The sequence below is a fragment of the Urocampus carinirostris genome, chromosome 3 (genome assembly GCF_059441175.1).
Source record: "Urocampus carinirostris isolate Australia breed hairy pipefish chromosome 3, RoL_Ucar_1.0, whole genome shotgun sequence".
In the NCBI taxonomy this organism is placed as follows: Eukaryota; Metazoa; Chordata; class Actinopteri; order Syngnathiformes; family Syngnathidae; genus Urocampus; species Urocampus carinirostris.
In genome coordinates, this window is record NC_142351.1 from 35,036,798 (window position 1) to 35,180,976 (window position 144,179).

General features: G+C 38.2%; 4 protein-coding genes and 1 pseudogene across 9 annotated transcripts in view; 3 read left to right on the plus strand and 2 right to left on the minus strand.

Annotated features, from left to right (window-relative positions):
• Positions 1-11,468: 11,468 nt before the first annotated feature.
• Positions 11,469-74,712, plus strand: hdac7a (histone deacetylase 7a). Of its 2 annotated transcripts, none has more exons than XM_088331610.1 (26): positions 11,469-11,816; positions 14,031-14,104; positions 43,384-43,562; positions 45,150-45,240; positions 47,152-47,272; positions 48,792-48,892; positions 48,985-49,101; positions 49,180-49,289; positions 50,822-50,923; positions 51,955-52,126; positions 53,594-53,799; positions 54,457-54,657; positions 55,603-55,834; positions 56,697-56,830; positions 57,015-57,135; positions 58,188-58,237; positions 58,951-59,058; positions 62,803-62,858; positions 62,976-63,063; positions 63,140-63,259; positions 63,329-63,426; positions 68,514-68,632; positions 69,862-69,995; positions 70,111-70,192; positions 71,909-72,047; positions 73,715-74,712. In XM_088331610.1, exons 3-26 carry the CDS (start codon positions 43,416-43,418, stop codon positions 73,755-73,757), a joined length of 2,892 nt encoding a protein of 963 aa, XP_088187736.1. In that variant the 5' UTR covers positions 11,469-11,816; positions 14,031-14,104; positions 43,384-43,415; the 3' UTR covers positions 73,758-74,712. The 2 variants fall into 2 exon arrangements, with proteins under 2 accessions (XP_088187736.1, XP_088187737.1); XM_088331611.1 differs by lacking the exon at positions 11,469-11,816 and adding an exon at positions 12,484-12,539.
• A 342-nt stretch (positions 74,713-75,054) lies between these two features.
• LOC148369551 (U2 spliceosomal RNA) lies at positions 75,055-75,144 on the minus strand (annotated as a pseudogene).
• A 6,277-nt stretch (positions 75,145-81,421) lies between these two features.
• On the minus strand, positions 81,422-87,081 carry LOC148369552 (twist-related protein 2-like). Of its 2 annotated transcripts, none has more exons than XM_088329977.1 (2): positions 85,994-87,081; positions 81,422-81,674 (listed from the first exon to the last, which is right to left on the minus strand). In XM_088329977.1, exon 1 carries the CDS (start codon positions 86,919-86,921, stop codon positions 86,301-86,303), a length of 621 nt encoding a protein of 206 aa, XP_088186103.1. In that variant the 5' UTR covers positions 86,922-87,081; the 3' UTR covers positions 81,422-81,674; positions 85,994-86,300. The 2 variants fall into 2 exon arrangements, with proteins under 2 accessions (XP_088186103.1, XP_088186104.1); XM_088329978.1 differs by having other exon boundaries at positions 85,990-87,081.
• Positions 87,082-96,772: 9,691 nt separating this feature from the next.
• On the plus strand, positions 96,773-104,526 carry LOC148369553 (E3 ubiquitin-protein ligase TRIM39). Its single transcript, XM_088331612.1, has 4 exons — positions 96,773-97,478; positions 99,454-99,593; positions 100,580-100,747; positions 102,382-104,526. Exons 1-4 carry the CDS (start codon positions 96,996-96,998, stop codon positions 103,088-103,090), a joined length of 1,500 nt encoding a protein of 499 aa, XP_088187738.1. The 5' UTR covers positions 96,773-96,995; the 3' UTR covers positions 103,091-104,526.
• Positions 104,527-105,774: 1,248 nt separating this feature from the next.
• LOC148369554 (MICOS complex subunit mic25a-like) overlaps positions 105,775-144,179 on the plus strand; it is a 41,064-nt gene continuing 2,659 nt past the window's right edge. Inside the window, exons 1-8 of one of the 4 annotated variants that reach the window (XM_088331613.1) lie at positions 105,775-106,091; positions 109,572-109,644; positions 111,782-111,902; positions 113,872-114,001; positions 124,996-125,079; positions 129,364-129,434; positions 135,068-135,203; positions 143,005-144,179. The exon at positions 143,005-144,179 is cut by the window's right edge and continues 2,110 nt beyond it. In XM_088331613.1, coding sequence (XP_088187739.1) covers positions 106,011-106,091; positions 109,572-109,644; positions 111,782-111,902; positions 113,872-114,001; positions 124,996-125,079; positions 129,364-129,434; positions 135,068-135,203; positions 143,005-143,382 — 1,074 coding nt within the window. In that variant the 5' untranslated portion in view covers positions 105,775-106,010 and the 3' untranslated portion in view covers positions 143,383-144,179. Of the gene's footprint in view, positions 106,092-109,571; positions 109,645-111,781; positions 111,903-113,871; positions 114,002-115,939; positions 116,077-124,995; positions 125,080-129,363; positions 129,435-135,067; positions 135,204-138,135; positions 138,221-143,004 lie in introns of those variants that run through there. The other 3 variants (XM_088331616.1, XM_088331615.1, XM_088331617.1) reach the window with 3 other exon arrangements.

The following is a 144,179-nucleotide window of genomic DNA, read 5'->3' on the forward strand; positions in this document are numbered from 1 at the left end:
GCCACCTGGGAACTAGTGAACCCCGTGGTACTTTGACCTCAGGGTTAACCAGTAGGTCAGTGGATGATTGGCTAATGATTCCCGTAATCATGGCAAACTTTTGGTTATCTCTTGCTTTGACCATGCAGGTCGGGGTTGGCGCTGTTGCGCTTACAAAAACACAGGCAACTATTCATCACTGTCTTAATGAATTCCAGTAACACCCCAGGGTGGGAGGGCCGTCTGGGAGAGAGGGACAGAGGCTAACATGATGACGAAGTGGAAGAGACAAAAGGGCGTCTAGAACTTTCTTTTGCCTCTTCTTGTTCTTTCTACTCTTTTGGATAAGTAAGGGACACATTTCAGCGAAAAGGCAAGGCCAACAAGCATCATCAGGCAATAAACAACAAAGAGCAGAATGACCAAGATGAATATATATATATATATATATATATATATATATATATATATATATATATATATATATATATATCTCATCTCATCTCATCTCATTAGCTCCACCGCTTATCCTCAGTAGGGTCGCGGGGATATACAGTATATATATATATATATATATATATATATATATATATATATATATATATATATATATATATATATATATATATATATATATATATATATATATATATATATATATATATATATATATATATATATATATATATATATATATATGCTTTTCTGATAAATTCACAAATGCAATGTAAATTTAAAAATATGACTATTAAGGTTGAATAAAACATACAATTTTATTGAGCCAAAACACTCAACTGCGTTTTGGAGTATGTAAAATGTTGTACCAATCTTTTAACATTTCAAATAACAAATTGGGAATTTACCTTTGCTGTCTATCTATGGTAGCTGCTGCATAAAATAAATTGGATGGTGATATAACAAATGTGCTAATGCGTGAATATTACTATATATATTAATATTCTATTGCCATTTATATTTTTGGAGAAGAAAGAATGAACATGTCAAGGGAAGTGATCAAAAAGAGAGATTTTTTTTTTTAAATCTTTCTCCTAACAAAGAAATGGCAAACGACTTGAATGTTTGTACCTTTCTTTTTTTGCCCTGACTTGACCATTTACCAGCAGGTGCATTATTTCACTACTAACCATTTAACATTTATTCAATGAGAAACTTATTTATGAAACACATATTATCATTAGGAGGCACTTGATATTTAGATGAGTGTTTTTCACAACTTTAGAATACTTTTAATATATATTATTATTATACAATATTATATAATATTACCCCGCGACCCTACTGAGGATAAGCGATGCAGATAATGGATGGATGGATATATAATATTATGTATTATTTAATACTTTTAAAAATAATTGGCGAACAGGGATGGATCAAATTTAATTAACAATGCAAGACTGAAGAAGACTGAGTAAAAGTGGAAAAACAAAACTGGGGAGTAGAAAAATCATAAATTAAACCATATAGGGCTATTGCTGCTCAGTGGCAAATTAGAAATCTTGAAGATAGGAGCATAAACTATGTGCAGGTCATGGTTCAAGAGGGGTGAAGAGGTCAGAGTGGGCCCAGCAGCTCTACATAGAACAGGATATCCTGCGAGGAAAAACCCATCTGTCTCCCTCTTACGCTCTCTCGTTCGGCCTCTTAATGTTACGCAGAGGGCACGGCAGAGAAGCGAGGTGTAACCTTTCACTGCCAACACCAGAGAAAACACAAGCTGAGAAACTCTGCTTTCATCAATCATTAGTGACAGAAACTGATAGACGTGATGCTTCCTTTTATGCGAGACGGCCGTGCCATGCTTCCATCATGTCCCACACTCCTGCTTGAATCAGCGAATCAGTTTAGCGGCCAGAATAAATTTCCTCACTGAGAAAACAAAGTAACCGTATCTTATCATGGGCATGCAGACTGTGTATGCTCCCTCTGTAGCATCACAGCTAGTGATGGAAAAACACAACTATCCGGGCTTAGCGTTTGTGTATAAAAGTGTCATAAACTCCAAGGCAAACTTTGACAAACAGAAACTACGCTTAATACATTGTCATACAAACTTGTTCTGAGTATTTGAGGTTGTATTTCACACTTTAAACTGTTTATTATTTCTTTCTTAGCTTAATCTGTGGAATTTATTTGTAACCCATACTTTATAAATCAGGTTATTTATCTATCTATTCATTTATTTTGGAGGGCTTTGACTCTGACAAAGAAAAATGAGTGACATGTTTAAGGGAAGTCAATATCACTATTTTATATTTTGCTTAAGTAAGTGATAGTAGCCATAGGGGAGCATTCTCTGTCCTTTTCCTTTACCAGTTGATTGTTTACAGCAATACACAGAGCAATGAACCTTCGGTGGGGGATAGCTATTGAGAGCAGAGAGCTATATTTGGCCTGCCAGGGTTTTTCCTACACACATTCAAAGACTTTTTTTCTAGATTTTTGCATTGTGAGATTTCAATCATTGTGTATATGCTTGTGTGAGAGGTTGATATTCTTGGGACTGTCTTGTGGTTGCTGTTTTGTGAACAACTCGCTATAACGGCAAACATCCCGAGGTTGTTGTGCATTGTTTGCTCATCGTTATGTGGTCAGTGTGTCTTTGCTGCAGCCGGGGTTGACTTCACATACTGTCGGATGAACGTCTTCTGTCCAAAACAGGTTGTAATTCATTCGATTAATGTCATCCTCATAGATGTGTCTCCTACTTTGTCTTTGGTGGAAACCCCATCTCATGTTCAACCAGAGTGAGTTTTCAAGTTTCCCATCTCACACACTAAAGTTGATATAAATTGTTTCCTGTTGGAATGAATAAATGTCTGTCCATAGCATTGTGTAGAAAGGTTGGTGAAGATTTGAAACACGTTATCTACAGAGGGTCGTAATCTGCTACGGGATGATATTCCTCTTTTGATTTGTATTTTTATCTATTAGCCTGTTCTTTAAAATAATGTATTATGTTGCCATAAAGCCACAAAGAAAGAAAGAAAATTGACTATTGATTTGTTGGTGCGACCCAACTTGTTGAAAGATTTTGTCTACAGTGTTTTATTTGTTCATATAATTCTATTTGCGTGTAGCCATGCCACGGCATTTCCTTTAAAATCCAGCCGAATAAACTTTTTCAAGCTTTCAACCATATTAATATATTACAAACACACACACAAGCTCATGACGCATTTCTGGTAATTTCAGGTATGGAGATTAATGTCTTCTAATGGAGTCAACCTAGCGTGCTGTGGTGTAGTCTTTTCTGAGTTTAACTTATTCAATAAAGCAATTATACATTATTCAATAGTATAGTAATTAAACACAACGTAACACCTAAAACATCACCATCAACCACCAGGAACTTGAACCTGTCACCAAATTTAAAAATCTTGGAGCTGACATATCAGAGGAGGTTTCGGAAGCAGAAATCATGGCCAGGATAGCTCAAGCCACAGCCACACACCCCAGACTTGAGGCCATCTGGAAAGACAACAACATTACATTGAAAGCAAAGATCAAACGCTGGTTACTTTCTCTACACATGAGAGACAGATTCTCACAGCAAAGATGGGAAAAAAAATCCATGCCATGGAGCTGCAATATTACAGGAAACTTCTAGGCATCAGCTACTTAGCCCATGTTACAACCATCAGAGGGCATTTTGGACACTACAAAGACTTGACTTTGCGCAGACAAAAACTGCAGTTTTATGGTCCTGCACATCACAAGATCATCAGGACTGGCAAAAAAACGTTTTTCCACGGTACAGTTGAAGGGAGCAGAAAGATTGGAAGAACGTAAAAGAAATGGGATGACAACATCAAGGAATGGAGTGGTGCCAACAATGCTACATTCACGACCTCAGGCCAGGGGCTGTCAGCAGATAAGAGAGCTGTCCAGAGTTACATCCTCATTGCTGCCCTAACAACCCAGGCTGTTAAGGGATCCGTGAACCATGAATTGATAAAGACAGAATATGAGAAGGGAAAAAAAAAAATTATGATAATAATTGCTTTGAAAACATTTGAATAACAAGCAACCATAAGAGAGTATCATTTAACATCTATGGTTTCTTGTTAAAGGGCTTAAAATCACAAGACATGTCCTTAAATAGCCGTTTAAAGTCTTATGAGCACAATAAATATGTATGACCTATTTGTGCTCTACTGCGAATCATAAGCCTTCATGTGACATCTCATTTTCCACTGTAATTTTCAAGAAATTGTACTGTACCTCATGACCATCAAATGAGCGGTGTGAGAACGTAGCAGAGGTTTTCTCAAAAGGCGAGTGCATGCTGAGATGGGATTGTGTTTGTGTTGGGTATCACAGGTGTGATTTTTCCAGTGAACCAAAAAACAAGCACAGAGAAAAAAGGGTTACATTGACCCCACCCTCATACTCTCCCATCATAACACACAAAAACACATTTTCAGACACTTGATACTCGTGTTATTTCTTATCTTCTGAATTGAGGAGGAAAAAAACTTTATGGACTTTGTTCATTCTGATCTTGTTTTCACCTTCTTCATCTTTGTTTCCTTTATCATAACTTGCCCAAACCTTCTCTCTCCTCTTATTCTCCCCTTCACTTTTCTTCTCATGCAGCATTCTTTACATTCCTGTTGGCTTCTTAAGGGGAAAGACCCCGCTGGCAGGCCAGGGCCAAACATTATTATAGTGCTCTCAACCTTCCATCTGTTTCCCCCTCTCGCTCTCTCTCTCTCTTGTTTTCTTTCTTCCACCCTCCACCCCCTATTCATTATTACATTTTTTCCCTCTTGACAATCTTACGACAACATTTTACTTTGTTGTAATTTACCTGACACGGAGGCAGTTCGTACAAAAAACTGTTTATTTAATGCTAAATATGTAAAAGTACCCATGCATATACCCAACATACAGTAGATAATTACAAACACACACACAAATACATACATATACATATATATATATATATATATATATATATATATATATATATATATATATATATATATATATATATGCATGGTAAGCAAGGTTGTCAGCGCACATGATTGGACCTGACATTTTGAGAAAGGAACTTATAAATTTGTTTGTTAAAATAGACAGGATGCACATTTATGACCATATAATGCCAAAAAAAGTCGAAAAAATAATTGTCACTCTTGAAGTATTAAATCTCCTTATTTTTAAGTTATTTTAAGTTTTTAGACAACTCCATATTTGGTGACTTTAGGCAGATAGTGGAGTATTTTGAGATCTCATAGTTTTACTGCTAATTAGAATTATTTTTCCATGAGTAAGTTTTGAGGATCAACTTGCAAGTAATCAATGGAACACATTTTAATGAAGGGTCTCATCTGAAATGGAAATCCATAAAATTTGTGTTTTTTTTTGTGGGAAATATGAACTTGCTGCCATATGTTTGTGTGTAGGTTCGTGTGCTTATATCACTCACTCCCTGTGGGAGGTTGCTTGCTGCACTGCTTTTCTGTCACCATGTGGTTTTGTTATTTTCAGCTTGAAACCGGATGTGATTCAGACTTCATGGCAGATTGTGTAATTGAATGGACCAAGCGCATACACATGCATACCTAAGCACATTGCTAAGCAGGTAGCACTACACACCCATGCAAGGAACTGTTATGGAAAAGGTGCTGTGGTTTCTCCCTGCAGAAAGACGCTGGAAACTCCGAGAGCAATGGTGCACCCCCTATGAGGTAGATGTACGCTCGATACTTGGTTTCGCTCTTGCTCAGATACATCATGCAGTGAACTGGCCTACGCACAGGTTGGAAAATGAGAAGACAAATACAAAAGATAGTTTTGCTGATAAAAAAGCATAGTTTCAAGTGGGGGAATTTTGAGAAGTGTGGGTGAAGCACACAAAAATTGGACAGCAACAAAAAAGAAAAAGATCAATGTGACTAATTATTTAAAAACAAAGCAGTGTTTTTTTACATACACCTTGATTACCTAATTGAGTGTGCAATGATTAGATCCTTCAATGTCTCTATCAAATTCTGTATTTTCCGTACTATAAGGCGCCCCTTAAAAGTGTCTTTTGTGATATGTTTTTCATATATAAGACACAACACACTTTAAGGGCCTCGGTTGTGATAGAACTAAATAAGTACCACATTTGCGCATCAATTGATCAGTCGAAATATATTGCTGGTCACGAGAGCAAAACATTTGATGCAAAAGGAATCGAACCTGGATTGTGGCAGGGGAAGCGCTGGATACTATCCACTAGTGTACTAAAGATACAGACGACACACAAAAAGGCATTAGGTTTTATGTCATCATAACAATTTTTTGAGTCACAGTACCACATTGTCGATGTTATTGTTGGTCCGAGCTGCGAGAATAAGGTCAGACATTAAACCGGTCCGTGGAACAGAAAATGTTGGGGACCACTGAAATACAGTACTGTATTGTATTGCCGTCTCGCAAAGTCTTTAAAAAGCACACGAGATCCTGAACTAAATGAAGGGGAAGACATTGTGGTAAGTAATTTGATTGTCCTGAAAGATATACAGAAACACATGGCAAAATGTATTAAACAACGTTTGTCAATTAGAATGTAAATGGTACTGACCTAAAATAGTGTGAAAATGAGTAAAGACCTATTTCCTTTTCCTTCTTCATCTATGCCTTTGGTGGCCATGTTTTGGTGCTCATACTGCCGCTATCGGGTTTTGATCCCCGTTGGCACCATTATCAGCTATAATTATTGACAGTTCAAAATTTGCACAAATATAATAATATTCTGGTAAGCATTTTCATTTTGTCCTGTACACAAGGTGCATCGGATTGTAAGGCACACATTAACATTTCCATCCAATTTGGGGTTTTTGGGTGCGACTTGTAGTATGGAAAATACGGTAAATTTCCCAGCATTACACATCTATCTATCACTCTACATAATTTCCACAAAATACCTATTCTAGTTTGTTTAGCATTATGTTCTTCCTTTTAAGACTGCAGACGCTTAAGCTAATGTAGTTCAATGACCCATAAATAAAGACTGGGGATAGGGTACGAAACACATTCTAATCAAAATACTTGAAATCCTTTAGCTTCCTTTTGTAAATAATGTCATTTTTCAAAAACTGATGAGAATATTCAGCAGGGATATCTGTTAACTTTGCACTGACACTGCAAGTCTTTGCTGAAATTTTGTATTATGTTTGTCTGAAGAAGTGATGGAATAAGCCATCTCGGCCACTTTGTACAACGCACGTAATAACGACGTGTAGAAAAGTCCAAGTCCACAGGAGCTTCAGGTTTACATTAACATAATTTCAAATATAGTACACTAACAATTAAACTTTCTTGAAACAACCTGGTGTTATTATTCTGCTGTTTATCGGCTAGTCATAAGCAAGGTGCGATAGTAAAATACACAATAGCAGTAAACACATTTGGTATTATTTTCCCTGGTAATTTGTTATTTATGATCTATGTTAGGGTCGGAGACAAATCAATTCTGATCTAATCCAAAAAGGACAACGTAACATTTTGTGCTGTCGCTTTACATAATTGCATCGCTTTGATGGTGTCTATAACAACTGCAATCTGATTATAGTATCATCAAGAATAGGAGAAATAATAGCAAGTACGCAAAGCCTGAAACTGATGATTCATACTTTGAAATTTTAGAACTAAGGCTTATTAAAAGACTACTTTATTGATATCTTTGGGCATCATTGGGCAATATCATTGGGCATCAATAAAACCGATCTGAATGTTAAAAAAAAGATGTTAGTACTAAAATTTATACCCAAAATAAACTAAAAGTAAACTAATAAACTAAGTATTTGTGTTAAATATTAATATATCTTGTACACCTTGTGTCAGTCGGTTCTGTAATAGATTTCTTTGCTGTCATTTGGTGTCTGTAAAGCAATAAATTAAAGTAAGGTGTGTATTTTCTAGCGTCTTCCAGTGATAGAAAAAAATTGCATTAAAACATATTGATTTGTCTATCATATAAAGGTGTATTTTTGAAATGGGAGGTAGCATAATTATTCACCATCTTGCTGCTACCGGTACCCTAAAAAACCCAAAAGCTTGCAAAAGTCTTGGCTAAATAAATTAGAAGAACAATTGGGAGCTTTGGCCACTTTGAGACTTGGTAGTTTTTATTCCAACTTGTGCATTTAGCACTCGTTCTTGGTTGCACAACACAATACAGTGCCATCTAGTTGCCAAATAACACATACTTACCCTTTAATTACGATGACATTTGATACATTCTATATCTGGCCATTTCTGAAATAGTTTTTTTTACTTGGTCTGTCACCTTCTGTTGGCATTTGGTCTGTAAATAGCAAGAAATAACTTAAACAAGGCAGGCATGGGCAGTGATACCAATTCCAAGTATCAGTACTCACAAGAGGTAAAAACGGGGCTAAAGAGATCCAGCCCGACCCGACCGGGCCCGCGGGTATAAAAGCTCGAACCCGCCCAAACCTGACCGATTAACTTGATTTGAGTGACCGGGAACGAAGTAAACCCGAAGCTACATTTTGCCGTGATGCGTACTTTGGTGCCAAAGTGTGCACTGAGGTGCAGGTTCGAAGTGTGCTACTCAGGTAAAAGTACAACTACTTCAGAATAATATAAATCAAATAGAAGTGAAAAATGAGTCATCCAAATAATAACTTAAGTAAAAGTAAGTGCATCTGTGCAGATCATCCACAAATAAAAACAAACAAAACAGAAAACATCGGGAAACAAGCCGGGCTTGGCCCGACCCGACTTGATGATTGACATTTTATACTGGGTTCAGGTCTGAGCCAAAGATCTTAGTTCTAATACCCACCCATTCTTTGTTTTGATTAGGAGTTGGCAGATTGATCCAAAATCAATATTATCAATACTATGTGAATTTCCCTGCGGGGATGAATAAAGTATCTATCTATCTATCCATCTATCTACTAAGCAATACCCGGATCGGACCACTATTACTGTTTCTCCACCAATTCCTTCAAAGCGCTGATTCTCTCTGGAGATATTACGATGCGCTTACAACTTATGCCCGTCTCCAAGCACTACTTTGTAAATATTATTGCATATTTATCCTGACATTCTTCTGATTTTATTTTTGTCTTTGTTCAACTTTATTTTCAAGGCCATTACAAGAAAGTTCTAATTCTACTAACCTTATTTTCAAAATATTGTGCAATAGGAGGTATTTTAGTTGGCTTGTTCACATTGTTATAGTGTTATACTTCAGATATACTTTATTGTCATTCTTGTACACATGTATACAGAACGAAATGTCGATACATCTGACCCGCACAGTTTCCTTAAATATACAGATATAAATATGTATGTCAGGCAGGATGTAAGGAAAACTGAGATCACTTGCACTCGTTTCTTGGTTTTTATTGGAAGGAAGGAATGACACGACGTGAATCTTCGATCCGTTGTTTGACGGATTGTCGAGACTTGACAGGCGGGTGAAGGCTTGGCGGGAATGGTCGCGGACAGGCGTAGTCGTCGTGTTGTTGGTTGGGGCTGGAGAAGAAGGGTGTCGCTGTGTTCGGAAGAGCGATCAGGAGTCAGGAGGGCAGGGCAGGTCGTAGGCAGATTCGGAAACGGGTCGGCAACGGAGATCAGGTAGAAAAACAGGAGGCAGGCAAAGAGTCGGAGGTACGGGCTTTCTGAGCAGATGGCAACAGATCGCATAGTAAAATCGGATAAAAGTGTTACCGGAAGCTGGGGATTTAAATGTACAGGGTGCGCCAATCAGCTGTCCTGGCTGTTGGCGCCAAATCCTGAACACAGGTGTTCCTGATCCGGGTCATTGTGACAATGTAGTATTGAGTTGGAGTATTGAAAAGGGATTTTATGTCCAACAGTGCAAAAAAAATTAAAAAATTGTAGCGTGAAACAGGCAAGTGGGGGGTCATATAAAGTACAAAAAAAAAAAATATGGATGTGCAATGGTAGGTAAATAATTATAGTTATGAGTACTGTACAGTAGTGCAAAGAGTGGAAGAGGAGCAGCTGAACAGATGTGAAAAATACAATGGTTTGACTCTCTTGACTTTTGTTCAGAAACAGATGTAATAAAAATATTTATATTGTGGTTTATACTGTTGAAGTTTACATTGTAGTTATTAAATGAAAAATAAAACATTTTAGTGCCTAAAATCTAAGTGCCATGTTTAGCGTAATTATGAACTAACTCAAGGGAGATGTGTTCAATTATCATTTCCAAGTACTGTAAAAATAATTGTATCAAATATTGGTATTCTCGTATTGGTGTTGGTGTGTGAATGGATTATTGTGGAATACATTGTAAAGTGTTTTGGGAAGTCTTTAGTGACTTGAAAAGCAACATGTAAAAGCAGTCCATCTACCATTTATTGATCGATACTACCATGTATTTAAATGGATCGTATCAACACACAATTAAAAACATATTATTTCAGATAACACACTCCTCTCCTTACAATACAACAAGTACTGTATTGTTCTTTTGTTGATTTCAAGGAAAGTGTCCACCCTCAATACACACACAAAAAAACTAAACATGAAACAAGGCAAAGAGCCACAGTATATAGAAAATATGATGAGGGAAAGAACCGCATTCTTATTGGCCAAGAGCCGCATGCGGCTCTAGAACCACATGTTCGCCACCCCTGGCCTATACAAATAAACTTGACTTGACTTGTAATGGGTGTTTTCGGCTGCTGTCGCCCAACCCCCTCTTCCTGGCCGAAAGCTTCTACAGGTCGGATGGTGCCGCTGCTCTCAGACACAAGCTGCGCTGGGATGGCCCGAACCCAAAAGTAATGTTCGACATGGTAGGCCCGATTTGGCAAAAGTTTCGGGCTGCATTTTGGCCTAATATCTCACCTCTCGGCAGCACGGCGGCGCAGTGGTTAGCGCGTGTGCGGCACAGTTCTGAGGTCGTGGGAACCTCCTGCGTGGGTGCAAATCCAGCTCCCGGCCTTACTGTGCGGAGTTTGTATGATCTCCCCGTGCTTGCGTGGGTTTCCTCCGGGCACTCCGGTTTCCTCCCACATTCCAAAAACATGCATTTCAGGTGAATTGGCCGGTCCAAATTGTCCCTGGGTGTGACTGAGTGAGTGAGTTGTCTGTCCCTGTGTGCTCTGTGATTGGCTGGCAACCAGTCCAGGGTGTCCCCTGCCCACTGCCCGATGATTGCTGGGGTGGGCTCTAGCACCCCCGCGACCCTACTGAGGATAAGCGGTGCAGCTGATGAGATGAGATCTCACCTTTCTTTTGCCTTGAGGTTTCAAACTCAATTTCCCATAAGCCTGTGTCTTAGAACTGTTTCAATTGCATCTAAAATAATTATTGGGGAGATTTATCAGCTTCTATTCAGACTGTAAAAAACTGGTGGGTGTGAATTTGACTAACAGTAGATGGAGCCAGGGTGAGGCTAAAGGCACTCACCTGCTCATGTTGATGAAGAAACTCATAATCAGCATTACATTATAGCTGGTATAGGCGCTGCTTGACTTTGACGCGCTTCCAATTGGAATTTAATTCCTTACAGTGAAAAACATCCAGGACCGTCGCAAATGAAGCTATTTTAGTGAAGCCCGCCTTGTTTGAACTATTCCTGTCAGCACAAAATCGCCGGAGAAGGAGGAGGAAGAGAAAAGGGCTGTCCTAGAAGGGGCTGGACTTTCTTTCGGCAACTTCTTTCCGACTTTTATTTCTCGTTCCTCCTACTGACAACAGCACCGGTTTGCCATCTCTAGTTCGGCTTTCGGATATACCGACGCTAGCTGGACTTTAGCTGGATTAACTTTAACAAGTTTGGGGTCCATTCGTTTTGGATAACGTCCTCCGAGGTATGGAGACTGATGTAGAAACAGCTGGAAGTTTGTTGTCTCTCTTTCCTCTTGTTAGTTTTGCTCTTTTTGTGTTGCTAACTGATTGAAAAGCGACCAGGGTGTGCAGGTGTTTTCGCCCGCTGCACTTTTGCGAGCCTATCAAATACATTACATTGTGTCGTTTTGTCGATTTCAATCAATTAAACGTGTGTATATTTTGGTTTATTAATTTTATGTATGTACGTGCATGTGTGCATGCGTGTATACACACATATACACATACATATATGTGTGTATATATGTTTATATATATATATATATATATATATTGTATGGATTTATTGTATGAGCATTTATTATTTTCTATTGATAGCATTTTTTGTTCTTTGTTGTTCCTTTTGTTATCTATGAGTGTGTCAAGTGCATATATTTTGGGTTGATGTAAGATGGGGGAATCAAACCTCTACACAATATTAATACTTACTATTGATTGTTACTCATAAACATACATTGTTCTGTTCTTTGTTTTGGCTTTCAAAATGGGTGTGAGAAATAAAAAGTTAAAAAAAAAAAAACGTTGCAAGTCACGTTTCTAGAAATTGAATTCAACGCTTGAATTTGTTAGTTCGTCATTGGTTATTATTGGCGGTCAGTATATTATTATATACTTCTACTATTTGGTTTCATTCATCAAGAAGCACAGCAATCACACCTAGTTTTCCCATCACTTCTTGCAGGATTGTGAGTTTTTGAGACTGCCTTCTTCCGTTGGCGGTTACAATACCAACACAAACATTTTGTAAATCATTTACTCTTATTTATAGGGTTAAACATTAGACTCGCATTGTCTGAGGGCAACCACGAAAGTGCATAATGTCGATTAAAGCAACGCATCGTAAACCTATATTATCACGAGAAACACATACCCGTCAACTTTTAAGTTGTACGTGTATGCTATACGTTTTTGTTCTTTTCAAATTGTGTACGGCGTATAAGACTTTTTTTTTGTCCTGGAATAAAAAAAAAATCGGGTTATTGTTAGAACCATCTCGTTTTGCCCATTTTGGCTCTAATCCGGATCGTCTCGGTCATTGGTAGCAGACGACTACGTCATCGTATATTGCTAATGTTGTCGCGGTAAATGGGCAGGAGGAGAGGAGGACCAAAATAATAACTGGACCGGTGTTATGCCGAGAAATGCATCCCTGCCGAGGTTGCATCCCCTAGCTACTATAACCACTTCTACCTTGTTTTATCTCACTTTTCGGGAATATAATGGCGAACATACAACCAAAACAACTTTGTCTTGCATTTGTTGGGAATGTAATACAACTTAAACCATTCCGTCTTTGTATTTGTTGTGAATGTAATCCAACGGTAATGCACACCGTATACAAATCACTTATGAGCAGGTAACATGTTTATTTTGCCTTTTTCTATCCAAATCGCCCGTATTGAAACTGTTATGCACTCTACCGTAAAGCTTATTTCAGTATAATAAGCTTTACGGTAGAGTGCATAACAGTTCTCAAAAGTGATTTGTATACGGTGTGCATTACCGTTCGATTACATTCACAACAAATACAAAGACGGAATGGTTTAAATTGTATTACATTCCCAACAAATGCAAGACGAAGTGGTTTTGGTTATATGTTCGCCATTACATTCCCGAAAAGTGATATAAAAGTGAGATAAAACGAGGTAAAAGTGGTTATAGTAGCGACGGGATGCAAATCTTGGCAGGGATGCATTTCTCGGCATAACACCGGCAACATTAAGGAATGGACTGGTGCCAACTTTGCCACGACTCAAGAATAGGCAAGGACCATCAACAGTGGAGAAGGATGTCCAGAGTTATGTCCTCCTTGGTGCCCCTACGACCCGAACAGTTAAGGAATGCGTGAACCTTGAACTCCCTTAGCAAATTTGATCTTCGGTCTGGCATTTACTTGGTGAATAAATGAACATTACAGTATAAACAAATTATCATTGTTTTTATTCTAGATCATCTGTCTTGTGATTAGTATGTGTACTGTTGTGTTTGTTAGGTTTATTATGACTTAATAAGGAGACTTGCAATTGGCTGAGGTTAACAGATATGGAAGCAGGACTTTAGCGTTACTCACGTGCTGCTCAGTAATACATTACACTGATATCTGTGACAATTTGATCCTCTTGTCGTATTTACATTTGATTTGCTTTTTACTCTGCATTCCTTGTTTGTCCTTACAGATGGAATCAACACCCAACAAAAACACTGTACAGCTATAAACCGGAGCAGTCAAGCATATTTCATCCTGTGTCAGGTAGGTTTTGTCACTGATTCTTTGACCTCTCCATTAAAATGGCCCACAGCTGTCAACATTGAAACGTTTATTTACAAAAATTATTTCAGTCTGCAGTGAGCCCCCTGCAGGATGACATTTTAGTCTCCTAGTAATTCCTTTAAACAGCTAACACATTTCTTTGCAATTTCTTTACACGCTTGTGTAATAATGTAAGTGGTTAGATTGTGAGGCAATGGCAGTAAAGGCGTAAAACAGGTGTTGGCCTGTTTGGAAAGACAGATGACACGATGTTGTGTTTTTCATTTTGTGTGTGTGCATCCAGGGATGATACCTGCCTTTTATTGCAGGTGGAATAAAATGTTTTACGTTTAAATGCATGGCTCATTCCAATTTCCATGAGCTATTGTTGTTATTTCTTTTATCATGGTGACAATCGCAAGAGATTTGAAACTCCAGCTGTGCTGAACATCTTTTCCCCAGAGCTTCTTAAATTCCAATTGATATTTTTTCAGAATTGTTGCCAGTTTTTCTTTTTTAAAGTAAACTTTTTTTAATTAACAGGTTAGCTGACCTGTATTGTACCATATTTGGAGCTTTCATCTTTGCAGTTCCTTTTATAGTTTGCTAACATCTGTTTGTAACCATCACTTCATCAAGGAGAGTTCGAGACATTATGCTAAACTGGGTTTCCTCTGCATGTCTCAAATCAAAAATGTTCTCTTCCGCCCTATCGCAAACCAGTTCGCCAGCTGTTTCTTGGCATGTTCTGCTGTGTGAGGCGCACGCATGTCTGTACAATAGCCTTGTGGCCCAGTATAGATTGGCTCATTCTGTGCCAGCCTATGACAAGTGATCACAAACTCTGGATTGCAGTGCCTTTGTACTCTTCTACTCGTTTGCTTCAGTGGAAAAGTTGGTGACGTTGTGGCCAATGCCTTACAGAATCTGGTTACATGTGTGCAATTGACACTGGTTCTTTCACTATTGTTTCCCTCTCCAATTAGTTTTCCAAACGCTGCCCATTGTTAAGTAGTTTTTTCACAAGGTTGCAACGATCTAGTCACATGCAAAAAATATGAAACACTTAACACACCCTTTGATTATGAATGTTAACTATAGATGGCAAACAACATACTTGGTGGTTTTCCTCATCATTAAAAACAAAAAACAGGGGCCCCGCAGGCCACAACAGGCCCGCGAGACAACACTCAGAGAAGCGCAAGAGAAAAACAAGCTGCTGGTTGAAATATATCAACTTGATGTTGCCAAAGCCAGGTGCCTCTCACAAAGACATTGTACTTGTATTTATTTGTCTCTGTCTCTCTCTCTCTCTATCTCTCTCTCTTCCACACCTTTCTCCCACATTCTGTCTCTGCCTCTTTCACTCTCTGTGTCTCTCTTTTTCTCTTTCTTTGTTGCTCTTTGTCTCTTTCTCTCTGTGTGTCTTTTTAACTTCTTTTGCTCTAACTTCTTTTTTACTTTTCTCTCTTTTTCTTTCTTCCTACCCTTCGCGCTTTCTTTTCTCTTTTCTCTCCTTCTGTCTTTCTATTTCTCTTTGGATGTCTTTCTTCCGCTCCCTTTCTTTCCGCCTCTCTAACGACTTCTCTTTTTATCTCTTTTGTTTCTCACGCTATCTCCCTCTTTCTCTTTCTGTGTCCCTCCCTCTTTCTCTTATTTCTTTAAAGAGAAAGAAAAAGAGAGATAATCTACTTGTCCGGCCCCCGACAAAATGTTTGTTCTATCGTGTGGCCCCCGAGTTAAAATGCGTTTGACACCCCTGCACTAATAGGTCATTTAAAGCTGAATTGTTGGGTAATATTGGCCCTTGTAAGTAACTACAATCATTTTTTTTGCTGCACCGTTTCTTGCTCAATACCACTGTTACAGTAGTAAGGAGGTAAAACATTATCTGCCTAACAAGCAATTTTGAAAGCCCCCACCAATTAGTAATTTGTTTGACAATTACAGTGTAACAGGTTTATGCCTATTGGCTGTTCAGTAATTCAGTTTGCGTGATAACTACAACTTACAGCAGGGGTGGGCAAATCTTGAAAATATAATTTAGCAATTGCTATATTGCGATTGACTCCAAAGCAATATGAACTCGACAGTTCATTCGAAATTTTTACAGGATAAGCAGAAGGTTCTCTACAATATTTTGAGCCAATTGCACAATGTGGCAACTTATGCATGTTACGAAACATTTGTTTTGACAAATGAAGGCAATAGATCAATATGTCATAAACATGATTTCGTTGAGCAGCTTTCATGGCGTTGAATGGCGGTTACTTTGTTTAAAAAATGCAAATTGTTTGTTAATCCTTATATAACAAAATGAATTGGCATGCTGGAAATTACTTAGATTAGTTCCTTTCTTCCTCTACTACATCTACTGTATATACGTAAGTTTTTTTTAATTGAAATCTGTCCTACAGTAGAGTTTCTGATAAAACTGGTCACAGACATGGGCTCATGCATCTTGTATTCTGTGTGACATAAGTAAAACAGCTTTGGTCAGAAATAATGTCCAGTACACCACACTTGGATGTTGGTGACCATGTGGGATCAGAAAACAAACTTTCCCCATTTACTCAACGGTATGTAGTGTCTGGAAGATTCTCTTCTTCTTTTATTCGCCACCTATTTACTAATCGTTTCCTTTATACAGTGTACGCTTTACTGTGTTTGAGCATATGCATATACACAAGCAAATACTATGAGATTTACCATAGAACCAGTCAGTCCTGTCCCTGTAATGCCTACAGGGATTTAAAATTCTTGCAAGAATCTTGTAACAAAAGGAAAATATTACTTGGAATGGGTTCACATGATATGGGCAAACGCCCATATGCACTCTTTCCATGTCCATCTCTGATCTTGTGGTTGTGTGTGTTTGATTCAGGGGAAACTAAAGCGCTGATAAGAAAAATTAGAATAACAAAAGGCACAATTGATGTACTAAAGTTTCAGTGGCGCTCATGTTTTTGTTTTTCCCAGTCTTTGTTTTCAATTGCTTTGGGTCAACTGAGCTCAGGGTTATTTTATGCATTCATGCTCATCTGATAAAATGGTTATTGAACCTAATTCAGAATTTTTATTTGCCTCTTTGTTAGTTTAATGTTAATGGCTCCTTTTATACATTTTTAGTCATGGCAACTTTGCAGTGATCAGAGGCTTTATGACCTTTGCCGATATTTTGGTACCACCAACTCTCTTGGCCCTTGTGTGCACGATACTTATGCAAGACCAGGTCTAGTAATGGCTGTAACATTAGACGGTTATTTTTGACCCGCCGAACAAACGACTCGATTGTGTTGCCTGAAGGTGCATGAAATCACTTGATATGCCAGGGGTAATGTGTATTTTACCACTCAAAGGGCCATCACTTCTTGAGCGTGCCAGTCTTGCTTCTAAGTACAGATTATGAAGCCTGCACACAACTGAATTGTGATAGTAAATTGTAACCTTTTACATATCTTGTGTGTACAATTAATGTTTTGAACAGTGATTAATCCATCCATTATCTGCACCGCTTATCCTCAGTAGGGTCGCAAGGGTGCTGGAGCCCATCCCAGCTATCTTCGGGCAGTGGGCAGGGGACACCCTGAACTGGTTGCCAGCCAATCGCAGGGCACACAGACAGATAACTCACTCGCTCATTCACACCTAGGGACAATTTGGACCGGCCAATTAGCCTGGCATACATGTTTTTGGAATGTGGGAGGAAAACGGAGTGCCCGGAAGAAACCCACGCAAGCACGGGGAGAACATGCAAACTCCACACTGGAGGTTCGGTCTCATGACCTCAGAACTGTGCCGCACACGCGCTAACCACTGCGCCGCTGTGCTGCCCACAGTGATTCATGTTTATAGAAAATTTTGTAGTTTAATATATTTCGGTTTTTCTATTTACCTTTAAAAAAAAACAATAACTTAAGCGATCTTTATAAGAATAAATAAGATGTATTTTTTAAACCACCTGGAAATTTCTTAAAAGGTAATCTGAGAAAATGTTTGATTTCTGATATTTTATCAAAGTGCTAGGACTAATGAATAGCTTATTAGCAGCTTTTAGCTTCCAAAATGTTGATATTACAACTTGTATTAATATAAAAATCTGATTCTTATTCACCTCTTGATAATAATAGTCAAGTTAAGTCATGTTTAATTCCACTCGATACAAACTAAGAAAGAGTTTGCATCCTGTATTTGACTAGTGGTTATATTTTAAATGTGATTAGAAGTAAATATTAAATTGTTGTCACCTTTTCTATTAAAAAACGTAGAAGTCGGGTACATTACTCCCTCTTTTATTTAAAAAATACTATTTTGCTCGCCCGTTTTTGACATTGTCCGACATTAGTCACTACATTAATGTACGTCCCACATCTCTGACATCATTCATTGCCTGTACTGGTAACCGTATCTCTATATACATACGGACTTGTTCTTGTGTGCATGTGTGCATGTGCTAGTGTGACATGGAGGGTGTCCAGTGATGTTATAGCTTAAGGCGACTAAATAAAGTGGAGGAGAAATACAATGCTTGTTTACTTTCAAGCATGTCTCTGTTCGTATTTGCCTGTTACTTATGGAATGTCTGTTTTACCTTAAATGTGTACCAGAGATCATTGGAGAATAATTGTGTTGCTCTTAACTGGAACTGGGGAAGGGAATTTGCTAAAAGCACAATGACTCGCGTTAATTTAACATTACAGACGCTGTCCTACTTACGAACGAGGTTCCGGACGATAGTTCGTAATTTGAATTTGCTCGTAAGTTGCTCCAGTGCTATATTTTGTATGGAATATATTTTTAAGAATTATATAAGTATGTTTAAGGCTTGTGTAAGTAACCTGTATTGTTTTGAAACTGAAAAATAAACATTGAATAAAATAATAGGCTCTATAACGTCACAAAGCGGTCTGAATGATAAAGCATAGTACTGAAAAACAAAGCTACACATTCTGTGGTGTGTGAAGCCCTTTGAGACTCCTTGTAAATGTTAAATGGTCTGCATTCATATAGCGCTTTTCAAGTCAATGAAGACCTTCCAAAGTGCTTTACAATGTGCTTCACACTAACACACTGACACACCAATAGCGGCCATGCAGCCATGCAAGGCTGCCGACCTGCTTATTGGGGGCATTAGGGATTCAGTGTCTTGCCCAAGGACAATTCGACATATAAGACGGAGGAGCCGGGAATCGGACCTGCGATCTCTTGATCCCAAGACAAGCGCTCTACCTCCTGAGCTAATGCCGCCCAAAGGCTGATTAAGGGCTACACAAATAAACATGACTTGACTTGACTATAAAGATGAATAAAGTTAAGTTTGACTTACTTTTGGAAAAATTAGGCAACTACCTCCTTTGTGGTAAAAAGTGGATGGAAAAGAAGGGATTCAACCACTTTCTCATACGCGTCAAGCGTTCTTATTCCACTTTCATTTCAAAAGAAATGGTTCGCCTCTTCTTTAAGCTTTATACCAACCATATCGAATAGATGCACGAGATATTAAACAGTAAAAACGTCAAAGTTCTTAGCACTACAGCACTGTCCTCTACTCAGATAAAGGTGCACACAGTACAAAATCCAACTTACAGTAATGTCCGGATATTTTTCGACATCCCGAAAAAAATGTAACTTGAATGTTCGTAAGTAGGGAAGCGTCTGTACCTAGTCATTGGTCCATCTAAATGCCGTGACTTATTCTCAAAAACTGCTTTGAACATTGACAAATGTCACATCACACAGAGTGACTCAGTTAAAAATTTAGGTGTCATATTTGACCCTGATCTATCCTTTGAAACGCATGTAAAGAAAATTACTAGAACCACTTTCTTCCATCTTCGTAACATTGCTAAAATTCGTTCTATACTGTCTCAGTCGGATGCGGAAATTATAATTCATGCGTTTGTTACCTCCCGTCTCGATTACTGTAATGCACTACTCTCTGGTCTCCCCAAGTCTAGAATCGAGTCTCTTCAGCTGGTACAAAATGTCGCAGCGAGGCTTTTAACTAGGACAAAAAATTCCGATCACATCACACCGATTTTGGCTAACCTGCATTGGCTCCCAGTTAGCCTTAGATATGATTTCAAGGTTCTCTTAGTATTATACAAAATTATACATGGACTTGCTCGCTCTTATCTTTCAGATCTGATTTCCCCCTATGTCCCGGTCAGATCTGATTTCCCCCTATGTCCCGGTCCGAAGCCTACATTCTGAGAGTGCCGGTTTTCTGGTGATCCCAAGAGCAAAGAAGTGTTCTGCTGGTTCGAGAGCGTTCTCCATCCGGGCACCGGTGCTGTGGAATGCTCTTCCCCTGAGATCCGATCTGCAACCTCAGTGGAAATGTCTAAGCTTAAAACTCACTTCTACTCTATAGCATACGAATAACCTACTCTTCTCGTCGGCTCCAGAGCAGGGGAATGTATAATAATATTCTGAAAAATAGTCTGTGTAATATGTGTAATAATCTGTGAAGCCCTTTAAGACTCTTTGTGATTTAGGGCTATACAAATAAAAATGACTTGACTTGACTTGACTTGATCGGGACCACGTGCTGTTCTTTTATGGCAATTGGTTTAGTGGTCAACCGCGTCATCCGGCAGGCAGGCAATAGGAGGCTGATACTTGGACACATTTTAAAGGGCCAGTGACGTGTGGTGTGTTCCGGTGTGAACTGGTTTCTATATTAGCGGGGGAGATAAAGAACCTAATTTAGTATTTTATTGTTTTTTTAGCCAATGGTGGTGGACAATCTAAGGATTAATCCAAAGTAAGCTTGTACGTATGACGTATGAATGGCCTAAACACAACAGGGAGCATCATTTTATCATTTCATCATGGTAAACACCTAGCCATGAATTTTTTTAGTTACAATCACAAACCTCAGTGTTATTGTACATTTTGTTATCTGCTGAAGATCTGTGGTCTTCAAAAAAATGTTTATTTTGAAAGGGTGTTGTTCATTTTCACAAAATGGAATATGGATTGTCACTGATCAAAAACTCGGCAACAGACAGTTACATACAAAGATGCAAACATATATATATATATATATATATATATATATATATATATATATATATATATATATATATATATATATATATATATATATATATATATATATATATATATATATATATATATATATATATATATATAGGGCAGCACAGCGGCGCAGTGGTTAGCGCTTGTGCGGCACAGTTGATGTCATGGGAACCTGTCGTGGGTTCAAATCCAGCTCCAGACTTCCTGTGCGGAGTTTGTATGTTCTCCCCGTGCTTGCGTGGGTTTCCTCCGGGCACTCCGGTTTCCTCCCACAATCCAAAAACATGCATTTCAGGTGAATTGGCCGGTCCAAATTGTCCCTAGGTGTGAATGAGCGAGCGAGTTGTCTGTCCCTGTGTGCCCTGCGATTGGCTGGCAACCAGTTCAGGGTGTCCCCTGCCCACTGCCTGGAGATGGCTGGGATGGGCTCCAGCCCCCCCGCGACCCTAATGAGGATAAGCGGTACGGCTGATGAGATGAGATATATATATATATATATATATATATATATATATATATGGGGGCAGCACGGCAGCGCAGAGGTCGTGAGATCAAACATCCTGTGTGATGTTTGCATGTTCTCCCCGTGCTTGCGTGGGTTTCCTCCGGGCACTCCAGTTTTCTCCCACATTCCAAAAACATGCATGTCAGGTTAATTGGCTGGTCCAAATTGTCCATAGGTGTGAATGAGCGGGTGAATTGGAATGGGCTCTAGCACCGTGCGACCCTACTGAGGAAAAGCGGTGCAGATAATGGATGGATTGTAGATAGATAAACTGTAAGAAAATCTTAATGCCTAGAAGGCCTTGTCACATCAATCAATACTTAACCACAACACTGCATTATCTGACCATGCTGAAAATATGAATGTTTATTGTTGAGAATTTGAAACAATGGAGTAATTTGTTACAAACACTTCCTCTGTTCACATTGTTTATTTCTACTTTCGCTTGGAGAATATCTAACGAGTTCAAGGCCGTTTACCATTGTCCTTTGTGTTTTTTTAAAAGTGTAGCACTTATTCTTTTGTTGGGAATATTGCTTAAGAACTGACTGCTGGTTATTGCATGTGGTTACGCACCTTTACTGAAAAAGTTTAATCGCCGGTCATGTGAGAACAAAAACAAGTGAGCAAATCAACTGAGGTATTGTAAATATGTGAGTAATTTGTAGAAGATGTACAAGTTGGGCAGTGAACATAACATTTAGGATTACATTTTAAGACTTGAAGACATTTAGCTTTTCTTTTTTTACCATGACTCCTGTGGATTATTGGATTATTTCTCTGCACCCATACCTAATTGGTAAAATGGCGGCACCCTCTGTTGGCTGCGGCTGCATCGGCTCGCTACAACGGGTCAGGTGTATCGACATTTCGTTCTGTGTACATTGTTACAAAGAATGACAATACAAAGGAAATTATTATTATTATTATTATTATTATTAGGTACTAAGTGAATTTATTTGTGTCTGATTCGTATCCTCGAGCCTGGGCCCGTTTTTCAGATTTGACGTCTGTAGCAGTTAAAATAGGGACTGCACAAATACACCAAACTTATTAAATGAGTTTACATGATTTGAGATTTGAATGTTTTTCACTATTATAGTGAAGCACTGAACCCACCATATGTCAGTTGTTCCCTACATGCCCCGCAGTCTTAGATTGCCAAGCAACAGTAAATCATCAGTGATTACCTGTACACCAAAGCCTTAAATAGGCAGTACAAGGCCATAAATGTCACAAAGAAACATGAAATGACACTTAGTAGGAAACCTTTTTTATCTTCACCATCTCAAAATTGCTAAGAGACCATTGCTGCCTGCCAACAGTAAACCAGGCTATCATCGAAATTAGAATAAGCTTACATAGGAAAATTGGTATGTTAGTATATCATTCCTTGGGAACCATTTGTCCTCAATGAACACCCAGTTTTATTGTTTGCAATGCTACCATTTTAGATAAGAGAAGAGAACACGGCAAAAGTCAAGTTATATTCAGGATTGACAGAACGCTTAACCCATTACTTTCTTTTTAATGTCATGTGAGGAAAACTAGCATCCTCGCGAGCCATTCACCATATTGGTTTGCATTCTAATTAGTAAAAAAGGTTTTGATTGTTTTAAGTAAAGTTTTTGTAGTTTTTATAGAGAATACACGTGGGTGCAGCAATGGTACAACAAATGGCGAGCAGCAGAAATGGCCGCAAACACAGAGACCTTGCAGGGGCTAAACCAGCCGGGACACGGCAGGCTAGCCGACTAAAAGGGGCTAACCGGGACTGATCGGCTAGGATAAATGGGAGCCAACTGTAAGGTTAGTTGGATTCCATTGAGGGTGAACCGGAAATGAACTGTGGAAAAAACACGACGCTGGCTGACATAAATTATGCAGTAAGCAGCCAGGATAACTGGGAGCCAACAACAAAAGAACGACCACGGCAACAAACACGAACCCAGCCATAAATATACTAAATGATCACGGCAGGCTAGCCGAATGCTATGTAGGGCAAACCGTAAACGATCTGTGGAAAAAACAGGAGGCTGGATGACTGAAAATATGCAGTAAGCAGCAAGGCTACCCAGACATGCAGCGAAAACACAAAGGAAAAGTCACAATCACATACCTAAAAGAAGGCAGAGGCAAAAAACGTACGCGCTGTCCACGACGGCAGGTAAACTTACCTCATGCATCTTTTGATAATGGAAGCATGCAACTCGGACAAAACAGTCAGAAGTCCCCCAGCGACACAGTAAGCAATGACTCCAGCAAAAATTAGCGCAATGCATTCCCTAATTACTACAATATCCGTCTGCTTTTCATCAGGAACCGCCATTGTTTTGAGTGCTTATTGTCATTCGGTGATGTCACAACGATAGGGGATGTGAGGTCAAACTGTGAACTTTGAGGATAATTTTAACGAGTTCCATAGCGCGTGGATAAGTTTGGGACATACCTGTAGTTTTAAAAGGTTGCTTTGATGCACTAAGAAAACAAATATAAGATCTCCTTGTCATATTGGATGTATCTATTGATTTTATTTTATATTGTTATTTGACTTGCCTATTTTCTGTGTACATTTATATTAGTTATTCATTACAACCTTTTTATTATTTCAGTCATTTATATCTCCTTGTAATGATAGTCTGTGACGCCCTTTGAGACTCTTTGTGAAACATGGGTTGTACAAATTAACGTGACTTGATTTGACTTGACCTGCAATATTGTGGGGAGGAACACCACACGTTCTGTGCCTTATTGAACAAACATGTTTAACCAAACTAACGTAGCATTCTCGTCCCGCGACAATATTCAACTTCAGCAGGAGAAAAGTTGTTTAGAGATGAAACGGATCAAAAATGTTGCTTAGCAATACGACTATGAAAACACAGAAGAGGAAGAGCACCCCTGGCCTCGCATCAAAAGCATGTTCCCTTTAAAAAGGGTGCCAAACACCAGCTATAATATGCAATTTCTCCTTTGTTCGAGTTCATTGGCTAGCTTGTTTTTCTGCTTGCAAAACCTGTTAAGATAAAAATGTGCTACTTGGCGCTACATGTGCTTAATTAATTTATTTTATTTCTGCTATTTGTATTTTATTGTTTTTTAAAACACTTGAATTTACGTTGATTATTTGAATGTACTTTTAAATTAAAATTATTTTTCGATAATTGGATGGACTGAGTGGTTGTTTTAAACAAAAAAATCATTAATAAGACCCCACTACAGTTACTCAGTACTTGAGTAATTTTTTTACCAAGAACTTTTTTACTTTTATTCAAGTAAGTATTTAAGTTACTACTTTTATTTCTACTTGAGTTAAATAATTCTGAAGTAACAGTACTCGAGTACAATTTTTGGCTATCCACCTCTGCTAAGAGGGACTAAATATTACACGTTGTCCCTTTAAGAAAAAAAAGACCCTTGTCGACAGATCACTTTTCAACATTCATATAGTAAAAAAGAAAACGATCCCTGAAATTAGCAAAATGACCTGATTATGTTTTCTGAAATTCCATACCTTTGCTCAGAAATCCCCAAAAAGTGGCGACGCTTGTGGGAGGACAGAGACTGGTGGCTACAAAGAATTCCTATCAGCAGTAAAAGGTTTCCAGATAAGTACATTGGTTTGAATTGACTTATCTGGTTAGGGCCCGGTCACACAGCCGTTTGCGTCTGTATCGCGGGTAAAATCTTGTTTTTTTTTATTTTGCCCGTGGTTGCCCGCGATGGAAAATGCGCAAAATTGGCCAACCCGCTGTGCAACGGTGGTATGGCCGCAAAAAAGACGCCGGCGACTGTTCCGCTTCCTCATCACGTCATTTGGTTATATGTTCGCCATTACATTCCCTAAAAGTGATATAAAAGTTAGATAAAACGAGGTAAAAGTGGTTGTAGTAGCGAGGGGATGCAAATCTCGGCAGGGATGCATTTCTCGGCATAACACCGGGCTGTAGAAATCATAACCGCTCAAGACACAGTCCCGTGAAGATCAAGATTTCAAGCTATGGCACCGAAGAAGCCAATATGTTATTATTGTAATAGTTTTTCATTTTGATTTTATTATCTTATTATGAAATGAAAACAAATGTCAAGAAATAAAAATGGATTAAGACGAGGTCACTACGGTGACGGGGATCCATGTTCACCCCTTGAAGTCTCGAGCACAACTGACGTGTGCTCGGCAAATCGCGCTGTATATACGCGGAGAAAGGCGTTTGACCGTCACACGCGTAACACGCTAATTGCACTGCTGTATCTCGTCTGTATGGCGATCTCAAAGCGTCCTATAGCGTCCGCCTAACAGGCAGAAATTTCTGGCCGTGATTCAGCCGCAAACGGCTGTGTGTACGGGCCCTTAGTCACTGAGCGACCCCGCAGGCATGGGACATTTTGATATTACAGTACTCAGTCAATATTTTAGACTAGCTAGTAAAAATGACTATAAAATATCATGAGTTTCATCGCAAAAACCGAAACAAACCGCAAAACATGTTGTTCAGTTGGCAGATAACATATTAAATGATCTCTTGTGAGAAACAAAAATAAATATTTTACTTCAACTAAGCAAAAGTATCCGATACAGTGGTACATATTCTTACAAGCTGTATTCATTCCAGGATATATGTATAAAAGCAAAATTTCCCGATAAGAAATAATTACCAAAAGCATTCAAGTGGACCCTAAATAGCTATAAACTCATCTTCCAGATCACAGAAAACAAATTAAAATAGTAATTATACAACAAAGATACAACAATAAGATGATACTAATAAATGCATTGTTTTTTATGAGAGCCATTACAAATGTTTGTATGCGGCGGTAAAAGGTGTTAGTTGCAAGGAGGATTCACAGAGATTGCATACCTGTCAACGCTTTCCCTGTATTTTAATATGCTTTTTGATCATTTGACTATGTGTACTCCGTCCGTCCAACCATCAATCCATTTTCTGCGCCGCTTATTCTCACTTGGGTCACGGAGGGTGCTGTAGCTCTCTTTGGGCAGTGGGCAGGGGGCACCCTAAACTGCCAGCCAGTGGGTATTCCGTCTAACAATTATTTATACAGCAAAAAAAGACCCATCTCATCTTGCCCATTTCGCCTCTAATCCAGATTGTCTCTGTCACTGGTAGCAGACGACAACGTCATCGTAAATTACTAATATTTTGTAGGTGTAAGTGCTTTAAGTGCCGCATTGGGTCTGTAAGGTTAATTATCGCTTAATAAGGAGGATTTGCAAACATTAATTAGGTGGAGCAATTGGCGGAGGTTGGCAGGTATGAGATGATACATCAGCACTTTCTGTACACTTAGAATTTAAGTTACTGTAACTTTAACTGAACCTATACAGAAAAAGAAATTACAGCACAATTTTCTGTTTTTGTTTTGCCAGTAGTAGTTTGTGTGGATAAATTGGGTTAACTGACGGTGGTGAACGATCTCTAATGGTAGCCTCGCGGTCTGCATGTGAACTGGATTTTCCCAAGTTTAGCTTGCAAGAGTTTTGTTTTAAAAATACACTTGTATACCAATATTCTCATGTTTAGAGGTTACACGTATAAAAAGGTACCACTGTATGTCTTCTAACATCAAACTAGGCCAGACCTGCAAGGTCGCTAAGTGGTTAACTGGATAAGTCAATTCAAACTCATGTACTTATCATGTGAAAAGCCTTTACTGCTGATAGGATTTTTTGTAGCCACCACTCTCCTCACTCCCACAACCACAAACCGCGAAAGTGTCAGTCGCCACTTTTTAAGGACTGCTGCCATGATAACACTAACCTGATCACCTCTCCCTCCATATATTACCACTCATGCGCTCACATTGGACAAGTGTTTTGGTTACATCCATTACAGAGGATGTGCAATGAATAATTTTGGCTTCAACATTCCAGTAATGAATCTTTTTTTTTATTAGCATTTCAACCACGGATATTTATTGTTCACAGATATTTTGGGTAGGGCGTTGATAAAAGTTGACCATCTGTGCAAGTCTGTGAGTGTGTAAAAAGATAAAGAGGGGTTATCCTTAGAAATAACTCCTTTGCAGAGTGGTTTTATCTGGTGTTGTGTAATGTGGAGAATGTGTTTGATGTTAAGAGGCTCAGCAGAACAAGAGAGAGATACTAAATCCAAGAGATTCGTGGATAAATTAAGGTTATTAAGTCGTTATTTTAAAAGTAGGATTTGTGGTTACCTTGTCAGACAAAATCTTTACTTAATGTCTTGGAGTAAACCTAATAACAGTTCTGTTAGATAAACATGAACAAGTAACGGGAGGCTATGAAATAAACATCAACTCAATTCTACCAAGAATTGTCTAGCGGCAGCAGCAAGGAAAAATATAGGCCAAAGGGCAAATTCAGTTCAGTTAGTATTCAGCGATGGCGACCTAAAGGTTATCATATTTTTCTTACTCAACCAGGAAAATTTCCATTTTTGGATGAACAAACCAAATCTACTGTATTTTACGGACTATAAGCGCACCAAATACCTCAAATCGGCTGGAAATTTGAACGTTGACCTTATATTCCGGTTTGCCTTATGTACGGAAAAAATTGGACACGCAGACCAATGTATTATTATTTTTGCGCAATTACTGATCGATATTCAACTACCACAAGTGCAATACTAGGAAAAGGCAATCGATCTTATCTTGCGGTTGTCTCTGTATCAGGTACAAATGTTTAAAAAAAAGTGTTTAAAAATTGGCTTAAATTTTGGTTCACTTTTTCCTAGCTCAAACTAAGCATTGGAAGTGACAGACGTTGTTGAGTATGTGTCGATTTATGAATCTCAGAGCAACTAAGTTACTTCCCACTATGCCTTTCCCTTTTTTTCACTTAGGAACCTCGTAGGCTTTGTAAAGACTTTGCGAGTTGGCAATACAATACTGTATTTCAGTGGTCACCCCAACCTTTTCTGCACCATGGAGAGGCACATTAACATCAACAACAAGGTGGTACCATGACTAGAAAAAGTGTGATGATGACATAATATCTAATGCATTTTCGTGGGTTCTCTGTATTCCTATTATCCCAGTGCATAGGATCTGGTGCTCTGCCCGCCGGGATCTGGATTCGAGTCCTGTTGCATCCAATTTTTGTAATTGTAAACAGCGATATACTTAGACTGACCAATCAATGTACAAAAATGGTACAAATTTAGTTTTAGGGGAACCCTAACCCTTTTTGAATGATTAATTCTATGCACCTTATAGTTCGGTGCACATTATGAATGAAAAAAATACGTCACTAAATATTGATATTGGGGGTGCGCTTTATAGTGCGGGAAATACCGTAAATTAAGGTTTTATTAACTGAAAAATTAAGGGGAACATTTCCCCATTTACAATAGAATTAAAAAACATTAAATGCCTTAAAAATGCAACGTGACACCTTTTGGAGCAACCCTTACTCTCACAAGAAAACCCACTGTAAGTCAATTTACAGATTTTTTTTTTTTGGGTTGCTTTATATTATTTGGCTCATCAGCCACACTCTTGTTCCACAGACAGACTGAGGAGATCATTTCTCCCTCATGAAATGAGGCTATTCAAGTCCACCTGGGGGAGTAAAAGCCCACATCAAACCCAAACCCCACATTTGCATATTTCCCTTTATTCCAGTGCCTATTTTTCGTAACACTATTTAAATGCTCTTTATTCCAAACGTCATATTTGGTATCTTTGTATTCTATATCTCTTATTTTGCTTTTTAACACAAGGATACTGCTGGAAACTGTGAATTTCCCCACGGGGATGACGAAAGTTTTTCTATCTCTAGCTCTAGCTCTATAATCATCAATAAAGAGCAGCAGTAAAACCATCCAATGTTTTTCTGTCCCCCCTGCACCTTTAAGATGACCATCTATGACAGGGGTGGCGAACAAGTTTGACACAGAGAGCCGAAATTTTTAACTGTGAGAGTCAAAGAGCCACACCACGCACTGACCTGCCGTGACTGACAGACACACACAAACACACACACTTAAAAACAGATTATTTCCCATATCACACTTCCCTCCTTACAATACAACAAGTACTGTTCTTGTGTTGATTTCAAGGAAAGTGTCCACCCTCAATACACACAAAAAAAATTAAACATGAAACAAGACAAAGAGCAGCAGTATATAGAAAACATGATGAGGCAAAGAGCCGCATGCGGCTCTAGAGCCACGTGTTTGCCACCCCTGATCTATGAGGTCGCGTTACAGAAAACAAGCAGAGGCGAATATGTCAGCATTGTTGCGAGTGGACCTTTTGAGTGTGTGTGATAACCACTGCACACCTGGAGGCTCTGACAGAGGCATGTACTTTGCCGTGCATGTACTGTTTTTTGTATATTGTTGTGTCTAGCTTCAGGCAATTCACGCCACTGAGTCAATTGTAAGACAAAAAGAACCCATGGCATTTTGATTGCGTAATTTTTGGAGGCCTGTTTGTTAAGCTATTTGTTTATTGGTATTCAGAAGTTATAGGGTCTTGTATGAAGAGTTGGAACTCAATGTTGCAGAACAAGTATATATGCTTGTGTATTTTGTTGTATTGTATAATCTTTGTTTTAGATCCTTGGAAAAATTCTACGCCAACGATTTTTAAAAAAAAATTGTACAGGCACTGTTTTTGATTTACAAGAAGCATTTGATTGCACACAAAATGTTTAAATCCTGGTCCCCCACTATTTTGCAGAAGTCTAATGGAGAAAAACTAAACTGGTGTAATGATTACAAATAAGGTTTTCACCTCGTGATACAAAATCACTTTTGCGTGCTGATTTTAATCTGATATGTTGTAGTTATTTTACACTACATCACATTGGAAATAAAGGAAATACAAAAGGTCAGTCCTACAGGCAACCTTACCAAACTACAATTACGCAAATCACATTTTTGGCAACTCATACAAAGTCATTTTGTTCCTGAGACTGGGTGCCCCAGCTTAAAGAGCATGTGACCTTCACTTCCACCACTGTACTATTCATAGAGATCCTGTATTTCTCAAGACTCATTAAGCAACTGTGAGTTTGTGTGTTATACCTCAGCTCCATGTATTTGAGGAAAGTGTTCATTTTGGTCTTTTTTAAATTGTATCATTGTCATGTTTGTTGGAAGCTTCTGCGAGCGTTTGTATAATCTTCGTGTTATGCTTAGTACAAAGATCTCTGATTTTTAATCAACAGGTGGTCTCTATAAAGTATGTGCCTGGAAATTCCAAAATATGCACATGTAGTGCGTATTGCCAAACCAATCTCATCTAGCTCAAATTACTCTCATTGGGTGTCTTCTGTTTCGTTTTACGTGGCTTTTTTGTAATTTTGCCAACCCAAGTATTGAATTTATTTAAACCCCACCACACACTCATATTCCCCACAGTTGCGGTGGAATTCTTAAATATTCTTTTACCTTTTTTTATGCATTGATGTTAAGGAAAGGCATAACATCTAGTCTGTATAGACCAGGGCCTCATCATGTTTTCTATATACTGCGGCTCCTTGCCTTGTGTCATGTTTAGTTTTTTTTTTGTGTGTGTATTGAGGCTGGACACTTTCCTTGAAATCAACACAAGAACAATACTTGTTGTATTTTAAGGAGAGGAGTGTGTTATGGGAAATAATATGTTTTTAATTGTTTGTGTTTGTGTATGTCTGTTTGTCATAACAAATCAGTGCACGGTGTGGCTCTTTGACTCTCGCAGTAAAACATTTTGGCTTTTTGTGTCAAACTTGTTCGCCACCCCTGGTATAGACCAATCAGAAAATAAATATAATTGCATTCACCAATTCGAAAATATTATAAAATACAGTAGATACAGCAATGACCTCAACAATTTTAAACATGATATACACCTACATGAGTATCAAACAATTTGGGTCATCTTTTCCGCAATAATTTCTCATCTTTGTAAAATGGCAGACACTGTTTACCAATCGTTGACCCCCTTTCAGTTTGTAACGCTGCAAAAGAATGTAAAATGGTTTACTCTGTACATTAGTAAGCCAACTTGGCACACAGTTTTCTGGACTAACCAAGAATGGATGAAAGCCCCTCCTGATATCTAATGTAATTATCCATCCATCCATCAATTATCTGCACCGCTTATCCCCAGTACGGTCACGGGGGTGCTGGAGCCCATCCCAGCCATCCTTGGGCAGTGGGCAGGGACCACCCCAACCTGGTTGCCAGCCAGTTGCAGGGCACACAGGGACAGACAATTCGCTCTCTCATTCACACCTAGGGACAATTTGGACCGGCCAATTAACCTGACATGCATGTTTTTGGAATGTGGGAGGAAACTGGAGTGCCCGGAGGAAACCCACGCAAGCACGGGGAGAAAATGCAAACCACGCACAGGAAGGCTGGATTTGAACCCATAACCTGAGAACTGTGCCGCACACGCGCTAACCACCGCGCCGCCGTGCTGCCCCCTAATGTAATTAATTTATCATATATAAATTATATCTAGAGACATGAGCCACTGTGAGGAACTGGACAAATGGTTATATTATGTTTTTCTGTTGTCATTAAAACAACAAAATATCTTTTCACCCATAGCACTGAATGAGTTGACTTTAAATTGGTGCTAAATTAGACCTAAATGTATCCCTCAGAGTAGGTACAATAATATATTTTCCTTTCAAAATAATCTTGACTTGTTTTTTATTTTGTATAATAGAGGATGTGTAAGTCTGCTTTAAATCCTTAAATGCTTGAATTTCAATTTTATGTATTCATGGATTAAAAAGGGCTTGAATTTTGGGTGAAGTTTCCTTGAACTGCTTCAAACTGTTGCCATGCTTAAAAATGATGCCCACACTAGACCTAAGATTTATGGCCCGAGCCCGAACCCGAGGCAATTTCGGGCCGGGTCGGGCCTGAAATGTCAGTCATACGGTCGGGTCGGGTCGGGTTCGGTCCTGCTTTTTTTTTTTTTTTTAATTAATTAATAATTATAAATATATGTTCATTAAAAATATATACTTAAACTATGTATGGATACTAGACCAAGGAATATAGTAAATCAAATAAATATTATTTGTGTACAATTAGTTGTGATTGCGGAAATCATAGCGTACAGTGACGTTAAATGAAAATACGATCGCGCTTTATTGTTTAAATAAACGCGTTATATAGACTAGGATCTCCCAATTGTTATAATTAGCTCGCTTTATTGTTTTAATAAGCGTTTTATATAGAATACGATCGCTTTTGTCGGAAGCGTACATTGACGTTGGTGACATTTTCATCCGCGTTAAAAAACGCAATTTGCAGAATAAAATCACGCTTTATTGTTTAAATAAACGCGTTATATAGACTAGGATCTCCCAATTATTATAATTAGCTCGCTTTATTGTTTTAATAAGCGTTTTATATAGAATACGATCAGGGGGGGAAAAGGGCACAACACGTCAACACCCCCTGAATGAAAGTGCTGCGCTAAAATCTTAAGGACGTACTACTACTACTGCTGCTGTGAAATATGGCCCAATGATCAAGTCGTCAAAATGACGGACGCCCTTAAATGTTTTCGCTACCTCAAAAAAAAAAACCGTCAATGACAGATTGTCGCTTAATGTAACATCTGCAGTGCAGACACAGAAATATAAAAGATGTAAATGTTTATACAGTTTTATTTAACTTAGGCCTAGATGTTGTAACAAAAGGCAGAGTTTAATTTGTTATCATAAATCACCCCTCCTTATAAATAAAATATGTAATTTCGGGCCCCCTCGGGCCGGGCCAGCAAATCCAGTTAATTAGTCGGGCTCGGTCCGGGTCGGGTTTAATACCCCTCGGGCCTGCGTCGGGCTCGGGTGCTTTTTTTTGGCCCGATCTTACCTCTAGCCCACACTGCTCTCTGGTGGATTCGCCTTGCCATTTATTTTCTTCCCCCGTGATTATTGGCAGTAGTTTGTATGGCATTGTCCTATTAAGCATCATCACTTCCTACGGGTAACGCCCAAAATGTCAGGTGCATGCTAGATATAAACAGGGCTTTATAAAATGTATATCAGTGCAAGGATTATGTATCAATTATTGTGGGCCATGCAAAAAAATCAAGGCAGCGTTTCCCATTGGTAAATTGTAATGGGAAGAACTGACTTCAACTGAAAATGTAAGCTATTTCTATCTATCTACCTTGGTCATATCCCTCAAGAGGGGTGACCGACAGCAAGACAAACACATACATACAAAATGTAAGCTACTGATCCATATTACTATCATTTGTACCCAAAACCTATATAGTGAGAGATTTGTCTCAAAAGGTATATAAATCTTTGCGATTTACACAAGATCTAAAAATCCTACGTCTTAATAAATGCACCCACAACATTAAAAACTGCATATGTAAATCACAGATATATTTGGCTGAGCAAATATGTGATTCACATCATACTTCTTCTTTTAATGGTAGTGAAGAAACTAAAAGTTGGCTTTGAAGGGTTCTTAAAAATGCTTGAATTTGGCCAGCAACCTAGTGACCCTTGTGAGTATAAGTGGCTAGAAAATGAATCAATGAATGAAACTCATTTTAACTTAATTTGGCTTATTTTTAAAATATTAGACTTGGAAAATATGTGGTGATTGTTGTGGTACATATTCATCTTTTTATTAATTTCTGGGTATACTAATGTTAATTGTGCTTGAATTTAATTGATTACCCTTTAAATAAATGTACACGGATTATCTTTTACTTGCAAAGGGGAAAAAATGCTGCTGCTACTGCAGCTTATGCAGTCATTTTGTGGTGAAACTTATTGGTGTTTGTGTCTACATTAAATAATATACTGACACCGGAAAGTTGGGCAACCTGTAGCAAAGACTCAATGGCAATATAGCACTGAAGAGACAACAACTTCTGGGGAAGAACGAGAAAGAGGAGGAAATGTGAGTCTAAACTCAGCTCTTAAACAGGAAGCTGGTCCAGTGCTCACATTATTGTGTTTTTATAGTTGTGACTTCCTGCTTGGCTTCAAACACCCCCCCTTCCACAGTTTCTATAGTTACTTTATTTGCTCTTAATGAGATACTGTATTCTAAAGGTTACAAAGCATGTATTGCCTGATGTGCAGCTTATTGGCCCAAGTTGACACATGATTATTATAAAATCAATATTTTGCTTCTTTTGACATTTACACTTGTTTTTATGTCCAAGTGACTCTAAACCTTAATTTGAAATGACATCTGAAGGAGATACGCAGGATAGTGTCGGGTCATTATAATACGGTTTTGGAGCCAATCAAAAGAAGAGAAAGAGTTAAAGAAAAGGATGTGTCAGTCTGTAAAAGATGACTAAAGGGGAGTACAGTGTAATTTTAGAGCCAGCTGTGAATTTGATACGAGTGCAGTTTATGACACAAACACACTTTGTGGCTTTATTACTGAAATATTGTAACCGCTGAAAGCCACCTGTTTATTTAGTCGATCAGGATTTTCCATCCATCCATTTTCTGCACCGCTTATCCTCAGTAGGGTCGTGGGGTGTGCTCATCCCAGCCATCTTTGTGCAGTGGGCATGGGACACCCTGAACTGGTTGCCAGCCAGTCGTAGGGCACAAAGAGACAGACAACTCACTCAAGCGTCACACCTAGGGACAATTTTGACTGGCCAATTAACCACGGATGCATGTTTTATGGAAAGTGGAAGGAAACCAAAGTGCCCAGGGTAAACCCACTAGAAACGGGGAGAACATGCAGACTCCACACAGGGAGACTGCAGTAGCTGGAATAGAACCCTGGACCTTTGCACTGTGGGGCTGCACGCTTACCACCCAGAAGCTGTGCCACACAATCATGATTTTATCTCACTCAATTTTAACCAGGATGGTTTTCTATACTCCTTATATAGTTGAATGTGAAGTAAAACAAAAAACTTTTTGTGACTAAAATTAATACCAAATATCGACACTGGTCCATGAAATGTACTACTAATTCTTATCCCTATCTAAGAATATTCAATTTCCCTTGCATTGAATGAGATCATTGGCTTTTTTTTTATGTTGTGTGAACTCATCATTTTTTTATGTAAAACAAAGCATTATAAGTGACAAACGTTGTTTAATAGATAGATAGATAGATAGATAGATAGATAGATGGATAGATACTTTATTCATCCCCGCAGGGAAATTCACATAATACATGCAACAATAATTATAATAATTTAATGACAACATAAACTTTGAACACAATACCAACAAAACATTTACAGTGTATTCTTTGAATGTCCTCCTAAGTCCGATTTCATTATCAGATGCTCCAAAAGATTGTTTAGCTCATCGTGCTTTTTTGCATTCATTTACATCTTTCAAGACAACTTTCTGTTCTCTCCATTCTTTAACATTTGTTATGGTACGTGACTAAAAACAGTGTGATAATGTGGTAAAATCTAATGGCTTTTCATACTTCATCTATATTACTGGCGGTTTAGTGGTAGGATTCGCCACTTACACTGCAACAACCCAGGTTTAATTCCAGTTGCCATTGTAGTCAGCAATATTTTGTTGACTGATCAATTATTGCACAAATACGATAATGTACTACCTTAAAACCTTGTGTATGACACGCACCCAAACGGAGTTTTTTAAGAATAAAAAATGTGCGTTATACATGAATGAATACTGTACTATAATTTAATTTGAAATTTTGAGTTCCTCAACCTAAATATGCCACAAGAGGGTGGCCACTGTGCGAGCATTAGGGTGTTATCAACACTGAGGCCGATACCTGTTATTGATACTCACCCATTGTTGTTTTTCACTTGTTGTTTTTGCACATTACGAGTGTCACTATATTGCAATTGCACTAACGTTTAATTTACCATAACAATTTTAGACGTTTTTTTGCATGTTGACTAAATGGAGGAAAAGTAAAATGTTATGCCTTGCTGTTGTTCAAAAATGTTAAAGATGTGTCACGAAAATGCTTTACCTCAGAGAAAATAATAAAACGGTTGTTTATTCATTTTGGGTGTGAATGGAGTTGTGGAAAGCTTGTTTGTTATCTATTAATAAAGTTCGACTGACCTATCTGACTGTTTTGTTGACATTCTCTTTAGCGCGGCACCATCTAACGGTTGCATAACGTAACTACATCCTCTACTGTAGTTAAGTCACATTTATTTATGACGTCCTTAATCACAAAAATGTCTCGAAGGACTGCACAGGATTACAATTACAAAATTGCACAATTACCTGATCTTAAACCAGCATGCACTTATAGCGCCTTATAATGGGGTGCGCCTTATGTATGGAAAAAGTTTAAAAATATATCATTCAATGAAGGTGCGCCTTATAGTGTGGAAAATACAGTACAGTCAACGTGCATACAGACTGTAATGACAAAGATAGCTTTCATAACAGAGATATTTAAGTACTTTAAGTTAACACTGTTGAACTGTAAATTTGCTGTAAAGCATTCGTAAATATTTTAACAAAAAAATGGTTACCAAGTTAATGAAACGTGCATAAAGCTTGTGGTGTTCTTCAATCTTCCATTAACAAAATAAAAGTTCCTTATGTAAACATTGTAAAACACCCATCTTTTGCACCAAATGATCGAGAGTCGTTTGACTAGGTCTAACTGTATCACACCAACGGGGTGCTTAGCTTTTGAGCGATACATCAGGGAAGAAGTGCTACGATGGTAATTGAATTCAGCTTTTTAACGCATACATATCACTTTTGCCTTGTCAATATTCCAATCGGGCAATTTTTTAACGCAAAACGGTCCGCTTAAACGTGTTTCCTTTCTCTTTTCCATCGGTAGCATTCTATGCCACGTTAGCCTCAGAAAACAAAAGTGACTATTCTTCGTTTGTCGGAACAGCGCGGCTTGACACTCGGGGGGGGATGCCCTGGGCGGAATTTTAATTGTTACAATAATATTTTTTCACGCGTTAAATGAAAATTATAATGCAAATCGTTAACGTGACATTTTCCCAGCCCTAATGTAAATATATACATATTTATATATTCTTAACCTGGAAGGAAGATATTTCCCCAGATGTACTGGTCTGCTTCCATATTCTGCACAAAGGCCTATTGAGGTTCCATTGTCGTTCTTATTCTAAATCTGCATCTAAGCATGTCATTTAAGTTGCCCCACCGCATTGCAATTCAAAAACTGGGAACAACAAAACCATCTGTTCTTTGTTCTTCTGTAATATTTTTCAAACTTGAACTACAGTTTTCCACACTAAATCTGCTGGTTTTAGATGAAATCTGAACTGTTTGCTTTGCCACACAGCAGGACATGGCCTTACTGTAGAGTAACCTCACAAACATATCTTCTCAGATAGAAAGCATCAAGAGTACTCATGCACTTGTGGTGCACATCACACACATAAGAGGCCCTTAAAGGGAGGGATTGAAGTGGGTCAGAAGAAGATATTCTTTGCAGTACCAGGTTGTTTCATTCAAAAAATGAGTAAATATGCAAATAGACACATTTCAAACATGCTTTGTGACAGATTTCATAACATTTTGCTACTATGGCTTGTCATAATTTTAATATATTTATATTGACCGTACTATGAATGGTTGCATAAGTTGATAAATCTTATAGATCACAGTTCTATTGTTTGCTTGGTTGTTGACTTGTGACAGAAATATGTAATATTATCCTTTTCTGGTGGCGTGAACTTTTGTCAAGGCCGGCCTTGACAAAAGTTCACGCCTACAGCTTTTCACATTTGTCTTTTTTGCCATCCTGTTCTGTTTTGTAATCTGCCCTCACGTTTACCTTTGTCTTGCCGTCTTTTTGCATTTTGTTGCTATTGCTCAGTTGTTCCCTGAGAAAACAAGTGTGAGTGCAGTATCCTGGTCGTACCTGTTGAACCAGTGGAAGACAGCACAGTACAAATTTAGAACATGAACATGAGCGGGGATGAATTAAGCCAAAATGTTGGCTCAGCATAGGATAATGAGGACATACGCAGACTATTAATAGGTTGTTCTCTTATTGTCTTTTCTATTGAGTAGCATGAACATGAGGAAAAAGATAATTGTCATTTGATTATGCAATAATGTTTTTAAAGTGAATGGTTCTTGCATGAGTACCCAGCACATGCTGGTATATCACTGGTAAAACTCAAATTCCTTTTAAATGATATGTCTCACCTGTGATATAATAATAATAATAATAATAATAATAATAATAATAATGTTTATTGAAGGTATTGTTTGATACATTAACCAAAACATGACACAAAAACATAAACTAATGCTGAGAGTGAGCATTTTGCTAAATAACTGCAAGATTGCATCAACTCAATTTATATTTCCCTTGTGTTACACGTTATCTTTCTTTAATTAAAACAAAAACCACAATACCATGCTAAATAAATGATATCCGACCATATCGGTATAATGCTGAACATTGGGCTATATTAACTAATGTTTTTTAAAACCATATCTAACACAAATTGATTCATTTGTTTTTCAAGCACTTACCCTTATGATGGTTGCGGGGGTTTTGGAGCCCATCGCAGTTGTCATTGGGCAGTGGGAAGGAGACACTACGCCAGTTTCCAAACAATCCTAGGGCACCAAGAGACAGACAATTATTGCTTACACACTCATTCCTAAGGACAACTGAAGAATTGCCAGTATCCCTGCCATGCCTGCATTGTGGAATTAGGAGAAACCTGCAGTGCTTAGTCCACTCCAGCACAGGGAGAACAAGTGAACTCCCTCAAAGGGAAGCTGGTAGCTAAAACTAAACCCTGGACCTCTGAACTTTGAGGCAGACATGCTAACAAGTCAGCCAACATGCTGCCCCACATCTTACATACTTAGCATATTTTTGGTCTTACAAGAATCACCTTATTTGGTCATCAAATTTCCAAGAAGTTTCCCAGCTTAATTTTTTTTAATTGGCAAAGATGCATTTTGGTTTTGTGGAAAATCACAACCATTCTGACTCTTTTAAATTATGTGTGGCTACTTTTTTACTTCTCTTTTTTGGTACGTGTATTATTTGGTTCAAAAATCCAGAAATTTTCTTAAGGGAAGTACGTCAAACTTATTTGCTGACATGACAGACATCGCAGACCACTATGCTATTTAAATGCAATCAGCACTGACTTCCTGTTGAAGAATGCAAACATTTCTCATTCTTTAGATTAATGCATAAGTAGAACCGATTTTGGTCGAATATCTTTCAAACAGTTTACAAAAATGTCCTCATCACATGAATGGTAGAGAAAATGACGGCGGAAAAAATAAGTGTGGTTTGCTCTGGGTCATCCTCGATTAAAAGTACACTTTCTTACATGGGAAGTGAATTACTATGATAAATTTTACAGGCCAAAGGACATTGTGTATCATCTCACTGGGAAGTATGCCCCAGAGGTGGTTAAGAGACGAATTCTCTGAAAAATCAGTGAATGTATTGTAGTGTTATTGATCGGAAGTAATTGAATGGAATTCTATTAAAAATAATTATAGTAAAATATAGTTAATAGTATTGTTTTAAAATACGTTGTTAGAGTTACTGTAATCTGTGTGTCATGCTTGTAAAATACCCCAAGGCTAAAAAATGACTCACTTATGTTAGGTCTAGCTTTTTTTTCTTTTTAAACGTCAGCCTGTATTGTAAAATTTTATGAGTTCAGGAAAAACTTTATAGGTGAACACACAAGTTGTTTAACTTGAAAAGTTAAGACATAGGAATACATAGTATGACACAAATCATGTTGAACTTGATGCTAATGCAGTAACACCCCATCCCCCCAAGTAAATGTGACTTTACAGGATTTATCTGTTTTTCTGCTTACATTTGTGGGTATGTCTCTCCCATTGTAGACATAAAAGACCAACTGTTTGTAATTGAGTTAGAACATTGTGTATTTGTAACCACTGGGAATCGGGGAGTGTTCCTGGTATCCCCACTTGCAATTGTCTTTGTGTTCTTCTTTGTTGATGCATGTATTCTCCTTCCAAAGGATAAAGACCTTTCTTTCTCACTGCCATGACCATAAACAGTTGTTTTAGTGTGTGCATGTGTTTACCAAAGGATTTCTGTTGTTTTAATCATGGCCTGTAATCAGGCGGTTTGCAATACATTGCCACCTCCTAATAAAAATGATTCACACTGCAGTTCCCACTACTGCAAATAGCTACTTAAGATTCTGGTTTACTCTTCCATGGTAACCTCCTGAATGACTGGCATTTAGTTCACACTCTGCAGGTAGACCTCTGAGTAACAAACACAGAAGAACATCGATGTATCACAAACTGAATCAAATGGTACACATTTGTTTGGTTGTGTTTTGGTGCACACCCGCAGATTTTCCCAAACTGTTCCCTTTCTAAATTCTTTTTACAGCCCAGATGAGGCAATAGTTCCTATTGACGCAAGCTTGCAATGCAAATATGCCCAACAGCATGCAAACAACATGGAAAAATGTGAGAATCTACGTCAGAGCTAGACAGCTTAGAGTGAAAAAGTGTTTGAAAATGACACCAATGAGACTTTGCACTGACAAGTCTGCATACACTTTAAATTACAGTCCAGTGCGGAGCCAGTTCTTTTCATATTCTAAACTTAGGAGGGCCGATGTGACTTGTTGACTTTGTTCTGGCAGCAATGTTGGAGAACTTGAGCTGTGATTTTCAGGAACTATTGAATGGATCTTGGAGATGTATTGTTTTTTTCAGATAGCTTTGGGAATAACATTGAATTGTTATAGACTTGATTAATTGGCAGTAGTTTTGTTATTGTATTTAAAGTCAGCAGTTATGTATGTGTGAATGTGATGACTAAATTAAAGGCCTGAAATGGGCTCAGCAAATATGATGTTAGAGATACAGCAGGGGTCCGCAACCTACAGCACACGGGCTGGATCATAAGATGGTGCTGAGAGAAGGATAACAAAAGATTACATGAAATAAAAAATTACCCGCAATTTTAAATATGTCCACTGGGTATCACCAAAGCCATGCATTACTCCAAACCACCCACTGTAGCTGTGTATGCTGACTACCTTTAATCAACCAGAGAACATTTGAGGAAACGCCAATCCGGATGTTATTTTGTTTAAAACAGAAGTAGCAGTATGAGGCAATTCAATTGCATTTGTTTGGATTTCTAAACCTGCGTCCCTTTGTGTACACCGATATTAACTACATTTTTCATTGGGGTTATGGCCAACATTCAAATAGCTGGAAAAATGCTGTATTCTTGCTTTTTTTTAAACAATTTTATCCATCAAGATATTACATTTTACAGTTCTAAGGTCTTGGGAACCCCCTGTGTGGGTTCAGTTCCAGCTACCTGACTTCCTGTGCAGAGTTTGTATGTTCTCCCCGTGCTAGCGTGGGTTTCCTCCGGGCACTCCGGTTTCCTCCCACATTCAAAAGACATGCATTTCAGGTGGATTGGCCGGTCCAGATTGTCCCTAGGTGTGAATGAGCGAGCGAGTTGTCTGTCCCTGTGTGCCCTGCGATTGGCTGGCAACCAGTTCAGGGTGTCCCCTGCCCGATGATTGCTGGGATGGGCTCCAGCACCCCCGCGACCCTACTGAAGATAAGCGGTGCAGCTAATTACATGAGATGAGATGAGATGAGATGGGTGTTACAAAACCAATCGGATGAAATGTTCCTTTTAAAAATAAAAAGACAAACAAAACTTGTGCAGTTAAATGCAAATGAGAAAGACCTGGGTACTCTGGTCCTTGATGGCTGCATATCCTGCATGCACAAGTTTCTCTTGTTCAACTCAGGTGATACAAATTATCAGCTCATTAGCAAGCTGGCAGGAGCGTGGTAATAATCTGGATGATTAGAATCATCTGGAGCAGAGAAACTTGAAAATCATGCAGGACATGCAGAGTTCTTAGGTCTGCTCTATCACCATATACAAAAAAATTGATATACATCAATCAGGCATTTTATTCTCTGGCCCAGCCAGTATGCTCATTTTTTAAACCAATGTGGCCCGCAACTCAAAAGTTTGGTCACACCTGACACACAGTGTGAATGATTGGTTTTTACTATTGTTGTTTTGTTTTGGTTTATGAAAAATTTATTAAATTCATTGGAAAGTCTGTAACTCTGGCACAAACATAAAACTGTATTGTTACAGTATTTTTTCATTCAGGTGTAAATAAAGTGTATATACAGAGACCCCTCGTTACTTCATGCTTCGGTTATTCTTGGTTCACTACTTTGCGAGATAAAAACAACAAACAAAACAAAACAACAATAAAAAAACAACAAAAGATGCTTCCCGCACCACAAAAAGCCAAAGTTCACACCAATCGGTCAGCAAGTCTTGACTTAAGAGCTCTGATGGCGATTGGCCAATTCATACTGTACTGTGACCGGACACCTGTCCCGCATTCCTCTACATCTTGTTAAGAAAGATTTGTGTAACTCTCCTTTCTTTATGCCGCCTAAACAATCCTTCCCTCTCTCTTTCTCTCTGTTTCTGTCTGTCTCGCTCTCTCTCAGTAAGTCCCTTTTAATGAAAGTGCACCTTAGGAAAAAAAACCTCGATTACTTTGAAATGCGTACCGGATTTCAATTGCTCTCTCTCTCTCTCTCTCTCTCTCTCTCTCTCTCTCTCTCTCTCTCTCTCTCTCTCTCTCTCTCTCTCTCTCTCTCTGTCATTAAGGCCGCCCCCAAAAAAGGTGCATAACTACTGGATTTTCACTTTTTGCGGGTGGTTCTGGTCCCTGTTAACCGTGAAAAACGATGAATCTCTGTATACTAAGAAGTGTCTTCCTCACTTTACAGATCCCTGTGTGTCGCGCATCACGTTGTTTCCCATGGACCTCAGGGTGGGCGAGCGAGGGATGCGTCCCGGCTCCGACACGGCACTCCTCACTCCGCTGCACCCACCGTTGCTTCTCAGCCCATTTTCCCCGCAGACCCGCACCTCCTTCTCGCAGCAGCAGCTTCAACAGCGAATACGGGTACACCGAATAAATGCTTGGAACCTTGATTAAAATGATAACAGGAATTCACCAAATACTGGAGTGGCCTTCCCCTTTATGGAAGACCAAAATTCTAACAGAATTGAAGAATAAACAAATAAAGAAAAGTGCCATATCCTTTTTTTTTTGCAATCTAATTAAGAAATAGATTAAATTAAAAACAAATTGAAATACAATTAATAATGTATAAGAATATATATATATATATATATATATATATATATATATATATATATATATATATATATATATATATATATATATATATATATATATATAATATATATAGAGAGAGGGCAGCACGGCGCCGCAGTGGTTAGCGCTTGTGCGGCACAGTTCATGTCATGGGAACCTGTCGTGGGTTCAAATCCAGCTCCAGACTTCCTGTGCGGAGTTTGTATGTTCTCCCCGTGCTTGCGTGGGTTTCCTCCGGGCACTCCGGTTTCCTCCCACATTCCAAAGACATGCATTTCAGGTGAATTGGCCGGTCCAAATTGTCCCTAGGTGTGAATGAGCGAATGAGTTGTCTGTCCCTGTGTGCCCTGCGATTGGCTGGCAACCAGTTCAGGGTGTCCCCTGCCCACTGCCTGGAGATGGCTGGGATGGGCTCCAGCCCCCCCGCGACCCTAATGAGGATAAGCGGTACGGCTGATGAGATGAGATATATATATATATATATATATATATATATATATATATATATATAGAGAGAGAGAGAGAGAGAGAGAGAGAGAGAGAGAGAGAGAGAGAGAGAGAGAGAGAGAGAGCTGACAGCGTGTCCACAGCATGGAATAAGTACTTTTAAGCCTTTTATTGAGAGATTTAATCACATTTATATATCGATTTATTTTTATTTATTTCCACATGTACTTTTTATATTTAAATGTGTGTGTATTTTAATATATTTATGTATATTCCTATTTATATATTCTTGTTTTTGAGTTTTCTATATTGTTTTTAATATCTGAAACATTTTATGTCCATTTTTATTTTAAAATGCATTCATGTATTACTTTATTTTTAATTTTGGCAGTTTTGGCCCCCTATTTGGGTGCTGTGAATACACCAAAAGTGTATTATTTAGCGCCTCCAAGTGGTAAAAAAAATCCTCCTTCATTAAAAGACAAACAATATTTATTTAAACAATAAGCAAAAATACATGAACTACCTTATAAACATAGATGTTTTAATTACTCTTAGGTTGAGATAATTTTTAATTTCACATAACATGATTAACACAAAGAAAGAGCTCACATGATTCTCTGCCATATTGCTGCTTTGGGTACCTGAAATGACAAGAACCTGACAAGAAATGAGAAGAAAAATTGCACGGTTTGCTCGTTTCAGTAGTTTGCATTCTTCCTTGTGCTTTGTAGCACATGTTTTTTTTTTGTTCCTCTACACAATACAGCAACATCTAATAGTTAACTATTATAGTGTCTCTTTATTTGAGAACATTTTTCAACTGAGTTGTATTCATGTTAATAATTCTGTAGGTTTCAGAATCTATTTATAAATCAGGGCAATGTTCATCTTGAAAATTTATTGAAAATGTCGACTGTCTAGTTTAATATGGAGCAGCGGCGACGTGAACAAGAACACCAAGAGAAGCAACAAGAATTGCAGCAACTCAAAAACAAGGACAAGAGTCAACAAAGTAAGTTTGAATTGAAATGAATTGAATTGTCTTTATTGTGATTGGTATCAATGTTGTGAAACATTGTAGGCAAGATTAGACCGGGCACTTCAGGCTAAAACATGAAATAAAGACTTTGAATAGAAAAAGATAAAAGACTATAGGGATAAATAGACAAATAATAATTACAACTTAGTGCTTAGAAAACTGGCCCAAGTTATAATAATAATGCAATGAAAAAGGATAGTGTGTCGTAATAGTGCAATAAAAAAGTGCAATAACATTTTGCATTAGCAATTTAAAAAACCTTATATTATTCACAAGGTACATATTTTCACAGTTTTCTGCAATAGTATACATTTTCAGTTACATTTAGCAACAACAAAAAAGGGAAAAAAAGTTGCAAGAAAGGTTTTCGCAGTTTTGTGCGTTCTTTAGAGTAGTGATGGCCCTGAGAAGGAAGCTGTCCTGTCTTTCCTAGTTTTGTTTCTGTATTCCAGAAACTTGGAAGTTCACAAGTGGAAGCGCACACATTAAGTCTTACACACATACTCAAACCATCTAAACATCAGATCGCATGAGGTTATCTTTCATATTAAGTTTGGTCATGTCTTGAAATCATATTTTTCACATTAGGGTAATCAGAAACTCATGTTTTGTTATTTTTTTCAAGCTTTTCCCTCTTTTTCAACAGGATGTTTGCCTTTGGTTAAATATAACCGGACTGGTAGATCCACAATTGTGAAGTTAAATATAGCTTTGACTATTGGTACAAGTCATTGTGTCAATATTGACTTGAACACCTTCTGTCACCTCTTTGTGCACACATGGACCAAACACACAGAATTAAGTGACATAACCATGCGTCACATTTCAGTGCAAAGTATATGGACAAAAAGTATATTCAAAATTGGCAATTAAGTTCACATATTTCATGGCGATCGATACCAAAATTCAATATATTGGTATATCGGTATTTGCCTTTTTAATTACAATATATTTAAAACTGTTATTCAATGTCCGGTGAAACTGATTCCAACTACAGCACTGTCCCCCCATGGAAGTTTCTGATTGGTTGGTGGAGATATACCCAGAGTTAATGGGGAGCGATTCAATGTCGTCCTGTACTCGCAAAAACGTCCTAATTTGAATTAATGCAAATTAAAATAAGTTACTCTTCTGGGATTTTCACTACACAAAGCACATTAAATAATCCCATATAATAGATGCCTTAAAACTGAGTCATTAGTTTCTGAACTAACATGCGGTTGTGAACACTGGAGTACTTAGCACTCAGGCTAACAATGAACTAGCTGCTAATTTGCCATATTAACCTCTCCGGAGATGGAATTGAACACATTTTCGCTTGAATAATTAATTTTTATTTTACCACCAATTTGAGTTTATACATAGTTACATAGTTAGTGTTTTGCTAGGTATCATGCTAAGGGGATGGTGAAAAATAGTACTTGTAGTGCATTCAAAGACCATGATCGCAGTCAGAGCTGTTACGGTAAACATACAGAATAATAGGAATAGGAATTTGTCTAAACTGAGAGTGCAGTCCCTTTTATTTTCTTATCTAAGAGTATTTCTCTAATTTAATGTTATAGAAAATAACATAAAATATTGTTTTCTAGTTTGATTAACACACGCCTTTTTGCTATTTAAATTATTCTAAGTGTTTGATTTTTATTTTTAAAACATTTAAAGCCAGCAATTTTTTTTCTTCACCCCAACTGAATATCTGCTTAAAATATCTGTTATGGGCCCTGCAAAACGTAATATTGGTCAATCTCTAATATTTAATCTTTTTTATTTGATCCTTAAATATGCATTTGTATATCATCACACAAATCCAACTATCAAACCTTTTTCATAATCATTTTGGGTAACGTATTATGATGCCCTTACGATGGGTTTGCTTGACAGGTGCAGTGGCCAGTTCACTGGTCAAACAAAAACTCCAGGAGGTTATCTTAAAGAAGCAGAAGCAAGCAGCCTTGGAAAGAACAAGCTCCATCACTCTGAGTTCTACACAGATGACACACAGGTGGCACACCCTACATACAGTACAGTATATGGGTAATATATTTCAGTGGTGGGCCGTGCATTTCACATCTAGGCCTTCAGTAGTGCTTTGCCTGAATCAATCCAACCCTCAATAACTATTTTATAGCTATAAAACATCTACTGCAGCTACAGCTGCAACACATATAAGAGCATTAATAGTCACATAATAAAATTGCTAGATTATTTGGGAAAATAGACACATTTTTATCACCAAAAATCATTTTTATTTCTGCACAAAGTCCATCCTCATTTCCTTCCCTCAAGAAGGGGTGCTACGATGAGTAGTTTATAACATATGTGAATATTGTTGTTATTATAATTATTGATATCCGACCTATGTAATATGTAAATCCGTGAGGTTTTGTTATATTTAGACACAAAATAGAAGCTATTTGTGAAACGTAATTAATAAGGAAAATGAAGGTGTAGGGAAAATAACCGTCTCCTTACTACCCCTTTTCTAACATGTTATGTTAACATTATTTTTGTTGTTAAGTCATTGTTTTTGTCCTTTTATTGATTTCTAATGTTTGAAATAAAGTTTTCATTCATTCATTCATTTAATTATTATGTCATACAAATTATCTGTGGGTTTCAGTTCCATCAAAAATGTATGTTCTATCACCATCGAAGATAATGCTGAAAGTCGACCCTATCTTGTCGTTGTTTTTATTTGATTTAGGAGGCCCTGGCAACTTGAATTCTGATTGTCTAAACCAACAGCATTATCAACATTTATGTTATGCCTCCGGGCCTGCAGAACTGATTGTGAATGTCTCCGGCTAGATTTCTGACCCTAACAAGCAATGGCTAAAATATTATTGGGTAAATGTTTAAATATCAAAGCACACTTCTGGAAGCAGCACGACCAGAGGAAAAGCAGTGATGGGAAGCTGATAGACAACTTGAAATTATTTGATTCATGGAAAAAATATTATCATCACATGTTTTGGATATTTCTTAGTCCAGCAGAGAAGGCCTTGCAGGCCCTGACGGCCCACTACTGATATATTTATTGCACACTATATTTATTTCAAATCTAATTTATGCATGCCTAAAGGTTGAACTATAATAAATGCTACGGCACTCGCATGATGCTTAGATGGAAATGCAAACTGGTGCTCACATGCTGTTTAATTTTGCCATTTGCTCCATGAAGTTGCTTCTGAACATATTTCACTGTGACAAGAGTATAAATTGCCAGTCTGTATTAAGAGAAAACACATACTTATGTCTCTAGATTCCAACAAAATACAAATACAAAAAAAAATCGGTTAATTCATTATTCACAAAAAGTAGTTCATGTCCTCGGATGGGCTTCAACACCCCCGCTAACCTACTGAGGATAAGCGGCGCGGATAATGGATGGATAGTTCATGTCTGAAATTGTTGTAAAAACTCGTTTGCTACAACTCATTTCAAAATCAGTCATATAAAATTAACATATCACATTTGAATGTGAAATGTTTTTAATCAAGATTTGTTTTGTATGCCTCTAGAAAACTGGGCCCAGACCATATTATTTCCTCCCAACCTTTGGTCTCACCTCCCTCATTGCCTTCCTCAAACGGATTAGAAGGGACACGGCTACGCAGGGCAGGTAAAATGTTGATAACGATTCAATTGTGCCACTTTTTGCTGAACAATTGTCATAATTACTCCACTCCAATATCCTTCATCATTTCTTTCTAGCTTCTGAGCCCAATTTAAAGGTTAAACACAAGAAACATCTCAATACCCGCCAGAGCCCGCTCACCCGCAAGGAGAGTGCCCCACCGACCATCAGACACAGAGCACCTGACACACTGGGTAAGGTGATTTAATAATAAACATTTGTACTGTCTTCTTAAACAAAACTGACTTTTTCTGTCTTCGGTGTCCCTGAAGACTCATCCCCTAGCAGCAGCAGCACTCCAGTCTCTGGCTGTAGTTCCCCGAATGACAGCCTTCCCAGTGAAAACGGTCTAGTGCCATCTGCAGGCGGTCTTTCGCTCGAGGTGAACTAAATCACAAAACCTGTATACAAAGAGGCAGCAAATCAGACTTTCATACTTTTAGACAACGTGTAAATCAAAACAAAACCAAACAAAGTTTTGCATTAAGTATCAAATTTAAACATAATCTTGGCTTTGTATGACAAAAGGCAGCATGGGAAGCTTTATCATGCTATAACTTGAAAGTGGTTTATCAAGCAAATACATAACTGAGATATGAACGGTTGTATTTGACCAGTTTTCTATATTTCTGGTAAAATATGAAAAAAGGTTAAAAAAAAAAAGGGGAAATTAAAAAGATTTCTGATATAGAAGATGGCAATTCATTTTGCTCTTGTTTTACTAAAATGAGTGAAATTAAATTCCAATGGAATAAAAAATGTTTTTGCTCTGCATTTTGGGCATTAACATATTGCAATATAGAAGAAAATTGATGTATTTTTTATTAGATCAGAAAATCTTGCTGTTTGTAACTATTTTGCCATTTGAATAATATTGATTTCATTATTTTTTCCCTAATTTACTCAAAACGGTTCTTTGATTTAAATCCAAAACTAAATCTTGGACCCTTAATTATTGAATTTTTGCATAGGCTACAGTAAAAAGAAGTGTCTATAATCTGACCACTTCAGGTCGCTGTATGGTGGTGTTCAACTGAAAAAAGGTGCTAAAAGCTACAAGGAAGAACACAAACTACGGAGACACCATTTTACTTATAATTTTTTTGCCCAACCCTTTTGAGGTTTTTGATTTCCTGTAACAGCAAGATGGCAGATTATGTCAGCATCCTTTAACTGTGGCTCTTGTGATGTAAAACAAATGGTAATTTCTCAATCTACCAGTATTAAAAATATTCCATGCTCATATGATAGTTTCTGTATTTTTAAATGAATAACATTTGTTTACGACTTGGAGCCGCTAAATAATACACACTGTCCCTTAAACTACTGTACTCTCTTTTTTGTCTTAGTTAATAAGCATGGATGTACTTGAGATTCTTTCAAAGAAGTTGTTCTAAAACTAATAGTAATATTTTAAACAATTCTTTTATGACCTTTTAAAAAAATTCCCAAATTTAAAATTGTTTATACCATTTTGACTTCTTTTCGCAGAGCAGAATAAAGTAAGCAAATAATGAGTCTTAAAAGTAAAGTAGTCTCTGACTTATTGGGTGTGACCAGTTACTGACGCTAATGACATGTTTAATGCAGCGGCACACAATCCTTTTGGAGTTTGGAGTGTGTCAGATGTGCATACATAATTGATTTAATCACAGCAAAGTTTAAAACATGGCAACAGGTGACACACCTGCTGTGTTTGTAAGATTCAGGGCATTTAAATTGCCTAATTACAAAGACGTTCTTAGATTGCACCATAGCTGCTTTTACATTAATGTGACGTTTGCTGCAATGGTGATCTCAATCACCAATGACAGCATAGTTTCATGATTCTTATTTTATTTACAATTTCTATTGCTTGTGCAGTGATTTTTACAGAATACTAAGTAATTAATCACCATATTTGGCATTTAATAGGCACAGAAGCTGCTACTCAGAGATGCAACTCTGGCAAACTTCACCATTCAGAGTCCTTCTACTCTACCCACCATCACGTTGGGCCTACCAGTCAATGCCAGGGTAAGCACTTTACCTGTAGAAAATAGATATCCCTTTCAGCTGCCTGGCGGGTGGCAAAATAAGGGAGAAAGACGAACTGGGATCAGTCAGCGGACCGGCACCCCGGACCTGAAGCATGTCATCATCTGCTTCGACCTTCTGGCTAAGATGGGATGCTGCGTCTGTGCTGTCTTGGACTTCTTGAACAATTTTACATACTACCTATGTTTATTATTGACGTTGACTACCTTATGAGTATTGTTACCCAATGCAACAACTATTGCAGCCTGGTCATCCTTGAATTATGTTGCCCATTCTCAAGGTTTCTTATTTTCTTCATGCTGATGTTTTTGAGTTTTTCCCTGTCTGTAGGCCAGTTTCAGATCAGGGGATGGTGTCTTTGTGTCCCGCGGAGTGCCTTGAAACATGTCGTGTTTAATCAAGTCATGTTTATTTGTATAGCCCTTAATCACAAAGAGTGTCAAAGGGCTGCACAGACCACAGATTATTGCAAACCACAGACTATTATTACTCTATCCCCTGATCTAAAACCTACATGAGGGCGAGGAAAAACTCAAAAACCTCAACATGAGGAAAATAAAGAAACCTTGAGAAGGGACCGCACATGAGGTAATCCCCCCTCCAGGATGACCGGGCTGTAATGGATGTTGCAATAACAAATAAAACACAGATAGTGTCAACATAAAATATAGGTTATTCATATGCAATAGAATAGAAGTGTGTTTTAAGCCTAGATTCAAATAGTTCCACTGAGGTTGCAGATCGAATCTCAGGGGGAAGAGCATTCCACAGGACCGGGGCCCGAATGTAGAATGTTCTCGAACTTGCGGATCTCTTCTTAGGGCTATACAAATAAATTTAACTCTACTTGCCTTGACTTTGATGGCATCGTTTTCTACTACAGGAAGGAAATTTGTGTTGCTTTACTATGTTACTACTACGTACTATGTTTCAATTATTCCTGGGGGGAAGTGAAAATGGATGTAATAATGCATACAGAGTACTCTATTTGCCCAATCTGTATTGTACAGGTTGAAGGTGAGCTGTCCCCTCTGAAGCATTGTCAAGGAGCCTTGGCCACGAGTGGAGGCCAGCAAGTCTTTTTGCCTCTTACTAGAGAGGAGCAAGCTGCACAGCTCAACTCACGACTTCCTGTTATTATTCTGGAGCCCTCTGGTCTGGTACATGCTCCATTGCTCACTGGTAAGGAGATCATATAGTTATCACAAACAAAACGGCCTCCATTGCTGGGCTGATATAAGATTGCATTTCACTACTTAGAGTGGTTGGTGCTCCGGAGCTGCAGTGCCCAGTTTGACCACCAGTGGGCGTGATTAAATGTAGGCCCCAGAAACAATAGTTGTTCCAATTCTCTGTATTGTTCCAATTTTAGTATATGCGTTGTTCTAAAACTAAACTATGTGAAAACTAAATACAATAGTAAATATCAAAGAAATTAGAATTATATTATTGGTAATGGTAATGACAATAATAATAATATCACAAATTTCAATTGAATTGTATTTTCACAAAAGTCCAATAACATCCATTGCAATTTTGGTATAAGTTGAAAATATTATATTAAAGGTGGGATGCATAGTTTGAGTTGTCCTTAAAAAGTTGAAAATTAAACATTTCTCTGTTAAAAATGTGTTAACAATGGCCAACTTAGTTCAAAGAGCCCTTATGCTTTAGTTTCCATTGCGCCTTTCTGTTTTTATTTTACTATTAAAAGAGTTAATTCGAGTGTGTCTAGAAATGAACACAAAAAATGTGTTACTCTGCCGCAACCTTTTGGCTTAAAGTCGTCATGATTGCAGGCTTAAGTTTTCAAATTGCACACGCCACCTTATCATTAAATGGTAAATGGTCTGTATTTATATTGCGCTTTTCAAGTCAACGAAGACCTCCCAAAGCGCTTTACAATGTGCTTCACACTTACCCATTCACACACACACTCACACACTTATTTATTAACATTATAAGAGACTATTCCGACCCCAGCCACCACCTCTTCGACCTGCTGACTTCTGTGCAGGTCCCTCAAACTAGGACAAACGGGCTCAGAAACGGCTTCTTCCCCAGTGCTATCACAACCCCCAAAGTGCTATCACAACCCCCAAACGCACAAAACTGTTAAAACATATTTTGTGACAATTTTGGGTTTATCTATCATTTTGTTGTTGCCAAATGAAACTGAAAAAAAAAAAAATAACCATTGCATGAAACAGAAAAAAATAGGTGTAATACTAAGTATCAACCGAGGGCCAATACCGATTATTAGTCTTAGGCGGAGGCCGATATTTGGAGACGATATTTACCTGCTGTAAATGCTTTACATTCGGCCAAGTAATTTCAAATAATTCAAAAAGACAAAAATAATTATAACCTATCTCTTTTATCTTCAAAATCTCTATATTGCATGTTTACCCTGGGGTGCCATGCCTACTCTCGTCGCTTACAATGTTTCAACTTCAATATCATTGATAGTAAAGACAATTATAATTTGTATACGAAAACTATAAATTACTTTGATAAATGTAAATAATGTTTAGTGAAATGCTGTTTATTTAATATAATTATTTATTTTAATAATAGTTTACCTATGTTCTCTGTGTTTGATAAACCCGTTTATTCTCCTTTTATATTTTTTGCCATCTCTCAAACTAGTTCCAGGACTGGACTCAGTTCCGCTACAGTTTTCATCCCACTTGGACCAACTGTCAACAGGGGGCACACAGGCCCACAAGCCCCTTAGCAGAACACGTTCAGAACCTCTCCCACAGAGCCCCAGGATGCTTCACTCACAACTTCTCCAACAACAACAGAATACGCAATTACTGGAGCGATTAAAACAGCAGACTCACCTTGGCAAGGTATCATAACAATGTCAGTTAATGTGAAGCATTACAACACAATGTTGACTGCAGGCAAAAACAAAGCATATGAATGGAGCATTGGAGAAAAATAACTGAATAAAAATGTTATTACAATTTTTAATATATATGACAATAAAAATAATGCTCAAAAAGGCCAGTATTATTTTCCGACAGAGCAACCAAGTTTTACTTGTAAATACTATGATTTTGTTATTATTATGTATTGTTTATTGTTTTACTATACTTGGATACAAATATTTTTTGAGAGAATATTTCTCTTCATTCGTATTCTTCCAATCTCACAAGGGATTATTTTCTGCCAACTTATTTTAAGTCCCAATTATCAACGTAGTTTTGAATTCCTGAAGTAGGGTGACCAATAGTCATTTAGTACAATGGACCCCAACCTTTTCTGTACCACAGACCATTTAAATGTCTGACAACTAATAATAATGATAGTAATAATAACAATACTAATAACAATAAACCTAAATACAATGTGTAATCACTAGACAACTGAGGACTCCGCGCATTAATTATTTGAACATTTCTTTTTTATTAACGACGGTTACAAGTTCTGCATTTAAACCTTTTAGTTAACTCTTAGTAATATTTGATATTGATTTTGTTAACATATTTTTTGTATCTTTGCAGCTGATGTCAAAATCCAGCGAGATGCCGAGACTGCATCAGATTCCTTCCGAAGACATGGACTCGGATGACAGCGGTGGGATGTCGCCATCAGAGCCAGCCTATCAGAGCCGACTAAGAGCAGATTCCCTGAGAGAAGCGGAGTTAGCATCATCCACTAGTCAAGAGCACATAAACCTTCAACATGCGCTGATACTCAACCAGGTTGGTGTGCTCTCGTGTTGACAAGCTAGGTGAAGTGTGCTTTAAAAATCGTTGACCAGATTCATTCGACTGTGCTCGAGATGGCATTGTTATCCAGCGCTAAGTGCTGTTTCTTAGCATTAAAGCTTACAGAACATGGTTTACTCTAGGGCAGTGGTTGTAATCTATGGCACTTTCTAGTACATATGGCTCGGAGATAAAACATAACTGGTATAATATTTCAATTTAGTGCTTCATGTAATGGAGCCGTGGCATTGCTGATAGTGTAGGAGTTTGGTCCAGTACACATAGGACACAATTTTAACTTGAATTTTAACATGTCAATGTGTGGGCAGTAGACCAATTTTAAGTGTAATATTTATCTTGATAAGGGAGACAGACTATTACATAATTATTATTTCATAGATTTTATTAAATCGTCTCATGTCACACAGTAAAATGAATTGTGCTGAAGAATTTGCTTTTGTCTGGATAGCCGGATTTGCAGTTTTGGTGTATTTAGTCCTAAAATATAGCGTGTGGGTCTCTCTCAAAAGAAAAAAATATTTTTGCTTTAATGGCTCTTTTGGTCAAAAAGGTTCCCGACGTCAATAAAAAGGATTTCATCAAGAAACACAGCAAAAACGGGGTCTGTTGGTGTAACACCATGATTATAAAACGTAGTTGGGACTCTGCCCTATATAATCTGAACAAAACCCTGCAATTGCTGTATGACTTCTGTTTTGCATAAACCAAAGTTGGAATGATGCAGAGAAGATTAGCATAACCATAGCCATATATACAAATGAAAAGAGCCATATCTGGTTTGCAAGCCATACGTTCCTGACGCCAGCTTTCGAAACCAATCTTTTATATAGAAAATATGTATCTTAATATTACTGACATTAAACATCACGTGAAGATCTCCTCCTTGGTCCCGCTTTTGAACAATGCTTTTGTTTTTAGTCATTACTGTGGGAACAGCAGAAGCAACTTCAGCAGTTGCATAGACAAATGGAGTCCTTGGCAGTACCGATGCTATGTAGCAGCGGAGGCGGTGCGGTCAATGGTGCCTTGGGTGCACACAGACCTTTGTCCCGTACGCAGTCCTCTCCAGCTTCTACATCCCTCACTTTACCTGAAAAAGCTTTGAGCCTGACTGTCCAGGAGCCAATCAGCAAATCACGCTTCACCACTGGTAAGTGGCACATGAGGACTTTCTTTTTGGATTACCAAAAATGCCCACATTAAAAATAAATTACTCATTAATCATTAGAAAATAAATTAATTTAAAAGTTGTATTTATATACAATGAAAAAAATATGGGGCAATTCAAAAATATGTATAACAATAAATACATAAACAAGTTCATCAATAATGAATACAAGTACAAGGGCTTTACAGGGTTAAGGATATCTCATCTCATCAGCTGCTTATCCTCAGTAGGGTCGCGGGGATGCTGGAGCCCATCCCACCAATCATCGGGCAGTGGGCAGGGGAGACCTTGGACTGCTTGCCAGCCAATCGCAGGGCACACGGGGACAGACAACTCACTCGCTCAGTCTCACCTAGGGACAATTTGGACCGGCCAATTCACCTGAAATGCATGTTTTTGGAATGTGGGAGGAAACCGGAGTGCCCGGAGAAAACCCACGCAAGCTCGGGGAGAACATACAAACTCCGCACAGTAAGGCTGGGAACTGGATTTGAACCCACTCAGGAGGTTCCCATGACCTCAGAACTATGCCGCACACGCGCTAACCACTGCGCCGCCGTGCTGCCCGGGTTAAGGATACATATATAACACATATGCATTTATTTCATAAACAATTTTAAAGTGATTTTTATTTTAAATTCCTGTTTTCATTTTGGGGCTTAATTTGACCTTTTGTACTTTTTCATTCATGTAAGTAGATGATGTTGTATTTATTGTACATGTTTTTGGAATTATCGTTTCATAATTAAGTATTCCTGACACATTTTTATTTTAATCTTGTGGAGATGACTAAAGCAATCATGTTGAAGTATACAGTACATCTAAGGTATTTCTGCCTATGCAGGCCTGGTGTATGACTCTCTGATGCTGAAGCACCAGTGTGCCTGTGGAGACAACAGCAGCCACCCTGAGCATGCTGGGAGAATACAGAGCATCTGGTCCCGACTACAAGAGAGGGGCCTTAGGAGACAGTGTGAGGTAGGACAAACACAACATTTACTTGTAGCCATTCGCGCTTTGTTGTGTTAAAATTGACACTTTTTGCTGCAATAAAAACAAAATTGTAAAAACCATTTACAGAAAACTATTTTGTTGACAACTCTTGTATCCTGAGAGACTCCAGTTAGCAAAAACGATGACCACCCACCTTGTGTTGTCACAGAGCATCCGAGGTCGCAAGGCAACCTTGGAAGAGCTGCAATCTGTCCATACAGAGCGCCACGTTTTACTCTATGGCACAAACCCGCTCAACAGACTTAAACTGGACAACCGCAAACTGGCAGGTACGCTACAATGTTAACATTTAGCCATTGTGGTCACTAAAAATCTGTTCACCTCACTTCACCTTATTTTTCTCTATTATGTGTTTATCTTGGAGTGCCTTGTTTAGTCTCATTGAAAACAATGTTCACCATGTTGTTATTGATGACGATATAGACTATTCTATTCCGTTAAAAAAAAAAACACAAGGAAAAATCAATTTACATACCTAATAATCTTGTATTTTAGTTACCTCCCCTTTTGTAATTACCTGCAAAATTTGGATTATAGAGCGCACCTGATTATAAGTCACACCCAGTACATTTTTAAAGGAAAAAACATTTTGTACGTACATAAGCCGCACCTGACTATAAGCAGAATGTGCCCACATTGAAACATGAGATATTTACAAAGAAAGACGGTACGCAGAGCGATTTAATAGTATACGGTTCTTTAACCCCTTAACATTCCGACGGTGCGCTCGTGGGCCGCCGAACTTTTAATAAACAAATACTTGTCTGTACGATGTCACCAGTCAATGAAATGGGTCATGGCACATATCATTGACAAGCTTAAACTCTTGGGAATTAAGATACCGTTTCAAAATATACTCGTCAGAGAAACACCACCATCAGTCTGAAACAATATACCCGAAAACTATAAAGTCGGCGGAACTCAAGATCGGTCCGTGAAAATAGTTTTGTTACAAGGGCCAATGCATAGAATCCAAACGTGTATACTTTTTCCAATATACACGACACTGCCGATAGATTTAGAAATCCCCCACAAATATTTATTATCAATGCAGAAAGCGCCAAGTTACAATAAACTTGCGTCTTTCTCGACACATGTATTCCACCTGTCACTACTATCTTCACTGCTTGGGCGCCCCTGGAGGCCGTTAGAAAAAAATGCATGGATTAGCAGCAGCATTGCATAAGCCGCAGGTTTGAAAGCTTGGGAAAAAAGTTTCAGAATTTTACGATGTATCGATTCTCTAGCTGCAATTTTCTTACTTGTATAGCTTGTCGAAAACATTTATTAGATGACTAACGTAAACCTTTTTACTCCTCAGGAATTCTGTCTCAAAGGATGTTTGTCATGCTGCCATGCGGAGGTGTAGGGGTAAGCTCAAAACTGACAAAACTTTTTTGTTTTAATACTATTACAAACTAGTGTGAAAATGTGCATGTGCAATGTAAATATCAGAGCTACTGACCTTTGTATTGTCCAGACTAATTTCCTTAGATAAAAAAAGCGATCTTTCTCTACTATGAGCTTGCTTTTCATGGTTCAGGGCAAGTACAGCCTGGCGGCTCCCATCTCTTTCCGGGCTGTTTTTTTCTTAGGGTTTGCTTCACTACATGACAGATAGTATTTTTAGTACATAAATACTAATACACGTTTACCAGTAGCAAGAGACACCTCCTGATCTGACTCAGATACAGCGCCTTCATTATCTGGTCTCCGGTGTTGTCTCTTTTAAGTATCTTGCTTTTAAGAGATAAGCCGTACCTCGGCATTGACGGGCAGCGGCTACAGCCACTTGCAGGGAACTTTGCACTTTACCGCCGAAAGCTTCTGGCAAGCGTGTGACAATACTGCTGGTTCCAGATCCTAAATCCCTGGCGAAAACTCACTTTTATACTGAATCATTAAATACTAATCATAATTGATATCTAACAACCCTAGAAAATATAGTCTATTATCGTTATATAAAAGCAATGCAAACCTTGACAACTGTTGTGCTTGAATGTAACCTTGGAACAGTGTAGAAAGCTTGACAGAGACCGGTGCGTGACCATTGATTTGTTATGTTGTTGTGATGCGTGCTGCAGGTTGACAACGACACCATCTGGAATGAGGCGCACACGTCTGCAGCGTCACGCATGGCTGCCGGCAGTGTTGTCGAGCTGGCTGTCAAAGTGGCCAAGGGTGAGCTCAAGGTGGGACTTTTTTCTCTCCAACTTTTCACATTTTTGTTATTACAGAGAACCACCGGTTTTTGCTCTTAGTGGGAACCAGAAAAATATTGCTCATTATATGTTTTGCTGTAAAATCAAGCTTAAAATGAGAATTAAGCAAAATAATCTGCCTCCGAAAAAATGATGTTTTTACTAGAAAAAATTTTCCTTTTTTAAGTTTAGTCAGTTTTTCTTTGTTTTCGATTTATTGCTTAATCTAGTGTGATGTATATAAATAAACATACAAAAAAACATTAGGGGATGAATTAACTAAAAGATAAGACACAATGAGCATAAGCTACACCTGTTTACTTTCATGTTCATTTAATTGTCATACATTTTTAAATTATAAATCATTTGATTTAAAGTACTTATATTGTTTATGATTTAGTTAGCTGCAGATATCTTGTAATTAAAATTGTTGATAAAATGGTACCTCACAAATACATAAGGGACTCATTTTTGCAATTGTTTTCAATCTATTTAGCTAAAACAAACATGCAAATCAGCTGTAGGACAAAGACATGAGCTCAAATTATTATTAATTATTAAGTAACATAGTTTGATTAAGTGTATCTTACATTGGATTTACTAAATAGGAATCAAACCAAAATAAACTCTCCCATGTTCTTATTACTACACAGGTTAGGTGTGGTTTGTTAGATAGTATTGTGCAACATATGCTAGGATTTGTTATATAATTCCCACACTTGTCACACAGAGAATGTAATCTCTTAATGAGATAAGTAAACTTTCAACCAATTTTGAATGACTTGATGGACAGCATTTCAAGCAACAGCGATCTAATGTAGGATTTCCTCAGAAACGTTTAGGTCAACAGAAGAATATGTTGGTTCTGTGTGCATTGAGACAGCGTCATTGTCAGTATACACCAGGGGTCTGCCATCTATGACACGCGTGCCAGCAGTCGCACGCGAGGGGTTAACCAGTGGCACGCGGGCACACGGCAAAATAATAATGATTATATTTTAAAAATGCGCATTTTTACCTGGTGTTATTTAGAGGCTTTACGTTAGCGCCTCTCCTCCTCTGCTCTGTTAGTGAGCGTGTGTCTGCGCGGCGCCTCGCAGAAAAGAGAGCCGTGTTTTAATCCAGCCAACGAAACACAGGCGCACGATAAATGAACGAATCATGACGGCTCTTCGAGCGATAACATCTCGTTCTTTCCAGTCAGCGTCGACAGACGAATGAGGCTTTGTGCAAAAAATGACCGTGCCTTTTTGTGCATTATGCCTCGAGAGCATTGTACTTCGCATGGCACGTGTTTAACGTCATTACGAGACGAAACATGAACATGAATTCAAGGATGAGTCTGACATGGCGGAGACATTAAAACGCGCAGTGTCTAGGTATGGCAAACAAACACAGACCCTGAAGACCTTTGTCACTGCTAAAAACACCACCACTGAAGCTAGCTATCACATTGCTCACTGCATAGCAAAGCACAGAAAACCATTTACTGATGGCGAATATTTTAAAGAAGCGTGTGTGTGCGCCTGTATGCGTGTGTGTGCGCGCGCGTGACTTCTGCTTTGCTGCTGTTATTTCAAGTTTTGTTATTTTCTGCAACAAGATCTCATTGATGAATGCTATGGCCACTGTCCATAGCACTTGATTTTTGATTGTAGTTCATTGTTTATGAAGAATGGTTGATTCTGGTTAATTCTTGTGGCAAAAAGTTTAAGTCATGGATGGCTACAGGCCTTTCCACTTGTTGCTCACATTCATTTTTTAGTTTATTGATGAACAAGAATGTGGAAGAGAAATTGGTCAGTTATAACCGTGTTTTTCAACCAATGTGCCGGGGCACACTAGGGTGCCGTGAGACCTTGTCTCGTGTGCCGCTGGAATTTGCCCAATTTTATCTTTCCCAAAAAATCAGACGAGGAACTGTAATAGTCATCCATATCAGTTGGTGGCAGTAGATTCTTATATACTTTTTATGTTCTAATCATCTGCTCTTGAGGTAGCACAGTACATTTAATAACTTAATTTGTTTAACAAAGCGGTTTAAGATTGCACTGTAAAAAAAAAAACATTAAGCACATCATTCTTTTTTATTTTAAATATTCTTCCTTTCATAAACTAATTATCTGCTTATGAGGTAGTACAGTGAAATACAGTGACATAACTTCATTTTCAAACCTTTTTGACGGACGGTGTGCCTCGGAACTTTTTTATAAATAAATGTACCTTGGTTCAAAAAGGGTTGAAAAACACTGAGTTATACGATTAAAATGTATATCCATGTTGTATATTTAGACTGTTGTAAAATTACGGCTCTGTTGGATATTATAAAAATGTTGTGCGAGTCATTGATCTTGGTGTGGCACACTGATTTACAAGGAAATTTGAAAGTGGCACTCCACACCAAAAAGGTTGCTGACCCCTGCTATACACTGATTATACCATACATGTGTATAGTTAAGATTTGAGTACAATATATGTTCGAGGCGCTTCAAGAGTATTCTTGTCCTTTGGACTTTAAGACTGCGAAAAAATCTTGCAGATAATGATTGGCAGGTGAATTTTGCCCATTTTATGATTATTTTTTTTCTCGTTTTTACTTTTTATTTTTATTTTTTCGTAAAATACGACAAAAGATCCTTAATAGGATATTCTGTATTATTTTGCGTCTCCTTGTGGTGAAAAAACCTAATGAATTTAAAATACTATTGATCTAAAAATACAGGAACTATACTCCACCGTGTGCCTGCTCGCATCGTGTTAGAATCCCTGAGTAGCTCACTGACAGGTTCTGAAAATAGCTCACTAGTGATGGGTCATTGTGAAATTCATATTTATTCTACATCACATGAGCCCCATCTAGAGGGACACTGACGTCATTGTTCCCCATCTTGCTGCTTCGGGTACTCGAAAACCAAAAATCTTGCAAAACGCTGGGCATAAAATTCAAAGAAAATTGGTGTGGTTTGAGTCTCCTTTGTATGTATTCTTCCTTGTGCTTTTTGGCCCTCATTTTTGGTACACGACACAATACAGCACCATCTAGTGGTCCAATATTACACAGGGTCCCTTTAAGATGATGTAATTTTGTTTTTTTTAAGTATTTTTTTAAATCAAATATCATTATTTATTCAAGGGTTGGGTGCATTGTTTGAGGTATGCCTAACAAGTTGAAAGTAAAATACGTTCTCTATTAAGTAGGTGTTACCAACAATGACCAACAAAGAACTTTTATACTTTTTTTTTCCCCACCGCCCCTATCTGCTTTTATCTTACTTTTATCAAAGCTGTTCTGGGACGCGCAACACATTAGAAACAGGAAAGTTGGGGAAGTTGTTTGGAGAGTTAATTTATGCTCATCATCGCAGTTTTATGTAAGCGTTGCATAACATGTTAAGATTTAAAAAAGGTCTGTTTCAAATACAGTCTAAAATCAAACCCCCCAAAAGATGAAAAAATAGTCTTTATATGAGTGCATCTACGAAATAAGATATTTCTTGACAAATGAACTGGCTGAGACTGTGATCATGACTTTAAGCCAGGAGATGGCAGCAGAGAGTTACAAACTTTCAAATTCCGGACAGCACCTTTAAGTCAAAAGATTTATTTTAATAATTATTTGTTTGTAATATATACTGTATTGCAATGGGAAAAATAATACCAGAAATGTGAAAATATATGGTATATAAGTTAAGATTTACCTGTTTATTTCCTATTCATTTTTCCCCTTTCTTTCAGAACGGTTTTGCTGTAGTGAGACCACCAGGACACCATGCCGATCCTTCCAACCCAATGTATGTTTGTGTGGGTTAGCCTCCTCTATTGTTCAGTAAAAATATCAGATAGACCGGCATATTTCTTTAACAGTGTCAGGTTTAAAAGTATTGTGCAACTGCAATCTGTCTTGACAGGGGCTTCTGCTACTTTAATTCAGTGGCTATTGCTGCTAAACAGCTCCAACAGAAGGTCAACATCAGCAAAATCCTCATTGTCGATTGGGTAGGCTTTTCACTTATGCTCCATTTCCTTCTGCTGAGGTTAATAACGATGTTAAAAATATATTCGGTGTTGTCAGGATGTTCATCATGGCAACGGGACACAGGAAATTTTCTACAGCGACCCAAGTGTCCTCTACATGTCACTTCATCGCTATGATCACGGCAACTTCTTTCCTGGAAGTGGATCACCCACTGAGGTGTGTTTTGTGTCTTAGTCAAATGTGGAAGACTGCCATGACGTCTGACAAAATCTTGGTTCTTTTTAGGTGGGCTCAGGACCTGGGGAGGGCTTTAATGTCAATGTGGCTTGGGCGGGAGGACTGGATCCTCCCATGGGAGATGCAGAGTATTTTGCTGCGTTCAGGTAAGATAAAAACACAGCTGCTTTCCACAACATCATCTTAAAATAGAATACATTTTAACATTACACCACAAGAGGGCAGTTGCATCCTATCTAAGTGAGTGGGCAATTTCCTGACTCAACATAGAGCACGTGGTGCTTTTTGTTATTGGTCTGCAACACCAGTCAAGCAAATCAGCTGGTCCTACAACAAGGATCCTTTTATAGTTGTGTTCTCAGAAATACTGAAATGATTTGTGATGTTTTAGAATCTAGATAACCTTTATTTTCCGTTGGTTATAACTGGTGATTTTTGTTTGATATGTCATTTTGAAAGTTATGTGAATTCGTATGTTTAATTATTTGCCTGCAGATTAACCCTACACTTGTGAAAATTAGCACATTTTCATTTTAGTTAAATGCAAAAAAGTGAAAGTGAAATCATATCTAATTAATAAAGCAAATCATCTTAAAAAAAGACAAAAGCACAATATTTACTCTATTAAGTATGTGTTAATAATGCCACACTGAGTTCAAATAGCCATTTAGCTTTTTTTCCCACCGTGCTTATCTGCTTTAATTCTACTTTTAGAAAAGGTATTGGGGGCCGAACACATTAAGAAAATGAATGGGGGGTGTACAGTGGTTTCATACTCATCCTTTGTATTTATGTTGAAGTAACGTGAAAATGGTAAAAGTAAGTGTTTCAAGTACAGTCCAAACTCAAAAAGATGAAAAAAAGAAGAGTTTAAAATTATTCGTTGTTGTGTTTAAGAAGTGCATGCGCAACATGAGGTGCTCGACAGGGTCTGCAAGGATTACACAAGCCAGGAGATGGTAGCAGCAAGAAAGTTTTAAATTCCGTGCAGCACTTTTAAATACTTCTACTATTATGTTCAAACACCAAAGTTTAGTGAACATAACACTTTCATGTCATGTTCTTAACCCAAAAACATATTTAATGTAATGTTTGATTATTATCTTTATATTGGACTTGTAGTATTTCTAATAAATAACATTTGGGCTTCAGATGACTGATCTAATGTAGCAAACTGTTTGGGCCTGCTGCCATGTTAAGACTGTTTATCATCTGCGAAATGAACTTTAAAAATATCATACTTGTCGACACATGGTTTCTCCGTATTTTATACGTTTTTTTGATCACTTCAAATTGTGTACACTGTGTAACAACATCATTAAGGGGGACAAAAAACTCTGTTTTTGTTAGACCGATCTTGTCTTGTCCATTTTTATCTCTAATCCGGATTGTCTCTGTCACTAGTTGCAGACCAAAAAGTTATTGAAGATTGCTAATTACTAATAAACACATTTTCAATTTGAAAGTGCATTCGGGCAAAATCACTCCCACTTATGAAAGATAAATAGTTTTGCTCTGCTTTTCTCACTATAATGCTGATAGGGAAAGAGTTTACAGCCATGTAAGGAAACTAAGAAAAGCAGGGTTTGTACAGATGCATGATGTTCTTGAAAATGCTTAAATTCCAATTATGTGTTGATTGAAAAGGGCTTGTTGAGATTGTTTCAAGTTTTCTTAAACATGGCGCCGGCATTCCTCCCTGGTGTCTTCGCTTTACCATTGCATTTTTTTCTTCCCATGTGATTAACAGCAGCTGGAATTAGTTTGTATGGCATTGTCCTATGAAGTGTAATCAACCCCCTACGGGTTGCGCCCAATGTGCATGCTACACCTAAACAGGGAACTATGAAATGTGTATCAGTGCAAGGATTGCATTTAAATTATGGACATTTAGTATGACCCATGACAAAAAAAATCAAGGTAGCGTTTCCCAGTAGTAGAATGTTTCCACACATATTGTTCAAATACCAAAACCTATTTGCGATACTCAATGCACACAATATGTAAATCACAAATATATTTGTGGCTCTGCAAAATACATAATTTACACCAGATTACTTCTTTTAATGGTACAGTACTGGAGAAATTGGAAACTATGCTCCGAAAGTCCTTAGAAGTGCTTGAATCAGGCAATGAAAAAGTTGTATGAACCCCATATTTTGACTGTTACAGAGTGAAACCGTCTATAGAACTGATGAAGCCCACAAAGTCTGGCATTGCTGTGCATAATAAGCAAGACTAAATCAACTGCAAGTGGGCAAAAAACTAGGAAAGATCCTGAAATAATTGCGTTATTTGGCAAATACTATAAACTTGTTAAATCAAATGATTCTACAAAGTCTATCTTACTGTGAGTAAATAGGCTTTCATTCTATGTTTGTAAGGTTTATTATTGTTTAATAAGGGGATCTGCAATCATTAAGACGGGTAGATATTTGCTGAGGTTGACATGTATCAAATATAATTTTTTTCTGTTTACTGACAAGGTATTTAATGCAGGTCTTGTACCATAGTCATAATTGTTGGTACTAATTAGTTTATATTTCATGGTTGGGCATACCATTTTTCCCAAGACGTTTTATATATGCATTGTGTGTCAATAGGAGAATGAGTGCTTTCGTGTTGGTTGTTTTTATTAGGGTATGGGAATGCACGATTTATCTCTGTGTGCTCTCAATTTGGTCTATGAGCTCATGTTGTCCATCTGCAAGCAGTCATGACAGCAGCATGTGTTTATGTGTGTTTGTTCGTGTGTGTACAAAGACGATGATGAGGGTGGCGGGGGTTTGGGGGTAGGGAAGGGCAAGGGCGGGAGTATTCTCGAAAGTCCCCCGGCAGAATAATGAACGTAAATGGATCCCAGATGGACTGTTTTCCTCTTTTCCCTGTGTGTCAATGACTTGAAGAGAGTGACAGGCCTCTAATAGGAAACAGACTCGTTCACTCAAGCTTTGAACTTTGCCGATCTGCGTTGCGTTCGAGTCCACTCTTCCCAAAATGTTTCAGCACAATGGAAACCTTCAACCTTTTCCACTAGCGCGGAGCTACAGCTAAACATTAGGCAATGTTGTCATTGATGGATGCACTGCGTAAATAGCTTTTTTTTCAACTCTGCTAATCTCGATATATTGCCGTTTGTTTTACTAGTTGTGCAAAACTGCAACCACAATGTCACATTGAGCAGATCATCAAACAAAAAGACTTTAAATCTATGACAGTGGAGAAAAAAACTTTTCCATCTGGTACCCTTGACGATCATGGGCTTATCAATTTGATGACATTTGGTCAAGTATTGAAATGTTTAACAAGCGGCTACATCAGGGCTGTCTAAACTACGTCCCGTAGCAGCAACATTTCTAAATAATCATCTATTTAAATCTAATATATCTTATTCTAATCTAATCTTAATGTAGTCAAAACTAAACTACTTCATGAATACCAATTTGTGTGTGGTTGTAATGCGAATTATAGGCTACAAAACTTAATTCCATTAAGAAAAAATCAGACAGTTGCTTTAGGCCACCGTGAGTGACTCTAGCTAGGTTTTGTGTCAAGGCACCCCCAATAAATACCACCAAAATCGTTAAAAATCCGGTTTTGTGGAGTCTGCTTAAATGGGGGTCTCTATCAACCTCTGGTTTCCAAAGTTGGTACTGCAGCTCCCGACCACAAATCACTCCAAGCGTCCGAATACAATCTTTTATCGTTAAAGTATGATATGCTATTTGGGTTGGTGAAGAAAAATTAAATAATAACAATTATTATAATAATACATTGTATTTTTAAGCACCCTTCTGGACACCCAATGTCGCTATACATATGAGTAGGACACAACAATAAACAAAGAGTAAAACAAGAGTTAAACAAGCAAGTAATGAATAGCCAATCAAACACATTATAGTTAAGGGGCGGTGTTTGAGGAATATGGTCAAAAATATGCAAGTCTGAAGAGGTGAGTTTTCACTCCGGATTTGAAGGTGGACAGGGTCGCAGAATTTCGGAGGTTAGGCGGCAATGAATTACAGAGCTTGGGGGCAGAGAGGCTGAAAGCGCTGCTCCCCATGGAGCTGAGCCGGGCAGGGGGAGAGTGAGATGGGGGTAGGAAGATGATCTGAGGGTGTGGGATGGCGTGGCAGTGTTAAGGAGGTGGGTATGGTAAGGAGGGGCAAGGTTATGAAACAAATGTATTTAATATGCTTGTTGGATACAAATAAATACATGAATGCGTGACTTAATGAATATATTAACAAATTTTAAAAAATAAGTAATGTGACCCTTATATCCTCTATAAGAGTAGTCGGCGACCTTTTCTGTACCACGGACTGGTTTTAATGTCTGAGAAGGTTTTCGCAATCTGGCCCACTAATAATATTGGTCATTATAACAAGAGTTACAACAACAATAATAACAACAACAACAACAACAAACATTACTTTTTTTTGATTTGAACAAATTTATTGACACTAAAAACAGAAAAAACAATCATGACAATAACAACAGCAATTAAGCAAATTCACAATATTATATTCCAATATTACGTTTTTAACAGCAAACACAAAGTGAAGTTTACTTATCTATGTTAATAATTAACCAATAGGCATCTGGATAACATGCGGGGAAATTTTTTTGATTTTATCTCATTATCGCACTGTTTTTACTCACGGTTCCACGTTGACTAGCCTTTATAATATTTAAGGCCCACATAATTGGTCAATTGTTGTTCAACGTTGTTTTGGCTGAACTTATTCCCATAATATTGTAATTGAGCAATCAGCCAACACAATATTGTACAGCGATTGGCCAGTTCCATGCCCCTTCAAGATAAAGGCGAGACAACTTGGTACCCTGAGTAAACATAGTTGGATGATGACATACAACCTAAGGCCTTTTCCTCTGTCATCAATGATGCTCGCTGCTCATTGTTGCATTTAGCAGAAATGGTCAACTGTACTTGTAGCCTGGTGTTCAATAGCTTAAATACAGGGATTGACTTCTGTAATATCTCATCAACTTTTGGGTCTTCTTAGGTAGGAAAAGAAATATGTGTACTGTACATGAATAAATACGATTTAAGCAAAAAGTAAGGACAACTTATTTTATTTCTGGGCCATCCGGTACCAAATGACCCACAGTCCGGCACTGGCCCGGGGCCTGGCCCGACCACTGCTCTATAATGACTACAGTCTTTAACGGTATCTAACAATATGATTTGTGTGACTTTGTGTGACTACAGGACTGTAATAATGCCCATCGCCCAGGAATTTGCCCCAGACGTCATTTTGGTCTCTGCCGGGTTTGATGCTGCTGAGGGCAACCCCCCACAGCTTGGAGGGTACAAGGTCTCGGCCAAATGTAAGCCAAGCCTCCAAACACATGCTCAGCCTTCTGTGTTTTATTTGTGACTTTACCCTTTTCTGATGAGGGCCTGGATTCAGTTCGTAATAGAAAAAGTGTCACGAATGTGGGAGTGCCTAAATGTTAAAATGTATTGTTTTCCAGAAAGCCAAAATTAAATAACCCGTCTGGATTCGTTACAGAGCGAAAGTCGGAAAACTAATAATGTCACTATTAAATAAATAAATATTAACAAAACAACCCTCTCTGTATTCTTTACAGAACAAAAGTCAGAAATAAATAATAATGCGAATTATCGAATAAATAACAACCAAATAACACTGGTTCCTTCACACAAAAATGCATGGGATCTATAGTTTCTCTATGTCGGACTTAGTTTCAATAGGTCCAAGTTAGGTTTAGTTCTCCGACCTCTGTACCACCAGTGGTTTAGATGAGGTGTGAAAAGCAAGTCGATGTTATCTCATGATCACATCATGTTTAGTCATGGTACGAAAGTAGAATGTTAGTTTTCGATGTGCGTTTCACATGTGACAATAGATAAATTTCTTGTCACTGTCACATGTGAAACAGTCAACAAAATTAATATTTCCCTTTGGTACCGCTACTTAAGAAAGTGTGAAAATGGGGTAAAACACAAAGCCTTTTCATATGTCATCTAACTCGTCTCATTAGTAGTCTAGTGGTAAGAGTGTGGTGCTTTGACCTCGGTTCAAATTTGGTTACAACCAAAAGCGTGCACCCAGACTTACAGTTCTTGTTTAGGTAAAGAAAAAAAAAGTTTGTTATACATGTATAAATATGATATATGAAAGAATGATCATAATGCTCTCTGGTATTGTTCCGGAGGCTGTTGTGGAGGTGGGCTGTATCCAACCCGCAGATTGTAGTTTGATGACCACTGTAAAGAGCAACAGTTCTTTCTAAGTAACCAGGAGCTTTAACTTAGGATCCGTTGCATCTTAAAAAGAGGTATTAATAGATTATCATAGCTCCCATCAGAAGAAGAAGTAGTTGTCTCTTCAAGCATCTTTGACTGAATCTCTGATGTGACCATAATTACAGTGAGTGCCTTTTGGCTCCGTAATGGAGGAAGTCAAAATATATACTTGTCTTGAACAAATATTGGGAGGTGTAGTAAAGCTTACGTCAAGACAGAAGAGGAGTAAACGTCACTTTGGTTTGGTCGCAGTCGCTCACCGTTGTTTGTGTGTTGCGTCTCCCAGGTTTCAGCTTTCTGACTCGCCAGCTGATGTCGCTTGCGGGCGGGCGTCTGGTTTTGTCCCTGGAGGGAGGTCATGATCTTACAGCCATCTGCGACGCTTCTGAAGCTTGTGTCAGTGCGCTTCTGGGTGCGCAGGTAAGCCATGCCCCGTGATGGCGTTCTTCAAGAATAAAAACTCACCCATGCATCCAGTTTATTGGGAAATGTCTCATGTTTGTGTTTTAAATGATGCATGCATTTTTCCCTGTAGGACTCACTACCGGAAGATGTCCTGCTCCAAAAACCAAATGCTAACGCCATCTGCTCCCTGCAGACGGTCATACAAATTCAAAGTGAGCATTCTTTTCTTGTATTTTGGTACTATGCACACTTTGCAAAAATACCCCCTTGGCAGCAAATGTGGCTCATTTCAAGCAACTTATAGTTTTCAAATGTAGAGTTTTGCGAATGGTTGCAAAGCGAGGATTGTATGAAGTTGTGGTGGTACCAACAGTGGTGTATAGCTCAGAGACGGGGGTTGGAGAGGAAATGAGCGTAATAGGTTAAATGCCTTTGAAATTAGATGTTTGCATGGTATGTGTAAAGTGACATGACCGGATGGTTTAAGGAGTGAGAAAGTAAGGAGATGAACTGGTATGGTGAAAGAGCTTGCTGAGAGGGTTGATGAAAATGTTCTGAGATAGTTTGGACATAGGGAAAAAATGGATCAAGCCAGTTTGACTAAAAGAGTGTGTAGTGCAGAAGTGGTGGTAAATAGAATGAAAGGAAGGCCCAAATATGGTTGGATGGATGGGGTGAAACATGCTCTCGATGTGAGGTTGGTTAATTTATTGGATGCAAGAGTGTGTGCTAGAGATAGATGTGAATTGCGTGGATACTTAAGGATGGCTGACATCGACGCATATGATGTAGATGGGGTAAACCAGTATATTTATTTGTCTGGCCTCTGTGCTGATGAAGGGTTGCTTGGCACATCAACTCTACCCCTTGTTGTACTGTGGGCTTAATGTTCTGTGTCAGGTAGGGAAGAGTGTGGGGGAATAAATGTTTGGTTAATGTGAGTGTGTTCTTCACTCTAGCCACCTCCCACGAGGGGGGGTTGCTTTGGTAGATAGATAGATAGATAGATAGATAGATATATGGATAGAAAATGTTACTTAAAAGAGCAAAATTACCTAAAAACTGCTAGATAAGGTCTTTTTTATTTTATTTATTTATTTTTTTAATTAGAGAAACCAGATGAAAATATACCTAAATTGGGCCATATTTGGGGCAGCACGGCGGCGCAGTGGTTAGCGCTTGTGCGGCACAGTTCATGTCATGGGAACCTGTCGTGGGTTCAAATCCAGCTCCAAACATCCTGTGCGGAGTTTGTATGTTCTCCCCGTGCTTGTGTGGGTTTCCTCCGGGCACTCCGGTTTTCTCCCACGTTCCAAAAACATGCATTTCAGGTGAATGAGCGAATGAGTTGTCTGTCCCTGTGTGCCCTGCGATTGGCTGGCAACCAGTTCAGGGTGTCCCCTGCCCACTGCCCGGAGATGGCTGGGATGGGCTCCAGCCCCCCCGCGACCCTAATGAGGATAAGCGGTACGGCTGATGAGATGAGATGGGCCATATTTTTTGCCAATAAGGCTAGGTGTAATTTTTTCAGTGCAGTGAAAAATGTTTCAAAAGCCGTAAATCCGTGATGTTTTCATCAAACACTGATTTTTCAGATTTGGCTAACCAGATTTAGAACACCTAAGACGCCAACAGATGTTTTTAAGTTACAATTATTTGAATACAGACACTAGAGACGGGGCATCCAGTAAAAACCCTGCAAGCGATTTCTTTTAGCCAGTGGTTCTAAGAAGGAGTATATTTGCCTATGGGTTGAGTCCGAAGCACCTGTGGCTAAATTCAGCGTTTTTACCGTCAAGACCTAAATTTCCCATTGTTGATTCTTACTTTAGTTGACCCTGACATTTCACTGAGAACCAATTTCTTTTTGAAGGATAAATAGTTGGAGCTACACCTGTAGTAACTTACATCTGTCTTGTTTACATCAGGTCAGTATTGGCCGTCTGTGAACGCACACAGCAGTTCAGTGGGTCTCTCTTACCTGGCGGCTCAGAGACGAGACTGCGAGGAAACGGACGCCGTCAATGCTCTAGCGTCGCTCTCCGTGGGGGTTCTTTCCAGCAAAAGGTACTGGACACACTCAACACCTTACAAGTTTAAAGGACTTTATTTATTTACCTCCTGATGTCAGGAGTAGAGGTAACTGAAGCTTTTCAGCATCATTCTCAAATTATTTCTGGCCAATGCAACCACGTTGCAACAAGCATTTTTTCGCATTGTCGCTTTTCTCATTTTTTGCAGATTTAAGTCCAAATAATTCCGTGTTCGTAAACAAGTCTTTAGCCAAGCTGCGGGCACATTGTTGAGGCAGAACACCAAAATACATATACGTTTATAGTTTATATCAGCAGATTGACAAAAAAAAAAAAAGATCGTGGATCATAGATTGTAACATCTCAAATAAGCACAAAGTATGAGCAAGCAGCTAGATAGCGACTTTATTTAGTGATCAAACTCAACAACAAAAACTGTACAAGCCATTTTGTGGAACCTTTGTATGTCACTTTTCGCTTCATATAAAACATTGATCATAGGTAGCAAGTACAATACCTTCCGATGACAGTAAGTGAAATGGATGAAAATAATGGCTCTAATTACCATTTCATATTTACAGAAACTTACTTCACACATAAGTTAACTTTAAAAGATTTGACTTTCCTTGTTTTGCACCCACCTCTAATACTTCTTTAGTGTTGCTGGGATCAATAATAACAATGATAATGACAAAGTTAAGTCATATTTGCTGCAAAGACCAAATAATCGAAATCATTATTATTAACGATATAAGAATGTATTACGATTAAATGTATGTTACATAAAATGTAGATTAATAGTACTTTATATCATGTTATTGTTTTTGTTATTCTTACTGATGAAATATCTACAAACTAACACCAATAGTGGCAAATTCACATTCCATAGGAGGCATTGGTAGCGAACACTTAACATTTTCCCCACACTTATACTTACTTGGGCATTCAAGTAAATCCAGATTGCTATGATAACTTACCAGATATAAAAATCGGCACTGCAAACACGCCAAAATGATGTCCTCGGTCCAGTCATATTTTTAAATGGCTCGCAGCTACAGGGCTCTACAGGGCTTTTGAAATGTCTGTTTCCTTTAGAAATTGCTAAACGTGTTTCTTAAAATTTTAAATTGTGCACCACTACACAAAACATTTCAGCATGTTGTTTTGTAAGTCGCCTCTTTTCAAAAAGCAAATCTACATAAAAATCTTCTCTTGCTCCATTGAAATGCGTACTGCTACACTGGTTGTTTTGGCTCCAGAATCCTGTTGTGATCCGGTGATGAGGCAGGCTAGAAAGGTAAAACCAGTATAAACAGACAATAAGTCTCACATACACTCTCAAAAATCTCCAAAGATTCAGGGAAAATGTCCTCATCATTTTAGAGTGGTACATGATTACTTTCCTAACAAGTTTTTTCACATGCAGCTTAAATAAATGTACATTCTCAAAGGGAATTTCCAAGAACGAAGGATTCTTATTCTAAATAGCAGTAACTCATTTGATTACCCGCCTCCTCTAAATGCTGGCTTGTCCTTAAAAATCAGGAATACATTCTCCTAAAACTAGCACCTGGAAGCAGGGGACACATTTTGGATCCACACCTTTGCATCCCCCAATTAAAATGGTCTTTGCTTTTAAGTCACATACCCAAGCGAAAACTGGGTTACAAACTAACCTCCAGTTTTCTGCCTTTCTCGAAGCCTTCCAGACGAGCCAATGGAAGATGACAACAACTCTGTGTGACCAATGGCCTTACTCAACTCACTCACCTCGCCCCACTTGTAGCACTGTATCCCCAGCAGGACTCACCAACAAGACATTGGGGACAAGCAATCCGACCATCCGTTTGTCTGTCTTGTGTCAACTCAAAGCAGACACGCAAATGCGGAATTAGCACCTCAACACCGAGGGACCACTCAGCGGTAACCTTGTGAAACCTCACCAAAAAGCAATACAACGAATTGTGCCTTTTGTACAGCACGACCATTCTGTGAATGCACAAACTATTGCGGATGCTGTTTCTCTTGCCCCAAGGACTTTGAATTACCTCCACTGCTGCTTCACATTTTGACCCTTAAAAGCCCCTTATGAAGCACTCGGCAGCATCATCGGATGACTGACATTAGGTCATTGCATGCACGCATGCATGTGAACAACCCTGAAAAAGAGAGAGATATTGTATTGCTACACTGTCCTGATTGCAGTTTAACCACTATGAGAGCCAAACTCAGAAATGAAGGGCCTATGTCCTTTTTTGCTTAAATGCACTGTTCATTCCTCAATGTGAAGTGTAAGAAATACCAAAGCTCGGGAAGAAACAATACTCCACACTCTTAAGATGCCTTTAATCCTCTCTAACAGAATGCCGTTTGCTTTTACAGTGTTCCCACGCAACTTTCCAGTCTGATTATCTCAGCTTCACTTATCGTTGAGTCATTTTTGAGCTATCTCGTTGACCTGTTTTGTTTTTGGTTTGTTTTCGAGATGAATGAAAATGTTCTGTAACAACAATGAGACCATAAACATTCAAACACGACTTCAATCTGACTGAAAAACAAGGTTGTTCAGATCAATCCAGCCTTGGATGCATCAAACAAGTCAAGGAAAGTAAAACGGATGAAGCGCAAACTTGCTGATCGTTGGTCGTGCTTAGAAAATAAATGATAGATGAGGATTCTGCTTACTGTAGTGCTTTGTGTTGCTAGTGAAAAAGGAGGTCAAATGATCACAGACTTACCGAGTTTAAGTCCGTGAAATAGCCAATTTTTTTGCAATTACAGGCTTTGAGGAAAATAGAAAAAGCATTTTCTAGTGCCTTTTTGAAGCTGAGAGCTTCTTTTTTGTTACTGATTGGCATAAAGGGCTTTAAAAGGGGGGGGGGTTTTAAGGGTTATTGATCTATCTTCGTTATTCATTATCCATTATCCGTTATCGGTCAGTTCATAATACGCTACAAAGCCTAGGAGCCGGGACACTTACTCTCAGCCAAAAGGCCAAGCTAAGGTCCTAGCCCTAAAGCCTTGCTGCGATCATTGCGAATGCACCGTTCCCGGAGGTACTGCAATACCGGGCCGATGCGTGGAGTGGACAGAGCAAGCTCTTATTCCATCTCCGGAATGCAAAAATCAAAGGCCAAGGCAGGCCAACTTCATATATAGTTTTATTGTTGTGCTAAAATTAACATCTTCTAAAGGACCTTTGTTGTTACTATGCTACGACCAAGTTGCAATTATTAATAGTTAAATCAATCACTTAAACATGTCAGTTAGAAATCAAATTAACTAGAAAGTCGCAATGACCCATCACTGGTGAGCTATTTTCAGAACCTGTCTGAGGGCTGCCTAGGTGTTCTTAGTAGGCTAACTGGCACCACGTTGGAGACCCCAGTTCTAGAGTCTACTGTATTACAAACTGGCATTTTGGACTACATTTCCCATCGGCAGGATTACGTCTGCATTCAGTTACATTATTGTTTTTATTTGGACATGAACGTCTGCTATTTTTTCATGGCAGTATATTTTATCAGGTGAATGCACATCCAATGTAGGCGATGACTATGGCTCAACAGTGTGATGTTATATGTGATTACAAGCCCCAGCTATTTTGATATTTGATATTTTGACATTTTGGAGTGGTACCAACAGCCTATTCTAACAAGCCAGTGTATTTTAGTAAGGAACACATCCATATTTTGAGTCTTAAGAAAGTAGCGTCATGGTATTTGTGAATGTCCTTGTATGTTTTGACCCGTGTAGCTCTGTTCCACCATGAACACAATTTTGCGTTGTGTATAGCACATGAATTGGAACTACTGTGGTTTTATTATGCAGGTAGAAATAATCTTGTAATTCTGGGAGTGTAACATCTCTAGCCTTTGTTCTTACGGCACAATATGGAAATAATGCATTGTGTAATGAGAAAGTGAATAGAGGATATATTCCTTTAATGCAGGGTTGTCTAACATTCGGCCCTGGGAGCCAGATTGAGACAAAACTGAGAGAAGCGGAAGAGAAAAAAAAAGAGCTGCTGTTTGATACAGTATATATTCACTTGATGTTGCCAAAGCCATTCCCATTCCCAAAGCAAGTTTAGCTTTATTTTTTCTCTATCTTCTTTCACTGTCTATCGTTCTCATTTTCTATTTGTTTCTGTTTTTTCTTTCTCTCTGTGTATATCTTTTCGTCTCTGTCGCTCGTTCTCTCTGAATCTTTCTCTGCGTCTTTTTTTTATTTTCTTTTTCTTTTTCTTCCTCTCTCTCTCTCTCTCTCTCTCTCCTTTTTACTTCCCACTTACCTTTTTTTTCTTTCTCTTTCTTTCCTTTTACTCTCTCACTCACTCTCACTTACCCCTACCCTTTCTTTCTCTGTTTCTCTCTGTCTTTCTTTCACTCTTTCTTCTTTTTTCCACTATCTCTTCCTCTCTCTCCTTTTCTCTTCTCACTTAGTTTTTTTTATTTCTTTCTTTGCTTCTTTCTCTTTCTCTCTTGTGATGAAAATCCACCCTAAATCCGGCTTAGGTATTTTTCTCCCTCTTTACCTGGGTTCATTTCAGTTCTCTCAATTAAAAAAAAGAAAATACATCGACCAAACAGACGTTTGTTATCTTACGCCATGTTATAAGCGTTTGTTGGTTCGGTTCATGTGAGGTTGTATTTGTTTTCCGATTCCACGGTGGGATGAAATGCTCTCAAGCTCCCCAACCCTGCTCTAAACCAATAACTGCGTGTTTGTGTGGCTCTTCCACGAGATGCGGTGTCCATGAAGTAAATGTGTGTCTGCTGTGTATGCATATTTGTACTCTAAACGCAGTACTGTCGTGTGAGCCGTTCCGATAAAAGCCCCAGCGGGTGTTTGTTGTCTTATGCAGAGGCAAAATTGCCTCCACTTTCTTCTTCGCTGCCTCTTTTGCTGATGTCATGTGTTACTCTCCTTTGGAAAACTACACTGTAAATAGATGCTCCCCTGACCAAAATACACATCAGCTATGTGCCTTGATGCATTTAGTAGATATTTGCGTATTGGTAACTCTTAAAACTAACTGGACTTGCAGTGATACTGTTGAATTGGACTTTATGCTATTCTTTCCTAATGACTTTAAATGTATGTGTTGTATTTTCATCCGATTTCTTACCACGTGTATGTATAGAAGATTTTCTATTTTGTACTTATGTCTTTTCCTCCTGATTAAAAACTGGGAAAATAGCAAGATGTTTGTTTTTAAAGACTTGATAATGTCACGAAACGGGTCGGGACTGTCTTGAAACGGGTCGGGAAGCAGGAAGTTGGAACTCATTTGCGTAGACGATCTGTCACGTTAATTAAGAAGGAAAAGTTGTCCAACACACAAACGGACCAAAAACAAAACAAAGCAGGCTCAAATGCAGGCAAAACTACAGACTAGGCATTTAACGGGATTAAACAGAACTTGCAGGAATCTCTCAGAATGTTACACCGAAGTCCAACAAGCACAACAAGAATAAACAGGTATCAAACAGGCATGAACAGGTTTTCAACAAGGGTAAACAATGATCTGGCCAAGGGCAGTTCCAAAAGGCGCGTTTAAGTACCCATAGGAGTAATCAGGAAAATGCAGGTCAGCCGGTGTCAAGGGGCGGGGCCAGCTGGGCGCCATGACAACCGTGCAGGACATGACAGATAAAAGTATCTCCTTATTTGAAACGAACCTAAAGATCAGGGTTGGGCGATACCTGGTCTCGATCCGAACCAAGTAAAAACAAGGTAATATCAATCAATGCTAAATTCGATCGGTTTTTGCGCTGAAATGGCATAATCGTTGAATAATTGAACACGTCTCCCCCTTGAGTTAGTGTATTATAAAAAAAACACAGCAAAAATACAAAAATGTTGTGGTTGTTTTTAATGTTCAGGTATGGTGCAACCGAAACCAGGTGCTAAAAATGCACAAGAATACAAATTACGGCGATTCAAAATGACCGATACACACCGTTTTACTTCTCATATTTTTGCCCAACCTCTTTGAGGTTTTTGGGTACCCGTAGCAGCAAGATGGCGGACAATTATTGAAGCTCCTTTTCGGTGAAGATGCAAAAAAGGTTAATTTCTCAATCTATGGGTATTTGAAAAAAATGCATGTTTGTATGAGAGTTCATGTATTTTTGCTTGTTATTTAATTCAGTGATTAATTTTTTTTACTGCTGCGTAATAAATATTGTCCCTTGAAATAACTACAGCGTAAACTTGAAGAGAAACGTAAAACTTTAAAGATCAATTTACTGTAAATATTTCTATTACAACCATTTCAGAACAAAAGTCAAAAGAGTCCAATCAAAATGAGAAGCAATGTAACCAAAACACAAATATTGTAAAGTCAACAAGACAATTAAATATGTTCCTTTGCAAAATATTTTCAAAATAAAGTCAGTTGAGCAAACAAAGTTTAAAACAAATGCATCTAATTGTAACGTTTTAACGTTTTGATAATCTTATGACCAGGGTTAAGAGGGTTACTTTAAAAACGTAATTAGTAAAGCAATCCAAATACTATAATAATGCAGTAAAGTAACTTGATTTCTTTCAAAACTTTTGAATCACTCCAATACTAAATATGCTTATAAAAGACTAAATAAACATAGTATTAATAAAATTACGAAATTTTGTTTGCAATAATTGCTCAATGTAACCTAGAAAAAGAATTGAAGGAAGCCAAGGTCGGGTAGTTGCTTTCAAGTGGTACTAAAAAGTGCTCAGATTTTAACAACGTGGTATCATTTTTCTAGTCAAGTCATGTTCCTTTGTATAGCCCTTAATCACGAGGGGTCTCATAAGGCTGCACAAACCACGGATTATTGCAAACTACAGACTTTTATGACAAAATCCCCTGATCTAAAACCTACACGAGGGCAAGGAAAAACTCAAAAACCTAAATATGAGGAAAATGAAGAAACCTTGATAAGGGACCGCACATAAGGTTCTCCCCCTTCCAGGATGTTGCAATAATAAATAATACACAGGTATTGTTAACATGAAATATAGGTTATTTGTATGCTACAGAATAGAAGTGTGTTTTAAGCATACTTTTAAACAGCTCCACTGAGGTTGCAGATCAAATCTCAGAGGTTAAAGCTTTCCATAACATCGGGGCCCAAATGGAGAACGCTCTCGAACCTATGGTTCTCTTGGGATCACTAGTAGACCAGCATTTACAAAGCAGAGGCTCCACACTGGAACATAGGGGGAAATTAAATCTGAATCATATGAGGGAGCGAGTCCATGTATGTTTATGTGTAATACCAACAGAACCTTAAAATCACATCTTAAACTAACACGGAGCCAATGCAGGTTATTAAGCAAAAATAAACCTGTCTTTCACAGGGCAAACACTCACTGTGTATCGATAATATCGATATTTGGATCAATTCGTACACCCTTACTAAAGATTGTTAAAAGCATTCTGTCTTACATTTTACAAATTAGCAAAGGTTTTCAAAGGATTTTTCGCCAGTACACTTTGTGCGATTGCAAGAAAAAGCAACAAAAACCCACACAAGGATAAGGACAGCATGCAAATCCCACACAGGAAAGGCGAAGGCAAGAATTCAAATCCAAACCTTGGAACTGCAAAGCGGCATGCTAGTCCATGTTGCTTTTTCCAATAAGAATGAGAGATTGCATTTATTTTAGCCTAGCGAATGTGTATTCCATTCACTATTACCCTGTATGAATATCTATAAAAACAATAAAGTTGTAGTCAAAGGAACTGCAAATGATCCAAGCAGGCTGTAAATACCCCCAGTGGCTTTAATTGCACATTAAAGCACCTTCCTTTGGCAGCATTAAGAGTTCCTGACTGACCAGGCAAAGGAAGGAGTGCAGACCTCGTTAAAAGAAAAAGGGAGAATGAGAGACTCCTTTTAACAAGAAGCTGGCAACAAAGAGTAGGGGTGGGGGAAACTGGAAATGTTAGTTGAGACTGATTCAAGTGAATACAGGGTAGTATTGATCAATACAAAACCGATACGATTCTTTTTGCTAAGAAATGCCATTATCATTGAATAATTTAACCCGTCCTGGCTTGAATTTGTTTTTCGATACTTGGTTTCCCTTAACAGGGCAGCACAGCGGCTGGGTGGTTACGGAGTCTGCGGCACAGTTTTGAGGTCATGGGTTCAAATCCAGCTACCAACTTTCCCATATGGAGTTTGTATGTTCTACCTGTGCTTGCGTGGGTTGGCACTCCAATTTCCTTCCACATTCCAAAAACATACATGTCAGGTTAACTGGTCCAAATTGTCCCTAGGTGTGAATGAGCGAATGAGTTGTCTGTGTCTGTGTGCGCTGATACTGACTGGCAACCAGTTCAAAGTGTTTTTCCTGCCCACTGCCCGAAGATAGCTGGGAAGGGCTACATCACCCCTGTGACCCTACTGATGATAAGCGATGGATGGTGTCTCTTAACCACTAGGGTTGTAGGCGCACCATTTTCCTGTGGTATGTCTTGGCAAAGTACAGCCTGGTAGCGCCAACAAATATTACCACCATGTCTCGAACCAGGTACCTTTCGCTTGTTAGGAGAATTTACTGTTCTACAGAAACACTATTTACAGTGTTCAAAGCAAAAAGATTTTAGGCACCAAAAATGTTTTTTTTTTTAATAAAATCAATAATCTTAAAAGAACATGAATAGAAACATTTCTGTTACAACTGGTTCCAAACAAAATGCAAGAGCAGGCATAAAATTGCTCAACTTTAGGAGAAATTCACCGTATTGAGTTCAAAAAGGGTAAAGAATGGTCTAGATCTGAGGAGAAAATATTTTGAGGTGAAATGGGGGTAGTGTTAAATTTCCATGGGCGTTTGAGGTAGTGTGTTCGGATTAAAATAAGTTTTGATTTCATTGTCACACTACTTTTATTCAGGGTACCAGAGACAAATGTTGGAGAAATGAGAAAACAGAAAGTCGTCCTGAAAGGTGAATAAACGCAAAAAAGAACCACGATGGAAACAACTCTTTTGTGCATGACGAATCGGACGTTAAAGAACATTACATAAATTCGTCAGACCAAAAGTATCCATTATCCCTCCCTGGCTCTGTTGCTATCGCATAGATTTGGCCTTCTCTCCTGGCTCTCAGGCACAATACAGCAGCTGGCCAGGCAGAGAGTAGTGCTAAAATTGTGCCTGTCAGTCACACACTCAGACATAAACTTATAGAGTGGCCGGTGGTGAGAGAGAGAAGGGCTTAGCCTTCTACGAAGAGAAGCGAATGTTTGCGGAAAGGGCGAAGTGTTGATCCAAGGACAATAGTTTCGATCCGATCCAAGTGCTTGCTTAGTATCGATAATATAGATATTTGGTTCGATCCTAACAAAGAGGTGAGGTTGCATGGTTCATGCAACTTGCGACATGCCATAAAAAAATAACCTTGGAGCATTTTCAAATTGATTTTATTGTCAGGACAGTTGCATTGTAGGAAAACATTAATATGGACAATTAATTTTTAATAACAATTCCTGCTTGTCATCATGGTCCAAAATCTACTTTTAGCTGTATATTCATCCTTTTCAAGCCCCCGTTTTCCTTATAAACAAGAGAGTCCTGTTGTCCTTCGAAATACCAAATCCAAAGTGTGCATGAGTGCAATGGTGGAAATGGTGTCCAACACAATTCCTTTTTTCAGCAGCTGGAAAGACAGAAAGGCAAAAGTTATTGCTTCAAAAACAAGCAGGCACATTTGCCAAAAACATTTCAAGAGAAAATATTGGCATAACGCTGCAAACTGTCACTGATGGGAAAAAAAAACATAAAAATCGTTGTTTTTTGGTTTTACTCGTCATTTAAATTTTCCGTATCAAACAAAAGGCCTGTGGGCCAAATCTGGCCCAGGAGAAGGGTTTTCACGGCTCCTGAGATGAACTTGATTCACTATTGCAGATTTGTCAATGTCATGGGCCGTGGGCCAAATGTGGCCCGCCATATCATTTTAGAGATTAAATTGCCTGAGAATCTAAAAATGAATAGGTCAAAATAATGCTTTGACAAATAAAATGAATTTCCCTCAACACCCATCGACTATGACTACATCTAAAAGTGACAGTTCAGCACCACTATACGCCTGTGTTTCTATACCAACTGAATGAGTAGAATTGATTAATGAAAGATCCCTAAAATGTCCAAGATGATTTTGTTCTTTTGTTATAAGGCGATACCTCTACATACAAGATTAATCCATTCCTGGATCGTTCTCATATTGAGAACCGCCCATATCTCGAGCAAATTTTCCCCATACAAAATAACTGAAAACCGATTCATTCATTCCAAGCATCCTAAAAGCATTTAAGTTAACTCTAAACCCTAAATAAAATCAAAAAAGACAATTCCCACCCCGGCCACCAACTATTTGACATGTTGCCTTCTGGTCAGACCTACAGGTCCTTTAAAACTAGGACACCTAGCCTCAGAAACAGCTGCTTCTGCAGAGCCATCACAACACTAATCTAAAGCACGAAGCTGTAAAAAATTCATATCTGACAACAATTTTGGGTCTTTTTTGTTGCCAAACGAAACTGAAAAAAATGTATACTATTGCACGAAAATGTGGAAAAAAGTATGGAGTTGGCATGTTCTCCCCGTGCCTGCGTGAAATTCCTCCAGGTGCTCCGGCTTCCTCCCACATTCCAAAAACATGCATGTTAGGTTGATTGGCCGGTCCAAATTGTCCCTAGGTGTGAATGAGCGAGTGAGTTGTCTGTCTCTGTGTGCAACCAATTCAGGGTGTCCCCTGCCCACTGCCCGAAGATAGCCGGGATGGGCTCTAGCACCCCTGCGACCCTACTGAGGATAAGTGGTGCAGATAATGGATGGATGGATATTGCTACAATGCACTATTCGTCGATGCATCATTATACCAGCTCAGTAGCCTAGATGGTAAGGCGCCCGCTTTGAGACTGGGAAGTTCGGGTTCGCGCCCCGGCCGAGTCATTCCTAAGACTTAAAAAGTGGTCGGCGGCGCCCTCTGTTGGCTGCGGCTGCATCGGCTCGCTACAACGGGTCAGGTGCAATCGACATTTCGTTCTGTGTACATTGTTACACAGAATGACAATACAAGGAAATTATTATTATTATTATTATTATTATTATAATTGTTATTATTGGAACTTAGGCCTGTTTTTCTAGGCACTATGTTGCTCATCCTGATAGCATTTTATCTCCAGTTTTACCCTCGAGTGCCATGTGCAATCTCGCTGCATAAAATTTTTCACAACTATGATATCATTAACAATAGAGAAAATCTATAAAACACATCCCAAAAGTGATCGAACATTAAAATACAATGAGATACATAAGATGGTAGCAAAATGACTTTAAAGCCCCTGTCTCTAGTGGTAACATCTGGAAACTCTCTGAATATCAGGCAAAAGAAATTCTCGAAAGACATTTGTATCTCAAATTTCTCTTTCTCGAGTAGCTCGTATAATCGCTAATCAATAAAATATTATACTGTATATCCATCCATTATCTGCACCGCTTATTCTCAGTAGGGTCGCGGGGTGCTGGAGCCCATCCCAGCTATCCTCGGGCAGTAGGCACGGGACACCCTGAACTGGTTGCCAGCCAGTCGCAGAGCACACAGGGACAGACAACTCGCTCGCTCATTCACACCTAGGGATAATTTGGACCAGCCAATTCACTTGAAATGCATGATTTTAGATTGTGGAAGCAAGCACAGGGAGAACAGGCAAACTCCGCATAGGAACGTTTGATCCCATCACCTCAGAACTGTGCCGCACACACGCTAACCACTGCGCTGCCGTGCTCCACTATACTGTCTATGTCTAGTGACATTTTTTTCAATGCACCTTTCATGTTTGTTTGTCATATTTTAATGACAATTATAATTAGTGATAAGTTACATTTGGTTCTTTAAAGACAGCCTTTAGACTGATGTGGCCCTCGATGAGAATGAGTTTGGCACTCCTGCACTATTGTATTATACACCAAGAATTGTGTATTTTTTTACCGTATGCTACTTTTTGTTAATAGATCTTTGTACTTCACTTGATTGTATTCCAATCCAATTATATTTAAATACAAATATTTCAGTTTAGTGAATGATAGAAAATGACTGTTATTTTTTTTCTTTGAAGTATATTTAGGCCACTTTTGCTGAAATATACATTAAAGGGTGCTGTTGGTGCCTAAATTATAGTGGCTTTTTAAATTTTGGGTTCATGTAATGGCGATTTTTATACAAATAAATTGATCTTTTGTGCATGTTGAAAATTCATGATTACTGATTAAGGCATAAGCAAATAATCATCAGTTTATATTGAGCTTATCGGTAGGTTCAATTGGGATTACTTAACTATAAACGTCATTTTAAATGTCTTCAACATTAGATAGGTCAAGCCTTCAACTTGTAACGTCATCTTTTATTTGGCCCCTTCTTCCATTTTACTATGACAACCCTGATTTCAAAGGCTCATGAAACAATAATCGCTTCGTTAACACATAAAAAAATAAATGAAAAATTAACATCAAATTCATTTTTATAGAATAATTGTGTTGTTTTTTTTTTTTATCTTCCTAAGAAAAATAGTTTGTTTTTTTGTGTATGTGAAAGCAAATACATTGGCATCAATAGGGAATGAATCTGGAGAAAAATAAGTAAATCTTCAGGGGAAGTAAAACAACTTTTTTTCAGAATGATTCATTTAGAATACTATGAAAAAACATTGATGTTGTATTCGTGGAATATGAGTGAAAAAGAATAAATGCACTGGCTTGCATCCATTTCATGCAGATAAAAATACATCAAATGTTATTCAGGGCTTGGTTAAAAAACAATCCCGGCTCACTTGTTTTCAGAGTTCAATCATATGATGTCTATAAGCGGAGCCTCACTCAGTTGTTATGTAATGAAGATACTGTCATGTCATATTCGGTCGACAGTAAACCACAAAATGGGTGGAATATTTTGTCCCTTAAATGTGCATTATTTAGCGCCTATCAGTGGAAAAAACATTAGGCAGAAATACATGTAATATTATGTATACATGCATTTTTTTAAATACTTTGAGAAATTCTCATTTACTTAACATTACATGAGCCTAACTTAAAAGGAGCTGGCATAATTGTCTGCCACCTTTCTGCAACAGGTACCCAAAAACGTTGTGAAAGACTGTGCAAAATATGTATAATTATAGAGTCCAAACCATACAGCGACATCCGGTGTTCAAGTAATAAAAACTGTTCATTTAACTGAAATCTTGCAAACACAATTTAAACCAGAATGTATTAGACGGCTGGAGGTCAATTAAAGGCAATACAACTTTTACTTTACTTCCCATTTGAGATCTCTATCTTTTATTGTAATCTATTATTTAGCATTAGCTGTGTTAATGATAGCAATAATAATAAAAAAAAGACAAAAGCCAATGTTGAATTTTTTTACAGATGCAGTAGTTAAACTAAGCTTTTGTTTGGTGTGAATTTATTAGTAAAATCTACACTTGTATGGTGTGTGTATTTTGTGTCAGGGAAAGGAGGTGGGGGATTACACCTATGCATGTGTGCTGTATAAATCAGTTCTCACCCCTTCTATCATTCCCAGCGGTTTACAAGAGCTTGGCGGGAGAGCCCCCGCAAGGGCCTTCCCCTTTGATGGGACCACATATGATTCATCGCGTTCTTAAAGCCGTTTGTTTTCATTAGCCCTCGTCGTCGGCCCTCCGCCGATCTATCGTGCTCCTTTTGCGCAGCGCAAGCATATTTAGGGCCAAACGAGGGGAAAGAATTTGCAAGCGGTTGCAAGAGTTTCTTTGGCACAAGAACAAACGGAGGAGCTCTGTTCGAGTAGCGACCGAAGGACTGGCTCGCTTGCTTTTTTTCCAGTTTTGCTGATAATGCGTGAGAACAAACACATGGGATTTAAAGATACTGTTTTTTGCGAAGTTTGTCCATGTGACTGAACAGGAACCCAAAAATAAAAAGTATACCTACATGGATGGTCTTGATCAGAACGCAGCTGAAGGTGGAACACGGGATGAAACGTCGGTCTCCTCGCTTAGTCGTGAGGAGACGTCATTCAAGTTTCCTTTTTTAAAAACGGTCAAATTATCGATGCTAAGGGTGAAGCCTTAAAAAGTAATAAATAAGAATGAAAGCTTGAAAAGCAGATGTGTCATTTGGACTGCTCATTAGGAGTTTTTGCCTCACAGGACCTCACTAAACTGCCTATGTAACCTGAGACCTTTGAGCCAAACGTCCAACCTGTTTTAAGGAGAGCATGGTTTGGTAAAAAACGGGGCTAAGGACCAGCTGACATGGTTGACCAGGCCCCCTCCATCCTCCAGACGGAGAAGGCGTAACTCAGTCTTTCGTGGGCCAGGTAATTACAGCCGTTGGACTTGGAGTCCATCTCGTCGCTCTGCAGGACCTGATACAGGAAGTCGATGTAGCGCGAAGCCAGTTTGAGGGTCTGAATCTTGCTCAGTTTGTCTGAAGGGAGCGTCGGGATTATTTTCCGTAACGAGGCGAACGCTTCGTTGAGAGACTGCGTCCGCTGGCGCTCTCGAATATTGGCGATCACTCGTTGACCGTGCGGGTCTTCCAGGGGCGATGACCCACCGGGGCTCGGATCCGGAACAGGTGAAAGAGACGGCCCCAACGAAGACGGCACGTGTTGGGGGCTCCTTTTGAGTTTTTTCGGCCCGGTCGGCGTGTCAATCTGGATGTCTTCGGCAGGTCTAACGTCAAGTGGGGGGACCTCGGTGCCCTCGGGTGAGCCCGTCGGACGTTTCCGTCTGCGGAACCCTGGTGTTGCCACGAGGACTGGACATGCATTTGAAGGCCGTTTAACAATGTTCTCCCTGCCAGAAAGCACAGAGCCCACCGGATGATCTGCACCAGTCTGCTCTTCGTCTCTCATACTTATGGGATCCGTACAGGTCCTTCCGTTGTGTCTTGTTCTTGTAGAACTTCTTCTACTTGGTCACAAAATAAAAAAACTCCACATCAGCTTGTACCACCAGAATATTGCAAGGCAGCCAGTAATGACCACATTGGTCTTCATGTCCCGCTGCCTCTCAAGCCGCATGTGATCCAGCAGAAACTTGAATCTTGACTTTTAAAAAAAGGGAGGAGACCTCCAAGAGTTCGGCGGTCCGCCCATCTGAATCGCTCATTGGTGTGGTTTTTTTTCTTTTTTTCTTTTAAAATTCTGTACAACAGGAACCTTAAACGATGGGGCACTGTGATCAAAGGAACAAGGTGTCTCGAACTGCCGACCAAATCCAACCTCAATGACGTTTGCGCCTCTCCATGGAAGCTTACCAAGTATATTGGTTCCAGATTTCCTCCTAAACGTGTCCTTGTCCAGCCAAAAACACCCCCACCACACTCCAACTTTTTCTCCCTGACATACCTGCTCCCCCCTGCCTCAACGCTGCATCGTTCACTCTGTTTTTCTAATAAGTATACCCGGGGTATGATATTTTTCACATGTAACATTCAGAGGGGTTGAGAAGTGGAGCTACAGAAAAAAGTTCATAATGGTGGAACAAAGAACAAGACAAAAACAATGGCCTGTTGTATTCTAGTTGGCTCTCATTTCTAAAAGAAAGAAGGAGCTGGCGCCCACTCAGCACCACACCACCAAGGTCCAATCAGAAACTCAAAAAAAGAGAACAGAGTGGAACGAAAAAGAAACATGGGAGACATTACTTTACTTTCATCCAGGACCAGCCTTAGAAATCTGTCCAACATGGACTCTGCGGTCCACAATTCTCGGCGTGGGGGTATGCAACCCACCACCCCCAGTTAGATGTTTAAGAGTTTTTGGGGGTGTTTTTTTGCACATCATCCAAAGGGAAGATACTTTCCCATAATGAAAACCATTTTTGGATGTATGACTACGTGGAAAAACTCCAGTTGAAGATCCCTCCTCAGTGTGAGTCAACCCAAAGATTGCCTGAGTCCACCACAACAGGAGAAAAAAAACGTCTTTAGTCAGACAATAGATGACGAGCGAAAACAGCCTTTGGAGGAAAAAATGAATTGTCTTAGAATTAAGTCATTTGAAATATGGCTTTAATACATCTCAGTCCAAAACGGCATTGTTTTCAAAATACTATTAAAGCAGTGCCTAACGTCTACAATTCTGATTCATTTTCAGATTCAGATTCAGATATACTTTATTGGCATTCTTGTACACGTGTCTACAGAACAAAATGTCAATACATCTGACCCGCACAATTTCCTTGAATGTACAGATATAAATGAAATGTTGTTGTTGTTGTTGTTTTTTGTTTTTTTTTGCTACAGTTTTTTACATTTTGGTCATAAAACCCAGTCTTCGACTCAGTTTTTGACGGCGAACACAGTCAACTCAAACTGCAGATTAATATACGATCGCAGGTATTTGCTGGATATGCGATCATTCAGAATTACTAAACATTTTGGGGGGTTTTAGCTGTCTTACCCAAACACCGAGGGGTATTAGTCCCGTTTTGTTGAATGCATTTAGGGTGGCAAAACAGAGATTCAATTTAAAATTAAAAAAAGGCACATCATTGGCAAAGTATTGTTCTTTTGTCTCCTTTTATGCGATATTTAAAGAAAAAATAAGGGGGGATCACACCTAGAATAAAAACAGTTACTATAATGTCAATGTCAAATTTCATTTGTTCCACTCCTCTACAAAGTTGACATGTCAACAAACACAAAATTATGATTCGCCCGTTTTACCTTCACTGCAATAATGTCCAAATTTGTAATTTTTTGGTTGCTTCATGCGCCTCCTGTGTGGCGCTCTTTGGAAATAGTCTGCATGTGCATGGAAACAATCAAAGAAACCACACCCTTTTGTGGTTTATGACTCACAAATAGTTCGATTCTACATTTAAAAAATGAAACAATGGTGTGGTAGAACAGATAGTGTCAATAATTTCCAATTAAAGGGGTTGTACGCAAGACAGGGAAGGGCTATATTTAACCTGTTTTTTTCTGTGTAAGTATCTTCACCTATCAAAGCTCAGGTGACTCTAACTGATAAGCAAACTAACCAGCCAGTGTGAAAAATCAGATATAACACTATATATTTTTTTAATCAACACCCTTTTTTAAAATGTTAAATTATGTCTTGAGTCGAGTCACGTTGTCACCGTGTTCTTACAGCCCTGCATTATATGTATATGTACATTATATATTATCAATAATGTGAGGATGGTGTCATTTGCTTGGCAGAGCGAGAACGTATTAGAAACCGTAGCATAGAAAAAACATGTCTTACTGTGACTTTGTAACCAAATAAAGTATTTGTGCAGATACTTTTTAGTAAGCAACTTAATAGAAAGATAATCCATGTAAGGAACACTGCCTCAAATACATTTTCCCTAACCTTTTCCAACCACTAACTCTGCCAAAACAAGAAAAGACTCACAATCTTTCACATAACCACCTTTCCTTTTTCTTTTTTCTTAATCTGGTTTCTACTGGGAGTATTGGATCACACAAACTACCCTGAACTGCACACCAAGGATCACAGAGAGACATTTTCTTTATTTTCAGGAAGTGACCAGACTCTCCAGCTGTATAATGAAGTTTTGATCCGCTGTAGTGTCCATTTGTATTTGATAAATTGATTAGGTGTCTATGTATGTCAACATGATTTATGCCAGTGATTTATTTTGTTGCCTGTCCGAATTAAATAATCAGTTAATTAAGGAACTTTATTTTGACTTTATTTTTGTGTCAACAGGAACTTCAACCGGTCACAGGACACGGCTCCAATTACAGATGACCTCATCGGCATTTCAGGACAGCGGCCCAAAAGGGCAACCTGTTTAGCCTTTGTCCCCTTGGACAATGGGGACAAAAAAGGCCAAACCCCAGGGCCTTGGCTAGAAAGCCTGGCGCACTCCAACCACGAGGCTTGGATGGTCGGTGGTTCTTTCCCTCCCTCTCAATCGGCTGAAAGCAACATCTGATGGAATCCACATTGTTTTTCTTCGGGGTGGCCATGCGGCACATCTCCCCCACAAGATGCTTTGTCTGAACAAAAGGTAACCCAAGAATAAGATTTCACAACAAACCGTTTGGTGCTATGCATAAATTATATAATACTGTCACTATATGAAGTAATTCCTGATCATTGAAATGAGTTGATTATCTTAAAATCGGTCTTACTGTTTAGTGCTTTTAATCGTTACAGAATTTCTCCTCTCCCACTCTTTACCTCTGCGAGTTCTCTTTTGAACAATGCCCTTTTTTTTTTTTAAATTTGATATCCAAGCCTTGTAAATAAATCTCGGTTTATTATTTAGTAGAATTAAAATATGTTGCCTTGTTTGTGTGCCTGTATTTTTCCTTGGATTGATCAATCAGTATCAATAAACTGCAAAATGGATCATTTAAAACTAAAATACAATATGTTTTGAGGATTGCTTCTTTAATGATAAATACTTGAGACGATTAGGTTGTATTTTGGGACTAATTCTGGTGGGGAATATTGAGCACCACTCGCTAGTCAACTCGGTAACCAGCAAATAAGATTCGAAACCAAATACATACAGTATAGTTTAAAGCAATTCTCTCTACATTCGCTTTATGAAATAAGTCCATGCAACGAGAAAGAAAAAAATACTAAATGGCTTGTCATGCTGGTAGTTTGCTAATCCAAACACTAATCTGGCGTGAAGTGTGCGCTAAATCAGAATCCTTGGTCTCACTATCACCCTCTGCCCAAGACAAGAGGATTCCAGGCCTCGCTCCATATGTGTTCAGCACAGTAATACGTTTCATACGAATTTTATAAATAATATTCAGAATATAATATTGAAAATTCTGCGATTTTGAAAAAGAAAATCCCCAAATTATGAAGTCAAATTACAAAGGAATTTTGCACTGAATAAAGGTAATAATTTAATATATTTGTAACAGATGAGGCACAGTCTCCCCCAACTTCATGACACTGGCAGTTGTTAAATTTGTCACTCTTTAGGGTTCCGTGTTTTACAAAAAAAAATATCAAAATTTGTGCTTGCACAAAATGGAGTTAGCAAGGTATGTCGATTAACATGTACTGTACCTCATATTTATTTTGTCTGTTACCTAGTATGCTTTTCATCCCTTTATTGCAAAACCAATTAAATCAGATGTAATTTCAATGAAAGGTCGACTATTTGATAAATATCTACATACTTTCTGTAAACATTTATTTTGGTTACATTTTTTACATTGATGCACATAGCTTAAGTTGAACTTCAAATGCTAATGTCCCAAAAGAGCTCTGAAGTTGAGGGTAAAGTAACTCAGAGCTTAATTTCATATTAAAATCGTGTAGAACAAGTTAACTGGAATCTCCCGCCGACCTGTTCTACCAGTAAAGTAGTCCTGAGCATGTGCAACTTTGTGATAATCTTTTTTTTCTCCATTTTCATCCTCTCACTATTTCCTTCTGTGGATTCAAAGACATCTTCAATGCACACACAAAGCTATAGGAGACATGACTTAACTGGTGTCCCCTGTGTTATTTATTTCTATGCATACGTTATAATATAAACACAATGCAGTAATATTTTCATTCACTCATCCAGCTAAATGATGGATTAGTAATGTAAGTCTGATTTGTATTTTTGTCTTTTATCTATCTATCTATCTATCTATCTATCTATCTATCTATCTATCTATCTATCTATCTATCTATCTATCTATCTATCTGTCTGTCTGTCTGTCTGTCTGTCTGTCTGTCTGTCTGTCTGTCTGTCTGTCTGTCTGTCTGTCTGTCTGTCTGTCTGTCTGTCTGTCTGTCTGTCTGTCTGTCTGTCTGTCTGTCTGTCTGTCTGTCTGTCTGTATGTATGTCTATCCGGCCGTCTGTCTATCCGCCCGTCTGTCTATCCGCCCGTCTGTCCGCCTGCCCGCCCACTCCCCTTTTTATATGTTATAATATATAGTTGCATTAGCGAGCTAAGCGGCTGCTTAGGGCCCTGCAACCTCAAGGGCCCCCCCAAGAGTGGATCACTTTTTTTTAACATTGTCCCCATTGTCACATTGTGTGTCCACTAAAAATTCTTCTCCAAAAATACTACACAATAACTACAAAACTAAATGTCAAATATAGTTCTTAAAAACAGGGACATCATACAGTATATTATTTTGCTTTCATTCTGAAAATAAAATGTAGTATAGAATTACTATAATAATACTACTACAGTGATACTACATTACAAAATATTACTGCTGATTTATTTACTTCAAAAATACTACAAAAAGACCATTATAGTAATATCACAAAAATACTAAAGAATTACTCCAAAAATACTGCAATGGAAAGACTACACAAATACTACAAAATATGAGTAAAATATTGCTTTGGAAATACATCAATTTTAATTCTACTGAAATGCAAAAAAAGTACTAGAGATATATTACTACAAAAATACAACTACAAGAGGTTCACACATAAATACTGCAAATTACATCTATAGCGATACTACAAAAATTCTCCTATGGATCACAAAATACTACAAAAATATTACAGATATACGACAAACATTCTTATATGGTTATACTACAAAATACAATAGAGATAGTACAAAAAGCCTAAAGGAAAATAATAGTACAGGAATACTACAAAAATATTATACTCATAAAACTATTGTTATAATACAAAAAGATCACGAATACAAAAAGATCACGAAAATGCAATGGATATGCAACCCAAGTTCTAAAGAAATACTTAAAAAATACTACTTCAGAAATACTACATAAAATTAATTTCAAAATACTACAAAAATAGTACAAAAATAAAACTACAGTAACACTACAAAAAACTACAGAACTTCAGTAAAAATCCGACTTCAGAAATACAAAAAAACCCTAAAAAAAAAACCAAACCTACAATAATTCTTCAAAAGTAAATAACAAATGAAGTGCTTAAACAGGGACCTGATATAGTATTTTGCTCTAATTGTAGTTGTTTCAAAACCAATTTGATGAAACTAATCTATTTCAAAAGAAGTATAACATGTCACATGCGGCCCCCGACTCCAAATAGTTGCCCACCCTTGGAGTAGAACATGGGATGAGTTCTAGTAGGTATGCAAATTATCAAGTAAAAGTGGGACCCATATCTCATTTTGCTTAGGGCCCCAAGAAGGCTCGTGCCGGTCCTGGGTATGGGTGTGGAAACTAAATATTGGAATCCATAATTAAATGAATTTGTGTGTGATAAGAATAAGTGAAGAGGTGTAAAAGGATTGTGGGATGTTTGGATGCGTTCTAAGGGATGGGCAGGGCACCTGTATGATACGGCAGGGGTAAACCAGCGAAAGCTGTCGGGCCCTGCTGTTGAACAGAAGAGTGTGTTGTGTGACCCTGACCCGAGTGACATCGCTGCTCTCTTGTGTCCCATTTCATCTGGAGGGACGAAAGCATGACAGACTTGGGTGCCGAGGTGCTTAACTTGTTTGGGTGTTTGGGCATTTGGGTTGGCCATGGTCCAAAAAAATGTGTGTGTGTGTTTTTGCTACTTTTTCCCTTTTTTTTAAATTTTTTATTTGTTTCTGTATGTGTTTGTCTTGCTGTCGGTCACCCCTCTCGAGGGATATGACCAAGGTAGATAGATAGATAAAATTAAATGTCATGAAAAAAAAAGGTTTTATTTTTACATCGACAAAGCATCAGATCTTGTGGTGAGGTAAAACTACCAACGAGAATAACAACATTTCGTCTCAAATGTTGTGAAACACTTGGCACTCAACAACTTTCTATTCAGGTCTCCATCTTTAATTAGAATGGCTAACTTCCTTATTGATCACACTTCACTCGGCACTTGGAACCACATATTTATAATTGTCTGGTAAATGAGTCATATTTCGAAACATTTTACATCATGATCACCTCAAGTAAAGGGGATAATTTGACTATGTTTTTGTTTGTTTTTTTAAATTAAAAAGTGCAATAATTCATTTTCATCGCCCGCATAAAACTTTATCCAAAACCCTACTTTTGGTAGTTAATGACAATTACGGGTTGGAATGTGAAATTGTTCATTTGTAAGGTTAGAAGTATAATTTACTTAACAAGTCAATTAACAAAAATATCTAAATTATTCGTAAAATCTGTATATATGCTTCTTGGATTACTGTTTACATTAGTCTTGTGATTGACAGCCAGTGACATGAGGTGAGGTTCACGTTTGGTGAGGCACAATCAGATTTACAAATACATTTCCCTACATCTTATTAATCATTTGATTGGCACAGCAACAAAGCAATATTTGAACTGAAGCATTGAAAAAAATGTTTTATTAGCTTACCCGGACTTAAAGATACAGCCTACACGCTGCTCCCTTGGAAAAAAAGAATTAATACATATGTTATCCTTCATTATTAATAAAGTCTATGAAACAAGAAAAGAAAATACTGGATGTCTTCACTTGCTCTTAGCTTGATAATACTATCCCAATTTTATTTTTTGGGGGCTGAGGTGTGCTCCAAAACAGAATTCTTTGTGTCACTATCACCCACTGCAACCATCTGCAGACGCCCAGCACAGCGATACATTACATACTAAATATAATGATAATATTCATCGTCTACCGTACAAATTCAACAATTTAAAAAAGGAAATGTAAACATTGTGAAGTTAAAGGAGAAAGTGTCACAAGCCAGGAACAGAGACAGGACCCAGTAACGTTTGTTTACTCAGTTTTATTGATAAGAGGAAAGAAGGGCTTGCTTTCACAATCCGAGGATCGACGGACACGGTGTTTACTATTATGTGTACAGTAATGCTAATTGTAATTCACCCTGGTCAATCCTGGAAGGGGGATTACCACATGTGAGGTCCTTTCTCAAGGTTTCTCTTTTTTCCTCACACTGAGGTTTTTGAGTTGTTCCTTGCCCGCATGCTGGTTTAAGATCAGGTAATTGTGTAATTTTGTAATTGTAATCCCGTGCAGTCCTTTGAGACATTTTTGTGATTAAGGGCTATATAAATAAATGTGACTTGACTTGATTTGTCAGCAACAGGTGTCAGGCAGGTAGCGGGGAAAAACAGGTCGGATGTCGGGAAGGTAGAACGGGGCAGAGTCAGGTCCGGAAACAGGTTGGCAACGGGTATCAGGCAGAGAAAAACAGGACAGGAAAAGTGTCTGAAAGTAAGAGCTTGCCGAGCTGGGAGCATCGGTTTGCAACGATCTGACAGTGTTCTCTTGAAACCTGGGGGTTTAAAAAGAGTCTATTAGCCAATCAGCTCTCAGGGCTGTTGGCGCCAATTGGGCAGTCACAGGTGCCTTGAATCGGCAATCATGGCAGAAAGGATGATGACAGGAGGGCAGCATGACAGCCCAGTGGTTAGCGCATGTGCGGCACAGTTCTGAGGTCACGGGATCAAACCTTCCTGTGAGGAGTTTGCATGTTCTCCCCGTGCTTGCGTGGTTTTCCTCCGGTTTCCGCCCACATTCCAAAAACATCCATGTTAGTTTAATTGGTCGGTCCAATTTGTCCCTAGGTGTGAATGGGTGACTGGTTGTCTGTCTGTGTACCCTGCGACTGGCTAGCAACCAGTTCAGGGTGTCCGCTGCCCACTGCCTGAAGGTAGCTGGGATGGGCTCCAGGACCCCGCGACACTACTTGAGGATAAGCCGTGCAGATAATGGATGATGAAAGGAGAGGTCCATTCTCACCTTCCTCCCATGACTTCACATTACTGGACCACCACAAAGTGTAACTTATGCAGAGAAATTGTATTTTGGATGCCAGATAGTTTCAAATTTCACGATATTTTGTTTTGTCAGCCTTTTAAAACAGGGCCGTGTCTTTGCTTTGCGTAGCAATTTTGGTTGACGTGAATTAAATTCGACCGTGACAAAGCCTTCCTCGAACCTTCGGCGGTGTCAACTTATTTTGGTTATTAACAGGGTAAAACTTATAGAGAACCATTTGTCATCCAAGATTCCCACGTATGATTACAAAACATCCATTTTCTTCAGCGCTTATCCTCATTTGGCGCAGGGGTGCTGGAGCCCACCCCAAGCGGTCTTCGGGCAGTGGACACCCTGAACTGGTTGCCACCCAGCTGCAGGGAACACAGAGACATACAAGAATTTACACACTCATTCAAACATAGGGACAATTTGGACCAGCCAATTAACCTACCATGCAGGTTTGGGAACTTGGGACGAAACCATCGTGTTTGGGAGAAACCTACTCAGGCACACAGGTAGCCTGTAGCTGGAATCGAACCCTTGACCTCTCTACCGCGGGGCTGAGGTGCTAACCACTCATCTGCCGGTGATAACCTCTTCCGAAATCATCTACTTGATAATTTAACATTAACATATATAGGTAGCATGTCTCTTATGATCATTAAAATTTCCCAGTGACATTTGAGATAACGGACTTTATTTAACTGTACAGTAAAAACAAGCGGAGTTTCTCCCTGCTCTGTTTACTCTCAACATGAGTCATCCGGCCCACGTGACTTAAGTTTGTGTACTAAAGCAGGTTCCCTCATTTACTGTGTGACCGATCCCACGCACGATGTAAACCTCTGTTATGGTTGAGCATCCGTGTCCTAAATTACAGCTAAGGCCCTTTCTAAGAAAAGTTGTTCCTACAGTCAGTAAGAAATAATTATTTGTTATGCACGATCTACCTCCAGACTAATAACGTTCACAGATGATGCAGCAGCCAGATTACAATTGACGTTGAAGGATCCTTGATGCTTGTAGAATATTTTTACCACAAACAACCCTCATGCTGCGGTCTATTTCCTGTATCTAAGAAAAGGAATGCTGCTCTTCTTGGTGTGCATGTTATTGTGCTGCCCATTAAATAGAAGCTTTTGGCAGTTGCCACGCTCATTGTTAAGCTGATGTCTTCGCTGCTGATTGTGGGATAGGACTGTCCTGGTGTTATATTTTCAAAGCCTTTAAGGGAATCAGGGGCTTTTTATTAGTACTTATTGTTGAAAGCCCCCTGCTTCCCACCTGGCATCATGAGTTTTTCCATTCAAGAGGAGTTAAGTTGCCCCATTTGCCTCCAGCTCTTCTTGGACCCGGTCGTGCTCCCCTGCGGCCACAACTACTGCCAGGTTTGCATCTTGCAGACCACGGCCGACACCAACAAAGTGCTGCAGTGCCCGGAGTGTCGCCTGGAGTATCCTGGTGCTCAGTCCCTGCAGAAGAATTTTAAACTCAGTAACATCATCAGCGGCTATTTAGCGTCTACGTCAGAACCCAGCGCTCCTCCGGTGAGCCTGACGAAGATAGAAGACGCCTTAGAGCATCTGGTGGTCGAGCCGACGGATATGGGAAAGCAGTGTGATGTTCACTGCTGTCCACTCATCTACTTCTGCTCTACTGACATGACCTTGCTGTGCTCCAAGTGTTTCATGGAGGGTCTGCACCAAAACCATGAACTTCTCACTTTCAGTGTTGCTGAAGGCGAAATGAGGCATGCCCTTGAGGTCCGCAGTAAGGTAAGACATTGTATTTATTTTATATTTTATTTATTGTTTATTTAGCACATTGTTACTTTTTCAATTTAGTTTCTTTTGATTAATTGTGTGTTATTTTTTATTTCATACTTGTATTTTTTTCATACATTTATTCATTACATTTTATTCACTTTTTTTATTGAGAGATATGGTAATTAATGGTTTTATTCATTCGATTTTTTTTTACCTACGGTCAGGCCGATGTAAAAGTAACTCTTTCATTAATCTATGCAACAAAGTAATATTAATCGCTTTGTGATTGCAAAAAAATGTTTTAAAGGGACAATGTGTAATATTGGCCTCTAATTGTCACTGCATTATGTGGTGCAATTAAAAACAAATGAGATGATTACAAATTATGAGGACTCAAAGTGACTGAACCGCAATGTTTTTCCCATTTAATTATTTCTTTTGCAAAGAGAGTAAAGAAAAACTGAGAAAAAGAAAAGAAAAAGACAATACGGGAAAAGAAAAACAAAAGAAAAATATAAGAAAAAAGAAGACAGAAAAAAATGTAAAAAGGACAAAAAGGGGAGAATAAAGAAAAAAAAGAAGTAATAAAAAAGAGAGTAAAAAAAACAAGAAAAAACGAAGAGGTAAAAGCTAATAAAAAAGACATAAAAAAAGAAAGACAGGTTTTTGTTTTTATTTGGTTCCTAGAGCAGAAAGATGGCGGACAAACATGACACGTGCCTCTACGCGAGGCTCATGTTATGTAAAATAAATACAAACTTCTCCAGCCATGATAATTTAAAAAAATGCACTTCTCTACAATAGTGTATTTTTGCTTGTAATCTAATTCAATGTTGTTTTTTTAAGGACTGAAAGGAGGCGCTAAAAATACACAATGACCCTTTAAAGGGCTTTTTTTTTAAAAAAAATCATTAAAATGTAATGGTCTTCTAAAACAATTACAACCTACACCAAAATGTGTATACAATCTTAAAATATATTCCCCTCAGAAAAATGCAGAAAACTGATTAAAATTATTTTGGTGAATATTAATTCAAGATTATTTTCCAAACATATATGACAACCAATCTTTATTGAACATACAAGCAAGTCAAACATGTGACCATCTAAGAAATTTAAGAATCCAAATTATAACAAATTGCTTCATGTGCGTCTTTGACATGGGTAATCTATTGGAACTGGTTGCCAAATGGTTGAGTTGTATGTATAAACACTGGAAGAAGAAGACTATGGAGTTGACAAGGTTATCATTCCAAAAATGCAGTTTACTACTCTAATTAAGGTTAGAATTGTCTTTATTGTCATTAATAACCATTAAGTGAACATTATCTCGTTATTATACATAAAACTAATTAAAGGAAAGACCTGAAGGAGAAAATTAAGGTAAAAAGAATGTCAGGATGAATAGGCAAAAATATTTACACGGTAGTGCCCAGAGACTGGCCTTAATAGTAAGTGCATCTAAACAATAGAGAAATAAATAAATGAGTATTTGTGTGATGTATTTGGCAAAAAAAGTATACAATGTAGCAAATAATGTGTCAGGGACTGCCAGACGAAGCATACTGACTACAAAAAGCCAACTGAAAACCTACGCTGTAAAAAGGTGAAACAACTGGAAGCTTTTTTTTCAAGCGACCATGCGAGTCAAATGAAAAGGCTACAAAGGCAAGCTACAGGGGGCAACGCTGATCGCCAAGCACTGCAAACCTTTGACAGAGGGTGAATTTATTAAGGACTGTTCAAAGAATGCTCAGTTGATTAGTTGTCCCTCACACATTTTCAACTTACCATATCTGGCTTGATTTCTGAAAATGTTTGGACACCCCTGTACTATATTAAGCTATAACACTAACACATGATGAGAAAAAAGTACAAAAGGGGCTCATGATACCAAGTACAATTTTGAAGCCTATTGATGTTCTCCCCTGACTTTTGTATCTTATTTGAATGGTATTTGTGTTAAATATTCAAATGCATGCAGGTGGTCTCTAACAGGCTGAAAATGATGGACTTCCTGGTGGAGAAGGTGAAGGAGCAGCAAGGTCTCTGTGAAGCCGTTGGAGACAAACTGGTCAACAAGGCTCTCACAACAGTAGAAGTCATGGCTACACTTGTGGAAGGGTAAGACACAAAACGTCTCCCAGGGGCAAAACACCTCAAAGAGGCTGCATATTTTTTGATGGTGTAGAAAGTTATTTGGATTCTGTGCCTTTTACTGCAATAATATAAAAATGTTATGCCTCTCACTACATATTTCTGCCATTGACCAAAAGCACAATTGTATAATTTTTTCAGTCCCGGGATCGTTTTTTTGTAGTTTGGCCGTAACGCCTATTTGAGAACGTCTCACGCTTAACATAACAATGATTTTCACGGATAAAGCACATGAGGAGTTTCGCTTTGTGCTTTCGAACTTGAATAGCCAGATGAGGCAGTTACGTTTCCAGATAAAAATGCTCGCATGTCAACGTACCAGCCGTTCGATGGAATCATACGCCGTTTGGCTGCATTTCTTTTCTCTTATCTAATGATTACTAATTCCGTAACGTAAACGAACCCGTCAGAATGAAAGACGGCCTTGAAATCTTCCTGTCAACTCCGTCAATGATGGAAAATTGGCGCTGAATGTAACTTCTGCAGACACAGAAATATAAAATATGGAAATGTTTATACAATCTTGTTTAATTTTGATTTCGTTTAAAAAAAGGACAGGTTTTAATTGATTATAAATCACCTATCCTCGTTCTTATAAAAAAAAAAAAGAAATTTCAGGTTTCCTTCATTCATCCCTACAAATCAAGTTCAATGGTTGGACTCGGGCTGGTTCGGGCTTTAATACCCACTGGACTGGGTTGGGCCTGGTTGGATTTTTTAGGCCCTTTCTTACTCCTACTTCATACCCCTTAAACATTTCACTTCCTCAGGTTCTATGTGTGAACTCTAAAGATTTATGAACATTCAAATACAGGAAAAACTTATAAATCTAGCCATTCAGTTCCAAAACGAATATGATAACCATCCTTTAAATTTACAGCACAGGCACACCATTTAATCATGGTATTTCCGTACTATTACTCAACTTGTCCTTGTTTTGATGGTGCATACAGATACAGAGAAAGATTGCAAAATCTTCTGGAGGATCAGCAAAATCAGCAAAGAAGCAACTGGGAAGTGGGCGTGAGTACTTTGGAGGCGCAACAGAAGCAACTCGTGGAAGCAAAGCAAAGTGCAACTGAAACTCTCAACATGACGGATTCATGCAACTTCATTAGCCAGTAAAAACATTTTTTATGGTACCTTGTAGTTTTAGCTACAAAGTTAAAATTCGGCGTACCAATTAGAGAGCATGTTAAGTGGTAGTTAAATGATTATTTCCCTGTGACCAAGTATGATATCAGAAGTATGTTATCATTTCACACAGTGAAATAATATTCACAAAAGTAGATTTTGTAAATTCACAACTGCCTCTCGTCTAGTGTGACTTAGCCTGTAAGCTAGCTCAAGGTTAGTAAGTAAGTGTTGTCTTCAGCTAACGGCAGTTTTAAGAATCATTTTAAATGCTTTAATTGTGGTTTTAGTATTCAATCAAATGAACCACTCTTACTGATAAAAAAGTGGACAAGTAAGCTTCCTGTTTGGAAGATGTATTACTGAGAGATTCTTTCATATTTGAAAAAAGAACAGATTCACAGATTTATACTCAGATACTCAGTAGAAAATACAATATCTTACACATTTCCACCCATTAACAGATGAAATAGACTAAATGACTACTTAATTTGGTTGGTTGTGCTATTGTTTTAGCTAATGCGAAATGCAATTTAGCAAATATAATAACATTCGACATTTTATTTTAATTATAATTTGGCAATATTTTCTCACTGTCATATCAAACACAGAACAATTTTGGAGTGATCTTGCGCTGGGTTTTACTAGCAACCACAGAATTACAGAAGGAGTAATGCATCTTCGGAAAACCTTGAGTTAACACTGCCAAGTTCATTTCCGATTTTACTTTGTACAAAAACATAGTGATGCTGACCATTTCAGCTGTTTTTAGAGTACCGGCTCTCTTAATTCAGCTCACCTTAAAGAGCCCCTAAACGGTTGTTTTTTTTCTGTTCTTATATTCCCATATATTATGTAACACGATGCACCAAATTATTTCTAAAAGGTGGGAAAGAAAGACAAACATGCAAAATGCAAAAAAGAAAACCAAAGAAAAAAAGAAAAAAGGAAATAAGAGAGAAAAAGAAAAGAAGAAAGGAAGAAATAAAACGCTTGGAAAAAACAAAAAGAACAAAAAATAGAAGGAAAAATAAGTGAAAATAGAAGAAAAAGGAAAAGAAAACAAGAAAATGGAGAGAAAAAAGCTAGGAAAAAAGGAAGTAAGAAAGAAACATTTTTGGGGGTCTCTTTAATTGGTACATTAACAAATATAATGTTTCATTATGTACTAACTGATTAAAAAAGAATCTATGATTCTACTAAATCAAAATAGCATTTATTGTTTTCACTCTACAGTGAACATTTAACTCATTTAAACAAAAACGATTATTGTTAAACACATTATTCCTGAAAAATACAGGAAAGTTAAATTAAAATATTCACAGAACTACAAAAAAAAAAGATAACATAGAAAGTTAAAAAAAATCAATTTTATGCACCCAAAGTCTCGAAAGCTATGCAAAAAAAAATGCATATTAACCAATCACGAGAGGAAAAAAGAGCATCATGAAGGGAACCGGCTCTTGATTGGTGGGAAGCCAACATACTAAAATAGAGGTATTTGCATGACATGCGTTACAGTAGTTTCAATTTCCGGTTATAAAGTTAGGATGAATTTGCATTGTTAATGGTCTGTGACCGGAAAGGGGGATCTAATTCATTTTGTACCTATTCTGTCCAGATTCTTAATGATAGAAGAAAAGTTAAGGAAGGCTGCTACAGTCCAAATTTCGTGCAACATCCCCACCAAGGCCCCATTCAACACCAAGAAACTGCAGGAAAGCCTGAGGACGGAGGCCTTCCGTGCCGAAATGAGCCGCCTGTCCCAGTTCCTCTGTCTCCTCTTCAATCCTCTGGAGCTCACCTTCAACGCCTGCACGAGCCACCCCAACCTGCATCTCAGCAATGACCTTCGCACGGCCAAGTACACTGAAACCAAGCAGGTGTACGCCGAGAACAAAGAGCGCTTCACCAGTGCGCCGCAGGTCATGTGCAATCAGGGCTTTTCTAGCGGCGAGCATGTTTGGATGGTGGAGGTGGGCCCTGAAAGCATGTGGTCCCTGGGGGTGTGTTACAAGAGCATCCCACGCCGCGGAGACCACAGCCGATTGGGTCACAACTCGGTGTCCTGGCGGCTCCAGTGGAAAAGCGGCAAACTCACAGTCTGCAAGTCTTCGTCCAATGTGGTCCTGCGCGGGATGGTCCAGCAGCCGGTGAAAATTGAGGTGGCGCTGGACTACGAGGGAGGAACCTTGATGTTCCACAACATTAGCGGTCAAAGGGAGCACCTGTACACATTCAAGGTTGCATTTAAAGAGACAGTTTACCCAGCTTTCAGCATCCACTCAAACACAGCTAGCTCATGGATCTCACTCCAGTGTGGCTTGTAAATTTAATCTGCTTCAATTTATTCAAAAACCGACATACTCCCTAGTCTGACTCATTAGTCTTCATATATAATAGTGTTACTGCAGTCATGTGAAGGAAATAAGTTTGTCACTGGAGAATAGGAACGCCTCACTGAAATATAGCAGTCAAATCAAATAGTAGTTTGTTTACAGAAACATTATAGCAGGGGTCTCCAACCTTTTTCAAGCAGAGTTTCTTTTTGTTACTGATTAGCGCAAAGCGCATCCGGATGGATATGCCTTTCTGAAATAACAATTCATTATGTTATTCATATATTGCTACTATGTTGTCACTGGGTGAATTATTGGAACTAGGGTTAAATAGACTCAATCAACCATTCAAAATGATTTTACAAGAAAACCACAATGAACCCAGCACTGTTCAGCTATTTTCAGAACACTGGGAACCTGAGCTCTTTTGTGGGGGCACGCGGGTTGGAGACCCCTTTTCTAAACAGTTAACTACAAATTGTATACTTTGCATTTTTTTACATGAAACAATTAAGATCAATCACAAACATAACTGTTTTCTGTCACCTTTAAATTTGATGTGTGCATTTATCATTTCTATGCATAAATAAATCATTACGATTGTATAAAAATGTTTTTTTGTTTAATTTTACAACTCTTATCATTTTGCGTCTTACTTCCGTGAGTATCAACTTAAAAAGGGGGATGTTGCTAGAAGCTCTCATTCAGCAGTACAATAAAACTGCATTTTTGAAATTTTAACTATACGACATTTATTTCATTACAACCTGTATACCTTCTAGCTTATTACCCTCGCGAATATGAACTTTGAATGGAGGACTTTGCTAGAACCTCGTATTATTTTGTAATCTCTTGTCATTCAGCAGTACAATAATACCGTGTTTTTTTTTCTTTTTATAATTTCAACTATATGACACAGTTATTACAACGACCCCTTTCTTTGTTTGTAAACAAGTGCGACGAAGCCAAGCTGTGCACGTACTGTTGAGGCAGAATGGCAAAACTAATGTCGATTTATACCAGAAAAAGATTGTGAATCATAAATGGTAACATCTCAAAGAAGCACAAAGTATGAGCAAGCAGCAAGATAGCAACAATAAGGAAAACATTTCTTTCGATTGGTGCTACACATAGATTCTGGATTCCACTTTATGGAGCGTTTCTGTGTGACCTTTTCGCCTCATTTACAACGCAGGTCCATATCAGGTAAGTAACGAGTAAAGTACTAGCAAGTTAAATGGACGAAAATAGTATCTCTGATAACCAGTTCATATTTAAAGTAGCTTAGATCAAACATAAGTTTAACTTTAGAAAAATTGACTTTCAATGGCTTCCACCCACTTTAAGTACATCATTAGAGTTGATGGGATCAATAATAATAATAATGATAACAACAATACATTAATAATTATTAGTAACGGTATAAACAAATAACTTATATAAAACCATTCTGATTAATTATATATAACCTAAAATATGGATTAAATATAACGGTGCTAAAAATATTATTACTATTATAATCATTGTTATTATTAAATATCTACTGGCTAGCACAAGTAGTACCGTCTGTAGCAGGTATTGGTAGCAAACACTTAACACCCCACACTTATCCTACTTACTCTTACTAGGGCCTTAAGCATTCAAGTAAATGTTGTATAAACCAGATCGCAACAATAACGTCCCAATGATGTTCTCAGTCCAGTCAGTTATTTTAAAGGCTTGAAGCCACAGGCTCCTACAGTGCTTTTGAAAAGTCCGGTTTCTTCATGGAAGTACGCAAAATGTGTGTTCTGTAAAATTGTGATCCGTGCACCCGTACACACAACAGCTCGGCATGTTGTTCTTGTACAAATGAGATGAACTTTGCTCACTCAAGTCTAACTCGTACTCCTAATTCCGCTGTTTTGGGTCAGAAATACGCATGCATACTCTTGCCAGTGTCCAGGATTCTGTGGAGCCCCCACGGCTTAAATCACAACCTAAAAGACGCACGCCTTGGTTTACTGAAAAAAATAGATCACTTAAAGGATATCTGAACGAAAATGGCGTGCTACCAAGCTTGCGGATATTGAGAGATTCAATTTCCCCCTATGTTCCGGTTCGGAGCCTTCACTCTGAGAATGCTGGTCTGCTGGTGATCCCAAGACCCAAGAAGAGATCCACAGGTTCCAGAGCGTTCTCCATTCGGGGATTGGTGCTGTGGAATGCTCTGCCCCCTGAGATTTGAACTGCAAACTTAGTGGAACTGTTTAAATCTAGGCTTAAAACACACTTATATTCTATAGCTTATGAATTACCTATATTTCATGTTGACAACATCTGTGTAATATTTGTCATTGCAACATCCATTGCAACCTGTCATCCTGGAAGGGGGGTTAACTCATGTGCTGTCCCTTCTAAAGGTTTCTTCATTTTCCTCATGTTGAGGTTTTTGAATTTTGCCTTGCCCTCATGTAGGTTTGAGATCAGGGGATGGTGTCATAATAGGCTTTAGGTTGCAACAATCTGTGTTCTGCGCAGCCCTTTGAGACTCCTTGCGATTATTGGCTGTACTAATAAATGTTTTGACCGGTACTTCCGCGATTATGAACGAATGGGGGATAATGCTGAAGCCTGGCAACGTTTAATAATCTGTTATCAATCGACAGAACAATAGAGCTGCGGCTTTTTTTTTTAAATTTTAGTTTCAAAATTTGAACTTCATGACGCATGTATTACAACTCTTTAAGTTTCCTACGTATTACTCCCGCGAGTATGAACTTGGAAAGAGGGAGAGCGAACAAACTTGGCAACCCGGTCCGTTCTGTTGTCATTGCAATCGTATGGGATCAACATTCAAATTTACAGAAGCCATAAACGCTTTCATTGTCTGAAATATTAGTTCAAGCTGCATCGATAACTTCAAGGCGGCATGGGATCTGGAGAAAGTACGAGAAAGGTCTCTTTTGGTGTGGACGACGAAGACAGAGTCAGGATTCTTCGTGGTGTCAAGGTATAATGCTAATTAAGCTAGTGTTCGTTGATCAGCTATGCTAACTTTCAACATGTAGCCACAGTTCTCTTCGTTTGGTTTGCTAACACACTAAATTGATTACGCGGTTGTTCAAAATGGACTGGTGTGTTAAAACAAGTGTTCAATATAGCAACACAATGATGAGGGAGATGTAAGAAGATGCAAGTCGAGGACTCGAGGTTGAGAGACCTGCAACCCCATGACCAGAATTTAGTGGCCAGACATCCCTTAAAATATGCTGAATTTTGAAGTTTAATGGGGATTTAACAATAAATACCCACTGAAGCGTGTTGTTGCTATTTTTTCCCGTTTTGTGCATACATATGTGTTGAATGTAACAATAACACATGTTTTTGTTGTTCTGATAATTTAAAATACTATCTACGTTGCAATCTGGCATTCAAATTATTGATTATTGAACATGTTGCAAGGGTCACTTTCAAGATTCGAAGACAAGTTGACAGCGGTGCCTTCATGTGCAAATAAAGTGTCGGAATTTGACAAAACCGTAGCAGGTACCAAAGAAAGAAAGCACAGGTCACAGTTTATACAATGATAATTTGTCACCCTTAAAGATGACTGCACCGATGTTGTTGGGAAGCTGAATAAAGTGGGATATTGATAATGCAACACAATAATAAGATACTGTTGGTTCACGGTTCCCTTGAACGCATGAGTTGTGGACGCAACTCTGGACAGCCTTCTTCGTTTGACGATCCCTGGCCTGTTCATGGGTTGTGGCCAGGTTGGCACAAGTCCATTCCTTAATGTCGGCCCAGTTATTTTTTTGGTCTGCCGGTTGCTTCTCATGCTACTGGTAACCAGCTGAAACCAGTGCTACAGTGACTTGCGGAACTACTTGGCCCCCTTAACTTTGTGACCTTTTGCCACATTTCAGACTTCAAACATCAAGATATAAAACTGTAATTTCTTGTGAAGCATCAACAATAAGTGGGACACAATCATCAAGTGGAACACACTTTATTGGATATTTTAAACTTTTTTCACAAATAAAAAACGAAAAAGTGGGTGTGCAAAATGATTAAGCCCCATTGAGTTAATACTTTGTAGCACCACCTTTTTCTGTGATTACAGCTACTAGTCGCTAGGGATATGTCTCTCAGTTTTGCACATCGGGAAACTGATGTTTTTGCCCATTCCTCCTTGCAAAACAGCTCGAGTTTAGTGATGTTGGATGGAAGCGTTTGCGAACAGCAGCTTTCAGTTCTTTTCAACAATTCTCAATTGGATTGAGGTCTGGACTTTCTAACACCTTGATATGTTTTTTGGTGAATCATTCGACTGTAGCTTTTGTTTTATGTTTAGGATCATTGTCTTGTTGGAAGACAAATCTCCGTCCCAGTCTCAGGTCTTTTGCGGACTTCATCAGGTTTTCTTCCAGAATGGTCCTGTATTTGGCTCCATCCATCTTCCCATAATTTTTAACCATCTTCCCTGTCTCTGCTAAAGAAAGGCAGGCCCAAACCATGATGCTAGAACCACCTTGTTTGACTGTGGGGATGGTGTGTTGAGGGTGATGAGCTGTGCTGCTCTTACGCCAAACATAACGTCTTGCATTGTTGCCAAAAAGTTCGATTTTGGTCTCATCTGACCAGAGCACCTTCTTCCACATGTTTGGTGTGTCTCTCAGGTGGCTTGTGGCAAACTTTAAACGACACATTTTATGGATATCTTTAAGAAATGGCTTCCTTCTTGCCACTCTCCCATAAAGGCCAGATTTGTGCAGTATACGACTGATTGTTGTCCTATGGATAGATTCTCCCACCTCAGCTGTAGACCTCTGCAGTTCATCCAGAGTGATCATGGGCCTCTAGGCTGCATCTCTGATCAGTTTTCTCCTTGTATGAGCTGAAAGTTTAGGGGGACGGCCCGATCTTGGTAGATTTGCAGTGGTCTGATACTCCTTCCATTTCAATATTATTTCTTGCACAGTGCTGCTTGGGTTGTTTAAAGCTTGGGAAATAATTTTCTATCCAAATCCAGCTTTAAACTTCTCCACAACAGCTTCTCAGACCTGCCTGGTGTGTTCCTCGTTCTTCATGATGCTCTGCGCTTTAAACAGACCTCTGAGACCATCACAGTGCAGGTGCATTCATACAGAGACTTGATTACACACAGGTGGGTTCCATTTATCATCGTTAGTCATTTAGATCAACATTAAATCATTCAGAGATCCTCACTGAACTTCTGGACAGAGTTTGCTGCACTGAAAGTAAAGGGGCTGAATAATTTTGCCCGCCTCATTTTTTGTTTTTAATTAGTTAATTTTTTTAAGATATCCAATAAAGTGTGTTGCACTTCATGATTGTGTGCCACTTATGGTTGATGCTTCAGAAGAAATTACAGTTTTATATCTTTATGTTTAAAGTCTAAAATCTGGCTATAGGTCAAGGGGGCCAAATAGTTTCGCAGGCCACTGTAACTGTTTCATGTGGGTAAGCTAACCCAACCCCAAAAACAAGGTCTTTAGATGGATGGGCGACACCAGGCTGTACTTGCCCTAAACACACTACATGATGGACAATAGGATACTGTAAATCGTTAATTGGTTGTCCTTGATAATCATGAATTGATAAGCTAATAGATAGTTCATTGCGATGACTTGTGCACAGAGAACGAACATTTGTACCAACTAGTTCTAAACCATATTGGAAACGAAGTATGAGAATAGACGCATGCTAACAGGTTTGTTGTGCAAATACTCCAGGTAGAGAGAATGAACAATATTTCTGCTATATAATACCACCTCTGAATACTGTTGTATCTAATGTTGCCCATCAGTCTAGTAGGCCTTCACTTGTTTTTCTCAGTTGTTTCTGCTCATTCCTTTCTGACGCGTCATTTCATCTTCCGCTGGTTCTCTTACTGTGTCACTTTTTTTTTTTTTGCCTAGAAAATTAATTCTAGGAGCTGTGCATTGTGTGGTGATCATCAGGAACATATCTGGGTTTAAAATGTAATGGTAATTCTAATTTAATTGTATTTTTGTTTTTGTTTTTTTACAACAGACTGCACATTCTATTGAATGAATTATTTGACTTTGTGGTTTTGGGTGGAGCTGCATAGAAAAACACATACACAAAGTAGAGGCGAAGTGGTTCAGTCAATAACTGTCTTTAAGTTTAGCATTTAATGAACATTTTTACTTAATAACATAAAGCGAAATAGTGTTTATTCTGGTAACTCTTCTTAATCATATATCATATATTCATGGCAAAACGTATTATAAACTTTAAAAATGAAAACGTCATTTATAAGGCAAGATTTTTACAGCTATTTGTTAATAAATGCTCAAAGTCAACAATTTAAGTGGCATAAACAAAGCATCTAAATTTCCATCTGTCCGTTCATCCGTCTGTCTTTCTATCCACCCATCTCCCCATCTTTTCTATCTTATTTTAAAACTGAAATGAACATGCAGCCCATCTTTTGGTCTAGCTTTCTGAAGATGTTCTCCAGAGGATGAGGGGCATAGCCAACATTCCTCCACAGCGTGCACCAAGAGACACAGGTATTGTTGTGATGAACAATAATAAGTGCAACATTTAAGATATACCATTTTAAATGGCCAACAAACAATATGAAGAAACGCACGACTCTGGTGAATTATGGTGGTGACACAAGGACATTGCTGCTAAATATTTGCAATCCGGAAGTCTTTGTGGAAACTGTTCATTAACTTCAGAATTAGGGTTGATAGTCAAACTAAAAGAGAATGCACAATACATGCCATTCTGTAATATTTGGTACCTTTGGTGGGGAACATATTTATATGGCCTTGATTTAAGTTATTGGTGGGTTACTTAAAAACAGTAATTAGTTACAATTACTAGTTATTTTATTTAAAATGTAACTCCGTTACACCCCAGATTACTGCCACCAAAAAGTAGCGCGTTACATCAAAAGTAACTATGAAATCATCCACATGGGCGCCACCAGGCTCTCCTTGCCCAAGACACACCATAGGAAATGGAGCCCCAACATGCTGAGTGGTTAACGGATCCAACCAACCAACTTGAATAGAGGCTAACACCCTAAAAATGCTTAAAAAAACACAAAATAAAATAAATATAAATGGTAAAGGGTCTGCATTTTTTATGGCGCTTTTCAAGTCATAGAAGACCTCTCAAAGCGCTTTACAATGTGCTGCACACTTACCCATTCACACACACACTCACACACCAATCGGTAGTCAGCCATGCAAGGCGCCTACCTGCTTATTGGGGGCATTAGGGTTTTAGGGTCTTGCCCAAGGACACTTCGACATATAACACGGAGGAGCCGGGAATCGATTAAATGAAAACTTATACACCCACTTGTGGAAGCAGTATATCTTTTATATTTCTTGGATTGTGCAATCTTCTGACAGTTTGCTGAAAAACCTCATATGCTTTTTGTCTTTGGGTTTCAAACCACTTTAAGATCTCATCCATTTCTGGGTACTGTCCAAGAAGTTTTTTTCCTGTCATGTTTTATTGCAAAACTAATTTTACAAATACATATATGCCAAAATTCAGCACACTTTTGTATTAAATTCTGTACTTACATTTGCCCAATTAATTGAGTTGATTTGCTGTTCCTGTATAAGCCACTCCCCTCTCTCTATGTGCTGCCTACCATTTATCCTGGTACACACAATCAAATATGCTCATAAAAGCTGCCCCCTTATTTGATTATATCCTTAGATGCAGTAACGACAGTTGAGCTACTACATTTTATTAATATGCGTTACAGTGAAGTGTGAATTTCCCTACGGGGATGAATAAAGTATCCCAGGAACGTATTCCTTTGTAACACATTAGTCCCAACACTGGCCTTGAATCTACAAAATATTCTATACATTTTTTCTCATAATACTCTGGGTTCCTCCCACATTCCAATTATGGTAGGTTAATTGAGCATTTAATATCACCATTCAATGTGTGATTTTGAGTTTGAAAATGTATTCGGGCTAATACAAACAGTTATTTTTAATATTCGAACAATCAGTATATTATTTAGTGGAGTAGTCAATGTATCTGAACAATTAAAATATCTATCAACAACATAACATTGGTTGAAATTTGCATTGTAGAAAACAAAGAATAATGATAATTTGTTACCTTATGTGGTTTACAACACAAACATACAAAAATGCTCATCACAATTTAAAATGCTAAACCATACACCTCCAAAATTAGCGCTAAACTGAGAACATTTGTAAATTATTTATAAAAAAGTAACACTCACTTTTGTGGCCTGATTGATAATAATAAGTTCAAAATAAAATGTGATGTTTACCAAATGTTGATTATTGAAATTAGGTTTGATACCATCATCAAAATGAAAAAATCATGAGTATTTTTAGGAAACAGAATTCTTCGTAATTCAGAATATTTTCTAAGGGACAATGTTTCTAAAGGCTTAATCATTTATAAACATGTATGGCAATTATTTTAATAATATATGAGTTAATTATAGAATTTATTGTTGAACTTCGGGTGTAAATGTGCCTTGCAATTGAGAGGCAACCAGTCGATGTTACCTGCCTACTGTGCAAAGAAGGCTGGGATAGGCTCAAAGTTGGCTGAGTGGTTCAGAAAATTGATATTAAATTAATGTTTGGAAACCATCAACCTTCTATTTTCTGTCATTTGTCATTACTTCAGGTGCTTTTATCGGCACCAGCCCTAACCTCCGACCCCAGCAGAATCAACAGGACCTGATTCAAGCAAGCACATTGCCCAACCCTGGTAATACAACCGATAAATTCAAGAAAGAGCAACAAAGGTATTGTTTAATTTTTGGATCACTAGTTTTGTACTAGCAGCACGGCAGCTGAGTGGTTAGCGCGACCGCGGCACAGTTCTAAGGTCATGAGATCGAACCTTCCGGTGTGGAGTTTGCATGTTCTCCCCGTGCTTGCGTGGGTTTCCTCCGAGCACTCCGGTTTCCTCCCACATTCCAAAAACATGCATGTCAGGTTAATTGGCCAGTCCAAATAGTCCCTAGGTGTGGATGAGCGAGTGAATAGTTGTCTGTCTCTGCATTCCCTGCGACTGGCTGGCATCCAGTTCAGGATGTCCCCTGACCACTGCCTGAGGACTGCCGGGATGGGCTCCAGCACCCCGCGACCCTACTGAGCATAAGCGGTGCAGTTAATAGAGGGATGGATGGATAGTTTTGTACTATACATGTAGTAGTGTGAGGGAGTGTCTTTTCTTGATATTGCAAAGACTCAAAGATATTTTTTCTCATACCCTGTTGTAAATGGAACCGGAAGTTGCCAATCACTGGCATAACATACAATTAAACAACTAAACTGTTGCACATATACTCCAATGTGCTTTTTGTGAAAGTGACTTTCATTTTTTGTGGTCATCTGTTACTGAACAAACATTCAAGACATATATGGTATACATCTCTGGTGAAATAAATAAATAAATGAATGAATGAATGAAATTTTATTTCGAACAAAAATAAAACTGTCTGAAAAAGAATAGGATGAATCGTATGCTTATTTGATCCTACCCCACTTCCGTGATAATTGCGTCTTCTAGCTAAATATCCTGTGTATTTACATATAACAAACACCTCAAGAATATACATATTTACATACGTTTTTTGGATGCACAGTCATTCCGTCATCATCATTTTCATCACCACCACCACTTTCACAGTCATTATCATTGCTGTCTCCATCCATTCTCAGCTTATTATATAATAAGAGTATCTTTTAAAATAACAATTCCCATTGGTGCTCATGGTGACAGCTGACTGTTCTGTGGTCCGTGTTTCCCGTCATACAAAGTGTCTTTGGACCTGCTGCCTTAAGGGGCCTGCAGGACCACAATTTTTCAGTTTCCTAATCTTTGCATTTAAAAGACAAGGTGGGGGAGCTTGAGACAGATACCTCCAGCATTAAAACACCCACTTGTGTGCCCTAACTAAGAAATGTGCAGGAATGTCTGTTTTGTGATCTTATTAAAAGTTATCTCTGTGTGATTGTATCTCCATTTATTTAGTTTTCACTATCATCACCAACATATTTAGTCACCTTATTGTTTTCTTTATAAACATAGATCTTGATTGTAATGACATTGTATAATTTAATGGTGACAGCAATATAATAACGACTATAAGAATAATCATATAGTTGATGAGAATAATAATAACAGAAAGAACATAAATAAAAACCGATTTTGAAGTCATAAAATAAAATATTTGACCTCTACATGTCGCTGTATTTCGTAGTTCTGCGGAAACCAAGTGCTATAGAGCACAAGGAATATCGCAATCTAGGGAGACCCAAAGTGACCAAACTGTAGTATTTTTCTTCATATCTTTGTGTTATTTTGGGGTAACCCATCAACAAGATGGCATGAAATCATTGCAGTTCCCTTTAGATGACCCTCATTTCAAGTGTTACAAATTTCTTGGTATAGAGCTATTTTAAAATGCATAGTGGTTACTGTATTCCTTCTTATTATTCAAATCTATATTTTTCTTGTTTAAGAACTAAGTTGGGTTTTTTTAACCACTAGGAGCCGCTCAATGATTTGCATTAAATATAGCTGAATATGAATAAAGTGTAGCTTTAAACATGTTAGAAATAATAATGGTGACGGTCAAGTTTAAATAATGAGTGACGGTCTATGCTGCCCTCTAGAGGTAGTTAGTATTATGACCATTGGAAATCATATCGAGGATTTTATCGGCCGTTTAGAAAAGGCAAAATTACGATGCCCGTTTTTTCCAGGAATGATCACCAACAGACCCTACTGAAGGATGAAGTGGCCAAGCAAAGAGAGGCAGAGAAAGGGAAGGAGGAAACTATGAAGGCAACGAGACTGCATACTTCCAAGGAGGCAGAGAAGACTAAACTACTGGTATATTTCCACACACACATAATCAGCCAACATCAGACTAACAACTTGTTTAAATTTGTATTTTAGTTGTTATATGTAATTGGTTTTAAATGGTCTGATTGAATTAATACTACCACACAGAGCGGGTGTTTTTCTGGTTCAGGTTATTTTTTAATAATTTTTACAGCAGTGTAGAGCAGTGGTCGGCAACTACCGGATGGTTGGTCATTTGATCACAATACTGTACACAAGAAGAGAAGAAAGTTGCTCTATTTTTGGCTTCTACTATATTTATTTGTGTATACACACATTTTTTTTAATCTGCCATTAACCCAAAAGTTTGGGTGCGTGTTATACATGAGGTTTTATTGTAGTTTATTACCGTTGACGTGCAGCACGGCAGTGTAGTGGTTAGCGCGTGTGCTGCACAGTTCTGAGGTCGTGAGATCAAACCTCCTGTTTGGAGTTTGCATGTTCTCCTTGTGCCTGCGTGGGTTTCCTCCGGGCACTCCTGTTTCCTCCCATGTTCCCAAAATCATGCATGTCAGGTTAATTGGCCGGTCCAAATTGTCCCTAGGTGTGAATGAACGAGTGAATTGTTTGTCCCTGTGTGCCCTGCGACTGGCTGACAACCAGTTCAGGGTGTCCCCTCCCCACTGCCCGAAGATAGCTGGGATGGGCTCCATCACCCCCACGACCCTACTGAGGATAAGCGGTGAGGATAATGGATGGTTATTACCATCGACAAATACTTCTGACCACATTTGCCCATCCTTGGATGCAATGGGAATCCTAACCACTAGACCATCCGGATTATGTGGGAAAATGCATTATATTTGATCTTGTCACACTATTTTTACCTATGATAACACGTTGTAAAACACTGTTATCGAGAATTATGAGACAGAGTTCAGCCAAAACAACTTTGAATAACATGGTACCATGTGTAAAAATAGTGTGATGATATAAAAATGTAATGATGTCTTTTCCTATGCCATGTAGATGCCTAGTGCTCTGGTGATTACACAGTAGATTTAGGGTTATTATTATTGTTGTTTTCATTATCACTAATGTAATTATTGGACCCATAAGTCTCCATAACAAGATTGTGCAATGTCATCATATACAATCCATTGCCAAGATCCAAGTTCAATTCCCGTTGCATCCATTGCTGAGCGAAAGTGGTCCGCTGTATTTTTTAACAAATCAATCATTGCTCAAATACCATATTTTGCCTTATTTTCCAGTGCGCCTTATATAAGGACAATATATGACAAAAACTCCTTTTTAGGGGTGCTCCTTATAATCCTGTGCACCTTATAGCGCAGAAATATGGTAATGTGGTGATATACAATTGTACAGCCTTGTGTATGATGCGGACCACTGGTCTAAAGTGATGCTCTAGGTTCCATATGCGGTTCTATTTAATTAACTCTTTCTAGTCTCTTCATCATTTCCACTTTTCTTTACTTCTTCCACCTGCAACCTGCTTCAATGTTTCTTCTCCATTCTGCTATTGTTCTCCCTCCCTTTAACTTGTACTGTATCCCTTCTGGTGTTTCACCCCTTCCATCCTAACCGATTTCCGTATACCTCCTGCCCTGGAGACTGAATTATCAGCGCTGTGTAAGTGGTAAATTGCACCCGAAGAGTTTTCTGGGATGGGAGATAGTACTTGTGTGTCAGTGGATTGGTTTAAAGCAGAGAGGCGAGCTTGTTTTACACGCCAGACTTGGTCGATTTCTTATGACTCTTCTCCTCTTGCACCTGCTTCCCTCCTTCCTTGGGTCCCTTTCTTTGATAAGGCATGCTGTAGTGGCGCCCTTATCTCTGCTCCAGCACTCTCCCGCTGTTAATAGAAAGTCACTAGAGGGACATGGCAGGCACAACAACCGGTCCAACAGGACTGGACATGCTGATGCCAAAGGCGCCTTGTAATTACATTCTCTTGTGCTATGAATACTTATATGCACATGCAAGTCAAGTGTGTGGCAGCTCAGCTCTCATTCAGAACTCAAATTAGATTATTTTCCTATTATCGTACCAGAAAACTTAATGGCTCAACCAACATCCACGTGCTGTGAATGCTCAAGAAGGTAATGCATTGCTTTTAACTTTTTAATCACTTTTTTTAGTACGCCATTTCAACATAATTGTCAATTATGAACGCATACTGACAAGAATTATTGATGTTTGAACATATTTATGCCTGTGGCTAAAGTATGTGTTCCCAAGTTTGTTTTATAATGCTGATGGTTTTATGGCAACATCGTTTGATGACTACTTGGCCTTTACATAGAAATTGGGCCAGGAATGAAAACTCGTTGTTTTTAAATAGTGGTATAATTTTGATTTGGAATTATTAATTCAAAATCAGTTTTGGGAAGTTGAATTTCACCATATTACAGTACATTTCTCATTGTATAGGGCAATGTTTTCGAACCAGTATGCCGGGCCACACTAATTTGCTGTGAGACCTTGTCTAATGTTGCTGCAGAAAATACCCCAGAAATTACTTTGCAAAAAAGCATACCATTGTTCAGTATCTTTGGTTTCTTCCAGTGCACAGCCGAGTAACTCTTAACATTCATCCATATTGGTAGGTGTCAGCAGATTATTGTTCATTTTCACTTTTTTAATACTTGTTATTTGATCATGTACATGTATTTAGTACAGGAAAATGTATTCAATAACTCATTTATTTAATAAAGCTGTTCAAGATTGCACTGCAACAGATAATAAAATAAATCAAACATACTGTGGTAAAAATATTGTTTTTACTTTAGCTTATTATATTAATGGAATCAAATAGATAAAAATGTATGTATCACGTATTGAAAAAGTTCTTTGTTCCACTGGCAGAACTTTTTTGCTCATTTGAATTATACTTTGTTATTTGTCCAGAAAAACACAATACAAGATGGTGAAAGTTTTAAAATAGAGTAAAATACAAAACTACAGCAAAATTATTACCTATAATGAATAACATGTTATACCTCCTGGGCTACTGTGAACAGAAGAAGATATGTAGACTATCAATTTGGGCAACATAATCAGGGTTTCAAAAACCCAGCGTGAATCTGGTGCCAGGAATTCATTTTTAAACATTTTTGACAGACCGCATGCTTTGGCTTTTTTCAAATGGTTGAAAACACTGGACAGAACTCAACAGACATTTCTATAATCCTTATCACTATAAACAATCATGGCATGGCGGGTGGTAGTGCACAACCCCACGGTGCGGAGGTCCAGAGTTCAATTTCAGCTACCACAGCCTCCCCGAGTTTGCATGTTCTCCCTGTGCCCGTGTGGGTTTCCTCCAGATACTCCGGTTTCCTCCTACATTCCAAAAACTTGTCATGTTAATTGGCCGATTCAAATTGTCCCTAGATTTGACTGAGCGTCTCTGTATGCCCTGCGACTGTCTGGCAACGACTTGCCCACTGCCCAAAGATAGCTGGGCTTTGGGCACCCTTAGTGAGGATAAGCAGCGCAGTAAATGGATGAAGGATAAACAATTATTACCTAAAAACAGTGGATAAAACATTTTAATCTAATTTGCAGTGGAACATTCCATCGTTCATTATCTTCAGCCCTTTGTCATTTTCAAATAGTTTTCCACCAATTGTGGTTTGGGGTTTGGCACATACACAACAGTGTAAAAATGTTTAGCAGTGTTTGCCCTTGCGTGCAGTGTCACCACATCCTCTTAACACCCCACAGTTTACAACCTGAGCTCTACAGATGCCATTAAACTTCTAACATGACTCATGACATGTCAAAAGGGGACAAATAGGCATCTATTTTATTGAAGCAGCAGCACCTGGTGATGAATTAGGATGTGACATCTTTTAGATTGGAGGCTTCTATTTAAAGGAGTATGCTAGTTCCACTTTCACTCTTGTCCATCAATATGTTAGTGAAGCTGCACTGGTAAATTGATCCAGATGTTTTCTTTGATTGGACTCACCTACCTACCTTGTTTACACTTAATGATCTGTCGTCAGCTGGAGAGCCGGCAGCAGCACAGCATCTATCAGAGTCGGGGAGTGTATTCAGACTTTAGTAATGGGTGTGAAAGAAACAGCTGTGTACATGCTCAGCGGATGCAGATGGGGACAAGCTTCATTACCATGATACATATTAGCTTGTGAATTTCCCAATGTTTTATCATGTACTCAACTGATTGCTCATTTAGTAAGGTCTAATGGATCTCTGTGATACAATACTATTGAATTAAAGAAAACAGGTTAAATGTGCACATTTCCAACTTTTAGGTAAGGCTTTGTTTAAAATCAATATGCTCATGTGTGATTTAAGCATGGTTTTATTTCTTTTATTTTCATTATAAGCTCATTATTTGTAATCATGCAGGGGATATAGAGCAAAAAGCAAAATAAATAATGGGCAAATATGACAAGAAAATCTGAACAGATAGAAGAACAATGGGAAAAGATGAAGGTGCCTAGTGCGCTTTAGTGGAAGGGGAAAACTGAATAAAGGAGCAGACAGGAGAGGAAGAAGCTGATAAGCTAACATTTATATCGGTAATTGTAATCTGCAGGGACTGATATGTTTTTGCATGTTAAGATATTACCTCGGCGGTTGGCATGCACGTCGGAAAATTGTTAGCGCTACAGTCTCTTCAGTAACTAATCTTTTTCGTATTTTAAACCAAAATCAAACTTTGTCAGCCTCTGACTTTTATAAGTGTTGTTTGATCCGATTTCTTGATTGATTTACAAAGAACCAGTTAGATGATGACTGAATTTTGACTTTTAAGTCACCGCACATGCAAGAACAAAAATGCTAAGTTAGTAAGCATCAAAGCCAAAACAATTGAACACTTGCAAACAATTTGTTAACGTTGCTTACATTTTAAAACTTAAAATCTGCTGACACAAAATACACCTTTTGCCTCTGCTGAGGGGTTGCCCGTAAACACAATAATTGCTTTTCAAAGCTCCGCAAGAAGCATTTTTGCCGTCTTGCAAGTTACCTTGCTAAACCGGGAGTAAGTACTTAAGAAAAGTATTTGCGTAAAAAATGGAAATAGCATTTTTAGTGCCAATTACTTAACAAAATACAGTTCCGTTTAATATTTGACCCCTAAATGTTGCTGTATCGTGTAATGCAACCAAAAACAGGTGCTGCAAAGCACAAGAAAGAATAAAAACTACGGAGACTTAAAGTGTCCAAACTGCATCATTTTTTTGCCCAGTCTTTGACAAGGTTATTGGTGTTTGGAGTACCCGTAGCAGCAAGATTGCAGACAATCATGTCAGCTCCGTATAAGTGATTCTCATTTTTTGTTTAATACATACACATTTCTTGACCTACACACGGTTAAAGAAAATGCACATTTATATATTTCATGTAATTTTTCCTACTATTCAAAACAATTCTGTTTTTTAAATGAATTAAGTTTTTTTATACCACTTGGAGCCACCAAATATTACACAATGTCCCTTTAAGGAGAAAATAAGGTAGTGGTTACTTAAAAACTAGAAAATACTTAAATGTTTTGCATTTCTGTGGTGGGTAGATCATTTTGTAAGTGGTTCATTTTCTGAAACAGTGAGCTCGCCTGTTTTTCAAGGATGCCCTTTGAACCATATAAAAGCACATTGCTGTTTTGTAAGAATTGTGACAGTAATTTTTATACAAAGTAGTAAGTGGAGGGAAATGTTTAAATCTGTAAATTCAGCCCTGTAAAACAGTTTCCAGTGACATAATTAAAGCTTAAATCAGCTGCTGATAAAGCACTATGGTCATCTTAACACTGATGTGTAATCATTAAGATGCCACAAACGCTCTGGGCACCAGACCTGATAAAAAGAAGATATTGCAATGTTCTCGTTTTCCCGCGTCCCTGCGTCCTAGACGCATCAGTTTTGCTGGGGACGCATAGTGTGGAATAAACGTGCGTCCCTGGGATGCAACTTTTTTTTTTTTTATTACCCGATTATTTTTTTTAACAAAGATTTACCGCACTCCAATCTTTTCGTCAGGCAGATCCGCCATTGTTGTTTTGGTCTCGCGGTTTAAGTTCTCGTCTGCACGCCGATCTCGGCCAACGAGATCTTGTTGCTTCGAGATGACATCATTGTTGTGGCGCTTGTCGTCGAGTTAAGGTGAAAATCAACACAAAATTGGTAATTTCTTCAGTGTCAGTAATAAGTCGAAACATAATGCAGAAAGTGATAAGAACAGCACGAAAAAACGGTGGAGAAATTCTTCAGAAGATTGCGAAGGCAAGGAAAACACGTGCGTTGAAGCGAATGACTCAACGTAAGAAAATAAAAGAATACTCCTTGCAAGAAAAGGACTTTTCTGCCAAAATGGACTAGATTATATTCCTGGTTACGCTATTAGGGTGATGATAATGGAGGCTACAAGTTCTGTGATGCGTGTACCCAGCGTGACAAAAAAACTGGACTGCATAAATCATTTTGCAATACGAACTTTCAGAAGAGCACATTGGATCGGCACAACGACAATGAAAACCACAAATTAGCTATGTAAATTCTGTTGCTGCAGGAAGAGAGAGGCAATTATGAACGGATACAACATCAAAAAGAAGACTTGTCCATGCTTTCACTGCTAAAGATAGTTAAGTGGATGGCAGTATTTTCAGTATTTTCTATAATGTACAATATTGTTAACTGAAAAATCTGAAGGGATAACTGCTTTGTATTACCAATTAACTGTGATGATTAAAACTGAATGAAAATATAGATTTATGTAATTATTTCAGCAATATTATTTTGTATAATTTACAATATTGTTGTGAACTGAAAAATCTTGAAGAGATAACTGATTTGTATTACCAATAAATTGTGATGATTAAAACTGAATGATTATATAGTTTTATATTACATGTTTGTCGCCGATTTACAATTTCAACCTCGATAACACAAAATTTTGGGGACCCATAGATCTCTGTTGGGACCCATAGATTTTTGAGCATGCGAGTCCCCGGGACCCATCACTTTTCAGAGGTAAAATGAACACTGAGATTGTATTAGTTGATTCTCTATTGAGACAATTTAACTCATATTTAGAAATGTGTTATCTATTGGTGGAGCACTAATTGTATAATGGGCAAAACTTGATCGCAAATAAAGAGCTGCAGAAAAAAAATGTAGTAGCCCAGATTGCTGTTCATCTCCTGTGTAGCTGTCTGGCCATAATTACTAGTCCAATTATTATTGAGTGCTTACTTATTGTCTGGCTGTAAGCTATGTGTTTAATAAGCCTAGTGGAGTAATTAATGAGATAGTGAGGACTAGGAACCAGCTAAACAGTCTTCTGCTTTTATCAGATGTGTTGCACTATACACACATTACCCAGAGGGAAGGAGTAAATCGATATCAAATTTTTAACTACCGGTGATATCTCAACTCAAGTTATGATTCATAGCTCTTATTGTCCATATCTTGTCAAATGAACCACTGGTCACTGGATTTTATTGTCTGTTAGCTTATCAAAGTTGGACTTGCACTAACAGTTTTTTGTTATTTTGAACATGTTTGCATCATTTGAGTCTTCTTATGTCAAGGGTTCTGGTTGTAGAATTGTTTCGTTACTCCAAATACATTGAATTCCAAAATCCATGGCCTTTGGGATGTATATATTCAATCCACATTTTGTTCTGTTGGCACTCAGCGTATGGGTGACTCGCATTTTGCTATGTCGTCAAGTCATCCCCAAGTTGTTGGTCTTCATCCAGATCATTGGTCACCATTTAAACCCTTGTGAGGGCCAACTAACTTTTTCATTCTCTGACGAGGGGCTGGGGTCAGTTTGTAAAAGAAAAAGATGTGACAATTGCAAGAGTGCCTAAATGTAAAAATGTATTGTTTTCCAGAAAGCCACAATCAAATAACCATTCTGGTTTCTTCACAGAACAAAAAACAGAAAATAAATAATAACACAGTTTATGGTATAAACAGTGACCAAATAACACTCTGTGAGTTCTTCACAGAAAAAGATCTATCTTACATAAACTTTCTTTCCTAGGAACTCTCCCATGTATGCCATTTTTGTACCAGGGGAGTCATGATTACTTGCTTTAACTGAGGCCAGTAAGGCTTCCTTTTAGGTTTTTTAGTTTCTTTTCTCCCAAGGGTCTTGCTCCTGGATGAGCTGCCATTGCACTCTTGGAGTAATTTTTAGTTGGTCGACCACTCATGGGAAGGTTTGCCACTGTTCATACCTTTCTTTCTTTGTGGAAAATGGCTCTGACAGTGGTTTGTTAGGGCCCTACAGCCTTGGAAAAGGCTTTGACTTTTAATTGAGATTTAATTTCATGTTTAGATTCTGGCATGTTGATTGTGTTCTTGTTAGTAGCCTATTTCACTTTGTTTAAGAGATTCAATTTTAGTGAATTCTTGTTTCAACACAGGTGATAGCAATCCATTTTGGTTTGGAATTGAACTGGTGGGTGGTGGTTCAGGGGGGGATGCAATTACTTTTTCACACAGGAACACATAGGTTTTTTTTTTTATTCCTCAATAAATTGAATAATAATCTTAAAACTGCATTTTGTATTGTCTTGGGTTGTCTCTGTTTGATATTAAAATTGGTTTAATGATCTGAAACTTTGGTGAGTGACCAATATGCAAAAAACACAGAAATCAGGAAGAGGGCAAATACTTTTTCACGACACTATATATTTCATCTTGTGTGCTCTTGTGAGAGGTTGTGTGTTGAGTCTTGCCTTGCTGCCGCTTATCTACCGTAGACTTTCCGACCCCTGCAGGGACAACAGAGGAGTCGTAGGATTCATTCTTATTTCCCTCTCTGGCTGCAAATTAAATCCGGACAAACACAGTGTGCATACAGAGAGGAAGAGCAAGTGTGTTTACTTTAATTGAAGCCACTCGCTTCTTTTCTTAAACTTCCCAAGCATAAACTACATCATTAATATTGCACTGACATATGAACTCGTTTAGCCACGATTTTTCAAGCATAGCATACTTGCTGCTAAATGACTCTGAAGGCTAAAACCGCATCTGAATCTTTTTTTCTGTCCTGTTTCTAAACCTTTTGATTAGATTTGGTGTTCAGCAGCCCTGCTAATGATGACAAATATTCTTTCTAGAGTGTTTATGTAAAGTTATTGTGTTGGCTTTTACCGTGCCATTGTTTGTATTACCTTAAAAAAATCCAGTCGTGATACAGTCAAGAAGAGTTTTTTCTAGTCTTATTGCTATTTCCTAGGATACCAATACAGTTTTGGTGTTTTTTGAAACTCCTCTGTTTCCAGTTAAACTCCTGAAATGCCAGATTTATGGAGATTTTCAAAAACAATTGATTATTTAAAATGGGAAGAAACTCAAACATAAATTGCCGCATGTTCAAAACTGTGCAGTGACCACCTCCAGTGTTTTTTTTAATGACGCTTTCAGCTAAGTAAATTGATTGACATTGCTCAACAAATGCTCCACAAATGTTGATTGGCAGAAGCTCCATCTTTTACATGGTATTTAAGTGTTGTGCCATAATGTGAGTGCTATTTCAATCACTGTGAAAAAATAAAAAACAACTACTGTACTGAGGAAAAAACAGGACTTACAATAAAAAAAGCATTAGTTATAATTTTTGATTAAGCCTGGCAAAGTCACTTACCTGCTGTCGCCAGTGGCGTAGCTAGGGTCCCTGAAGCCCCCATGCAAGAAGAGGTTGGGGTGTTCTGGCAAATGAGAAGTGGAGGTAGCCCTCGTAAAGAATTGCAGACAACGATTTATTTCTTGGATGCTTGCTATTACATTCTAATTTTTGGCCTTTTAAAATTGCAAATTTGCATCATAAAGTATAAAGAGTAATGATACTAAGTTTAGTTGACTCAACAGTTTTGCAATACCATTAGCAGGCAGAAGCCTGCCTATATGGACGAGCTATCCATCCATTATCTGCACCACTTATCCGCAGTAGGGTTATCTTCGGGCAGTGGGCTGGGGACACCCTAAACTGGTTGCCAGCCACTCACAGGGCACACAGACGGACAACTCACTCACTCATTCGCAACCAGGGACAATTTAGACAGGCCAAATAACCTGACATACATGTTTTTGGAATGTGGGATCAAACCGGAGCGCCCAGAGAAAATCCAAGGGGAGAGCATGTAAACTCCGCTCAGGAAGGCCGGTAGCTGGATTTGATCCCATGACCTCATGAATACAAATGAATACAAATAATTTTTACCCCCAAAAAACCCCAGAGAGGGCTTAATCTTAGTCACTAGATTACTTTGATTGTAGATAACATTGGAAAAGGCCCTAGCTTTTATCTTATCATCACATTATTTTACTCAGGGTGCGACGTTGTGCAATGTTGCAACGGAGCGTCATAGGAAAGAGTTGAGCCAAAACAATGTTGCACAATGTGGTACCGTGAGTAATAAATAGTGTGAAAAAATAAAATGCCTTTTCCTGTTGTCCAGATCCACAGTGGTCAAGTGATTACATAGAGAATTTAGGCTTATTGTCATTTTTTGTATACATGTGATGGCCATCTTTAGGGAGTGAATACTAAGTTATGATCTAAGTAAATAATTGGTACTTTCACAAACTAATGTTATATATCTTTAGGATTATTCAAATGATTAAATGTTGGTATTTCGCCCGCTGATGTATTTAAAGCTTGTTTGATTTTGAAGTCCCCGTAAATGCTTTGCAAGCTGAGGCCATTTGATCTTAAAAAAAGAGAGTTGCAGGCGTTTTTCTTCACAAACAAAGCAGGAAGATACATCTCAATAATAATGTAAATGTTACAATGAAAAATCATTTTAAAGCATTGGTCGTTGTTTCGTTGGCAAATTGAAAGATCCCTAAAATAGCATTTCACGGTTATTTTTCCGTTTTTATTATTACACAACACACATATAACATTAAAATAAAGATTTTAGCTTTAAAAACAATTACTGATCTGTTACTGCTATTGCATGTCTGTGTAATCCCCCATATATAGTTCTTTGTGGTTAATCCAGCTGTGTGTGCGTCCCCATGCAGGCTCAGGAGCTTCAGAAGAAAGAGTTACGACTGAAAGCGCTGGATGCATTCTTCAAGGAGCAAGTAGCACTACTTGAGAAAAGGGTAAATAAACACAGAAGTTCCTAAAGTTCTCTTTTGCACATTTTTAAGTAGCCGTGAGAGGGAAAACTAGAACTGTTAAGTTGGGTATATAAAAAAACAAAGTCAAACAAGAACCCACAGCTGTTGTTTGTACAAATGTGAAAGATCAGAGATTTTAGTAGCAGTCAACGACTGCAGGGAGCCTTTTTATTTGTGGGCATTTCCTTTCAACTGTCTGACATTTGCTAGGCCTAAAAAAGGAGCATTTCCCATTGAAGTGTCAGCCTCACCAGGTGCCGACCAATAAGAACCTTTGCGTGGCCTTTTGTACGGCTCGCTATTCCTCCATGCGCCACACAGAAAAGTAGTTTTAATAAAACAAAAACTGAACGTCTTTACACTCCCATTCATATGATTTGATACATGTTTCTAACCTGTCACCCGAACAATTGAACAAGCAACACATTTTAACACATAAAAAACTGATTGGCTGTTGAGTTTCCACTTGATTTTTAGTTTTTAATTTTTTGCCCACTTTTGGTTACAAACATGCTAGACATAGTTTAAAAAGCTAATGCATCTTTTGTGCCCTGTCGTTTTTGGCTCAAACTGGAATACGGTCATAAATACGTTTACACTAGGAATTTTTTTGTTGGAGTCATAGTATACTTTTCTGCGATGTGTGATTTAAAGCTCTGTTGTTTAGTAATGTTTCCCTTTTCTATTATATAAGATAAGTATGACATTTGAGCCTGGATTAGTAGACTTATATTTGCTGTGCAGCCAATGTTTTATAATCTATTTAAATTCAACCATTTTCTTTCAATCGTCACCCATTAAAATAAAAATAGGGTAAGGTTTTGCTTAAAGTTCTTGGAACAAGACTAGTAGAGTCTTCCCCTCGTAGCTTAAGGAAGACTTAAATTGTGTTCATACTATACTTTCAAACACAATTGTTTGACCGGTTTACTGACATTACATGGGAATATTCATCTTGATCATAATCTCTATTGATAAATCGACACATTTAATAAATACTACAAGTATGTGAATGGCAACGAGTCCCCCTTTAAAAAAAAATAAATAAATAACTTCAGCAATACAGCTTTTTATTTGTTGTAGAAGAGAAATGGGAGTCTATCACTGGTGACTTAGGTAAGAGGAGTGGTCATACTATACAATTAAACTCACAGTCTATCCAATTGGATCATGTAAAAAAAATCAGTATCTAGGACAAATTTGACCCTAAAATTGATGGGTTTAAGAGGTTTTTAATTAGTTTTGTCCTTATCATCTATTTTTGAACAGCCAAGGTAAAATACCTGTTGCATACAGGACATTCAGATGCACTCTAGTCTACACTAGGGGTAACAGTTTATTAGCCTATTAATCTGTCGTTACAATATTATTATCAGGTTAAATATTGGAAGTAGGGTTAAATAGACTCAGTTAACCATCGAAAAAAAAACATTTTAACTAGAAAAATCACAATTACCCAGCACTGTTGAGCTATTTTTAGAACAGGCCCGTGGGCATCCTATTCTTAGGGGGTACCCTGATGTCCGGAGTATAATCATCACATTATTTACACTGTACAAAACCATTACAATAAAGGAAGAACCTACTTATAAGGTCACACAGGTGTTGACAAACACTTTAACCTTAAAAGTCTTTAGGACAGTTTGCTGAATTCTGCAAGAGGAATATTTTTCCTAAAAGACAAGTGGTTCCAATTTATATGTAAAAATCAGGCAGCCTTCTTGAGAGTTTTTATATATTTGGTTCATTTTAAAGCAGCTGGATTACACATCCTTAAAGAGAAAATCGTCTTTGGCATGCTTTCGTAGTGTCAGATGTGCGACTATTTATGAAAGTCTCATCAGCTACAGGTTTGGTATACAGAAGCCCTCAAAGACACGCAGGCTGCAATGTGGGCGCTCCAAGCTGTGTTTGCTGTGGGGACTCAGTTGTTTGTTGACGGGTGCTGCTATGAAGGACAGAAAGATGTAGAAAGCAAACCTGTCCCTATTTTCCATGCATTGTATAATCAGGTGTTTATTGTGCACATTTGTGAATTTCTGTGCTTGTAGTTGTGTGCTTGCTTTACTGTTCCCACTACGGGCTGCAGTTCAGTTGGTTTGATTTTGCAAAATGCTCATATTACAGGATTTCAGCTTCACCTTATGAGAAAAAATGATCTCAGCCGACTGCAGCTTCTTTATTGTCTCATTACGTTTTACTCTTTTGTACTGCAGGCACAATTATATTCTTGACATGAATGACTTAATAGGATCATATTTTTTTAAACTGTTTGTTTCTTATATAATTTCTTTGAAATATATTTTGTTCAGATGTTTGTTCCTGTCATCCTTCCATACCTGGTGGTATAGTTTATTGTTAAATATTTGTAAAGACTGCTCGGTGTGTGCAAGCTTAATCTAGGAAGATAAGCAGAAAAGAGGCCGCAGTTGTTGTGGATTAGAACTCTTTAGTCCTTTTTTTCCTCGTAGGAACACAATCCAATACTTTGTTTTTGAATGGAAAATAAAATATTTTGTTTTAATTTGACTTTTGGTTTATTATTTGCAATAGTCATGTCAAGTCATGTTTATTTATATAGCCCTTAATCACAAAGAGTCTCGAAGGACTGCACAGACCAAACCAATTAAATTATAGAATTCAATTTTACATAAGAATAAAAATCCGGGATTTGTTAATTCTGATGTAAACAGTAAATACCTCGCTATAACACTGTCTTTCACGGTCTTGCTGCTTCACATATTTTATTCGCGCATTGTGTGCTGAGTTGAGATTGACAGTCCCTAATAGAGTAGGTTTGCGGAAAATAATAACAAATAAATCAGTATACAGTACTTTTGTTAGACGAATGGTTGGCTCTGTGCAAAGGGTTTGTATTTTTATTTCAATATATGTTACAATTTTTAATTATGTTATATATGAAAATTAAATGGAAGGTTCGACTTAACAGATTTTTTAATTACGCTTTATTTTTGGAACCTACCCCTGCGATAACAGAGGTTTCATTGTACATTACTTCTCACAATTTTATAATAATAATTTTATCAAAGACATGATTCTAACGAGCATAAAATGTGTCACAACAGTACCACAAATATTACAGACCAATGAAGTAATGATAAATGGCAGTTTTGATCCCTGCTATGCTGTTTTTTTTCTCATTATTACCAAATAATCCATCCATCTATTATGTGCACCGCTTATCCTCAGTAGGGTCGCAGGGGTGCTGGAGCCCATCCAAACTATCTTTGGGGAGTATGCAGGGAACACCCTGAACTGGTTGCCAGCCAGTCGTAGGGCACACAGAGACTGACCATTCACTCGCTCATTCACACCTAGGGACAATTTGGACCGGTCAATTAACAGGACATGCATGTGTTTGGAATGTGGGAGGAAACCGGAGTACCCGGTGGAAACCCACGCAGGCACGGGGAGAACATGCAAACTCCAAGAAGGAAGATTCAATCTTATGACCTCAGAACTGCACCCGCTAACCACTGCGCCGCCGTTGTCACTATGTAGTTAAATTAACCCAATGCAGTGTTCAGCAACCTGCGGCTCTGTGGTCTTTCAAATATACTTGGAAATAAAAAAAGAAAAGAAATGGAAAAAGAAGAGGGAGGGAAATTTATTTTCAAATCTGGTTCCTCTAGGAGAAACACATAGCAAATATTTTTAAAGGAACATTGTGTATTGTTTAGTGACACCGAGTGGTTAAAAATACTTCATTCATTAAAGACATAAACAATGGTTTGAATAATAATCAAAAATACATGACTTAGAACATTATCACATTTTCTTGAATACTTGTCGGTCAAGAAGTTAGTATTTATTTTACATAACCTGAGCCTCTCCTAAAGGGAGCTGAGATAATTATCCATCTTGCTCCTTTGAGTAAAATAGTGCATTTTAGTCACTTTTTGGGCTTTTTGGCACTCATTCTCGTTTGCACAACAGCATATGCGACGTCTCGTGGTCAAATATTACTATTTGTCCCTTTGATGTATGTCAAGGCTTTAAAATGTTGATAGATATTATTGAATTAATTTGATTTTTAAAATACTTGTATTAGCCTTTTATTTTTTTGTGGCTCCAGACATTTTGTTTTATTTTTTGTTTTTGGGTGTGTTATGACTCTTTTGACAATTTGGGTTCCTGACCCCTGACCCAATGAATTGTTTTCTTTCAATTGCCCCCTCCAACAAAACAAATGTCAACATCACCTAACCTGAAGATATGTTTTTCTCTTTGCATTTTGGTGTGCAGAATTTGGAAATCTATGAACAAAGCAAGGAGCAATTCCACCAAGCTGCTTCCCAGACAGAACTAAATGTGAGGTGAGGTAATCTCAAGCACATACTTGGGCACACATTCTTTTTCTGTATTGAACCCTCAAGGCTATGGCACACACTTGCACAACTCTCATGTACCACACACAGTAGGCTAATAAGAAGTAATAGATAAAGATCGGAACATTTTCTCATTTTGTAACCAGTCAAATGTCAATGTTCTCCAGAGTGACGCTTACTAATCTGATAAGTGTTTTAATTGGCTTCTTTAACTAAGCTGAGTTAAACAATGCACTCTCTCCCTGTGGTCCGTGTGTCTCACGTTGAACCTTTAATGAGCCAAAGCTTGGGGAACGCTCACTAATTCTAAGTGTTTGCAGTCACAGTAGATCTCAAGCATAAGCTTTCTGTAATAATTTCTATCTGAAAACTAACATCAATTTCTCATAAACATATCACGTTGACGACCGGAAAACTTTAGCAAACACAATTTATTTTCAGAAAAAATCTCAACTTGTGATAGAGTATTCTGACTGTTTGGCGCTTCTGCAGTGGGTGGATTCACACTGCAGTATGATTAGCACAATTGTCGCCTGAAAATTGATTTTTTTTTTACATTTTTAACCTTTTATCTTCAACAGCAGAATTGCAAGACAATTTTATGCTTTCATTGCTGCATGGCATTTTTGATGTGGTTGTCTCTTTCATTCCAAATGTTAGCATCTAGTTTTGAGAGGTGCCCAAGCCACACACAAAGTACACACAATTGTTACTTGTGAAATTTAAAACCACGTATTCGGAATCTGTTTATAATCAAAATGATGAAATTAAATGCAATGAGAAATGCAGTTAGGAGCTTATAAGAGGGTAAAGAAACATCAATTGTGTAGTCACGTTTTAATTTGCAGCTTCCTTTTTTTTCAATTAATTTCTCTTTTATTAATTTTGCCCATATGCTTTCTGTCTTACAATTCTGTTTTTTATCTGCCTATGCCGTGCATTGCTGTTAATTAAGTATCTAATCTTGCTGTTTTTATTTTGTCAGATCAGAGAGAACATACAGCACAAAGACAAAAGCAACCTCATGTTTGGCTTGACAGGCTGTCAATTAAAGCCGTTTGTGCTGTTGCAATTAAAAACATTCATTTTAAATTAGTTTGAGTCATAAATTAAAAACGTTAAAAACTGAATAAATCACAAACGTCATAAAGAAATACCAGACAATGCTTTTAAATGTTGGTTTAGCAAAGAAAAAAAAAACTGGAGAAAAAGACATGACTAAAATTGTCAAGACCTCTAAGACGTTTTGTGTGCGTGTGTGTCTGTGTGTGTCTTTGTGAATATGTGTAAGTTTTTTATCATTTACGTTACTGATGAGGAAGGGATTTATTTGCCTGATGTAATATGCTCTATTTTGAAAATGTAAAAGAATAGTGTAGTAGTATGCTACAGCAAATGCTATACAAGCAATAGCAAATGCTATAGAAGTAATAGCATTTATCTTTATAGTAGTGGTTCCCTGTCTTTTATGTGCCAGGGCACCCTTTTTTCCCATCAAAAGATGACAAGGCAAATATTTAAAAATTAATTATTGGCACCAGTATAATGTTTTTAAAGCTTAAGTTATCATGTTGCCTAAATTGAAATTCAAACGTTTTTTTGTGATCACCATGGTTGAAGAGGTAACACAGGTTATTCGTTTTGGTTAATACAGTAACCGGGATTTTACTACATTGTTATCCTGTTTTTCAAGTTACCGTATACTACATTTTCATCTTGTTTTTCTTCATAGGAAAATATCAAATATCATATCCCAGTGAACCCAAAAATGTTTTACTAGGTTCTAACCTTTTTCCGTTTTGTTTTTTAAAAAGGATAATTGCAAGATAAAAATCTTATTATTTGATTTATTTTATTCTTTTTTTTAGTGTCATTTTATATAGTCATATAAAAAATAAGTTATTTAATGTATTTCCCTGTACTACCTCATAGGATAATTAGTATATAAGTACCGTATTTTCCGCACTATAAGGCGCACCTAAAAGTCTTGTTTTTTTGCAAAAGCTGACCATGCGCCTTATAACACAGTGCGCCTTATATATGGCTCAATATTAAATTCGCAAGGTCTCACAACTACGAGAAACAGCCGCCGACTCCATTTTTCGCGCTGTGCATACTGGGAAATATTAAACGATTGGTAGTTGCCGGGGCTCGTGTTGTATTTGTTTACTAAGTGTCAAAATGGCTACCCCATTAAACTGCTTAATTCATATTCAACAAATACAGTATTTGTCTGAATCCAGGGTTATGACTGGTGAAGATGTAAAGCACAATTTACCTTAAACAAACGCAGAATTATTCAGAATGTCACGTTTGAGAGAGAGAGAGAGCGAGAGAGAGAGAGAGAGCGAGATTCTCTTTCATACGTGCATTTGTATAAGAAAATGGCTCCTGTTAAGAGACACGCGTACAACGCCGAGTTTAAACTCAAAGCGATCAGTCACGCAGCACAACACGGCAATAGAGCGGCAGCGAGAGAGTTAAACTTAAATGAATCGATGGTACGGAAGTGGAGAAAGGATGAAGATAAGCTCCGCCAAGTAAGGAAAACTCAACAAAGTTTCCGTGGCAATAAAGCAAGATGGCCAGAGTTAGAGGAGACACTTGAACAGTGGGTTGTTCAACAAAGAGCGGCAAGCAGAAGTGTCAGTACGATAACTATACGTATGAAGGCAACAGCGCTGGCACAAAAACACCGGACGTGTTGGATGGCCCATTCACTGGGATATGGTCAATTCGAACACAGCAGAAGAAGAATTCGAGGGATTCGTCGATGAGGAGCTTATAGAGTGATCTTTGTTTTTCTTTTGTGTGTTTACGTTTTACATTTTATAGTTATTATGTTATTGCTTTGCACTCGTTGTTTTTGCACATTACGAGTGTCACTTTATTGCGATTGCACTAACGTTTCATTTAAAATAACAGTATCAGACGTTTTTTTCTTTGCGTGTTGACTAAATGGACAAAAAATAAAATGATATGTCGATGTTGTTCAAAGATGTCAAAGATGTGTCACGAAAATGCTTTACCTCAGAGAAAATAATAAAACGGCTGTTTATTTATTTTGGGAGTGAATGGAGTTGTGGAAAGCTTGTTTGTTAATAAAGTTTGACCTTTTTGAATATTTTGTTGACATTCCCTTGAGCGTGGCAACATCTAGAGGTTGCATAAAGTAACTACATTCTCTACTGTAGTCAAGTCGTCACATTTATTTACCGTAAATAGCCCTTAATCCCAAAAATGTCTCGAAGGACTGCACAGGATTACAATTACAAAATTGCACAATTACCTGATCTTAAACCAGCATGCACTTATAGCGCCTTATAATGGGGTGCGTCTTATGTATGGCATAAGTTTTAAAATATATCATTCATTGAAGGTGCGCCTTATAACATGGTGCGCCATATAGTGCGGAAAATACGGTACATAAAAAGAAAAAAAAAGTAATTTGTTGCCACCTACTGAAAAAGATGAATGTTACAGATACCTATTTAATCAGCGGAAGAAAACAAAGACTGAACAATAGCACGCTTTTTTAAAAGATAAAAATGGGCAATTTTTTTGCGGCACACTACACAAGGTCTCATGGTACACTAGCGCGCTCTGGCTCACTGGAGGAAAATGATCTGGCTAAGAGAAACAAGTGCAGTAGTGCTAAAGTAAAGTGCAAAAGCTGCTTGCATAACTAACCAATTGCTAGATTCTAGCTAAAATGTTTAGAGTTTATTCATAATGGGCCCTTTTTTTAGTTACCTCACTTAATTTAGTGAGTTCAAAATCAAGCTCATTTTTCAAGCATAACAATGCAGGTCCCGTGATGTAGCTCTGCTTAGTCCACATATGATATCAGTGCATTTTTTTGCTGTCATTTTACAACAGCCTATTGTTGTGTTTAGAAATTTAGTATTGCCGTAACACGCTTGTAGCAATAAGATTAATCTAAAATTCATGTTTAGCTGATATCTCATTCATTTTAGAGTGTATAATTTATAAACAAGCTGTTTAAATTGAAATAATTATGTATTAATTATACAGGCACTTGGTAATGGTAAGTTTGTAATGCGCTACTTCTAACACTGGCTCCACCCAAATGTAATATAATGCGATGTAAATGTAAGCACCAAAGATTCCTTAAAAGACAGTGGAATCATTCTAGAATGAGCGCTGGATTTTTAAGTCACATTTTGGTGAATGATGTTTGAATTAATAGCAACGATTATGTAAGGAATAGACCACCTAGGTCTGTTTTCAACATCAACACACCTATGTGCAAGTAAGATACCTTCAGGAGTACTTTACTTAAATAGCTCATCAATATCAAACCAATTATCAGGGACATGGAAGCTCTCTTTAAAGCCAGTTGTAAAATGGAGCTCTTGGACAGCCTTCAGGTTGTTGTTGAAGCCATTTTATCTTCAGCCGCCATTATTAATAAGCTCCCTCTGCTATCTGTCGGCTTCAGCGCCATTGATGAAGGCCATTTATTTCAAATTAAAGGACGACTACTTATCTTTGGCAGCTTTTCCCTCGCAAAAGATAAAAATGGCGCTTTGGTGTCTTTTTGTTGCAAATATGCGTGAAAATGGGATGAAACTAAGAAAGCACAGAGAACTTAAAAGCTAAATATTTAAATGAAACAATAACTCGAAGATAGGCTGTCATATTTTAAAATGAGAATATAACAACACCAATGATCCCCTCCGTCATTATTTCTCATGTTTTCCATCTTCTTTTTCCTTTTTCCTTTTTCCTGGCTCTATCGTTAAAGCATTGATGAACCTGGATGTTGTTTGGCAGCTGATTACGTACAATGCATACATTGACATGGATGTTCTGTAATTAAAATGCCCGGGTCAGCTCTCTTCTGAGTATGAAAACCAAAGGAACTTTTAATTTGTTTTCCAATTAAATTTGGAGTTTAACGCTCTTCAAAGTGCTGCAGTATGTACTCGCTAATTGGATGCTTTGGCATGCTGGATGATGTGTGTACTTGTACGTGTGTTTGCGCAAGCATGCATCCTGGTGTATTGTGGACAATATGTGTGCATATGTCTGTCATGTGAGTACTGTGGGCGTATATAACTTGTAGGTCTCTGCTTCACTCAGTCAATTTCCATTAGAAAGATGCACCCAGGGAGCAAACCTGCCATAGTTAACAATCACACAGATACCCGGCTAAAACCAATTATTATACAACCCACACAGCTAATTAAGCGTGGCTAATTCAATCCCTCAAAGCAGATATTTTTCTGCTGTATTTGATCACACCGTTCATTTCTTTTCAATTAAATGTGACTAAAATGTGCTAATTGCATGATTTGCAATGAAGCACCGTCTACACTGTCAGATGCTAAAGTTGGTTTCCTGTAGGCTTAAATACAATATTACCGTTAATTTCCCTTTGACTTCAGTGTAAATATTTCACACAGAAAATGGAATAAGAAACAAGCGCAAACTGTGAGGGAGTTCAACGTCATTAGGCATGGATTGAAACATTTCTTTAACATAATTGTGTTAGTAATAGATAAAGAAACCTATTATTATTATTATACTTCATCCAAAAATTCTCATCATGTATAAATCACAACACTATTATACATTTTCTTGTGTCTGTCTTTTAGGGCTCGGAATACCAAAGGCGTGTGTCCTGGCCTGCAGGCTCAGATTTTGTCTTGCTACAAGATGAATGGAAAGCAAACTTTGATATGTTCAGACCTGGCCAAAGAATACATGCGATGCATAAATTCTGCAAAAAGGGTAAGAACATTCTTCAATTCAATAAATCTCAAATGACATTCGATTCACCTAAGACTACCTTTTTCCCAACCTCCTGGACAAATCTTAAAAACCTTCCATATATAAATCGATCCCTTATGTTTCTAAAAGCTAAATTGTCACGCTCAATGCAGGGTTCCTACAGGTGCTTGAAATCTTTGAAAATAATTGAATTGAATTGTTGTGTTTTAAAGGATTGAAAAATGCTAGAATTTTGGTGCTTATAAATGCTTGAAATTATTACCACGTTTCTCAAAATGTCTGCCTAAATGACGCGGACACTGCTCTCTGGTGGCTTCGTTCTGCCAATGCATTTCTTCCATCATGATTAACTGCAGCTGGCATTAGTTTGTACGGCGTTGTCCTTTAAAGTGTCAATGCCCACTATGAGCCAAAGAGAACACGTTCATAATAGACCTAATCAGCCCACTATGAAATGTGTATCAGTGGAAGGATTATGTATCAATTATGGAGATTTTTAATTTAACAAATAATTAAGTTAGTGTTTCTCGGTGGTAAATTGCAATGGGAAGAACATGTTTACACAACACCTTTGTGGGGAGGGATTTGTCTCAAAAATATTTACACACTTATTGCGTAGATCCACAAATATTTTTAGAATTTACCCAAGATCTATAAAACATTTATCTATATAAATGCAAGATTAAAAATCCATCCATCCATCCATCCATTATCTGCACCGCTTATCCTCAGTAGGGTCGCGGGGGTGCTGGAGCCCATCCCAGCCCTCTTCGGGCAGTGGGCTGGGGACACCCTGAACTGGTTGCCAGCCGGTCGCAGGGCACACAGGGACAGACAACTCACTTGCTCATTCACACCTAGGGACAATTCGGACCGGCCAATTAACCCTGACATGAAATAGCAATTTTTGGAATATGGGTGGAAACCGGAGTGCCGGGTGAAAACCCACGCGGGCACGGGGAGAACATGCAAACTCCACACAGGAGGTTTGATCTTAAGACCTCAGAACTGTGCCGCACACGCACTAACCACTGCGCCGCCGGGCTGCAGATTAAAAATCACATATACCAATTGAAGATATAGTTGAGACTCTGCAAAAAACATTGTTTCTTGCTGATTTCTTCTTTAAGTGGTACTGGAAAAATTGGAAAGTTGGCTTTGAAATTTCTTCAAAAGTGCTTGAATTTAGACATGAAAAAGGTGTACAAACACTGTCAATGGTATATATTTGCGGTGGGATGGCCATTTTGTACCGTTTAGTGTAACCCAGTGAAAGGATATTTTTCATACTCGCTTTTGCGCTAAAAATCATCATCCAAATTTGTTGCCTACTGTGCGAATGTCCCTGGTCTTAAACATGCTGTGCCTCTAAGAGCCAACTTTATTATGTCTCTACTGTTCCTTATGACCTGCACAGTTCCCTAATGTGTTCAGTCTTACATAAGTCATAACACGAGTATCATAACATGTCTCAGAGTCTGTAGTATTGTAGTGTATCTGATAGTTCCGTGCGACTTATTCTCTTTTAGAAAAAATAATTTTTGTTATGTTTATCTTATTGCGTCACTTTGGAGTTGACAATATTAAGTGTGGACAATCTGTGTGAAAAGTCCTTGCAAATATAATTTGGCCTACAGTGCCGTGAAATTTGCCTCTTCCTGATATCTGTGTTTTTTGCTTCTTTATCACTCACAAAAACAATTTCAATATCACACAGACAACCCAAGGAAAAAAACATGCAGTTTTGAAATGTTGATTCCATTTATCAAGGCACTTAAAAATACAAAAACTATCTGGCCCTATTTGAAAAAATGAGTGCCCCCCTCAACCTAAAAGCAAGTTAAGTCAAGTCAAGTCACATTTATTTTTGTAGTCCTTAATCACAAAATGTATCAAAGAACTGCACAGGCCATAATTACACTCTTAAGTTGAGGGCACAAACTGATGACAGGATGTTCTCCTTCAGGATCTTCTGGTAAACAACATAATTCATTATTCCGTCAACCACAGCAAGTTGTGCTGGTCTTGAGGCAGCAAAGCAGCCCCAGACCACCACACTGCCACCACCATCCTTCACTGTTGGCACAATGTTCTTTTTGTCAAATGCGGTGCCATATTTACACCAGATTTAAGTTAAATTATTGACTCATCCGTCCAAAGAATGTTTCTCCAAACGTCTTTAGGAAAATAAAGATGCTTTTTGGCAAATGTGAGATTACTCTTTGTGTACTTTTGTGACAGCAGTGGTTTTTGCCTGGGGTCTCTCCAATGGATGCAATTTTTGGCCAGTGTATTTTTCATAGTGGCGTAATGAACAGTGAATGGTCTTGGGCAGCGTTGAGGAAAACTTGCTTTGGTTGGTGGAATAATGAATTCTGGTGTTCAGCAACATATTTTGAAGGACAACGGCCGGCCATCAATTTTTACCCTCAAACTCAAGTGCTCTTGGATCATGCAGCAGGACAACAATCCGAAACCCACCAGCAAGTCCGCCTCTAAATTTCTAACAAAAGAAAACAACAAAATAAAGGTTCTGGACTGGAGTGGCGAAGTCCGCATCCAAATCCATCTGAGATGCTGTGGTGTGGCCTTAAACAGGCAGTCCATGCTAGAAAATCCTCCCATATTGTATATTTGAAACAATTTTGCAAAGAAGAGTGGGCCAAAATTCCCTCACAGTGTTGTGAAAAACTCATTACTAATTATCATAAATGTTCGAATTGTTTTATTGCTGCCAAAGGTGGCCCAAATCGTTTCTAGGTTCGGCCAGCAATTACTATTTTATTTAGGGCCAGATAGGTTTTGATGTGTTTGTGCCCTAATAAATGGAATACAAGTATGAATTGACCGCCATGTTTTATAGAATCCTCGTTATCCAAATGTTGGTATTGCTATCATAAGCACAATATTTTAATAAATTAATGTATTTCAGTTTCAGGCAGAACCTTGAGAACATCAACTTAGATACCTGATTCTGACCCAACAGTGTTCCTCAGAAAATTAAATGTCAAAATAAACTCTTAAGCTTTCATTGTCGGGTTTTGTGCTGCAGTACAGACACTCCACTACTTACGACCATTCGACTTGCGCTAAACGGTACATACAAACATTTTTTTCGGGATGCCGGAAAATACCCGGATATTGCTCTAAGTTAGATTTTGTATTGTGTTTACCTTTTCCGAGTAAAGGACAGTAGAGCTTCTTTCCGTCACGTGGCGCTTTGAGAAGTCACCCAGCATCTACCCCAAAGAAGAAATCCGGCTTCTACCTCCTAGTTCGTGTGAAATGTAAAGAAGAGGCGAGCCGTTTCTTTTGAAATGAATGTGGAATAAGAAAGCTTGATGGGGTTGAGAAATGGTTTGGTCGCTTTTTTTTGTCCACTTTTTACCACGGAGGAGGAAGTCGCCTATCTATTCCAAAAGTAAGTTAAACGTAACTTTTTTTATCTTTATACAAAGAGTCTCAAAGGGCTTCACAGACCACTGAATGTCAACGGCTAATGTGTAGCTTTGTTTTTCAGTACTGTCCTTTGTCATTCAGCCTGCTTTGTAACGTTATAGAGCATATTATTTTATCAAACGTTTATTTTTCAGTTTCAGAACAATGCAGGTTACCTACACAAGCCTTAAACATACCTATATAAACCTTAAACATACATTACGTACAAAATATAGCACTGAAGCAACTTATGAACAAATTCAACTCGTCCGTTCGTAAGAAGGGGGAGCGTCTGTACGTGTATAGAAAATTAGAAAAATACATCTAATGACACCAATGTGTTATTGGTTTATATCTACACACTGTATAAATGAAGCAATTTTTCCCCCTCAAAAAATACATGGCAACTAGCTGAAGTTGACACTATTATCCTTTTTAGGGTGTTAAATACAGAAATGACAAACATAACTGAGAAACATTCTTCTTCTTTTAGTACGATGCCTTGTGATCATGAAAATATGGTAGTAGAATAAAAATACAATGCAGTCGATATTTCCTATTACAGTGTGCTTTGTTGTCACTGACGAATTTATGACTCAAACTAATTCAAAATGAATGTTTCTAATTTAAGAAGCTTGCCGTGGCACTAGATATAATGTAGCTGGAAGTTATCTATACCCTAATTTTCGAGGAAATATGTCAAGAGTCCATAGCACAAAGTTTAAAGATGTGTAATGAATGTGTTTGAATCTCTCTTTTCCATCATCTAGTTTTAACATGGACTTTGTTTTAAGTTTAGTTTAATATATCCTTTTTCTGTCTCCTTTTTGCCTTACTCATTTGGGAGCAGTGTTGTATTATTCAAAGCAGAGCTATATGCGCGCACCAATGAATGGAGTTCATAAAAAGAGTGATTATTTAAAGAGTATAAGACAGAATATGGGAGGGTTGCTTAATGTAATGTTATTACTCTATTATCACTGTTGTTAAGTATTTAAATTTTAATGTGAAATTGAATGTATCCAAATATAACCGTATTCTATAATCTCTTCTGTCTGGCAGCACAAATATTTCCATTAGTTACACAAGTATTTGGTTGAATGATGATTTCTTCTATTGCGTTTTCGGTAATTTCACTGCCTAAATTAGTCTTTCATGTCATTTTATGTTATGGACCAGCTCGGTAGCCTAGATGGTAGGGCGCCCGCTCCGAGACTGGGAGGTCACTGGTTCAAGCCTCGGCCGAGTCATACCTAAAACTTACAACATTGGTACCCATTGCCTCCCTGCTTGGCGCTCGGCATTAAGGGTTGGAATTGGGGGGTTTGGTCACCTAATGACTCCCAACACAGCAGTTGGGTCTAAAAACCCGGCGCCGATCGAAGGCGACGAGTCACGTCGATAGCTTCGCGTGACAATATGATTTCGGGTAGATATCACGTTGATGGTTGATACTGGCTGAATAATAATAAATAAAAAAATTTGAAATGGAAGCTTTTTGCTCTTTCTGTCGTTGATAATCCCACACATGAGCGTCATTTTAATGATCAGCTTTAAAGCAGTTTAAGAGACAGATCCCTGCATCGATGTTGTCCTGCTGGGAATTCACAACTTAACCTTTTCAAAGTGGCCCTGGGTATCAAGATGGTAGGTAGATGGGACATACAAACGGCTCTCCATTGTCCTTCATTGTCTGATGTGAATTGGTGGTGTAATGTACTCTCCAGATTCTCCTTGCACGTGTCTGAAGCCTCACACGCAAATGAATATGCCGCACTTTCAGCTCCACAGTCTGATGCTGTTCTTAAGCCCTCTACACACTAAACGCCATTAGCATGGGGAATTTGAAGTTGAAGCCTTTGGCTGCAGAACGCCGACGGCACCATGCCCGCACACCTTAAGTCATTTTCAGCTAGACTCCAAATCGTTTATATCACATGCTGTCAGGTTATGTGACCATTCAAGATGGCCATGGCAACCTTATTTTAGAGAATAGTGCCAGACTGAAGCACAGATGTGAGAATTAGGCTTAAAAAACACTGTATACAATAGCTTATGAATGATGTTAACCTCATTAAGCTGTCAACTGGACAATCTGTTTTAACCTTATTTTATGTTGATGTCTGTGTATTGTCTGTTGATGCCCCTGCAACAATCGTTGCAGCCTGGTCATCCCGGTTGGGGAATTACATTATGTGTAAGTTACAATATACAAATAAATGCGACTCGACTTAACTGGCTTTAAGTTTCAGGGGTCAATTACTATTTCACATAAGTTATTTTTAAAGTGCCTTGATAAATGAAACTGCTCCTCAAACAGTTGCACTTGTTTGAGGTCGTTAGCTGCATAGAAACCTGTCCACCCCATATAATCAGTAAGACTTGAACTAATAACAAGGCGAAGACCAAAGAGCTGTCCAAAGACACCAGAGACAAAATTGTACACCTCCACAAGGCTGTAAAGGGCGATGGAGCAATTGCCAAGCAGATAAGTGAAAAAAGGTCCACTGTTGGAGCTAATATAGGAAAATGGAAGAAGCTAAACATGGTGATGTCAGTCTCAATCGGAGTGGAGCTCTATGCAAGATATCACCTCGTGGGGTCTCAATGATTCTAAGAAAGGTAAGGAATCAGCCTGGACTACATGACAGGAGTTGGTCAATGACCTGAAAAGAGCTGGGACCACCGTTTCCAAGGTTACAGTGGTAATACACCAAGACGCCATGATTTAAAATCATGCATGGCACGAAAGGTTCCCCTGCTTAATCCACCACATGTCAAGGCACGTCTTAAATTTGCATGTGACTATTTGTATGATACAGAGGAGTTATGGGAGAAAGTTTTGTGGTCAGATGAGACGAAGCGTGTTTTGAGGAAGAAGAATGAAGAGTACAATCAGAACACCATCCCTCTGGGGGTGGTAGCATCTTGCTTTGGGGGTGTTTTTCTGCACATGGGACAGGACGAGAACACTGCATTAAAGAGAGGATAACTGGGTCTGTGTATTGTGAGATTTTGGGGAACAACCTCCTTCCTTCAGTCAGAGCATTGAATATGGGTCGTGGCTGTGTCTTCCAACATGACAACGACCCGTGGCACATAGCCAGGAAAACCAAGGAGTGGCTCAGTAAGAAGCATATCAAGGTTTTAGCATGGCCCAGGCAGTCTCCAGACCTGAACCCAATCGAAAATCTTTGGAGGGAGCTTAAACTTTGTTTTTCTCAGCGACGGACCAGAAACCTGACTGATCTATAAGGAAAATCTGTGTGGAGGAGAGGGCAAAGATCCCTCCTGCAGTGTGTGCACACCTGGTGAAAGACTACTGGAAACGTTTGACCTCTGTAATAGCAAACAAAGGCTACCGTAAATTGTTAAACAAAATCATGGATGATGATTTCTGATTTTTTTTCTTTTTAGTTTATCTCTCACAGTGGACATGCACCGACGATAAAAAAAATGAGACCCCTCCATGATTTCTAAGTGGGAGAAAATAGCAAAATAGCAGGGTGTTAAACTACTTCTTTTTTTTTTTATAAAAGCAAAATTAGATTTATTGGTTTTCATCGCTTTGATAACAGTTGAATAACTAGAAATTAATAAAACAATGCAGTTATTTCCCTCAAATTGATGCATTTTTCTCAACCAATGGTAAATGTGGACATGATGAGGGCATGTGGTCTATTGCAGCTCACATTTTGTTAGGATGAGAATGCATATCTTCGTAGTAAGCAAAAAACGTATCATCCTGGTACTTACTCAATCAAATCCCTTCTAAGACTTATATAAGAGCTTTGTTGGGAGCAAATTCCCTTACTAAACATCTGATAGAAACATCCCTAAAAAAGCGTTGGAACATTATGCAAATATCATCTGACATGCAACAAGCTGTCCCCGTCTTTAAAATGTAAATGTAACATGTGTACCTTCATCATTCGATGCCTCTGCTGTGCCACACACAAAGCTTTCTTTTTTTTTTTTTCATTTTCCATTCTCTTTATCTGCCAAGCATCTTTTTGTCCCCCATGGCCATTATCACTTCACTTTTCTTCCGCTCTTCCGTTCGGCCTTTTGTTGCTCCGCCATGCGCTATCAAATAGTCAAATCTCCAGCTTCTTTTATCCAGCTCGTGGCCTTCAGACACTTTGCAGTCTCTAAGAATAAAGAGAAAGATCACGGGTCCAGAAACGCGGGGGAAGCGTACTTAAAATGACCTCTGTAGGCTCTTGTTTTTGTACACCTCAGAGTGAGCCTTGACCCTTTCAGTCAGCGGCTTTGACCTCCTTTGACTCTTTTTGACGGGGACATCGGGGGCCCGGATAAAAATTGAAAAAAAAAAAAAAATAAATGTATTTGTGCCATACAGAAAGCTACATCACAGGACCTGAACACTCATCTTGCCGCTTCCAGTTTTATGCCCAAGGAGAGAGCGGTATTGTGGAACTCAAAGCACCCAGCTGGGAAACGAGGGCTGGGTGCGGGTCGGTATATGGACGGTGGCGCACTGATTTTTCTTTTCGCTTCCAAGTTTATAATCAAAGCAGTCCATTTTATAGCAGCCATCGCTTTTCAAGTCCTTTTGTCACTCTTTCCGTCTGCCTCTTGTTATTTATGCTCCTTTTGTGAAGACGCCCCGCTTCAAACCTGTATTCCCAGAGAGATCAATTTCCTTTTCTTCTCTAGACTTTGGTCAATAAATAAACAAATAGCATTGCATTATTCTTGCCTCTCATCGTTCTTTTGAAGACTTTTATGTGGAACTTTAAAATTGGTTCTTCAGTGTTGTTCAATAGTTTGCCTGACTTCTACAAAACCTCACTTATATTTACATTATCCTTCTGTTCTCTGATTGATTTTTTTTTGAGTGTGTGAAATTACTATCCAGCAGTCTATTCAGCTATTACAAAATGGTATTTGTCAGGTTGTATACCCAAGATTCACTACGATGCTTTTTTCAGCAAAGTCAAATTGTTTTCTTTTGTGTGTTTTTTTTTTTTTTTAACTTTTAGTAGTTAATTCGATGTGCGCAATCTAAATCTGCGTGTTAGACCACCTACTGGTGAGTTTTCCATTTTATTTGTTTATTTGGGAACACCTCTACCACTGTTTGTGTGGTGGCCAAGTAAGATTATTTAAATTCAGTCAGACGGACAATTTATAAAGATCAAAAAAGATGGAATATGTATTTGTACTTTTCAGGGATCCCATAACCGCCGGGGTGGTCGGGGAACCACTTCATGTGGTGTGTCTCGGGCAACTACAGCCTGGCGGCGCTCATCCCTTTCCAGGCCTTTTTGTTCTTTTGGGTTCGGGTATGCTCCCCTGCATGATACGGAGAGTACGGGTTTCTATGGTTACCAGCAGCAGGACAAGCCTCCTGATCTTACTCCAATACCGCACAGAGGAGTCGTCGCGGTGCACTTTTCTCCTTAAGTCTTCTGGCACCCGGTCGGAAAGATACCAGATTGTCACAGAGGAGGAACCTTTTTTATTTTTTCTATTATTTACAAAGGAAAATAAAGTTTGATTCTGCACCATATT

Coding starts and splice junctions, on each gene's coding strand:
- hdac7a (XM_088331610.1), top strand. CDS start 43,416: ATGGACCTCAGGGTGGGCGAGCGAGGGATGCGTCCCGGCTCCGACACG. Junction 48,893..48,984: donor GACACGGCTACGCAGGGCAG/GTAAAATGTTGA, acceptor ATTTCTTTCTAG/CTTCTGAGCCCAATTTAAAG. Junction 49,290..50,821: donor CAGGCGGTCTTTCGCTCGAG/GTGAACTAAATC, acceptor GGCATTTAATAG/GCACAGAAGCTGCTACTCAG.
- LOC148369553 (XM_088331612.1), top strand. CDS start 96,996: ATGAGTTTTTCCATTCAAGAGGAGTTAAGTTGCCCCATTTGCCTCCAG. Junction 97,479..99,453: donor CCCTTGAGGTCCGCAGTAAG/GTAAGACATTGT, acceptor AAATGCATGCAG/GTGGTCTCTAACAGGCTGAA. Junction 100,748..102,381: donor TCATGCAACTTCATTAGCCA/GTAAAAACATTT, acceptor TATTCTGTCCAG/ATTCTTAATGATAGAAGAAA.
- LOC148369552 (XM_088329977.1), bottom strand. CDS start 86,921: ATGAGAGACGAAGAGCAGACTGGTGCAGATCATCCGGTGGGCTCTGTG.